General features: G+C 38.6%; 1 protein-coding gene across 2 annotated transcripts; it reads left to right on the top strand.

Annotated features, from left to right (window-relative positions):
* The first annotated feature begins 27,671 nt into the window (after positions 1 to 27,671).
* ST18 (ST18 C2H2C-type zinc finger transcription factor) lies at positions 27,672 to 135,120 on the top strand. 2 transcript variants are annotated; one of them, XM_036492239.2, is made up of 20 exons: positions 27,672 to 27,726; positions 30,035 to 30,065; positions 71,078 to 71,268; positions 78,502 to 79,293; positions 83,215 to 83,349; positions 85,123 to 85,213; positions 86,244 to 86,348; positions 88,717 to 88,910; positions 91,115 to 91,326; positions 100,134 to 100,379; positions 108,166 to 108,281; positions 110,721 to 110,783; positions 111,645 to 111,713; positions 114,175 to 114,237; positions 114,331 to 114,411; positions 115,726 to 115,947; positions 120,637 to 120,725; positions 129,542 to 129,645; positions 131,588 to 131,731; positions 134,806 to 135,120. In XM_036492239.2, exons 1-20 carry the CDS (start codon positions 27,672 to 27,674, stop codon positions 134,944 to 134,946), a joined length of 3,144 nt encoding a protein of 1,047 aa, XP_036348132.2. In that variant the 3' UTR covers positions 134,947 to 135,120. The 2 variants fall into 2 exon arrangements, with proteins under 2 accessions (XP_036348132.2, XP_058524605.1); XM_058668622.1 differs by lacking the exon at positions 100,134 to 100,379.
* The last annotated feature ends 9,059 nt before the right edge of the window (positions 135,121 to 144,179 follow it).

Here is a 144,179-nt window from a genome sequence, read left to right as displayed (position 1 = left end):
TGTGACACAGCATATAGGTGTACCAACCAGTATCCTAACTGCTAGGCTAAACACTCACTACCGAATTATCATTCCTCCTTTATATAAACTATTTAAAGTTCCTTCTCAGAACCCAGTGGAGAAGCTGTTCCTAGAAAGGAGGACATCTTTTCTTCTTCAATCAGAGGAAAGAAGCAGTGAGTGGGTATGGATAGAAACATGTGCATTGGTGTAAGGATGATATATTAAAACATTCAGAATCAATAGTCTCAAAATGTTCTGTGAATAAGGGAGCAAAATTCTTTATTGACTCAGTGTGAAATGATTTTAAACTTTAAGTCATTGAACATGGAAGGATTTTATTAATTATCACATTTGCATAATATTATTAAAAAGGGAATATTCTACCTAACTCTTAAATTTTGTTTATAATTGATATTGGCATAGGAACTCAGAAGACTGTGAAACTAATGAGAATCAGAAGAGCTGGGGATTTTCCTCTAGGATTTGAGCTGTCTTAAAAGATGTGTGCAATTAGGAAGGTTAAAGGAAAGTGGAGACACTTCTTCCATCTGGAGCCGTCTGGAAGAAGGGGTAGGAAGAGTGGCAGAGGGAAGAGATTGGCTTTTCTCCATGGAGGACATGTGTCGGAGAGTTGGGAGTATGAGTTTGGATCATAGCAGGCAGCAGGCTATAAGGGTACTTCACAGTGTTTGTGGAAAAATGAAATTAAAAGATAAGTTTATTTTGGTGCAAAATTTTTTGAAATCCATGAGTAGATTTTCCTAGTGTGCATTTTTCATGAACTTTTGGAAGGCATCTCGCAAGCCTGAATTTCAGTTGATTTACACCAAAATAAGCTTTCAATTATCCTTTCATTTCATTTTCCACTTTTTGAAGTACCATTAATCTCTCTCTCTCCTCCCCCCACTCCCATCTCTCTCTCTTTCTCTCATTTTATTGTAGGGATAGAATTCCAACAGTTTACTTTCCCTTTGCCCTTACTACTTCTGCCCATTACAATACAGGCCCGTTTTCTCATATCCAGTTTACTACTTGACTTTCTGCTTAATATCTTTGTTCAAAGTTATCCGAGAGCTTTGTACCATACTTAAGAGAAAATGCGAACTCATTCTTTTGGTCTATATGGAATCACTTGACTTTTTAAAACAACTCTTTTTAGATGTAATTCACATGCTATACATTTTGCCTGTCTAAAATGGACAGTCTAATAGACAGTCTTTAGTATATTCAGAATTATACAGCTGTCACCACAACAGTTTTAGGATATTTTTATTTCCCTATGCTTCCCCCTCCAACTCCCCTTTTCCTAACCCTAAGCGAACAATAAAATACTTAGTCTCTGCAGATTTGCTTATTCTAAACATTTCATACAAGTAAACTCACAATGTTGAGTCTTTTTTGACCAGGATCAATAAGTTTTTAAAGATTATAGTTTTATGGCATTGTATCAGGACTTCATTTCTTTTTATTGCTGAATAATATTCTGTTACATTGATAGAACACATCTTGCTTTCTGTTTCCTTGGCAGATAGATATCTGGGTTGTTTCTGCTTTTTGGCTCTTAGAAATAATGCTCCTATGAACATGCATGAACAATTATTTGTGTTCATGTTTCCATTTCTCTGGAATTTGATTCATACCTAGGAATGAAAATGTGGGATTATGTGGAAACTCTATTTAATCATTTGAGGAAATATCAGCTGTCTTTCAATGTGGATGAGCTCTGCTACCAGCAAAATGTGGCGGTCCAACATCACATCCTCAATGACACTTGTTGCCTCTGTCTGATTATAGCCATTGCAGTAGGTGTAGAGTGGTGTCTCACTGAAGTTTGGTCTGCATTCTCCTAATGAACAATGATGTTTGAACATATTTTCATGTATTTATCAGTCAATTGTATCTCCTCTTTAGAGAAATATTCACTCATATTTTTCCCATTTTTCATTGTTCTTTTTTAAAAATAATTGAATTATCATCACTTGTTACATATGCTAAAAACAAGTTCTGTCTACCCATCCTTTGACACATCATTGTTTTACTCTCTTTGAATCAACAGAAGTTATGCTACCTCAACCTAAAATAGCTTCATCCTTTAGTTAACGTTATTTTATAATACTTATTATTGTTATCAGCTGCATAGATTGTTGCTTTCCTGGTTGGGTTGGACTGGGCTTTTGCTCTCATACTGGAATGCAATCAGTGGGTTGTTCATCCCTGTATTTCCAACAACATCTTGTGATGATGGTCAGATGCTGGGATGAACACAAGGCCATGGAGCTAAATTCCAGACCCTAAAATACCCTGTGCCACCACCACCTGTGAGGACTTTTTTCTCTGTTTTAGTCTCCTAAGTCTAAAGATAGGAATGATTAAGGGTCCTGGTCCACATATTTATTGTACAGATTAAGATAATATACTTAATGTATTCACAACAGCACATAGCATAAAAAAGAATAAGAAATAAATTGTTGAATAAATACTTAATACATTTTCCTACTTTTTTCAAAAAAAAGTTGTTTAATCTCTGCCTTTTTATTTGTGAGGCAAAGGCACACATAGGGGAGAAACAGGGTGAGAGAGGACGGATAACCATAGATCTCATACTCACCTGTTCACTCCCCACAACCTGCAACACCCATAGTTAGCTGGGCCAAAGCCAAGAGTCAAAATCTCAGTCTAAATCTGCAAATGAGTATCAGGTGCACCAGTACCTGGGAAATCATCTGTTGCCTCCCATGGTTCATGTCAATAGGAAGCTGGTAGTCAAGATGGAACAGCCTGAGCTGGAACCCAAGTACTTTTACAAGTGCTGCAGGCATCTTAAGTGGGGTTCCACATGCCTATCCTTAATCCTGCTTGTCAAGGCAAATTGTTCCTTTAACTGCACAGGGATATTCACTAAGGACTACAAACCTGAGGACTGATCTTTTTAGATTGGAGGGATTTTACAGACAGTCTTTATGTGCCATGATTTTTATGTGTGGCATCTCCTGCAATCCTTACAACCCTAAAGGAAAATAATGTTATGGTTTTATTAAAAAATTTTTTTCAAGAGACTGGCTCCATGGTATAGCTAGCTAAGATTGCTTGTGGCAGGCCCAGCACAGTAACCTAGCAGCTAAAGTCCTCACATTGAATGTGCCCAGGATCCCATGTGGGCAACAGTTCTAATTCCGGCAGCACTGCTTCCCATCCAGCTCCGTGCCTGTGGTTTGGGAAAACAGTCAAGGACAGCCCAAAGCCTTGAGATTCTGTACCGGCACATTATGGAAGGCCCAGAAGAAGCTCCTGGCTCCTTGCTTTGGATCGTCTCAGCTCTAGCCACTGCAGTCACTTGGGAAAGTGAATCAATGGACAGAAGATCTTCCTCTCTGTCTCTCCTCCTCTGGGTATATCTGGCTTTGCAATAAAAAATGAAAGTAATCTTTAAAAAAGGTTACTTGTGGCATCAGAATCCCATATGAGCACCAGCGTGAGTCCAGGCTTCTCCACTTTAGATTCAACTTCCTGCCTAATGTCCTGGGAAAGCAGTGAAGGAAGTCCAAACACTTGAGTTGGTGACCTGGAAGAAGCTCCTGGCTCCTGACTTGGATCAGCCCAGCTCCAGCCATCTTTTTCTCTCGATCCCTCCATCTCTTTCTCCTTTCCTGTCTGTTTTAACGCTGTCTTTCAAATAAAATTAAGTAAAAATCTTAAAAGAACTTCAGAATAGTTTTAAATTCAAGAAGCAAAAATTTTGGAGTGCAAAACAAAAATTGCCAGATACCCGTTACTCTACCTCTGTGTCGGCATCTCAGAATATTATCTTTGCCACAATTAATGAGCCATACCAAGCTTCTCCAATTTTTAATCCAAAATTATTTGATCACCTCTATCTTTCCTCACCTTTAGCAGTCAACATACTACATTCTTTTTTTAAAAAAAATTTGCCTCTACAATTAAAGGAGAACATATAACTATTGCCTTTTTGTGTCCGAGTTTACTCAACATGATATCCCTCAGTTCCACTCATTTTGCCAAAAATGTCAGAATCTCATTCTTTTATATAGCTGAATAATATTCCTGTGTGTGTCTATATGTGTTTCACATATTCTTGATTAATTCACATGATGGCAGATAGTTTATATTTTGACTGTTGTGAACAGTGTTACTGTTAATATGAGGGAACAGGTGTCTCTTCCACACAGTGTGTTCTTGTTTTTTGGATACATACCCGGTAGTGAGATAACTGGATCATATGGACGTTCCACTTGTTTCTCTTCTAATAAAATTGGAATGCTAAATGTAATCACATATTACTAAATTACAAATGCTAAATGAGATCACAGACTGTTTACTGTCAGAATGAGGATGTGAACCCAGGTTGGTGTTCCTTCCAAGAATGCCCTGTTGTAACTCTGCTTCTTGGGTCAGTGCTCTTGGCCTTCAGTTGTCTACATGCATTTCCCTGGTCACTTAGTGCTGTCTTCCCAGCACACCAATTTCATTTTTTTGGCCTTGCTTCATTGTCCTTGTTATCTTAGCAGTCATTATTGTTTTTAGGGATCTATCAAGTTTATTTCCATTCTTAATACAACACAGAAGTCATACTGCCTGAGCAACTGGCTTATCACTGCAATTTATTCTATGCTTTGTTCAAAGAGAGTTGCTGCTGGTGTTTGACTTCTCACTGCAATGTTAGTCAGAGTCACATAGCATGAGAGCCTGGGCATAGACTCTTACAAAAGAGGGAGCTGAAGTTCACTTACTCAAAACTAGGAATAAGAATGCCATCCTCCTTGGAGCATTGTGAGAGGTAGATAACTGAAGTCAGAGAGATCAGATTTTCTAAATAAGCATCAATGAGCAGTTACTGGCAACTGTTGCTGAAAACCTCATTTAATTTTCCTTTTACTCATTGCCTACCATGTAGAATTTTTTTTTAAGATTTATTTATTTTTATTGGAAAGTCAGATATACCAAGAGGAGGAGAGACAGAGAGGAAGATCTTCTGTCCATTGATTCACTCCCCCAAGTGACTGCAATGGCTGGAGCTGAGAAGATCCAAAGCAAGGAGCCAGGAGCTTCTTCTGGGCCTTCCATACAGGTGCAGGATCCCAAGGCTTTGGGCCATCCTCAACTGCTTTCCCATGCCACAAGCAGGGAGCTGGATGGGAAGCAGTAGGGCCACTGGGATTAGAACCAGTGCCCATATGGGATCCCAGCACATGCAAGGCAAGGACTCTAGACACTAGGCTACCGCGCCGAGCCCTAGAGAATTTTTTAAAACTTTATTTGTTTGAAAGGTATAGTGACACACAGAGCGATGTTCCATCTACCAGTTCATTCCCTAAGTACCCACATAGTGCCCAAGCGTCCAGCCAAACTCAATCCAGGTCTCCTACATGTACAGCAGAGAAGCAAGTACTTGAACAATATCCATTGCCTCTCAGGATGTATATTAGCAAGAAGCTCCATTAGAAGTGGAATTATTGAGATTCGAACAGATTGCTTTGATATGAGACTTAGGTGTCTCAAGCAATGGCTTAATCAGCTGATCCACAAAATGTTTTTAGGTCAGTCAAAGCATCATCTAACACTCCTTATCACCACGCTAATTTGAATCAGCATGTTCCACAGCAATACATTTTATGTGTTAAAGACAAATAGTAGTTTTCTTCTAGTATTTCATTTCCTACTATCTTCAAAATTGCTTAATCTAGAATTTTTTAAACATTTTAAATCCGTCAACCCCTTATTTGATTGTAACATATGATTGGCCTAATGCTAACAGTTCTTACTGCTAATATCTCTTTGCCTCATATTGAGGCTACAGTAGGATTTTTGTACATTTGTCTTTCCCTAATGCATGAAATGAATCTCTGTTTATAAAGAGCTTCATCCTAAGATTAGCATCATTCATTTCACTTTTATTCAAGTATAACATCAATACTATGAAGGCACCTCCAACTGATATTAAAAATAAGTTAATTTTGGTGTAAAAAATGTTCATATCCATACCTATGAGTGTTTTCTAAAAAGATCATGGAAATTCATATTATGAACAAATTGCACATAGCATTCCAAAAATTTTGCATGCAAATAAATTTATCTTTTAATTACATTTTTCATAAACTTTTGGAAGTCATTGATACAATATTTTCTATTTTAAGACTCACAATTGTTTGTCTTGAAAGTTTATTTATTTAAACTGTATATTTACACTAACATCCTATTTTGCTTCATGCTGTGAACATTTACATGTTTCATCTCCCAATATTTGATCTGCTATTTTTCTAACTTTCCCATTTACAGGGGTGGTGGCGTCATCATCATAGGACTTTGTTATCTTAAAGAGTATTCAGCTGGTACCCAGTCAAACATTCAGGACTCACTGTATGCCTTTCCTGATGCAGGAAAGCACAGAAAATGGTCCTTGCCCAGAGGAGTTTCCAGTCTGGAGCAGGGCATGGACATGAAACGGCACTCTGTGCAGTGGACAGAGCTGGGAGAAGGCAGATTTGGCTGCATGTGGGAAAGGAGCAGATAATGAGATTAAAGAAAACCATCTGGGCTACTTTGGAGCAAAGTCCTTCTCCAATTCTTATCACTCACTTTGAAAAGTCACTGTGTGAATTAGGTCATCAAACCCACAAATTCCTTAGTCCTTTCAACATGTTTTATCCCTGCACTTTGTGTGTGTGTGTGTGTGTGTGTGTATAAAAGATGGTGGCATGTAATCTGTTGTCTTTGACAGAAAATCAAGGTGAGTGTAGAAAGGTTGTGACTAGTGGCTATGAAGTAAGGGGGACGAGCAAATGTTTGTCAAACATAAAATTTCAGTTACCTGAGAAAAGCAAATGATAACTATTGGAAGTGATGGGTGTGTTGATTCAATGATTCCATACTGTACATGTGCTTCACCTTGTATCCCATAAAATTTATAATTATTTTGTGCATATATATATATATATATATATATATGAAATAAATAGGTAGTTATTTGATGTAAATTCTAAGACTTTGGTTAGGATTTCTGAATCTCATGTCAGGGATTCAAGCTGAATTCAAGCTCTACCTCTGCTCCTCATTCTAGCTTCTTGTCAGTGTACACTCTGTAAGGTAGCAGTGATGGTCAAGGATTGCACTTCTCCAACTTACCTAAAAAACTTCAATTCCATTTCCAGCTCTCAGCTTTGGCCTTGCCCAGCACTGGCTATTGTGGACATTTGCGGAGTAAGTTCATGGACAGAGTTTTCTCTACCTTAAGAAAAATAAATAAAATATGTGAAAGAAAACCAAGACCATATTTTTACATTGATCCATGAAAACTAATGAGATAACTATGATATAGAGAAAATCTGATTAGCCCAATGGAAATAATAAACTGAAATTGGGTAAGTACAGGATAGAATACTTGATGTGCTGACCTCTGATTGAGTCACGGAGACCACTATACACTCATATGTTTAAATTATGAGAGGCACGTACTTAGCCTGATTCACAGCAAGTCTTGCAAACTATACAAAGACAGAGATCAGTTAGAATCTCAACATTTACCTGTAGACTTCACTCATAATAAGATCATGTATTTCCATTGTAAATGCATAGGATTAAAGGGTTATACATTCTTCTTAGTGCAAACCATGCATTCTGTATTCCTGGGAAAGTTTTTATCAAAACCATGAAATTTATCTCCTAAGTTACTAAGAAATAGGTTTAACACCTCTAAGATTTTGACTTTATTGCCTCTTTGCTCTGTACAATCAAAATACCTTCCTATCAGAGTGGCATACAATGTGTACCACTCTTTGTGACTGGAAACTCCACCAGTTCATACAAGCAATTTTGCTTCTTCTGCAGAAAAATAGATACTTGATGAAAGTTACTCTGTTAATAAATTAATTAAATGAATCTGTTCTATACAAGATGATTGGTTATACTAATATTAGTGAAATTCATTATTTGCAAAATAAATATCCTCTTATATTGAGATAAGATTGGTACTTTAAAAATGGCATTGTCAAAATGGTCAGCTAGAGATCATTATGCTCAGTAAAAAAAGCCAATCCCAAAGGGACAAATGTCACATGTTCTCTCTGACATAAGACAACATTCTTGTAAAATACAAAACACTAGATATATAGGTAAACATGTATGAACAGTTCACAAACTGTAGAGTGGAGACTAGCATACCAGAAAGTGAAGACACATTTCACAATATGCAGCTTGACTCCCAAATAAAAGGAGGACTCCAAATGAAGCTGTTAAGTTATCTTGACAAAAGTGTGCTGTACTTTCTATCATTGTTTATACCTCCAATGCCATGATGCACTTAAATAACAGAATGATGGAGTTGTGACTGTTATTAAAGGACCATCCTGTTGTGTAGTATGGGAGAAAACAGAAGGGAGGCATATGGTGGCAGAGGAGGGAATCCCTCTACCTAGAGGACATCATCATAAACAATTAAAAAATAAAAATAAATTAAAAAGCAGCTTTGTTAAATAAGCACCTGTGTGAGAGCAGAACCAAACAAATGATGGCAAGACTTCAAAAGGGAACATAGAAGTCCTTTAAAACCTTTCTTGTGTGTTTACTGTTAGTTCTTACCTTGATCTTTATTCTGTCAGTTACTGGAGTACTAGTTAAACTGTTTACGTTTCAGGACACAGAAAAGCCTTTTCTGATTTGAACAATTCAATTCTAAAGCAGCTGGCTTCTGCTCAGTGAGTAACTTGATGTATGGACAATCACCCTCCATCTCTTTACTAAAACCTAGTCAACAGATTTTATTCTGTAATTTATCTTGTTACTCCCTGCTTTCCAAGATAGGTGCAACATTGTAGAATTCCCTTGTAAGAGCTCTGTCACTGAAACATTTACATGAAGATCAATACAAGTGTATTTTTAGTATGCCACTAAAAGGTTTTTCCATCCTCCAGGAAGTTTTCAGGATAATGTGTTCTTTAAAATAACACTGACAGAAAACACTACTTTTCTCATCAAAGTATGAGAAACACATTGTACCATTTAGAAAGTAAGTCTGAATTTACCAGGGCTGGTAAAACAGCAAATGCCTCAAGGAAATTCACATCCCTGGTTGACATTTAAATTTGTTTTTATGATATAATTTGTAATTAATTCATTCTCATATCTTATTTGCTTTTGGCCAAATTCAAATATTGTGTGAATTCTTGGATTTGTAATTTGTGAGCTTACATTTGATAATGACACCTGTAATGAAGAAGTACATAATTGCTGTTTCCTTTTTGACATGAATGGCTTCATGTGAAGGGAAGATCAAGTTCAATAAGCAATGAAGTGGTTCTCAGAATGCACTTCAATGGCTGTCCAGAATATTGACTTTGTATCTGTTCTTTTCTATCTTCAGATTTTAAACCTAGAACCAATAAATAGCTGTGGAATGGAATAAATAAGGAGTGCTTCTGTCCCAAGTGTATGTAGAACACTTGGTTGTTGGAACTTAGGATTCTTCAGTGCGTTTGATGGTGAATACCTAAGGTGGTGTTTCACAAAGGGGGATTTTGCTTCATCTGGGAATTTACTGAAAACTCTCAATTCCTACTCCAAATGGGGTAAGTCACCTGGCTTTCCCAAACCCTCCAGGTGGCTCAGAATGCTATTGAAGACAACTGCTCTGTGTTGCTGTCCAGTGCAGGAGCACGCGCACTTTGGTGAGAAGTGCCTGATGCCCAAGCCGACTTTAGAGCCTCAGCATCTGAGCCTGAAGGCTAACGAGGTACCCAGATAATCCCCACGTGGATTAAAATCTGAGAGTTGTGGATCTAAGATTTGAAAACCTTAACAGTCCAACAGAATCCATCATTCACAAGTATTTGGAGGCTGTCAAAGTAAGTCTCAGTGGGCGCTTCATTGGTCGTTTCCTTTTCAGTTATCTCTTGGAGTGATACATGGAGGCAACATGTTAATCTATTAGTTGAAAATATTCATAGGAATTTCAAAATGCTGTGGGGAAAAATGATTTGGATCTGTTTGGGTACAAACAATATTGAAATCCATACCTTTAAAAATATATATACATTTCCATGAACTTTTTGAAGACCTCTCATATGAATCAATTTTATAGTATTTTTGTGCCAAAATGAACTTGGCGTCTAGTTCAATTTTCCAAGAATTTTTTGAATACCCTTAGGTAAGGGCACTGAGTGCCTACATTATGAGATGGAGAGGAGAGCCATTATCTGGGCAAAAGAGCTATTATCTGGGTAATAAATCATATACATGCATATGTAAGTGTATACACACTCACACACATATGTAATTTTCCACAGCAATCTAGATGTGTTAGGTAAATGCATAGCTTTCAAGCCTCATTTAGTTTCCTCTTTTTTTTTTTTTTTTTTTTTTGGTAAAACTTTCAGTTTTCTGATCCTGATCATGTAAAAAGCTAACTTATTTTGAGGGCCTTTCTTCATTAGTTTTCCACTTCTAATTCAGTTTTCTGGAGTGTGACTTTTTTTTAGAAAGTCTTTGTAACAGGAAGGAAGCTAAAAAGTTTTACTTCTGTGTTTCCTGCAGATGGGCAGTTGGAATGATGTTGGAGGTTCAGGGAGACGAATCTTTCTGGGAAGATAATAAAGTTCAGTTGTTTCTAAGGCTTTGGCTTTGTTTTACATCTACTGGGGATGATCTCAGCAACCTGGCAGAAAAACAAGAGTTGACTAACTAAAACCTTATTTGTAAAAATATTTTTAGCATGAAAATCCAAGAGAATTAAAGGATTAAAAAAAATCCTTTTGAAATCTCTGCATAGCAGCCCCTCCCCATATGTAAATAGGACTGTCACTCCTGTGTTTGTCCACAGCAAGAGCTCCAGATGAACCAGTGTAGTGTGCGATGACAGGAACAGCTGACTCATTAGTAGAGAGCAGTGAAAGGTAATTAACCCTGGGAAAAGTACAGCTGCCGTGCGGGCTGTTCCTTTCTGTAGGATCTGATTAGAAATTAGTGTTAAACCACTGATTCTTTTTTTAAAAAGACTGTCATTGATAATTCACTTTCACTCTCAGGTGTGTCCCTAGAAAAGGTTCTCAAATGCACTTGTACACAAAAGGGCTCAAATTGAAAAAGCATTTTCTGTTAACAGTAGATACCTGTTTTTCTTGGTAAGAGAGGGTTCTTTCTAGCAAATGTATTTGACTGTTGCAAAGTTCATAGTACCCCAGCCCATAAACATTCTCATAGTCAGTGAATTACTTGAAAACACAATTTTAAAAGTAAATAAGCTGTAATTACCATTTAATTAAAATTTCCTTTCTTTTCTTTCCATTTTGTTTCTGACTGATGTTGCTTCTCTAGCAATGGAAACTCTCTGGTTCAAATCTCATAGCTGTTAGGGAAGGTAAGTAGAGATGCTTAAAACTCAACGTTCTTCCCAATCATAAGTCTCATTTTCAGTGTCCTTCAAAAACCTGAGAGGTTAAGAATCTTTATTTTAGAAGACCAGCAAAAAAAACAAAAACAAAAATAACAGCACTTGCTTTTCTTAACGTCAATAATGCACAGTAATTTGAGCTATTATGACATGTATATTACTTTCAGAAATGCTTACTTTTTTCTCTTGATTTATGACATCATATGCCTGATAGGAGAGGCATTGATACTTTAAAGTATTCAGAATTCACATAAATGACTGAAGAATATGGTAGACGGGACACTGACACTCTTCCCCACCCGCCCAAGAATGTCCATGTCCTAATCCTTGAAATCTGGGAATGTATTCTTGCAGGGCAAAAGAGCATGATAACCTTAGGAACCTTGAGATGGGGAGATCATCCTAAATTATCCAAGAAGGCCCATCTAATCACATAGTCCTTAAGAGAAAGTCAGACAAATGAGTCAGAAGATGGACAATTGCTTGCTTGCAGATTCCCACTAAAAGCTGGGAATGAAAGGTTCTCAGTTTACAGTTAGCCAGAGAAAAAAGGACTCCAGTCTTTGAACAACAATGGCCTGCATTCTACCAACAGAGTAAGCAAGGAAATGAATTCTCACTTGGAAACTGAAAGGAGAACATTCCCTAGTTTTAGCCTTTTGAGAACACACCAGAACTTGGACTCCTATAACTAGAAGACCACAAATTGTGCTCTGCGGAACCACTGATTTTGCAAACACTTTTTACAGAAACAATGAAAGATAAATACAGAGATTAAACCAATCAATAGATGGAACATATTTCATAGTTGGCAATATAAAGCCTAAGATGTGTTTCTTGTGTTTTAATGAAGGCAACAATTTATTGAGAGCTTAATATTGATAAATAGTCTGCTAGGTTTAGCGTATTCATTCTGTGGACTTCAGTGACAGTTGTGGCCAACTGACAGATTTCTTTCTTCTACTCTGTGACATTCCTCTTCCACAATTCTGCAAATGATAGTTTTGTAAACACAGTGCCTCTGTCAACTGAGGTGTAAATGAGTGCATGTGTTATTGGAATCTTTGGTGTGTCTGTGTTCAACTGAGCATGGATGAGAGGAAGAGGGTGCCAGAGGGTGATTGGCCAGGTCTCTGCAGAAGAATTCGGTCTTATGCTTGAGAGGTGAATCTTAATGGTTCTACCTGCTGTTACCTACACACGGGGTAAGGTAGTCAGTTCACCTTACTTACTCATCTCCATGTGTAAAATTGATAGTATTTTCCCCAACATGCCATTATGACCAAGTAAGATACATATAGATACTTAGAGAATGTCCACTCAATGAAAGTTCAGGAATGGTGGGCTGTATTCTTTTGAAAACTACTCTATCACATCTCTATTTTGATAACATGGTAAATTAATATTACCTTTTCCTGATAGCTGTTTCCACTTTCTCTTTAACATAGAAGTCATAAGTTAGGAGTATACGGATATATGTAGTTTAACGTAAAAGTGTTTAATAGAGCATTCTGGTAAATTCTGAGTGGAGTGAAGTATAAAAGCTAGGGACTGCATAGTTGTAAAAGATTGGAAACTTTCCTAGGCAATTTTCTTTCTGAATTTGGAAAATTTATGTTTCTATTTTTTATTTGGCACCTACTCCTTAAAAAAGATCAATTTAAATCATAAGCTGTGTTTTTACATGTAAGCAAGATAAAAGTAGATATTGGGAAAATTTTGACCATGAAATCTATTGTATTGTGTATTTTCTTTTTGTATTTGTGGAGCTGATATTTTCAACATAAGGAAAAACAAAATTGTAAATTCAGCTTAGCAAGTCTAGCAACCAGATAAAATCTCTAATACACGGATGCTGAATGTCTGGGATGTTTGTATTAAAAGCTAGTGAATGAGATGTTATCTTGATCATCTGAGATGTGTTATTTTTGCTTTATTTCAGCTCAATAATAATGTACAGAACACTTACTATGGCCATAAAATCATGCCAGCAAGGTCCCATCCATGAGTCACAACAAGTTCACAACAAGTTCACAACAAAGTCACACCCATGAGTCACAAGATCATAACAAGGTCACGTCCATGAGTCCATACCCACCTAGGGAAGAGAAAATGACCATGAGTAAGTATAGATAGTGTAAGGCAGAATATAGCAATCAGGATGAAGGGGCCCACTAAAACAGTTGAAATATAGAATTTTGGGAGATGCTGAAAGGTACAACATGACCAGAAAAATACACTTTAGAAAGATAGATTTTGCAGTTTTGACACTGAAGGGAAAAATTCCTTTGAATATTATGGATGAAATCAATATATTGTTTAACTAGCTGTCTCATTCAACTGTCTACTGATACATTGTTGAATCAAGTCAAGTCCAGTTTCCACTATTGGTGTCTTCAGTTGGCTTTCTAGATCTGTTAGTGATGCATCTCTAAGGAATCATCATCCTTTGGAAGTTTTTCCAGTGTGAAGTCTTTTATTCACTGACCCTTCTGCATCACTCTTATATAATCATTTTCAGGTCATGTTGGAATACTTTCTTCTCTGGTTTTTTCTCTTGAGGACTTGAGTTATAATTTTTACATCTTTTTATGTCCACAATCCAATATGGAGCATTGGACAAATTGCTGTGTAACTAATCTGTTTTAAACTAGTTACAAGCATAATTTTCAAAGAAAGATATTTGTATTGAAACATGTATGAAACACTGTAATAAAAATAAAATCCAAACATTACTCAAAATGTAATATTTTATCAGCCTCAATAATTGACAATCATGTTATTTTTGGTAAATTTCAGAAGAATCCCTTGCTTCATATCTCATAGTCAAATGAGGGTAGATGTCTATATTACTTAATATAAATTCATATTTTCAGAATATGGTGAAGATTTTCATACAGTGCAAATAGCTACGTTCAGGAAAAAGCTGGCTTGTTTTTTTTTTAATCTAAAACACCTCTTGAAAATGGATAAAAAAATCAAAAATATCCAAGGATTGAAAGTATGTTGTGTAGCAATCCATATAAAATAACATAAATAGAAAAAAATCCCCTTCACAGAACAAAATCTTATTTCTGAATCAACAAGTGCTCTTTGCACTTTATTAAAAAATGTTTTGACATTATAACACCATTTAGTACAGGTTTACTCAAAATAGCGCATTTAGAAGCAAACACAAGACTTGAAGTTAAGTGGTTAGTTTAATAAAACAGAGTTTCCATAGTTACCACAGGAGAGAAGAGAAAAACTTATTTCTTTGGAAGCCAGGGAGGTATTAGGGAGCAAAACTGAAGCAGACACAGGCAGACTCACTATGTAGAACCCTGCACCTCACTGGCTTTTGTGAGAGGAAACTTCTGCTTTTAGAAAAGATTAAAGCTTTTTTTTTTTTTTGCAGCACAATTCATAGCACTAGTGCTTGCACCCTCCCTATTCCTGAACAGTTCAAAGTGGGTCCTGAATCAGAGGGAAAACTATTTTAATAACATGTGCCTTAGGATGCATTTTCGCTTACAGTGTTTGTCAATAAAATGTCCTAAATAAGTGAGTAAAAATGCCACACCAGCTTTACACACCAGATGATGCAATATTATGTCTAACTTTACTATTCATGATCAACATTTTGTTGAAAGGCTGGAAGAAAGAGAAATTGAAACTCATGCTAGCAAAGATGCCTTCCTGTGCCAGCATCGTTGTCTTCTCAGTTTAGCACTGAGATGTGCTCTTTCTTAGTGTTGATGGAGGTCACTGTCATGCTGTCCTTTGCTGTATCCAACCCAAGGAGTTCTTCACACTTGGCTATTGAGAAACAAAATGAAGTGGTTTGTGGTATCTCACCTTCAGCTCGCCTGCCTTTAAAGCAACAGTGATTAACAGGACTTTCATAAAGTTTCTATGTAGTTACAAGGACAGTTTCAATCTTCTGTCATTTTTTTGCATTAGCTATGATTATGCTTTTACCACAAAAATGCATTTGTTTTAAAGGTAACAATACAGACTGGGAGAATAGCTTATGTTTCATCTATATTTATCAGCACTCACTGTACATTTGTGTCTTCATTACCAGGAAATATTAAGGGACATTGTACCATCTATTCCTGTTTACAGTTTATTATGCAGAGATAGGAAACACTTAGCATGTAAAATGAATGTAGAAATTATTCCTGGATAGAAACACGGACATTTCCCACTCGTTGGCTCTTTCTCCTCCATCACCGGATCAGAGTGTAATTGTCAGTAATCAGGCCTGCTTGCTGCTGATAAAACCACTCTGAATGCTAGCAGCCTTCTTTGTGTGATGACTCAATTATTCCAGAAGTGCCTCATCAAATCTGCCCCATCAGCTGGGCTAATAAATAAGGAGAAGAAACTGGCCCCCCAAAGCAAATTATAAATCCATTTGCATTAACCATTTCGCTGGTCCATGATCTAGGCAGAAATAAGCATGGCAGATTGTGTTAAGCTTATTTGAATATGTTTATAATGTTTACAGCATGCAACTTTTTTCCCACAAGGTGTTGGAATTATTGGTCATGAATGGCATCTAAATGCAGTTATGTTAATTACAGCAAAGCTTTAAGTATCTTTGAGGGCTATTTTGTTACTTAAATCAAGTGAAAGTTAAATCATCCTGCAATGGAGAAATATAGGTCTTGTATAAGTTACTGGAAATGCTTCAGAGTTTAAGGATATCTGTGTTTTATTTTCCCAGATACTAGAAGGACAAATGCAAATACAATAAGGTTTAGTACTGCAAATATAATTATTTCCTACATAGCAGAATGAAGACCGGAAGTTATTTTGATGCCCTTCAGCACTCAGTAAAGCAAAAAATTCATTTTCTTGGTGAAGATCAGAGTTGTTACAGCACCCCTTTCACTTAGAATTTCATAAAAATTCTGTAGGGCAGACATTTCAAAAGCTCAGGCAAGTCAGTATGATTAATTCATCCATCAGTGGAAATTTGGTATGTTGTCTGGCAAATCATAGTTTATGCTCCTTTTAAAATAAAAAAAATATTTTCTGAATCACAGGAAAGTTTTGTTTATGAAATGCAGAGATCACTGCAAAAAGCAAAAGCATTAAAAGGGCACCATGAAAAGCAATTTGACTGCTAAATATTGAAGAACCACTCTTGTTGCATACACAAAGATACATAAAATCAAAAACTTCCGTCCTAGAGGTAAAGGATGCCACTCTCCCACTTTGCATGGGGAGCTTTTGGGTCTCCTGTGATCAAGGCCCTATTTTTACATTAGTGGTAAAAGTAAAGGTGTGACTAATAATATTTCTCTTTGCTTAACACATTTTTAATAGATTTACATTACTTTTGTGCATCAGCTTCTAACTATATACTCCTGTACTATGATGGAAGAGCTCAATTCTGTAGCTCACTGATTAGAACCTCCATAGGAAGAGGATAAAGTTTCCTTTAAGGGTAAATGGAAGGCTGAAGTGTCCCTTTGCCTTTCCCTTGGACCAGAGATATCATTAAAATCCAAACAAAATTTGACTGTAACTTAATTGATCATGATTTAGGTAACAATCAATCTGGACTTAGAATTGTAAAGAGGGTGGCTTTCCACTACAAGAATGAATTAGGCAAAAACAATTCCCTTTTTCATCCTTCCAACTAGTGAACAATTGGTGGATATACTCAAGTTAGGAAAATGGTTAAGAGAACAAAATTATTGTAAGTTGCGGAGAGAAAGCCTCAAGTGATAACAATATTAAAATAAACAGGCAGACATTTCGCTGTTTACCTATTAAGATGAAATCTGAGTGGACTTTGGAGGTTCTTTCAGCATTTCAAACTTCAGAGGACTCTCTCCTGCTTTTTCATCCTAAGATAAAGGGGTCTGGTTCCACTGGCAGGCAGGTTCCAAAAAGTTATTGGTCACAGAGATGACCTCGTTTGAGTTATGTGACAAGAGAACAAATGCTAAAAGCCGTTCGTGCTAAATCCATCTGCTGTTTCACCAAATCTTTACTTTGAACTTAGTCTGAAAGTTTTTTAAGAATACACTGTATCCATTTGAATTGTCATAATGTATGGCTCTCTATTTTAGGGATACAATTGACAGATGTATCATTTTTGATCATGTACTCCACTTACTAAAATATACTATGATATATTCTATTTTTAAAACAACACAGCAGATACATTGAATTGTATCAAAGATTTAAAGAAATACCTTTTTTTCAGAAGTGCTTTTCTGTAAAGCAGCTTTAAAGAACTGCAAACACCTAGTTTTTGGCAGACAATGAAACAGGCAAATGAAGTACTCTATGATGAAGTTGGGTAACAAACCAAGCCAAATGGTGATCAGAGAGCACACTGAAGAACCTGAAGATCACTCCAGGGTAATTTCATCCTGGTTGTCATGTACTGTCATCTTTCAAGATTGCTGTTCCTTAAAACTATGAAGTTCAGTGCAAAAGTGTTCATACTGGCTAGTAGGGGATAGAACCAACTCTGATACAAGTTCTGGGAGCTTGGACAGATTGCAAATATCAGGTTAACTCTTCTTCAAAAGAGTCATTTCTCCATAAATATTTTAGTAAATCCTTAGGTTGTACAAAATAATTCAATATACACACATACTAAAATATGGCAATTAATATAAAAAGCGTTTGGGAGGTCTCTGTCTCTTTTGAGACAGTGCTGCACATTCAGGGACCAGAAGGATCCAGTTTCAGTGGATGATTTCTTTTGGTATCTGCATAGAGTGGGCTTCCCAGTAGCAGGTGGGTGGAGTTATTAACGACAGACACACGGAAGGGGGAGCCCCCCCAAGGGCTGCCTGCTGCCGTTTGTGTTTAGGTGTGCTTAGACATCCGGAGCCCTTGTGTGTCAAATCATATTTCTAAACTTATATGTTGTCAGCGCCCTCTGTGTACTCCCCCCAGCCGATCTCAGCTGTGCCGCCTTAACTGTCTTCCCCAGGGAGGGGAGCCATAGCAGATGGGGTTAGGGCAGAGGGCTGACGCATCTGACAGCAAACGGCCGGGTTGTTGAGTGGAAGCTGTGAGCGTCAGGAAGCTACTTTTCCCCTGAGAACCAACTAACCACTGAAGAAAGTTGAAAATGAGCCCTTTGAGAAACGCTATTAAAAGTAGTAAAAAATTGCAATTGTGCAGATGATGTGCTGCTGTGTGCTTATTCGGATGCTAATGAGTTTGACATTAGGGAACTCAGAGGCTGTACAGCTACTCCCTTATGTGATTCAGTCCTTTATTGGCAATCTTTGAGAAAATAAATGGAAAATGTATTGCTAATAAATACATAACACGATAGGGTATTAGACAAAAAAGCCATTACTTTCAGGATTTAGAAAGAGCTTTGTTCACCAATGTGACCGTTTTCCAGGCTCTTTTGTTTTAGGTTAGTGTATAGCAAACAAAGGGGAATAGGCAGGTGGAAAGCTTCAGAACTCTTTCTGAACAGAGGGTGCAATAGATTGGGCCAAAAAAAAAAAAAAAAAAAAAGAGAGTCTCTTTTTTCTCCCAGTTGCAATCAAGCACAAACTAAGAATTCCCAAGCTCCTGTGCTGCTTTTCTATGCTTACATCATGTGCAGTAATCTACTTTAGCTATCACTTGGAGGTTTTTATCCCCATTTTTTGTCCCCAGGAACTACAATTGCTGACTTAAGTTGAAGAAGCATCTGCTTTATGTCTGGCCAAAGCCTACCAGTAACCCAGAAATCTATGGTTAAAAAGCTGGGCAACACATTACACTGCAAAGGGTAAAAGGCAGGACCACAGACATCTTCTGCAAGGAAGGTTGGTGGTTTGTGTTTTACAACTCAGAACAGCTAGCTATGTTCATTTAAGTGTACATTAATGTAGTATGCCTACTAATGTACTAGAATGGACTTCAATTTTTTCTCTCAAGGGCCTCATGACCTCATGGGAATAATTTGTTTCCCATCTTTAGGAACAAAGGGGGTGTACCTTTTTGTGTTAAAACTGGACCCAGAGTCAACTAAAGGCAAATTGTCTCCTTGAAAAGCAAGTGAATACATCTACAGGAGGATTGGTAGCCTTTTGTCATGGCCTTGTGAGAGTCAACCTGAGTGACTATTTGGTGTGTTCTAAATCATCTTTTGTGACTTCTTAATTGTTGTATATTCAGTATAGTCCAGATCTTGCTTCAATGTTTTCTTCTGGTGCTTAAGAATAAAAGTTGCTATAACACTAATGGAGATTCCCCCTTTATTCAATTCCTCAAGTAAATAGAAGACTATACACATGAGAGAGGTCTTGAAAAAGTTCATAGAAAAAATATATTGTAAAAACTATTCAAAAACTTTTTGTGGCTAAATAAGCTTATGTCTGAATTTGCTTTTTCAGCAACTTTTTTAGTACCTTTGTATATAATTCAATAACAAAGCAAAAATATAATTGTCTTGCTTTTAATAATATAAAAACTTATTCTCATGGATAGGTAATATAAATATTTTCATTCTCTTTGTAGTATCCTCAAACCAAGTAATACTTAGCATGTCATATATTGCTAATTATTCACTTCAATGTTTATTATTACTCTTCTATTGATTTGTCCACCCTTATAAGTCTTCTTTATTTGTACTTTTTTCTCTCTCAATAGAATGATCAGGATTTTTCACTTAATTGGAAAAAGGCACTTAGTTATTCTGACGGAGCAGGACAAACTGAGTTGGCAAACAAGTTACTAGAGAAAGAGAGGTACTGCTCCACTTTTACTCAGATAAAATCACACTAAAAGAAAGCAAATCTAATGAAATAATTTATGTAAAGTTTGTCCTACACTTTGTGTGTTTGCTCTGAAATTTAACGTTACTGCTGTACTTAGGATTAGGAGTTTTGTCAGAAGCACAGTCATTTAATACTTACAAATATTAAGTAGGCAAAGTCTTATGAGCCTCCAAACCCTTTTGCATGTTGGTTGGTAAGGTTATTTGCTTTTATGTTAGCTGCCAAAGAAAAGTTCACTGTTAAAATAATGTGAAAATCCAATTTGAATGCATTTGTGGTAGAAATTAGTAGATAAAGGATTAAAAGAAAACAAGTGAGATGTTCTGAAAGCATGGTTTTAAAAGCATGAGTTAATTCCTACTAACAGCAAAAAGTGGGGAATTGAGTTGTCCTTGGTAAAAATCTATTCAATGTTTTCTTATGAAGGGATCTGACTTTCTAACACCTACATAGTTTGCAACAGATTTATCTCAAAATAGCAGGAAGAAAAAAGATTTAAAAGCACTTTCCATGCTTTACTTACCTGAGTTGTCTTTAAATGGGGTTAAAATTTTTTTTAAATACAAAAAAGAAAAAATAGCTAAAAAACATCTCCCTTGGAACATAAAGTTGGCAATTGCCCCCTGATGTCACAAATCTGTGACTTTGAGGCCTTGGTACAGCGACTAATAGAAATCCTTGGCACACACTGGTTACCTAAGGGAATAATAGAACTATTTGCTGGAATCATTTGGCAAAAGGATGCAAGCATATGGCTTTGGTTTGTATTCAGCGTTGCCAGTGGTGCAGAGTTGCAGGAGGAAGTTCACAACAACACTGGCATCCGGGATCAGGGGTGAAAATCAGTAAAAACCATCTTCCTCATAGGGCTGATCTCAGGGCGAAGAATTCTATTCTTGTGTTTTCCAAGAAACTCCAGAAAATTCTCTTTGAAAATCTCTCATCTTTGGGGGAGGTGAATGCGGGTAGCCGCCAGGTAGTGCTTTTTCCCAGGCAACCACCTTTAATCTGAAAGCAGATTGAATTTGCTTTTCCTGTTTGGTTTGGTGGTTTTGAGGGGTGTGGAGGATAGGGATGGAATAGGAGGAATTAGGGAAAACAAGGAGAATTGCTGTAAATCCAAAACGTACCCAGCAGTGTTTCATCTTTCTACATGGACTCAAAGACAGCACAGGAAGAGAGAAGCAGGAAAAAGTTTAAGTCAAGGATACCTTGCCCCAAATAAAGTGCAGAAAACTTAGAAAATCATCAATATGCCTTCATGTTAGTTTAGATGTTTTGTGTTGAAGCTATTAGGTTTTATTTCTAATTACATATAATACTTGTGCTTATTTATTGAGTACAATGTGCTATTGTGATACATGCACATAATGTATAATGAGTGTAACACTCTCAGGGTAATAAATGTATCACCTTAAGCATTTATCATTTCTTTGTGGTAAAACTTTCAGAATGTTCTCTTCTGGTGATCTTCAAGTACATGTTACTATATTCTGTACTTATTCTGCTGTACAATAGAACCCCAGAACTTATTTCTACCACATAATGGTAACTTTGTACTTATTGGTCAGTTTATCCCTATATCTCCCTGCCCCTGGTAACTCACACTTTACTTACAAGGGATCAGCTTTCGATGATTCCCTGTAGGAGTCAGAACATGTAGTATGTGTCTTTAGGAGTTTCAGCCTACTGTGTGAATGGATTCTTAATTCTTTCTGAATGATCAATAGTATATAGAAGGAAAATTAGAAAACTAAAAAGAAATAGTAACAAATAAATAACATCCTTACACATTTTGTCTTCATTTGTTTCTTTGTCACCATTCTCTGTTTATGCCACAGCTCATTTCCCCCATGATTTTAATTGGGAAACACATGGACATCCTTGCTGCTGTTTTAAGCTGACTCAAAGTTATGTTTAACATAAACTGATGACAGCATCATTCAGACCAAGGGTGATCAGGGCAGGTTCTACATTCTTCAATCTGACCAAATTTTAATTGTTTCATTTTCTGAGCATGGCCTTTTCCAACTTCCTGTCTCTTTGTCGTGTGTGTGTATGTATTTGCTGTATCTATACATGTATGTGTGCGTACATAATTGCTTTTTCAAAAAAGTCTTTCTAAGGATGAATTTTCTTGAGGGGAGTGGACTGAGGCAATACTTCTCAGTAGCTACAGAACTTCCTGGGCTCTTGACCATGATCTTCCCAGCACTGAAACATCTTTTTACACCAAGAAGGAGACATCAAGAACTGCTCCACCAGTCCAAACATCTCAGGAGAGAAACACACAAAAAAATTTTAATAGGAAGTCACTGCAGATAGAAAGCAGAAAAAGGACTTCTAAATTTGAAAGTAGCAACCTACAAGAGACCTCTACATAGGTCATGTTAAAACTGGTTGTATAAGAGTTTTCAGAAATATTCCCTCCAAATGTTGTAAACACCATATCTTTTTCCATAAGTATCAAGAACCTTAAGGGTGGTTATGAATGCACACTGCAAATATATATTGAGGATATTGGTACATGGAATTCTGTGGAAAGGAAAAATAAGCTTTAATATAACCAAGGAAATTATTTTATGCAATTTTTAAGAAATGATCAACTACTTAGTTGATTTAGTTTTATTATTAGTGTAAAATAGGATTTAGGGTGGAAAATGGAATTCAGAAGGAATGAAACCAGTGATTGTCATATGGGACTGAAAGCAAAGCAGGGTTGATGAACGATGTGCCCTGCTTCTTGAATCTAGCTTGGCATAGGAGCAATGCCACAACTTTCTATTCAACCCCAAATAAGGTTTCAGCTCTTTGCAGTGGGATGATATGAAAGAGATTACCTTCAAGACAGGACCTCATTTTTTTATTATTTATATTTTCCATAGGCTTGATACTCCCTTAAGAAACATATCAACACACGTCAAGTACAAAATATAACAGAGAACAAAAAAGAAACAAGCAAACCAAAAATCAAAACAAAACAAAACACTGTTCTTCGGGAGTATAAACAAAAGCTCTACACAATAATCAAATTTCAGAATATCCCTCTTGAACCTATAGATTACATTTTTTACTATATAAATTCATTATTCGAGATTAGGGAAATGATAGAATATTTGTCCTTTGGAACATAGCTTATTTTACTGAGCCATTATAATGGTTTCTAATTCATCCATTTAGTTGCAGAAGACAAGATTTCATTCTTTTTTATGGCTGAGTAACATTCCATAGAATATATGTACCACATTTTCTTTATTCAGTCATCTGTTGATGGGCGCTACGTTGGATTCCATTTCTTAGCTACTGTCAATTGAGATGCTACAAACACAGGAATACAGATGACTCTCTCATTTGCTGATTTCATTTCTTTTGGTTAAATTTCCAAGAAGAGATGGCTGGGTCATATGATAGATCTATTTTAAGATATCTGAGGAATCTCCCTACTCCCTTTCACAATGGTTGCACTAATTAAGAATTTGACCAACAGGGGGTTAGAATACTCTTATCCCACATCCTCACCAGAATTTATACTTTGTTTTTTTTTTTTTTTGTTTTTTTTTTTTGGGTTGATAGGCGTCCTTGCTAGATTGAGGTGAAACTTCACTGTGCTTTTTATTTGCGTTCACCTGAATGATAGTGAACCAGAACATTTCCTTATGTCTCTTGGCCATTTCCATTTTAGCCTTTGAGAAATGTCTGTTCATGTCCTCTGTCCTTTTCCTAGCTGACTGAAAGTTCTCATAGTAAAAGCTAGTTAAGTATACACATAACTAGGAGACCACCTTATATTCCTACATAGGCTTGTAAGTGTAGAAGATGCTTTTTTTTAAAAAAAAGATTTATTTTTGTTGGAAAGTCAGATATACAAAGAGGAGGAGATACAGAGGGGAAAATCTTCCATCCAATGATTCACTCTCCAAGTGGCTGTAACAGCCAAAGCTGAGCTGATCCGAAGCCAGGAGCCCAAAGGCTCTTCCAGGTCTCCCACGTGAGTGCAGAGTCCCAAGATTTTGGGCTGTCCTTGATTGCTTTCCCATGCCACAAGCAGGGAGCTGGATGGGAAGCAGGACTGCCTGGATTAGAACCGGAGCCCATATGAGATCCCAGTACGTGCAAGGTGAGGACTTTAATTGTAGGCTAATGCGCCAGGCCCAATAGTGTACAAGATGTTAAGTGAGAACTTTTCAAATTAAACAGTTGTATTTTATTTTAAGATCATTTTCCTCTTTATTGTATATCTGCTGCTTTATATTTCCATTTTGATTCTCACACATTCTTCCTCCAAATATTGTTCTTTTTCTTTTGTAAATTTGTGCCACATTTTTATATTCACTTCTGTCCCTAGAAAATGGGGCCATGAAACCTTAAAAAAAAACTTTCTTCATGACTTTATTGTGAATTAGATACTGAGTAAGAACTACTTTCTCCCTCCTGCATAAACACTATGCATAATATGTCCACACTTACTGATTACACTGAACTTAGTGGTTTCAGATCAGAAAATTTAGTCTGTCTCTGAAAATTTACTATCTCTGTTGGGTAGTGGATTGATAAAGTCAGGAGGAACTCATTATAGTAATCCCAGAAAATGTTTTCTATTGCCTACATTCAAAAATTATAACCTGTGGGAGGTGTGGGAAAAAAATACAATATACATAGACTGTGGTAATAACAGGACCTAGAAAATCTGGAGAAGGGCAGATTTTCAAATAATAAAATTTACTTTTTAAAGAAAAATAAATGGCCTAGAAACTCTTACAAAATTAATTGGAAGCTTTTCTTAAGTCATAATGAGCAAGTCTCTTTTCTTAGTGGAAAACAAAACAAAGTTCCCAATAATAAATGTAATTTTCCAGATTTCAATATAGGTCATTTATTCACTTTCCTGAATCACATTCCAATAATGGATCTTATGTATGAGTTTTTACCACTTGTGTGGTCTTAACACAGAAATAGGAATCACGTTAAATGCCCTGTGATTTTAACAGGATATCATTAAATACGAAACTTAATTTTCCAGAAACTAGGCCAATCTATTGACAATACATCAAAGTCCATTAGAACAATCCAAGTTAAGAGTACTTAGAAACTCTCAGATACAAAGTTCTAGAGAAATGGAGACCTGTTGCTGACTTTAGATCCATTAGAAAACAAAGCCATTGCATGAACAGTAAAACTCCACTTCCCTAAATAAAACCACATGTCCTTCTGGTTTCTTATATGTTGTTCCCCAATGAGCTATAAATCATGACTAGACACTGAACTTATCATTTTTCCCCACATGGGGAGAAAAGAAAATAAGTTACATTTTTATGTGCTGGTTGTATGTTGTAAGCTTGATACATCTCACTACTTGGTTCACAAGTTAAATTGGAAAACTGAGTTTTATGATTCCATTAAGTTTGGAAATGTTTATAAAAATGTGTTATACCAAAAAGAGGACAAAAGCCCAGATACAATTATGAGACCAACTTACCAAACATGGTTAAAGAAAGTTCCATGAATATTTATACATTCCTTCTAGTGATTTTAATGGAAATGTTGCTGTATGTGGTGGTAAGAAGACAGCCAGGGGCTTAAGCCTTAAAACAAAATTATGCTTAAAGCTGTTATAAACAGGGTTACATTTAGTGGTGCTTTTAAAATATTTGCAAATGTCTAATGACTCTCTCTATAACTGGTGTTTCAGGTTTGGTAAAGAAACTCAAGGAATTCAAACTTATCTTGCTGTTTTGGGAACTTCTTCAGAGTGACAGGGAGAATCTATTGTACCTTCATGTTAGGGAAACAATAAGCTCAAGTTATGTGGGTGCTCCCCTAAGGGAGTGGCTTCCTCATTTGATGGATTTCATCATTTTAACACTCACATGGTACTGATCTCACTTAATCTAAATGCTGGGTTAGCACATGGATGGACATCTGCAAGAGTTGAGCCACTTTACATGTGACAGAGTTACCCTTGGGAGGGGAGGATTTCACCATGCAGTCAGCACTCACCATCCTAAGTAAACCAAGCCACTTTCATCTTAGACTGTGTCACATCTGTCATAAACTCAATGTGGTTTTAAAAGAAGAGACGTCAACAGAGGAAAAAAATAATCACTTCTGCTTTATTGTTATTTTCTCTTCTTGTGGAGTTCTAAAACATTCCTAACAATAAACCATTTTATTTAGACTCAAGCAACTGCTGTTCAACAAAAGCAGAGCACACTTTTTTTGTACTCTAATTTAAGAAGCAGTTCAATGATCAGTATGGTGTTTATTTTAAATGATGACAAAAGAGTTCTGGTGGTTTTAATAGTTTTAGCTCACAAGAGCTGTTGTTAATTTTGCCTGTAGTGTTGCAGGTGAAAAAATGCACAATGGATAAATAGTCTATATTGGTTTAACTGAACATAATATATAGTGTGTTCTGGAGTTGTTTGTCTCAATAGACTATAGTAATCAAAAGTAATGAACCTATTATGTGCAGGACCTTGGAGAGCGTCGAATGGCAGTAAAAGTGTGGCACATAAAAGGTTTATTAAAGGAAATTAAAGTCCATCATTGCCACACCTGCTCCCCTATTATAAGTCTATGGCAGGTCAGTGCCTTCAATCACAACCCAGCCTCTGAGAGTGGAGATGCAGCTCCCATTACCATTGCAGTCACACTGCAGCCGGGCTCGTGTCAGGATTTAAGGATGGGGGCCACAGAGTGTGCCTTCTGCCTGCCTCTGATTCTCAGCAAGCAAAGCAACTTATTTACATTTAAGAATTCCTTTTGATAATGTGCCTGAGTGAATTAAGCTCAGAGATGATTAGCAGATTCTAATGAAATGGATGGGTTCTTCGGGTCACAGCGTATAGAAACATCAGGCTTTGAAAGTCTTTGCACCCCTTTGATAATGTATTTGATTAAATTTCAAATATTTAGAAAAGATGTCTCAGGGAATTTGATACTGATACCCCTCAGATTTCATCTCTGTATATGTGTGGATGATTATAATCCATATCTTATTCCCCAGATTCCTGGGGATGAATGTATGTCCATTTTTTGCTGAAATTTTCCAAAGTGTAATCTGGGGACATTTTAGGAGACTGCCTTCATGTTGTTTTTTCACACAGGGAATTGTTTTTCCTGACTTAGGGAGAGATGTGTATCAGGCAGGGCCTAACAGTGCAAAGGAATTAAGTTTTTGTAAACCAATCTGAAATCTTTTGGTTTGGCACTTGAGTTGTCATTTCCTGGACAATAGCTATTATTCAATCCTTGTTCTTTCCGTGCAATGTCAGAAATATTTGAATCACCAGCAGACACTTGTGCACAAGGACAACAGCCCTCTCATCACTGTTCTCTCTGGTTACCATCATGTGTCCCTAAAACTGATGGCATGGCATGGCAATCATGTCTCCCTGAAACCACGGTATAGAATTCAAGACACACAATGCTGTTCTGTTTTTCACACTGACCTTCAGAACTACTGATTGCATGATTTGGTGTTTTGGTCAGTGTCACCGGAATGACCTCAAGACTCTGTGTTCATCTTACAGATGGATGCAGAAACTGAAGATAAAACGCTGCACACCCGAGCTAAAGGAACTGAAGGTGAGTTGGCAAGCAGGTTCCATGCCACCCTATCTCCCCATCCCACTAAAGGTGGGCATTCCAGGGCTCAGTCCCCACTGTATCATCAGGATGATTATCATTTTCCCGGTGGCTCTTTTTTCAAGTCCAGCCAGGGCACTGACTATGCTTTCAGAAAGACAGAACTGAAACAAAAGGTAAAGGGCCCAGTAAAGTCCAAATGATGCATGATTATAATTTTCACAAAACATAACCACCCTGATACTTGAGCATCATGCATAAGATAAAAGTGTGGCAAGAAAAGAATACTCATACAGACCTTTAGGTTATAGAAGCAACAATTAATGGTCAAAGGAAAAGATCGAATTTGTTGATTGCCAACGCAGGTTTATGTTATTTCCTTTAGCAGCTTCCAGACTAAACTTTGTTCAAGTAGAATAATGGTGTTTGTTTTTTAGCTATCCCTGCTGGGAATTTTCAGCAGCTCCGCAAAGTAATGTTTGGAAGGTTTAACTTGTCGGTTATCCCTCGCTTTTTGTAACCAACAGATGGTGATGTAATATTGAAATATAAACGGGCCCTTGATGATCTAAACATCTGGAAAGCAGGATTGACTGGCAATAATACCCCTCAAGAAAAATAACTTTTATTATAATTATCTGTATTTTTGTGACCCTTAATTCTTCATGGAAAATCGTAGGCTCACAAGGGTCTCTGAAAATCCTTGGAACACTCAAGAAAGTGGTCCCCCTGCCCACCAATCTACCAGCCCATCATGGAATAACCCTTGCAGAGAAAAAGCTGTGTCAGGACAGCTCCTTCCAAAGTGGTTTGAGATGCACAGTTACAAAGGGCCCATTATATGGAATGCTTTCATAACTATGTGTTTATCAATGTAATCAAATAAGTTAACTCTTCTTATTTGAGAAGTCCAGGATTCCATGAATTTCAATAAATACAGGGATAATTCCTTTTGGTTAGAATGCAACCATGGTTACCATGAGCATTCGTACCAATATTGTAGAATAATGTAGCACATGTTATGGGACTTTATGCAGTCTTCTCTTTCACACTGAACTAGTTTTTAGATTCTGTTTAAATTACTTTCCGTAGGTATCAAATAACAGATAAAAAGAATCCATCCCAAAGACTTCACAGCACAGATGAGAACTAGCGGTGACAATACCCTACCTAGTATAGTCATAAACAAACAGAAGAAAATAAGTCCACACCTGCAATCATAAAGAATGTCAAGGAGGGGACAATGGTTCCTCTGATTTGGCTGATATGCGCTGAGAGCATGTGTAGAAATGTCATACTGTTGCCCACATGCCTGTGCAATTATTGTTGAGAAATTACAAATAAATAAGTTTTTAAAAATTGCTCAGAACCACATTCTATATGCTCGTATTTAGAAGTGTTTCCACACCTTCCATTTTTATGCAGCAAGCTTCCTGATAGGATACAAGCTTAAAAAAAAATGAGACAATTTGTTTCATTATTTAAGATAAGCTCATGCTTGCCATAAATATCAGCATTCTGGTGACTGTATTTGGATGATTTGAATCTCCCATTTTAATGACTAAAAGGCACCAATCTATTGTGCTTTGAAAACATGGGTCTTTTCATTTGCAATTCTTTCTTGTCTTCGAATCCTTTGGCATGTGCATATACACCCTTAAATAGAGCCAAAATGTTCTAGAAATGAAACAACTGTTTCTCATGAAACATGAGTAATCTTTAAAGCCACCTGTTGTCTCTCCCAATCTGCTGCTTATCCTCGTGTAGGCAGGTATTTATAAACATGAACTTCTTCAGTGCCCATCATTTCAGGCAAAAAAAAAGAAAAAATCAAAGCTCTTTTCTGAGTTCCTCCTGTTTTAGAAAGTTGTTGATATGAGCATGTCTGAAGATTATCTCTCCCTTTCTATCTGAAGGCAGTTTATAGACTAAAATCCTAGGACATTCATTTAGTCAAAGCTTTGTCAGTTTTTCCCTTGTATTTATTTGATATATTTAAAAAATATAATCCTGGGATTCTTTTGAATAATTTCCTATCCAAACCAAAACTTGTTGATAAACTGAAAAGACGGGACTGTTAAGTTGCCACTGAGGAATGCAGACCCAGGGGCCACCCAAGGCACTGAACCTAGAATGTGCTTGTTCTAGACGATGCCTATCTGCCCCCTTATCCCTAAAGAATTGGAATAAGAAAGGGCAGAGTCTCTAACTGAGGAACTGTAGAAGGCATTTACTGCTTGCTATCTCCAGGTGTATAAGAAATTTCAATCACACCGTTCTGAGTGAGTTTTCTTTTTTTCGTTAACAGTGCCAATGGATTCTCTAATCCAGGAGCTCAGGTAAGGTTTGTTCCAGGTACTTTTCCTCATGTGAATAATCCTTCCTAATAGAATGATTCACATTTTTCATGTCCCAGAGCCCTTGTACTGTGAAGAATATGTCAAGAAGCTCGTTTCACCAGGCTCTACGCAGGATACGAAACAATTCAATTCCATATTCTGGTCAGAAACCAAAACCATCATTTTCCTATAAGGCGAGGCATTTCTCATTTTCTTTAGAAACACATGCTATGCACCTTGCACGGTTGGGTTTTGAGCAGGTGATGAGTGAAAAACTCTCTCAGATGCATATGAGGTGCTTCATGAACCTGATTAGCGAATAACCTAAATCTTCAACTATACACTTTTTGCTTTAAACACTCACATAGTTCTGTCCAGCAGCCAGGTTATTTTTTTAAGCCAAGATGCTACAGAATCATGTAACCAACAGATTTTGGGGGTGAATCTCTGTCCCTGCATTTCCACCTTAAATATATTCTTAACTTCACCTCAGATAATATTCTGAAAAACCTAGCTTAAAAGGATTTACAAAATACATTCGAGTTCGGTTTTCTTTCACTGAATCTTTGTTGAGTTACAGTTTTCAAAAAAAGTATCTTTTATAAGAAAAAACACATGCTGGTGATATATTTTCTCTCAAAAGCAAGATGATCCACATCTCTCGTCTCTGAATTTGCTATTGCAAACCCTGAAAACCCCAGATCAACTATTTCATCCATCTTTCCAAAAAACAGCACCAGCCTTATGTGATCCTGAGGGAAATGTTTGGAAAATCAAAGATGTGGACTTGGGTCTGGTACACTTAAACTTGAGAAGATGTGCCTTAACAGTTTACATAACTCTGTTTCCAGGCACCTGTATTTTGTGTCCTTGAAGCATAGGTTAGCATAGCTGCTTCCAGGTTGTCTGATATGCTCAGTCAGAGCTTTCTTTTACCTGTTTAGTGGAAGCTGTTTCTATCAGAATTCATGCTGCTGCTCTTTTATATGAGAGTTTGTTAGTAGAAAACTGCAGTCATACTGGGGTGGCCCATTTCATAATTAATAATTGTAGTGTTCAAACTTTTTATGAGATAATTACAGGCACATATTTGGACAGAATAAAATTAATTTATTGTCTAATTTCTTATTTTTTAATAAACTATCTTTGGCAAATCCAATCCGTAGTTTTGGTTGACTTTAAGTGCTCCACGTGTAACCAGTATTTTCAATACTATGGGTTGCTTTTTTGGTTGTCTACTACAAAAACTGTGCTCATGAACACTTGGCCAAGTGTCTATGGGAGCATTACCGGATCACCTGCTGTAGGAACTGCCAAGAGTTTGTAGGGAATCAAACCCTCAGAGGGAGAAAAGGACCTTTTAAGTGATCTCTCTCTCTAGAGAAAAAACAAGGTTTCTTTTTTTAAGTTGTGTTTTGGTACAGTTTAGTTGGCACTGGGGTCTCCCTTCCCCCTCCTCCAATCTCCCTGCCCTCCTCTCTGCTCTCCCCTCCGGTCTCACAAAGGGTGTCTTTCTTGAATTTTCCCAAGTCCATCATGCTGCTGCTGGAGTGTCTCCCAACCATGTAGGAGAAACAAGTTTTTATCCAAAAGTTATTCAAGTGGCAAGTAACCCAGACTCAATTAGCTTCTGAACCAGCAAGCACTGTTTTCTTTCACACAATTAATACTCTTTCAAAGTGTAAGTCAACCAGAAATAGATGACTGTTCATGTCTTCAAATAGCTGATGCTTCAAAATTCTTCATTTTGACCCTTCTGATATGTGTTTCAATAGCCTTGTTTTCTTAAATTTGGACAACAGTATCATTCAAAAATGATCATGTTTTTTATTCTCCCAATTTTCTAAAATTTACCTTTTTGCCTGACATAATTTTCTGTGATTTGTTATTATAGTAAGTTTAAATGTTTGTGATCATTTCTGAGAACTTCATAACAAAAATTAACCTGCCCATTTTTCTTTAAAAAGAACTGGTTTATAAAAATTACTAAGTGAACATCTCAAATTTTGTGATTATTTATATTTAACTTCGCAAACTACTTTTTAGGTGCTTTAAGTGGCCAGGATATTTACCCTAATTATGTCTCCATATCAACCTTTGAAAAAAGCAGTGTTGATTTGAATCAAAGAGTCTATTTTTCATGTCTTCTTATTTTTGGTACAACTCTATCCATTTCCTGCAACTGATTTTCCAATTTATCTCAAGGATCTGTTATGCCCCGTAAGCACAGCTGTGTGTTGAATTCTGAGTATTGGAGGAAATATGCCATGTTTTTTAAGTTATAGTTATTTTGTACAGAGCACGGACAACTTTGTGTAGTTTTTCTTTTTAGAATATACGGGGCATGGTATTGCTTCTGAAGCAACTACTAACAAAAATACTAATACAAATTAAGCTAATTTAAATATGCTGTATATTTTTCATGACACTAATAAAAATTAATACTGACATTCTCATCTCTTATTATACTCTATGTCAGCCACTATCATCTCTATTAAAAAAACAATTTATAACTACAGGCACACCTTTAATCATATTCTTTATTAGCATTTCCAGTTTTCCTCTAACACAATTCGGGTTACAGGTGGTGTGGAGAAAGCTCCCTTGTGTCTTTGTAAATCATGAGCATTGAATTATCTCTGCTCTTTGCTTTTATTACGATTATCCTTAATCTGAACCTCACGCTATTGCATCTACTAATATTGGTAATTGTCTCATGGGTTGGCAAAATGTTTTATACTCATCCAACCCCCTTCCTTTAATTAGCAAAATATATTCTACCTTCTAAAATGGCCTTCCTGTGTAGCTACTTACAGAGACAAATGAAGTTAAGGCTCTTCAGTAAATTAGAGCCAAATCTCAGAGTCCTGCCGTGGTTTGTTAATGCTTACCAATTTGTTGTCTCAAGTTTTGTAATGCAAATATTAATTTTAGTGTCTCTTTTTATTTTTATTTAATTTGTTACCTCATTCAAAACTTCATCATTTAGCATTTTCTTGTAATTTTGAAAAAGTTAAATGTTAAGGACTCTTTTACAAGTAGAGGTTTATTAGCATTTGCTTAGTCTGTGACAATATTTTTGAGTAACAGATAAGACAGTTTCTCTTTTCTTCTCTCTTGTATCATTTACTATAGTCTTTCTAATTCAGTGAAATATTTTGTCTTGCTACCAACTTTCTTTCCAATTTTATTGCTGGATTTTTAAAATTAATTCGTTTGAGAACTTTTTATTTCAAAATATTTTAAATTACTAAGCAAAAATTGTGAAGTAGCACAAAGAATTCCTAGACACGCTCCACCCCATCGAGGTTTCTTTATTATTGGCAGCTTATTTGGTATGATATGTTTGTTGTGATCATGGAACCATAGTCAGCTTCCTCCATTATTAACACCTTATATTAGTATGCCATATTTCTCACAATTACTGATCCACACCCAAGTTCCCTTCCCCCATTTTTATTTTGGTTGTTGCTAATATTTATAATGTATATAAAAGTGCAGTACTCAAAGCAAATTGTATTTCTTCTAACTTTGTTCAATAATATAAAGAGAACAGACTTTATGTGCTCCAAGGGTGCAGTTCAAACACCACCACTTTCCTTATTCCTCTATTTCCTTCCCAAACCTCTCCTTACCCCTCCTCTCTGTCAATTTTTGCAAAGACGTAATTTTAATCCATTCTAATTTATATTTTAATTTACCAGTAATGATAATATTCAGCAAATAAAATTGGAAGATGAAAGTTCCACATGCGCTAAAAATGACAATCATGTCCCAAAGTCATCTTTTCATTCTTACAGTTTTTTATTATTATTATTCTGTTAGTTGCTACACATCAGATATATATAGATATATACTTGTCTTTTTAAGACTGGCTTATTTCACTAAGTAGAATAGTTCACACTTGGCGGTATATGAGACATCTATTGCTGGTTCACCATCAACCCTTCTATACCTCTTGGCAATGATGAGACTTGGTGTTGACCTCATGACGTGGAAGCCTGAAACTAACGGGAGCATTGCAGGGAGATAACTAAATATTTTCTTTTTTTTTTTTAATTATTTATTATTTAACTTCAGTAATTACATTGTATTATGTGACACAATTACATAGATACTTGGGTTCTCCCCACCCCTCCCCAAACCCTCCCACCATGGTGGATTCCTCCACCTAGTTGCATAACCACAGCTCAAGTTCAGTTGAGATTCCCCCATTGCAAGCGTATACCAAACATAGAGTCCAGCATCTTATTGTCCAGTCAAGTTCAACGGCTTCTTAGGTATACCCTCTCTGGTCTGAAGACAGAGCCAGCAGAGTATCATCCCAGTCAATTGAAAGCTCCAACATACCATCAGCAAAAATTTACATCATTATGGAATTAATTGACATAGTAATGAGTAACCAATATGTTAAAAGTAAATGCAAGTTCGCAGTCACCTTCTGTGACCACCTCACCTATACTTCAATTTTAGTTTATACACAACATATAACATTCAAAACATAACATGTTATACATAACATCATATCATCTTAAATTAAGGCAAACATGTGGTATTTAACCTTTTGGGATTGGCTCATTTCCCTTAGCATTATGGTTTCCAGTTTGGCCCATTTGGCCACAAAGAACTGCATTTTGTTTTTTTTAATAGCTGAGTAGTATTCCATTGAGTAGATGAACCATAGCTTTCTTATCCAATCCTCTGTTGATGGGCATTTTGGTTGCTTCCATGTTTTTGTAATTACTGATTGTGCTGCTATGAGCATAGGAGTGCATGTTGGTTTCTCATAAAACAATTGTTCTGGATATATTCCTAGGAGTGCTATTGCTGGATCATACGGTATGTTGAATTTGAGTTGTTTCAATATTCTCCATACTGATTTCCATAGAGGCTGTACCAGCCTGCAGCCCCACCAGCAGTGGAGTAGGGTTCCCTTTTCCCCGCAACCTCGCCAACAAGTGTTGTTGGTGCTTTTATTCATGTGGGCCATTCTTACTGGCATTAGGTGGTACCTCATTGATGTTTTAATTTGGATTTCCCTTATTGCCAGGGAACTTGAGCATTTTTTCATATGTTTATTTGCCATTTGGGTTTGTTCCTTTGTGAAGTGTTTGCCCATTTCCCGTGCCCATTTCTTGAGTGGCTTGTTTGTTTTGACATTTTGGTTGTTTTGTAGCTCTTTGTATATTCTGGAGATCAGCCCTCTATCACCTATGTTGTGTGCGAAGATCTTCTCCCATTCTGTGGGTTGCCTTTTTACTTTGTTGATTGTTTCTCTAGCTGTACAGAAGCTTCTTAGTTTGATGAGGTCCCAATTGTTTATTTTGGTCTTGATTTCTACTGCATTTGGAGTCTTTTTTAGGAAGTGAGGGCCTACTCCTAAGTGTTCCAGTGTGTTTCCAACATTTTCTTCCAAAAGTTTGAAGGTTTCTGGATGTAGGTTTAGATCTGTTATCCATTTAGATCTGATCTTAGTGTATGGTGAGAGATGTGGATCTATTTTTTTGTTTTTGCAGGCTATCAACCAGTTGTCCCAACAGCATTTATTGAACAGACCTTCCCATTTGCCTGGATTGTTGTTTGTCTTTTTGTCAAAGATTATTTGGCTGTATCTGTGTGGGTTTCCTTCTGGTGTTTCTATTCTGCTCCATTGATCTTCCTCTCTATCTTTGTGCCAGTACCACGCTGTTTTGATAACCACTGCCCTATAGTATGTCCAGAGGTCCTGAACTGTGATTCCCCCTGCTAACTTCCTGTTCTTCAGGATGGTTCTAGCTATCCGTGGTTTTTTGTGCTTCCAGATGAACCTTTGGATCATTGTTTCCAGTTCCATGAAGAATGTTTTGGGCAATTTGATTGGGATTGCGTTGAATGTATATATTGCTTTTGGCAGTATAGACATTTTAATGATACTGATTTTACCTATCCAGGAGCATGGGATGTTACTCCATCTTTTGAGGTCTTGTTCAATTTCTTTTTTAAGTAGTTTGTAGTTTTCTTCAAATAAGTCTCCTACATTTTTGGTTAGATTTATTCCCAGATATTTCATACTTTTCTCTGTTATTTTGAATGGTATCTTGCTGGTTAAGTCTTTTTCCATCTTGGGGCTGTTCGCATACACTATGGCTGTTGATTTTTGTTCATTAATTTTGTACCCTGCCACTCTACCAAACTCTCGTACAAGTTCTAGCAGTCTCTGTATTGAGTCTCTTGGCTCTTCTACATAAAGAATCATATCATCTGCGTATAGTGAGAGTTTAACTTCTTCGTTTCCCATTTGGATTCCTCTGATTTCTTTTTCTTGTCTTATGGCCTCAGCGAGTACCTCTAGGACTATGTTGACTAGTAGTGGAGAAAGTGGACATCCCTGTCTTGTTCCAGATCTCAATGGGAAGGGTTGCAGTTTTTCTCCATTCAGTATGATGCTGGCGTTGGGTTTTTCATATATGGCTTTAATTATGTTGTGGATTTTTCCATCTATGCCTACCTTGGTTAGGGTTTTTAGTAGGAAGTGGTGTTGGATTTTGTCGAAAGCTTTTTCTGCATCTATTGATACTATCATGTGATTCTTGTTTTTCAGTTTTTGGATGTGGTGTATCACATTTATGGATTTGCGAATGTTGAACCATCCCTGCATTCCAGGGATGAATCCTACTTGATCTGGATGAACGATCTGTCTGATGTGTTTTTGAATTCTGTTGGCTAGGATTTTGTTGAGAATCTTAGCATCAATGTTCATCAAAGAGATAGGTCTGTAGTTTTCCTTCTCTGTTAGTTCTCTGTCTGGTTTTGGGATTAAGGTAATGTTGGCTTCATAGAATGAGTTTGGAAGGGTTGCCTCTTTTTCTATTGTTTTGAAGAGTTTGTAGAGGATTGGGGTCAGTTCTGTTCGGAATGTTTTGTAGAATTCTGGAGTGAAGCCGACTGGGCCTGGGCTTTTCTTTGTTGGGAGGTCTTTAATCACTGATTCAATCTCTACTTCAGTTATGGGTTTGTTCAGGTTGATTGTTGCCTCTGGGCTAAATTTTGGCAGGTGGTAGAAGTCTAAGAACTTTTCCATTTCTTGGTGATCTTCTGACTTGTTGGAGTACAGTGCTTTGTAGTAATTTCTAATTATGGCCTTAATGGATGCGGTGTCTGTTGTTATGTTGCCTTTTTCATCTTTGATGCTGTTAATTCTTGCCTTCTCTTGTTTTTTCTTTGTCAGTCGGGCCAGTGGGGTGTCTATCTTGTTTATCTTCTCAAAAAACCAGCTTTTTGAGTCGTTGATTTTGTGTATGGTTTTTTTTATTTCTATCTGGTTGATTTCCTCCCTTGTTTTGATGATTTCTTGTTTCCTATTGTGTGTGGGGCTCTTCTGCTGTTGTTTTTCCAATTCCTGGAGGTGTGTGTTTAGTTCCTGTATTTGGCGCCTCTCTTGGGCCTTGACATGAGCTCCAATTGCGATGAGTTTACCCCGTAGCACTGCTTTGGCAGTGTCCCACAAATTTTGGAATGTTGTGTCAGAGTTTTCATTGGTTTCCATAAATTTTTTGATCTCATCTTTAATTTCTTCTCTGATCCATTGTTCGTTTAATAGCATATTGTTCAGCCTCCAAGAGTTTCTGTATTTCCTGGGGCATTTTGAATTGCTGATTTCCAGTTTCATTCCGTGGTGGTCTGAGAGGGTACATGGTATGATTCCTATCTTTTTGAAGTTATTTAGGGTTGCTTTGTGTCCTATCATGTGGTCGATCCTGGAGAAGGTGCCATGCACTGCTGAAAAAAATGTATAATCTGTGGCCTTAGGGTAAAAAATTCTATAGATGTCAACCAAGTCCAGTTGTTCTATTGTTTGTATGAGCTCTGTTGTTTCTTTGTTGAGTTTTTGTTTTGTTGATCTGTCTATAGTTGTTAGTGGGGTGTTAAGATCACCCACTATTATTGTGTGCATATCTATGTCTCCCCCTAAGTCCGTAAGTAATTGCTTCACGTAGCTAGGTGCGTTTGAATTTGGTGCATATATGTTCACAATGGTAATTACTTCCTGATGGATCAGTCCCTTCACCAATATATAGTGTCCTTCCCTGTCCTTTTTGATGTGTGTCAGATTGAAGTCCACATCATCTGAAATTAAGACAGCTACCCCAGCCTTTTTTTCTCGTCCATTGGCATGAAATATCTGTTTCCAACCTTTCACTTTCAGCTTCTTCGAATCTCTTCTGGTTAGATGTGTCTCTTGTAGGCAACAGATAGTTGGGTGCTGTTTGATAATCCATTCTGTTAATCTATGCCTTTTGATTGGTGAGTTCAGGCCATTTGTGTTAAGAGGTTGTGATTTTGCCCTGCCATACTTGTTTTTGTGGGTGTTGATATCTGTGTAATTGCCCTTCCTTGTGTGGACTTTAGTGGGGAGATCTTCCTGTTTGCCATCTTTGCTTATGATTCACCTCCTTTTTTTCTGGATTTAGTGCATTTCTAAGGAGATTTTGTAGAGCTGGTTTTGTGCTGGCATATTCTTCTAATTTCTCTTTGCTGTGAAAGTATTTGATTTCGTTCTCAAATACGAATGAGATCTTTGCTGGGTACAATAGTCTTGGTTGACAGTTGTTCTGATTCAGAATTTGGAAGATCTTTGTCCATTCTCTTCTTGCTTGTAAAGTCTCTTCAGAGAAGTCAGCAGTGATCCTGATTGGTTTTCCCCGGTATGTGATCTTTTCTCTGCTTCGTACTTGTCTTAGGATTCTTTCTTTGTCTTCGTTGGAGTGGAACTTGAGCACCATATGTCTGGGTGAAGATCGCTTTGGGTCATATCTGCTGGGAGTCCTCTGACCGTCCTGGATTTGGGCTGGGTTCATGTTCCAAGTGTTTTGAAAGTTTTCCTGTATAATTTCGTCGAGCACCATTTGCATTCCTGACTCTTTTTCCGCTCCTTCAGGAAGGCCAATAATCCTAATATTTGATTTTCTGAGGTTGTCTTTCATTTCTTGTATGGTCTTATTGGCTTTGTTCAGACTTGTCTCCAGCTGTTTCATGAACTGGGTATGTTCGTTTTGTGTGTCTTCTGTTTCAGAGATCCTCTCTTCTGCTGTATTTGTTCTGTTGGTTAGGCTCTCAATTTTGTGCTCTAAGTCAAAGATTTTACTTTTCATTTGTTGTATTTCTGAGGCTATGTGGTTCTTGAATTCCTTGAAGTCCTCCCAATTCTTCTCATTGTCTCTGACATATTTTAACATTATTTTTTTGAATTCCTTGTCTGGTAGATCTTCTATGTCTTCATCTCGCATCTCCGAAATAGACATTGGCTTTCGATCCTTTATTGGTAGGGTGTTGGCACTCTCATCTGGATCATTACCTTTTCTGCTATTTCTTCCTATTGTGTTAGTGTTTCTTTTTTAGAGACCTAGGCACCAGTGTGCTGAGGGGTCTCCAAGCACTATCCTGTAGAGATCGGAGTCTGCAGGCGTGGAGTAGCAGGGTGTGGGAATTTTCAAGGCACTTTTGGTGCGTCTCCAGAACACTGGACCTCAGGGCGCCACTTCCAGGGCCCAGCGGATTCAAAGCGCACTCTCAGCTCGTCCCCTACAGGTATGCTACCACAGGACGTGGGGGAGTGAAGACACTCTCTGTGCGCACCCCCTGTGCGCGGAATCACAGGGCTCGGAGCATGGGACTATAGGGCGTGGGGTGTTCCAGGTGCTCTCTGGAAGCACCTCCTGAGCAGGCCCGCCCACCCCAGCGCTTGCAGGGGACCGACCGCCCCAGCGCTAGCAGGGACTGCCCAGCCCAGAGGCGTGCTTGGGTTCCTGTGGGATAGCACCGGCCAGCTGAGTGCCAGACCGCAAAGGCACGGGGGAGTATCCAGTGTGCCTTTTGCCTTTCTCCCAGACACAGTTTTGGCAGTTTCAAGGCACTCGCCCTGTGTCTCTAGACGCTGGAGTCTGTGGTGGGGGAGGGGCGGGGAGACGAGCACCAATTGTGTTCAGGCTCTGTGCATGCCCCTGGGGGGCCAACTCCCGAAGCCTCCAACCCACCACTGTCCCCACCCAACTCACTCAAACCTCAGATTCTTGCAGTCTGCCTCTTCCTCTGGTCGGAATCCTCGCCGCAGGTGCGTCTCCTGACTGCTGTGTCCGTTGCTGTTCTCGGCGGGTGCAGGCGGCTGGAACCTGGAGGCTGCGGCTGGGGCAGGTCCCGGCGGGGCTTGGCGACCAGGGTGGGCGCATGCCGGCGGGTCCCGGTGATTCAGGGTCCTGGTGACCAGGGTGAGCAAATGCCAGCAGGTCCCAATCACTGCTGGTCCTCACGGCCACTGCGTCTGCGGGTCGGTCTGCGGATCCGTCTGCAGCTTTCAGTGTCTGCACTCAGAGGTGACTCAGCAGGTCAGGAGCGGAAAGTCGTCTCCCCTGCCCTTTCTTTTGTTTTTCCCTGGTTGCTCTTCCGAGTTGTGTGGATTTTTTTGGTTCCACACTGTCCAGGGAACTTCACGTTCTTCTCCCTGTAGTTCTATGCTGCTCCACTTACTCTTTTGTCGCGTTCTAGCCCTCTCTGTCTGTGAGCTCTCTCACAGTCTTCCTCCTATGTCGGCCATCTTGCGAGTCCTCCTAAATATTTTCTGTAATGTAGTCTAGGGCATATAATGTGTTGGGGGAACTTTTGAAATGAATGAAAACAGAAACAAGTTTGCTCTATTACAGAAGAACTCAACAAACTATACAATTTTGCACAAATTTACATTTATATATTCTTTGACACCATTTAGCAATAAATTTGATATTGAGCTCTGAGCCTTCAGAAAACGCATTTCCACCACTACTAGCCTCCATCACTAGCCTGACTATTGTGCCTTCCAATCTCGAACTGTGAACCTCTGAACTGTTAAGCCAAAGTCAAACTTCTTTCCTGTGAAGATGCTCTTCTCAGATATCTTACTGAAAGTACTGAAAAGCTGACTAATACAAGGTGTATACATAATGATTGACTCTGATATTAAACCCAAGAAATCATTCAACATCTTCACCGGGGGTTATACAAGCAAAATGCTAAAGGCAGTAAGAGGGAAGGTCATTTCCAGCTTCTACCAAGGAAGACCCAAGAACTGGTTGACTCAGAGTCCCAACACTCCGCAGGAGCTAACAGAATCACAGACTCTAAGGTTCCATCTCAAACCACTAGGTGTGCCTTTTAACAAATCCATAAAGAATTCACGTGTGTAGCAAAGTACAAGAAGCGCAAGACTCAGGAACTGTTTGTAGACTTTACTGCTTCCTTAGCCAAACCCTTTTCGTGATTGCTTAGCTGATGGCAAATACTGGCAGGAAAGTCAAGAGTACGGGTTTCTTTGGAATTATCTTGGTCTACAAGTTCTTAAAAATGTTAGTGATTACTTGCATTTTCATTTAATTCACAGTAACCAGACATGAAACAATTTCAAAAGTAATTAACAAAAAGCACAATCTGTTTTTTGGCTAAGCTTTATTTTTTACCTTGTATTTGGAATCAATCAGGCGTTTCTCAAATGTTCTTCACATAGGAGGGTATTTCACAAATTTTGTGTAAAATGAAAATTACAGAAAAGGTTTAGGGATGATTGTGGCTTAGCATGGATTCAGCTGCCCCTTAGGTTGCCCACATCCCATGTTATTAGAATGTCTGCATTATATGCCTACGTGGATCCATGGGAAGCAGTGGACCAAGGCTCAGTTACTTGAGTTTCTGCTACCCATACAGAGATATGGATTGAGTTTCCACTTCCTGGCTTCATCCTTGTTCAGCCCAACAGTTGCAGGGGTTCAGAGAGAACCACCAAATAGATATGGCTGTTTCTCTTTCTCTGTCACTCTGCCTTTCAAATGTATTTTTAAAAATAAAGGAACATTTAAAAAATATTTTATTTTGGTGCATAAAGAGTAAGGCTTACTTAATTTGATAGTAAGGATGGAATATGCAACCTTGAGGACCACTGAATGCCTATTGCTGGGGTCCTACAGGCTGATACCCTGTGTTATTAAAATTCTGATGTACATTTTCTGTAAACTCTTTGAAGTACACTTGTGTCATTAGAAAGAATAGTTAGGAAAGAACATTTTCTAAATGTTATTTTGTATACCTTCTTGGGATACTCCAGAAACATATATATGGTGCCCTAGGAGTATCTATTTTGGATGTTTCAAATAGTTTGTAAAATCTTTGACAACCCTCCTGTGATTTTGAGGTATGTCATTAAAGTGTTGGGGTTCCTTTCAACTTGTTTAGGTCCTTCACAGGTTGTGTGCACCTTTTTTGCTCTGTATCTTTTCCCTTTTGGCATGCTGTTAAGTCTCCAATGAAACATGGATTTATGTGATAGCATTTCTTCTCTCCTCAATGCTCCTCAAGGGACTGCAATGATTTGCATCCTCGGACAGGGTATTTCATTTCTTGCTGTTATTTTTTTAGTCAACTAGACCTGTTTGAGCACCTATTTCTACGACATATTACGCTTGCAAACATGCAATACTTCTGATACCTTGCACTCATCTAGTATGATGGAATGTTTTTCTAGATAACACTGCCAGGCTTGGTCCCTAGATTCATGTTAACCAGCCTCTCAAAGCACACCGAAATTTCACATCCACTGAGCTGGACCTTGTCCGTGAACTTCTCCTTTGCTAGGTTTTCACTTGAGTTTTTCCATTTACACCTCTTTCCCCTTTTACTTTCTTCCTATTGCAGAAGAAAATATTGTTTCTCAAACATCTTCTTGAAGTTTTATTTATTGAATCCCATCCCACGATTATTTTTTAAGAAAACTCTGCACCTGTTTGTTTTTCATGTTACGAAACACTATTTCCTTCTTAGTCCTACCACAGGTTATGCCTGGCAAACTCCTTCTCTTTCCATGTCTCCATATGTAGTTTATGTTCATGTTGTACAGCTCGAAACTAATATCACCTCCTCTGTGAAGAGTCAGTAACCTCCCAGACTGACTAGCATTTTGGTCCATTCTGTTCTCAAAGTGCATCTGCACTTGTCTGTTTGAAGCACTTATTAATTTGAATCATAGCTATTTTTCTTACTTATTCATCCACCCATCTGTCTACCCATTCAAAGGAAAACAGAGGCTCTGTCATTGAGTTTATGGTTTGGTTAGGGACATAAAAAATGGAACCATATTTTCTAAAAACTGTAATTTATCATATACAAATCTGCCTTTTTTATACGCTGCCAACTTCTTAAGGGCAAGGAATTTATCTCATTTCCTGTTGCAGCCTTCACACATGATGTTACTTGAGAAATAGGAACTTAATGGAAGATGAAATTTTAAAAATAAGTTTACCCTGGTACAAAATAATTTTGAATTCTTTACCAGGTCCAAGAAAAATGTACATTGTGACAAAACTATTCATAGACTTCAAAATAGTTATACCATAACAAATTTGTCACTTAATTACATTTTCCAAATCATTTCATGTTTATTTAATTTGTTTTTTTAAGAAAGAGAGATCCCATCTGCTGATTCATTGCTAAAATGCCCACAATAGCTGCATGAAACCTTGCTTGGAACCAGAAACTCAGGATGGCTCTCATGTGGAGTGGAAGAGATCCTGTTACTTGTACCATCACCTGCCTGCTCGGGTGCTCGCTAGCTGTAACTGAAACCAGAGACAGGATTTGAACCCAGGCATTCTGAGAAAGTATGAAGACATCCCAGCTGGTGGCTTATTCTAAAATAGGTTGTCTCTCCAGAGACTCTTTTGTCTTCACATGTTGTTTGAAATTTTCTTTCATGGGCCCAGTGTGGTAGCCTAGTGGCTAAAGTCTTTGCCTTGCATGCCCCAGGATCACATATGGCCGCCCATTCATACCCCAGTGGCCCTACTTCCCATCCAGCTCCCTGACTGTGGCCTGGGAAAGCAGTCAAGGACGGTCCAAAGCTCTGGTGCCTTGCACCCCCACAGGAGACATGTAAAAAGTTCTTGGCTCCTGGCTTTGGATTGGCTCAGCTCCAGCCATTATGGCCACTTGGGGAGTGGATTAGCCAACAGAAGATATTCCTCTCTGTCTCTCTTTCTCTCTGTCTCTCTGACTTTCCAATAAAAATAAATAAATCTCTAAAAATACATAATTTTTCTTTCATTATTTAGTCAGAGGATTAGTAGTTAGAAATTCACTATAAAGATATTTCCCCTTAACGTATAGTTTCTCCCAGGATTCAAACTGGTTGCAACAAGTTTTTTTTTTTTTAATTGGAAAGGTAGTAACACAGAGAGAAAGAGATTCAGAGAGAAACATCTTTCATCCAATGGTTCCCCCTCTCCAAACAGCCACAACGACCAGAGCTGAACTGATCCTAAGCCAGGAGCAAGGAGCTTTTTGGGGGGGGGGGGTGTCTCCCAGCATGGGTGCAAATTCCTGTGGTTTGGGACCATCCCTTACTGCTTTCCCAGACCACAGGTACAGAGCTGGATGGGAGGTGGAGCAGCTGGGATATGAACCTGTGCCCTTATTGGATCCCTCAGATTTAGCCACTAGATTATCAAACCAGGCCCACTTCCAACTATTTTGGCTCAAATTCTCATGTTCCTTCTCTAATTCTGTCCCTTTTTTGTTTTTTTTTTAAAAAAAAAAAAGGTTTTGTGATAAGAATACTTAACACAGGGTTGCGTTAAGAATTCCCCTGCAGGTTTTCACTAGAGGCATTTGAACATTCCTGGATGTGTGGGAAGCTCACCCAGGGTTGAAAGGCAGATCGATCACCATCCACCCTCGACCTTAAATGCATGTGTCTCCAGGGACTTCTCGCACTACAGGGGCAGAGAGGGAAACCTGTATACAGGGGTCCTTGGGAGCTGCTATCTGCCTTCTCTAGTGTGGGGAGAGAGGGGTAGAATTTGTTCCTCTCCCTTGCCCCTGAGAATATAGGGCGACTTTAGGTCCTTCACTCCTCACAGTACTGCTGGGAATTGCTCCACACCCCCTGTGGAACCTTTGGTGCGATAACTGAGTTTTCTATTTCCTGATGGAGGAGCTGGAAAGCTCATTGTCCCCTAGCCATTTTCAAAGAAATCTGACCTGACTTGCGGCCACTTTAGAGTCCCTAATTGCTTTCGGCCTCCTGGATTATTTCCTCCTAGCCTTTCTTGTCCTCCATACTCGGTCCTTAAACATTTGGTTCATCTTGCTCCTTGCATCCTTTACTCTCTTGCCTAAGGATTCCTAGATGATCTCACTGGAACTTTCAGTACATTTACACATAAATATATTGCATTCTCAGCTCTCCTCTCTTCCCCAAATAGCCAACTAGGTCATCAATGTTTTCTACTGGATCCCCAATGAGAACCTCAAACATGGACCATCCAAACTTGATACCAAGTTTTTCCTCCATGACTCAGATGCATTCCAATGTAAGCACATGAAGGAGAAAGAAAGTCTTAGAGTCCATCTTCCTTATCTCTTCAATTCATAATTTCATTCCAATCTATTCATGCAAAATGATGTCTGTTATTTAAAAGCAAACAAACAACAAACTGACCATTTCTCTCCACCTCTCCTGTAAATAAAATAGGTTTACATAAGCAGAAACAATAAAGTGAGCAATTTGATATGAGTTTGAGGGATCAGAATATACTTGCCTAAGGGATTCCTAAATCACAAGCAAGCTGTCTCCAAGTCTGGTTTAGTGATATTCAGTTGCAAACTTACAGAAGCTTAGTTCTTAGCTTGCTGTGGGTTTCCTTTTCTATGGGGACAAGGGAAGAAAAACAGATAAGAAGAGAGATTATCCCTTGAGTCCTTAAGCAGCACAATTCCCTCCATTATTTTGAACTCACTTGCATCTGGTCATCTTTAATGAGGTAGGTTGATATTTAAAAAGAGAGAAAGGAAGGAAGGAAGGAAGGAAGGAAGGAAGGAAGGAAGGAAGGAAGGAAGGAGAAAGAGAAGGGAAAGGAAGGGAAGAAAAGAAAAGAAAAGAAAAGAAAAGTCATGTACAAAAGAAAGCCAGAACTCTAGAACTTAAAACTTGTGTGTTAGTGACTTGATGTCCAGTTTCTCACCATTTCTGAAACTGATGCAGGGAAATTTCTTGGTAACTTGGAAATTTCTTGGTAACTTCTTGCACACAAGCTTGTCCCTCATGGTCCCTGTTAGCCTTGAAATGTCTTTATAAATATAATGTGCAGGACAGTTTCCGAAAGTCCCCCCAGTCACTGCGTGGGTTAATGGTAAAATGAGTGTCCTGAACCTTTTCGTGCCCTGGCGTACAATGTTAGCTCTGTGAAATAGGTTTGTGTTGTCTGTGTGAGTAGAATCTGTGTTACCAGTTGTGGTATTCACAGGACATATCTTAGTCTGTTTTATGCTGCTGCAACAGACCACTGACTGGGTAAATTAAAAACAAAAGGAGATTTAAAGATGTTCTCCTGACAGAGAAGATGAATAGCTCTCACCAAAACCAAAGGCAAATGTGAAGAACATCCCAGTAAAATAACAGAAGACTAAATCAATGAATAACCCATTGCTAAAATGATAGGACCAAATTAGCACCCATTCATATCAGCCCTGAATGTAAATGGCTTAAACTTATCAATCAAACATCAGATTAGCAGACTGGATTAAAAAACAAAAACATCTATTTGGTGCCTATAGGAGACATATCTCACCAACAAAAATCAGTGGAAGCTATATTTCATGGATTTTGATTTTTTTTGTTTCATCTCTTCAAAACTCTTTTTTACTAAATTCTTCACTGATCATACAGCATAGCATCATTTTTTTCAAAAAGGTTCTTGATTTTCTTTTCATTTCTTCAGTGACACATTAGTCAATCAACAGCATGTTATTTGACTTTATGGCGATTTGAATTTCTTTTTTTTCTTCCTGCTGTTTTGTGGCTTTTCACTTAAGGGGATGTACAGTAACTGTGTAATGGAGAATATCATATCCAATAGCATGTTATTTAACTTCATGGCATTGTGAGTTTATGTTTTTCTTCCTGTTGTTGATTTTATATTGTGGCTTTTCGTTTTTAAGGGGATGTATAGTAACTGTGTATGGAGACTATCATATCCAGATTTGAGGATACAATGTAGTATGCATCTCTACTTCCAGACCAAAGATGTACTCTCAATGAAACTGTTAATGATATCTTGACAATAGGATTCTGGACTCTGCCATTTTCCAAGCCCACCATGATGGACTTATGGCTGTTTATGAAATATTCAGTGTAGGGGGAGGGTACATGGGAAGGGGAGAAGGGAAATCCCTGGACCTATTAAACTGTATCATAAAATAATAATAACAATAATAATAAGAAGAAAAATATTGCATTCAAAAAAAAGTAGTTGGTTCAGCTGATAAGTCTGAGACCAGACAGCTACAATTTGTAAGGGTTTTCTTTTTGTACCAAAACAGCTGAAGGCACATGTGGCAAGTGAGCATGAAAGAGAGAGAAGGAGAGAGAAGGCGGCCACTCACTCTCCTCTGTAACTTATCTTAAAATGATAATCTCAATCCATTCACCAGAGCTCTGCCATTATGATCTAATAGCCCCTTAAGGAAACCACTTCTCAATATTGTTATAGTGGCAATTAAACATGAGTTTTGGAGGGGGCATTCAAACCATGGCAAGGAAGAACAGTTTTATAGTAACCTGCAATAGGTTACAAAATTGCTTAAAAAGGTATAATTTATTTTATTATTTGATGATACAGTTCTATAGGCTCTGGAATTTCCCCTAACCCCTCCCCAAATCCCCCCAACTGATTTCCCCCATATCATTACAATAATACAGTTCATCATAAAGTGTATCCTGGCATTGTTGTATGGACAATGGCAGAGAGTCCAGCATCCTATTATTATGATACAGTAAACAGTTTCATTGGGAGTCCATCTTTGGTCTGGAAATAGAGATGCATACTGCACTGTATCTTCACACCTGATATAATAGTCTCTCTTACGTAGTTACTATACATCCATTTAAATGAAAAGTCATAAAACAAAATAAACAAGAAGAAAAAATAGAAAATTTGCAACATGAATTTAAATTTAAAAATTGAACAAATTTATTAAATTAATGTTTTGAATTAGTTAAATATATTGATATTTATACATACAATGGTACATAAACATACTTTACAGGAATTTCTAAAGAATTTAATCAGGTTTTAAATCAAAATATGGGCTTGTATTGTCAGTCTTTTAATTTATTAATAACTGAATAGATTTACAAAATGAAGTTTTAAAAATAGATATGTAGATTTTTGTCATACTATCTATATAAACCATTTGGATAATTTTTTTGGAAAGAACAAAGAAAATCATCTACATATTCACTCCCAAGGAGATATCCTTAAAATTCATTGCTATCTTTGATGCGGAGCATACATTTTTGAAAGATGATTCAGGTGACACTGCCTTTATGATTTTATAAACTTCAAAAGAGTTCAATTTTCAGTTGAAAGAAAATAAGGTATAATACTAAATGATGCAGATACTAATTCAATAGTCCCTCCCACCCCCACTGATGAATGAAAGTGTGGAACCTCCACGTGTGCACCAGTGAGATCAGAAAACATGACCAGGCTGCCTAGAAGTGGGAAACACCAAACCAGTGCAGGGTTACCTCTGTGTGACCGCCAGACACCTGCAGCTCCCCTGAGGAGAAACTTGGAGGAGGTCGACGAGAGAAGAGTTGTTCCTTAGTAGCTCTGGTACCAGACGTGAAGGAAGACATGGGTATGTGTAGGATTCAGAGTTTGCAGAAGTGATCATGCGATTTGCAAGTTTTGCTTGTGGTTGAGTACCTCTAGACCAGGGACAGCCAGCTGTTTCTGACGCAGTAGGATACCAGGTTGCTCAAACACCTCACAAATGTGTGTGTATAAATGTACACACTAGCATGTAAATGGGGATACTTTATATGGACACTTAATATATATGGAATTATAGTCATGTTTTCATGTAGGTGATTCCAGATATTTAAACATCTGATACTCTATTTAAATAATGCTGCAGGATGTCAGTGAGTTCTGTCAAATGACTCACATTTCCTTTAAGTGGAGAGGGACAACTGGAAACATTCCCTATATTAGACAATTGCTTTTCATATTAAGCAAAGACTTTGTGTGCTTCTGTAGGTTTCCTGTTAGTTAGCTCAGTGAACTAAAAAAGGATCCTAGATGTATGCTCAGAATCTCTGCATTCAGGTGTATGTCAAGGAGTACAGCTGGTACACTGCATAAGACAGGACTTGAGGGACAGGGTCCTAATTGGAATGGCTCTTTTATCTCCTGGCTCTGCTTCAGATTCAGCTTCCTGCTAATGAGTATCTTGGGCAAGCAGCAGATGACGGCTGAGGTGTGTGGGTGCCTGCTTCCCTATAGGGGACCTGGATGGGCTCCTGCATCAGCCTAACCCATCCCTGGCTGTTGCAGGTATTTGGAGCATAAACCAGCAAGTAGAGGATCTCTCTGTCTGTCTCCACCCACTGCCTTTCAAATAAAATAAAAAAGAATAGATACATTTTAAATGAAATTGGCATTTATGATAGTAGCTATAAAACAGCCATTTGGTCTTAAAAATCTTGTCTCTTAGTTACTTCAAAAGCCAAAAAATTACGCGATTACTCATTTTTCTTGATTAAATTTTGTTTTTCTCTGTGCATATGGGCCTGTTTTGCTTCAACTTTACCTCAAATTTTTTTGTTTCCTAGTTTTCTCTTTTGAGGTTGCTGTGTCTTCTGCTAGCTTTGAGTGTAATCTAATTTTTCTCTCTTTTACACACATGATGCAAACACACGGACATACATATATACACACATCTCATTTGGGCATCTACACTTTTCTTCTTTCTGCCCTGCTTGTTACCTTCCATCACATACACCTTCGCTGCCCCACCCACCTTTTTTTTTTTTATTTCCTCTTGTCCTTATTTTTTTTATTAAATTTATTCATTAATTACATTGTGTTGTAATTGCATAGGAACTGGGATTCTCCCCCCACTTCCCTACACCCTCCCCCCATGGTGGGTTCCACCACCTTGTTGCATAACCATAGTTCAAGTTCAGTTGAAATTCCCTCTTAGCAAGCATATGCCAAGCATAGAGTCCAGCATCTTATAGTCCAGTCAAGTCCAACTACTTATTGGGGAGACCCTCTCTGGTCTGAGGGCAGAGCCAGCAGAGTATCATCCCGATCAAATAAAAGCACTAACATATTATCAGCAACAATTAACATCGTTATGGAATTAATTGACATAGTATTGAGCAGCCAACATGTTAAAAATAAATGCGATTTCTTAACCACATTCTGTGACCACCCTATTCACATTTCCATTTTAGTTTATATACTACATATGACATAACATCCATAACATAACATGTTATGCATAACATCATATCTTCTTAAATTAAGGCGAACATGTGGTATCTAACCCTTTGGGATTGGATCATTTCCCTTAGCATTCTTTGCGCACTACGTAGGTGATAGAGGGCTAATCTCCAGAATATACAAAGAACTACAAAACAGCCAAAACACCAAAAGAAACAAGCCGCTCAAGAAATGGGCATGGGAAATGGGCAGACATTTCACAAAGGAACAAACCCAAATGGCAAATAAACATATGAAAAAATGCTCAAGTTCCCTGGCAATAGGGGAAATCCAAATTAAAACATCAATGAGGTACCACCTAACTCCAATAAGAGTGGCCCACATGAAAAACACCAATAACACTTGTTGGCGAGGTTGCGGGGAAAAGGGATCCCTACTTCACTGCTGGTGGGGCTGCAGGCTGGTACAGCCTCTATGGAAATCAGTATGGAGAATATTGAAACAACTCAAAATCGACATACTGTATGATCCAGCAATAGCACTCCTAGGAATATATCCAGAACAATTGTTTTATGAGAAACCAACATGCACTCCTATGTTCATAGCCGCACAATCAGTAATTGCAAAAACATTAAAACAACCAAAATGCCCATCAACAGAGGATTGGATAAGAAAGCTATGGTTCATCTACTCCATGGAATACTACCGACTCACCTTTTTTAAAAAAGATTTATTTGTTTTGGACCTGGTGTGGTGGCCTAGAGGCTAAAGTCCTCGTCTTGAATGAATCGGGACCCCATATGGGTGCTGGTTCTAATCCCAGTGGCCTTGCTTCCTTTCCAGCTCCTTGCTTGCTTGTGGCCTGGGAAAGCAGTCGAGAGTGTCCCAAGCCTTAGGTCCCTGATCAACGTGGTAGACCTGGAGGAGGCTCCTCGCTCTTGACTTTGGATCAGCTCAGTTCCAGCCATTGTAAACATTTAGGGAATGAACCAGTAGATGAAAGATCTTTCTTCTTGTCTCTTCCCTCCATAAATCTGCCTTCCAACAAAAACAAATAAATCATTTTTTAAAGATTTATTTATTTTTATTGCTACGCCAGATATACAGATAGGAGGACAGACAGAGAGGAACATCTGCTGTCCGTTGATTCACTCCCCAAGTGACCCCGACAGCCAAAACTGAGCTGATCAGAAGCCAGGAGCCAGGAGCTTCTTCCAGGTCTCCCATGTAGGTGCAGGGTCCTAAGGCTTTGGACTGTCCTAGACTGCTTTCCCAGGCCACAAGCAGGAAGCTGGATGGGAAATTGATCATCCGGGACAAGGACTGGCACCTATATGTTTGCAAGGGGAGTGTTTGTTAATTGAGCCATCCTGTCAGGCCCACCCTCTCTCATCTTCTCTTCATTCTACCTTTTCTTCTGCACGTTTCTACTCTAACGTAGTATTCATGACAAAGAAAAAAAGAAAATCTGTATATTATCTATTACAGCGGTAATAAGACCAGGTGATCGCTGGTCTAGTTACAGCCTCCTAAATTAATTCAGTTTTATTTAAGTGACTCTGGTTTGATTGTTTTTTGGAGTGATTGACCCTCGATAGCAAAGGAACTTTAAATTCTATCATCAGTTAATGTTTTTCACTTCATAAATAATTGAGGTCATTTTGATTAGTAAAGAGATGCCTGCATCACAGACAAGAATTCACTCCCTAGTAGATTTGGTATGGACCGTAATGGATATTAGTATTGACTAATTCAAACAAACTCAAGTTCATTTTTTTGTTCAAGAGTAACTTTAGAGCATATCTTTTCTAGGTAAATTTTGTAGTCATTCCTACTCAGTTGTGATGCTCCCATTTAAAAATGAGAGTTGAAATGGAGTTTTTGAAATGGAGTTGTGTTAGTACCTGGATACTGACTCTACAGTCTGTTTGAGGACACCCATCAAAATATTAAGCTCTTGTTTTGTTTACAAAGTTAATTTTAATTGCTCCAACATTGGTGTCAATGTTAAGTGCCTTTCTTGTCTTAGAGGGCATACAAATTTTCTCCTCCAACTGCAGAGAAAAACTCCCTCTGGGCCAGTAAGAACTAACAGGCTGAAAGCTATGGGAGCCCAGAACACTGTGTTACCTTGGGACACGAGGTCTGCAAGAAGATACCTAGGGTGTCAGTCTTCACAAGACCAGCAAAGATATTCACTAAGTAAGGCAAAATAGAGTGTAGGTGGGGGAACTGGGTGATACTTTCTACATCATTCATAGGGATGGGTTTGATAATTGGGAGCTCCTTGACTTATGATGGGATTAGGGCCCAAAGTTCATGTCCCAGCTACTGACCGTATCCTTAAATTGAACATGAGATGATTGAGCCTGAGCCACCATATCTTGCCGTACCCAAACACAGCTTGCTATTGCAACCGTAGCTTGTCTCCCTCCAGCCTTGGATACAGAAGACAGCCACATTCAAAGTCCCGAGCATGCTGTTCACAGATTGTGTATCCAGTTCTCCCTGTCCTGGAGTTGAAAAGTTGTACCAACCAAGGCAGGATGTCTGTGGTATGAAGATATTATTAGTGTTTCGTATTTCCTTTCCTTTCCTGTTGGAGGTTTGGGGATTCATAGTGTTTTCCCAAAGGGAAGAGTCTTTGGGGTTGGTGGTTCCACTTGTGTCTGGTGCTGGAGACCCAGCCCAGGCAGCACAGGGAAGAATGCAAACGGGGGAGCCCACATCCATTCCAAACATCCCCTCCCATGCTTCAGAACACCTAGATTACTTGCTTTTTTTTTATTCAAACATTTTGGTCAGCATACTCTGCTAACAAAATATCTGTTGGTGGCACAGTTGCTTTTTCAGAGAATAAATGAAGGAAGGGAACACTTTTGTTTCTTTGAAAACAAGAAATTTGTAAATATATACCAAAAGACAAAACGTATGTGGTCTTGTAAGAATATAAAATTAAAAACTACATGTATGGGCTTTATTAACATTATCGTGGAATTTCCCTGCTCCCATTCTTTTCTGTCCTTTTTAGAAACACAAACTCCAAGTGAAAAAAAAAGGAATTCAGATAATTGACTGAGTAGTTAAAGTAAAAAAGAGCCCCCTTTGAATTCAATTCTGTAAAGTCCCTTAAATGAAATTGCTAAGTTGCTCTATTATTCACCCACATTTAATTTTTCCAGAAGAAACAATCCACAGTGGAATACTTACCAAATTTCAACTAAGATGATGCAATAATCTTTTAAAGTTGGTTTTAATGCAATGCTTTAAATGTAAGGTCATTTTTAAAATTTCTCTGCTCCACCAATTATTTTGGTATAGCAAATGTTCATGTACTATGTAAATTTCATTCTTTGTGTTTTTCCATTATCAGAATAAAATCTATTTACTTTTTGATAAATTTAGGTTTATACTGCTGTTTGTCAAAATTAATTTTTAAAAAAGACGCATAGGTGGGCTGAACATTTGGTATCGATGCTAAGGCACTCCTTGGCATGTTGGAATTCTATGTTAGAGTATCTGGGCTTGAGTCTCAGCTGTGCTTCCGATCCAAATGTGGGACCTGGGAGACAACAGGTGATGGCTCAGATGCTAGAATTCCTGCCACCCATAGACAGACTTCAGATTCAACGCCAGGCTTCTGGTTTCATCCTGCCCCAGTCCCAGTTCTTGCAGCTGATTGGGGAGTATGCCAGCTCATGGAAAATCTCTGTCTCTCTTCCTGACTTCCAAATAAGTGAAAGTAAATAAATAAAATTTTGAAAAGGAAAGCCACATACATAGAAAGTTCAAATATTTTGTGGAGGGTGGAATTAAAAAATAAGTTTATTTTGTTAGAAAAATATTTTGAAATTTAGACATATTTTTTCATGGTACTCATTTTCCCAAAAACATTTTGAAGACCAATAATGTGGATGGATTAAAAAATTTTTTGCACCAAAATACATCAGTCTTTAACAATAATCACTTACTAATTTAAACTGTAGAGCTATGGGAAGGTAGATGGATTCACTCCTCAAGTAGCCACAATAGTCAATTCCAGACCAGGTTGAAGACAGGAGCCAGGAATTGAGTGTCCTTCGTGAGGTGACGGGGCCCAACCACTTGAGCCATGTTTTTCTGTCTCCCCGGGCACATTAGCAGTTAGCTGGATAAAAAGTGGAGCAACTGACTCTCAAATCATCACTCTAATATAGGATGTCAGCATTGCAAGCCGTGCTTTAACCTCTGTGCCACAATGCTGGCCCCAAAAATAAATTTATCTTTTAATTCCAGTTTCCCAGACATTTTTAAGTAGCTCTGTGCATTTCATTATTTTGTTTATTTAATGTAAACTTAATATAATTTTAATCTACCTTTCACGTGTTAATTATTAATGTAAAATCACAGAGCAATTTTAATGACGCTGTATTTACTAGGAAACAATAGTAACGAATCTCCCTTTGTATTTACATTCTTTCCAGATTCTTATCTTGATTTTAATGTGTCTTGATTTTAAAATCCACATGATGTACACCTCCTATCATTCTCTAACTTTTTCTTAGTATGTTCAACTTCTACTCTTTTGTAAAAATCCACATGTCCTATGGGTACCATGTTTCTGAAGATGCTGGAGAACTATTTATGTCTTGAGGCCTAACATTAACTGAATTGTGTAATCTATTGGCAATTAAATAGAGTTTGGTGGCACTCACATTATATAACTAACATATATTGATTACCTTTGGGTATTAATTGGAGCAAATTCGTATTTTCTTCTGACTGTGTTCTTAATTATTTTGTAAGTTGGTGTTTCCATTAATGATTGAATAATTGCATCTTTAAGAACTTGGTTCATGTGAAGACTAAGTTGTCTCCAAGCCTTCATGCTTATCCTTCATTCAGGAGAGTAGATTGATAGGCTCGTAAGATTGTGTACGTTCGATCAAACTTGGGATTTTACAACTTACTCACTGCTGCTAACTTAACTCCTATCTCTATTTCATTTCTCTCTCTCTCTCTGTCTCTCTCTTTCTCTTTTTGGTCATTTTGCCAAAACACACCCTAAGAAATGCAAAAAGATCAGCCAACACTTTTATTTTCCTCAGGCAAGTGGGCTAGTCCCCTCATCTGGACATTCAATGGGTAGCTTTTGATGCATCTGCTAGGGAAAGGCAGAGCTGGCACCAAATTCCATTTTGTGTGCTTGTGTGTGTGCTTACATCTGGGTGGAATTCAACCTTAATGAATATGTATCTAATATGTTAGTAAAACACAAATAAGATACTATGCACAGAAGATAAGAAAAATGAATGAGAAACATCATCTGTTCTATTTTACATGTTTCCAGGTTACTGGGGTTGATAATAATTCAGACAGATAAGTTTATAACCAAGGTAAATGCCAAACGCTGTGTTGAAATAGAAGCAAAGTATCACCAGAATAACATCAGAAAAGAGGGTATTCAACAGGCATGGAAGGGCATTGCAGGTTTATGGGGGAGACATCCTTGGAGGAAACAACATCACTTAACTATTACCCTGGGTTCAAACGAAGTTTCTTATTCACTTTAATATTATTACAGTTTGGCTTTTAATTGTGGATTCATTTCATAGAAAAACTCTGTTGTGGATGTTATGAATAAATTTATCATTCATAAAATTTAATCCCACTTAAATGAAGAAAAGCTTCTATTGGCCTTATCAAAAAAATTCTCCCTCTTATAAACTTGATATTATCAGATAACCTTGCCAATGGAATCAGTGTTCCATGACAGCAAACCAACCATTGATAAATAGCAACAACTTATTAGAAGCTGGATTTATGACTTGAGTAATGGGAAATCTTAAATTACAGGTTTACTGCTAGGCACTATAGCTTGACAGAGCTCTGTAAACAGGAATGCAGGCACAAAGTTTTTAAGACATAGCTGGGAGAAGTGGCCCACAGATTCCTGGAATTATGTATACAGAAAGAACAATAGCTCCACAGTCTTCACTGTGTAAACATGAAACTGATATTTTCAGGTTGACCATTAATTCTGTTAGAAAGCTGCAGGTCTCTCGAATGACTGCATGGGGATAACATTTGAAATTTTCTCCAGGATCACATCTCCCCATTGCATAGAAGTACAGATCAATTAGGGTGTGATGATAGTGTCCCAGGGAGGAGAGATGCAAGAAGTAGAATAACCATGCCCCCAAGATTAAGCAAACCAAAGCACATTGAAACTAACATTTCATTAAATGTGGAACCATGTCTCACCATGTTCTACCCAGAACCGTTGTACACAGTTGTCTAAGTTCTTACCAGAAGTAATTCAAGCATTTGGGATGCTCTGTTTATTTTGTTAAAGTGTAATATTAAAATTATACTACCTTTAAAACAGTGAGGTTCTCAGATGTTAGTGAGGGGTATTTTTTAAAAGTTAATTTGATTATCTGTTACAATTACCCGATCCAACTCCTGTTCCATCTCCTGTGTCACCTACTGCTTGTGTCATTTGTTTAAAATCTAATTGCATATTCTTTCCTCTTGGTTATTGTTGTCTCATGTGCTGCTTTCTCCCCAGTTCCATTATGAATTAATGGAAAAAGGAGAATGTGTCTTATACTTTCCTGTGTTTCATTACACTGATCTAACAGCAGCATTTTTATAAAAATCACTGAAATATGTGATATATTTTCATATTTAAAATTGCATATATGATTTTGAAGACTTTACATGACTGGATACCCCAGTGGAACCATATGACAAGTGTATAACAGTGGAATCCACTGTGCTGTCAAATATCCTGGTATATTTTTTTCACCATCAGTCTTTCAAGTCAAAAGTATCTTTATCTTTTGATTTTCTAAGTGGATTATAATGGATTCTGACCTCACCTCTCACCTCAAATGCAATCAAAAGCAAGCCCCCATACTCCATGCCTTTACCTTACCCTCCTGATTGAGGGCTCTGGAAAGTAATCTACCAGAACAAAGATCTAAGAAGCAGTATGCCCACAACACCCAAGATCTCTTGCATCTTGACCTCAGTGGAGATCAGACTCTGAGGCAGGAATTTATGCATGTGTTTGGGGGTCCTGCTTTTGGAAACCATGTATGTTACATGTAATAAACATGAGCTTCGAAGAGGGAGAAATTGAATTTTCATGCTGATGTACCCAAAGCTTCAGTCAATCCTGTTGAAAGCTTCAGCACTGGATTGCTCTTCAGAGTTGGCCTTTCATAAGGCCAGGGTAAGCACAGGCTGCTCCATGAGAATGTGATTAAGGATTAAATGGCTCTCCGGCTAAAGGAAATTTAAAAATACTGACTCAGGGAAGACTCATGGGATCCCAATACTATTAACAGATGGGAGAATGAGTACTGTAGTCCTGGGGGAAGAAGAAGGTGGAGGCATTGCACCGTATCCATTGCACACTGTACCTTCACAGCTCAAATCTCCTTACTTTTTATGTCAAGATCATTCTCTTCCTGTTTTCAACCATTCCCTTCATCATTACTGTACCTCTGCTGTGTTAGATGGCTTACTTGGTGGCATGACTCAGATGTCCTTTATTTCTAAGAATATGAACTCTTTGTCATTATTACCTGCAGACTCTTGTTGCTACCCTGTTCATTTGCTGTTAATTTATGGCAGGGCCCAGAATGTTCCATTGTAACATTGTTGAATCCCTTGGCTGTCAAGTGCATCCTTTTGTGCCTGCCCTCAATATGCAGTAGCAGTTGTATCACAACCAGTGATCAGCGCTAATCCCTCCTGACAGTATGGTGACTTTTTTCTTTGTCTGATGGTCTATTCGCACAAGAAGCCAAGTGAGGAATGGTCATCTCAGTTAAGGATTTAACAGGCTGCTACTTTGGCGCCTAGTGGAAACATTCTCCCCTTGGGAATGTTTAGACCCATAGAACTTAGTTTGAAAGCCCCTTAAGTTAACTACTGGGAGTCATGATAAGCCAGGTCACTCCTAATTCCTCTTCTTAGTTCTTGGACCTGTATGTTTATGACTATTGAGGACATAGCCTTATATGGTGCTATTTATTTGAAAGAGTGCTTTTAATATCACCAGGGCCTGCACTGTAGTGAAACAGGCTAAGCTATCATTTGCAGTGCCAGCATTCTGTGTGATCACTCGTTGGAGTTGTGGCTGCTGCACTTCTGATCCAACTCCCTGCTGGTGTAGAAGAAAAAGCACTGAAGGGTGACTCAAGTGTTTGGACACATGCACTCATGTGGGAAACCCGAATGAAGCTCATGTCATTAGCCTGGCCCAGTCCTGCCATTGTAGTCAATAGTTCTCTATTTCTCCCTGTATTTTTCTATTTCTCTCTCTGTCTCCATCTGTCTCTCTCTCTCCCTCCCTTCCTCTCTGCCTTTCAATGAAATTTAAAAAGAAATAAAGTACATATTGCCTCCAAGGCAATTGCCTCTTGAGCAAGTGCCTCCAAGCTAGCATCTAAACTATGCTTTCAAGAGACCATCCCATGGCTCCATCAGGCCAGTGAGTGTCCTGATTGTGTTCCAGTGTGGCCTTTGGTCTAAGGAGATGTCCAAATATTTCCTGTTAATAGGTAAGGATTCTTTCAGCTCTCAGCTGCTGGTATTAACTGAGACTTCAAAGGCAGTCAAGGCAAACCCTTAATCCAGGATCTGTGCTGATTGCATTTAGACTAAACTGCTATGCCTTCTAGGTTAGTACAGGTCTAGTGTCTGGTTTCCTTCGGAACTGATGCCATACTGGGGAACAGATTTGAATTTGAGCTGTGGGAGTAATTGATTCAGTTCTCATGGGAGCCTGAGCTAGTGGGCTCATTCAGTGTTTCAGTTGTTAATGCCAGCGTTTTTTTCATTCATGACCCTATTGTGCCATTCCTGGAAAGGCTAAAAGACAGAGGATGGATGACCAGCAGATCGTGTTATTATGTTTGGATTCCAGTTTAATTCCTTTCCCATGGCGTATGCATTCTGTGGCTGTTACCATGCGTAATTAAGACCTTCACATTTCATGTTGTTCTAAGTCTACCTTCATATGCACCTTTTCCTCAGACTTGCTTGTTCCTAAACTTCTAGCCAAACCATTTATCTTTTAGTCCCTCTCTGGCCATCTAAGCTATTCAATCTGCTCATGAATTCATGTATTTTTTTTTCTTTGTCCATATTTACCACCACACAAAATGGAGAATGAGATCCACCCCTGCCTAGCCCAGTAGGGCTGTAAGGAAGATTTCTCTGCTCCTTTCATATTTCGCTCATGTGCTAAGTCAACACATTCATAAGCTGAATTCCCCCTTTTATTCTTTTATGGATAGTATTCAGGTGTTCTCCCAGAAATTTCACCTGTGATAGTTGAGGGAAAACTAGCACAGTAATGGATTTCCAAGGGTCTGAACTTGCTACATGTATGGCATATGCTTTCCTCTGAAATTTTTTTAAACTAACCTTATCCAGCATGTGGAATAGGCAATCCTCAAGACCTACAAAAAAGAATTTGTCATTATTCTTCCTTCTTGGTGTTGAAAATGTGAGATGCAACGCCATAATATGTATCATCAGCCTACAGATAATTTCTTAGAATAATGATTGGTGGGATGTTGGGATTATCCAGCTCCATTCAAACTATACTGTGACAGAGGGCAGCAGAGTTCACACAGCCTTCAGCTAGATCATAGATCTACACTCTTCTTATCACCAGAATGGTAACTGGTCCTGGTTCAGCACCCTGATATGGATGGAAAAGAATGTATTTGCCTTATCAGGTACTTGCACAGGTTAAATATCTCTTATCTGAAATGCTGGGGAGTACAATTGCTTCTGATCTCAGCTTTCTTTTTGGATTTTAGAATATTTACATCAGCATAATGAGATAATTTGGGGATGGGATCCAAGTATAAGCAAATAAACAAACAACATGTGTTTCAAGTTTACTTTCTGCACATATCTTGGAATTAATTCAATACTTTATAGTGCATTTATTTTTTTCTTTGAATTTATTTTATTTTTATTTAAAAGGTGGAGCCACAGAGAGAGAGGAGACAGACAGGTCTTCCATTTGCAGGGTTACTCCCTAAACAACTGCAACAGCTGGAGCTGAGCTGATTTGAATCTAGAGCCAGGAGCTTCTTCTGGGTTTCCCACATGTATACAGGGCCCAAAACGTGAGTCATTGCCCACTGCTTTTCCAGATCATAAAAAGGAAACTGAATTAGCACATGGAGCCAGGACTGAAAGTGCTGCCCATATGGGATGCTGATGCCATAGGCAGAGGCAGAGGCTTAGGTTACTATACTACAGACACTGTCCCCCTGTGGATCTTTTTTTTTTTTTAATAAAAAACTTAGAGATGTATTTATTTGAAAGAGTTACAGAGAGAACAGAAGAAATATATACACAGAATAAGTGCATACGCACATGCAAGAGAGAAAGAGAGAGAGAGAAGGGAGAAGGTCATTCTGTTCGTTTATTTCCTAGATGGCTGCAAAGTTGAGGACTTGGCCAGGCTGATGTCAGGAGATCCATCCAGGTCTCCCAAAGGGGTGACAGGGACCCAGACATCTCAGCCATCTTATGTTGATTTTTCAAGGCCATTTGCGGAGACCTGGATTATAATTGGAGTAACCAGGATACAAACCAGCACCCATAAGGGTTGCTGGGATTACAGGCTATTTTACTTACCATGCTACAAAGCCAACCCTGCACTGGTGTTTTGACTGGGTTCATCATATAAAATCAGGAGAAGAATTTTCCTTTTGAGGTATTTTTGAGCATTTCAGATTTCAGATTATTTGAGTAGTGATACTCAACCTGTATGTCAGCTTGTATTTACCCACTCAAGCAAGGAACCCATATTTTGGCCTAGCAGCTACAGTTGAAATTACTGCTGGTCCGAGTTTGAGGTAACCTGTTGTCCACCTTCAGCATTACTTTTGTAAGATTTACACTAGCAAATTAAATGGAAAAATGATAGTGTCTACTGGCCGTACATCGTTTAAATTTTAAGGATTATACTACTCTGTGTTGTTACCTGCAAAATGTAACATTTTGGATCTACAATATTGGTGATAGAAAGAAGTTCTAGCTGATTTCACTTAGAATTTCCACTTTATTAGTGGGCTATATCCCAGTGTATCCCTGTTAGTACACACACACACACACACACACACACACACACACACACACACACCTGTTCATACTGAGACTAGGGGTACAGCCCTGAGATAACTTCAAAGGTAAGGGCACATATTTGGACAGACATGTATATATCAGATTGCTCTTCTCTGCCAATACCCTTCTACTCTAAAAAGTGCCACCATAAAGCTACAACCCTTAGGAAACATCTTTCTGGACACTGGATCCATAGTCTTTATAGTATATATGCAATCCTTTCTCTTTGGGGAAAGGAGATTGGATTATGTTCTAGCCAAATGGTCATAACTTGTTACAGGAAAGACTGGGGAGGAAGAAAGGTGGCATAAGTCTAGATGCTGATTTGATGCTTCAAGGGCCTTCCCCCAATGAAACTGGCTTCTTCTTTGATCATTGAGTTCTGGACTTAGAAAGTGATTGTGACATTTTGGAGGGGGTGGGGGTGGCAGGGTAGCACTTCTTTGAAACTTTTGATTATTTCTTTATTATTAGATCTCGGATTTCTAATCAGTGTGAACTGTTGCTTCTCTAACTTGCAAGAGCCAGTCTATAGCCTGAGAGTACAGCCCCCAGGGTCCTTGACAGGGTGATAAATCCTTTATCATGACAGGTGGCTTCCACATGAAGTGTCCGTTGTCCAACTTGATAATCAGTTGTTTTGATTCAGCGCCCCCAGGATCCAGTCCATACGCACTTCTGCCGTATATCATATCTTGGTCCTACAGCTGTTTTGAAATTCTTATATCCTTTCCACCATTAGAAAGCCAAATGATTCCGTGTATTAACCTTGTTTATGTTCAGAGAGCAAAAAAAAAGGGGGGGAGATGGAAGCATGTATACTCTTGCAAAATAGAAACTTCTTCATTATCAACATCATGATACAGGAAAAAGGGACTTTTGAAGGTCATGATGTCCATGGCAATCTGGGACTGTGATATGTTGAGTAGATCAACTGAAACACTCCCATTCTGCTTCCGTATTCAGTGAATATGTCAGCTTTAACATATTGATTTTAACAGATTGAATTTCTGGTCATCCCCTTCCCCAAATCCTGCTTGTTTGAGCCTTTCAATCTCAGTGATGGTAACCTCAGGGTTTCAAATCTTAAGAAGAAAACCTTGCTGTTCTCCTTACTTCTTCACTTTCTCTTACATTGTGTATCTAGTATTCCATTAACTTCATTTGCTTCCTCTTTAAAGTATATTCAAACCTGACTACCTTTTCTTTCCTCATCATACACACACACACTCTACCGTAGTGCAAATGCTCCATCATCTTCCATCATTTTTTTTTGCAACTATCCCCTATGCTTGTTGCTGGCCGTGCTACCATCACTTGGTTCTCCATAAAGAAACCAGATCATGTCAAAACACTACGCAATCTTCATTCATCACAGAATGAAAGTTGGAGAAATGGTCTGTGATCCTCCATACCACCCAAATTGGATACATTGTTTTGTTAACCTAGTCTTCTACAGGCCAAGCACAGCTGTGCCTGGGAGACCCATGCTCTTACTTCTTTTGTTTTTTTTAAAGATTTTTTTTTTATTACAAAATCAGATATACAGAGAGGAGGAGAGACAGAGAAGAAGATCTTCCATCCGATGTTTCACTCCCCTAGTGAGCTGCAACGGGCCGGTGCGCACCGATCTGATGCCGGGGACCAGGAACCTCTTCCAGGTCTCCCACGCGGGTGCAGTGTCCCAATGCATTGGGCCGTTCTGGACTGCTTTCCCAGGCCACAAGCAGGGAGCTGGATGGGAAGTGGAGCTGCCGGGATTAGAACCGGCGCCCATATGGGATCCCGGCGCGTTCAAGGCAAGGACTTTAGCCGCTAGGCCACGCCGCCGGGCCTGACTTGTTTTGTTGCCTACAATTCCATGCTCCACATGTCATGCTTTTTCCTTTTCTTCCTTCAGATGTTACCAAAATTTAATTTTCTGGTGAGGTCTTTCCTGAACACCTTATCTAAAGCTGATCCTTTCCTAGCATGCATTCCTTACAACTGTTTTTTTGTTTTGCCTAGAATTATGCAAAAACAGTTTCAAGAAAGTCAGTGGTGTTAATTAAAAATCACTATTCTGAATAAAGGTTGCATTTGTTTTACTAGTACAGTGTGGAGTGCAAATGAATTTACACAGTTCTTTAAATAATCTGCACATTGGATAATTAGGGTAAATATATACATCAATATTCACTTGAGAACTTTTGCAAAATGAACTCTACCAAAGAATAATATCACCTTTCTTTAAACTTGCTTTACTTTGTAATTAGTGCATGAAAATAGTCTATCCCGTATTAGACCCACACCAAATATTTTCTTGGCAGCTTTCCTTTAGGAATAAGTTGAGGATTATAATTCTAAATTGAGTGAATTTCATCAATTGGCTTCAATTCTTACAAAGTAAGACTGATGGTCTGGAAATCTTTTGAGGTTCTTCCAGGACTGGCTGTGTTTTCCCACTTGGAGTCAGTCATATGGGCTCATTAAATTAAATAGTTGAATCTATATAGAAAGGCGAACTGATCCCATAAAGGCAAGATGTTTGAAGATACTGCTTTACCTTTTCTTCTAGAGTCATAATTGTTTTCCAGTGCATATTTTATTTTTTTTTGTTTCTTCATTTTTATTATATATATTTTCCAGTGCATATTTTAAATCTATGACCTTCATAGAACTGTGATGTTCAGTGTGTCTCCCTTTGCCTTTGGGAAATAAACACCAAGACCCCAGACAAATGCCTGAAACCACGGACAGTGCCTAACCCCTCAAGATACTATATGCTTATTGTCCTATTTAATTAAGAGCTTTAAACTTTTTTTTTTAAAGAGCACTGGAAAGCAGTTTTCAGTTTCAGTTGACCGTATCCAAGTTACTGGCATTGCCACTCAAGTTTCTGGACCACTGTTGAAAAATAAAGATTATTGGGCACAAATATTGTGGTACAGCAACAATTGACATGGCATCTAGGTAGCTTCTACATGACTAAGGGGCAGATAGCACAGTGTGTGCACCCTGGATGAAAAAAGATGACGTATACCTTAAATGGGATGCATGATGCTGTGAGGTTTCATCACATTATTCAGCATGGCATTCAATTGAACACTTATGAATCATTTATTTCTGCAATTTCTCCTCAACATTTCTTAGACTGTGGTTGATCATAGGTTACTGAAACTGTGGAAAATTAGATAGCACATATGGGTGGACAATGACTGTGGAAAGTATATGCTGAGGCTTTTTAAAGATACATGTCCAATTGTTTAACACCATTGCTGAAGAAAACACACTCTCCAAAGACCCTTTTGTTGCAATTGATTACATATTTTGGGCCTATATCTATTGGGTCTATTTCTAGACATCAAAGATGGATCATCTATTCTGATCAGTTTGTCCATTTATTTGTGACTGTATCAATCACACCCTATCTCCAGGAATGCAATTTTACAATAAGCTTTACATCCAAGATTACAGAAAGTAGTCCAAAAGCTCATGGAAAAGAGTACTGTGAAAAAATGCACATGAATTTCCATTATTTTTGCACAAAATAAGTTTACTTTTACAGTTGATCTTAGTCAAAAGGCCGAGAAGTGATAAAATAAGCTTCCTTTCAATTTTATTTTTCCTAAATTTTGAAAGACCCTCATAATAAACCTTTCAGTTTCCTTCTAGTTCCTCTTAACTCTCACCTTTGTTGTTCTTGGCTCTTACAATTTCTACAAGCATTGTTGAAACAGTTTACTAGTTTCTGAAAAAATCCCCTGAAGTTTTGATGTGAATTAAATCAAAATGAATTTTGGAAACAATTTTTATCTCTTTCTTTATTTAGGTCTTTCATAATGTTCTCAATATTTTCTTTGTTTTGTATGCATTTTGCACATGTAGTGTTAAATTTACTTCTTGATACTTCATATTTCCGTTCTAAGTGCTTTTGTTTCTGAAGTTTTATTTTCTAATTGTTTATTAATGGTTTATAGAAATACAATTAATATTTGAATAGTGACCTCATACAATTTATTTCCTTTACTTGTAAATTATTTTGTCCTTTTTAAAAAAGATTTATTTATTTTATTTGCAAAGTCAGATATATAGAGAGGAGGAGAGACAGAGAGGAAGATCTTTCATTCAATGATTCACTCCCTAAGTGGCCACAATGGCCAGAGCTGAGCAGATCCAAAGCCAGGAGCCGGGAGCCTCCTCCAGGTCTCCCACACAGGTGCAGGGTTCCAAGGCTTTGGGCCAATCTCGATGGCTTTCCCAGGCTGCAAGCAGGGAGCTGGATGGGAAGTGGGGCTGCCGGAATTACAACCAGCGCCCATATGGGATCCTGAGTATGCAAGGCGAGGAGTTTAGCCACTAGGCTACTGCGCTGGGCCCTTATTTTGTCTTTTAATAGAATCTTTTCTAGAAATAAAAATTATTATTCTTTCTCAATCATCATAGCTTTTTTTCTGTCAATCTACTTACTCTTAAGTTCACACTCGTTGGCTTTTTTGAGTCTGCAGGGCTGTGCCTAATTGGAGAAATCAGTAAGAATAGCTACTTATGAACTTCTGTGAAATTGTTGGAGTGTGTTAACAATTTCTTTGGACTTGGAAGTTCACAATATCCATTTTCTCTTCTGTTTCACTATTTGGGGGAATATATACTCAGAGTATCTATTGATAAGCTTACATTTTAGAAATCTGTTATATAACTTGCACAGAAAATTTATTACTATAGGAAATAAGCTGAAAATTGCTTATTGGATAGGTTTTTGGGTCTCACGGTTTCCTAATTAATTGTAACTTTTCTACAACTAAAAGGCTAATACATTTGACTTTTAGCTGTGGTTCTGTGTCCCCTGTCATTCATTTTATCTGTTTATGGCTCGTCTCAACATTGTTTCCAAGAAATATGCAGCCATACGTTGTGATAAAAAAAAAATACTGTTTCAAAATAGAATTCAAATTTCTAAAAGGAAGCATTTCTCAAATATGAATCCTTAAGTTGCTTCTTGGACGAAAGTACAGATATTTTAGTAAAATCAAAACCTGAAATGTGGTGTGCAAAGATACTTGGTACATTGATAAACTTCCCTCGGGGGCTCTGAATGTTTAAAGCAACAGTTTGATTGAATAGAACAATAAATGCAGGACTGAGTGTATTTTTCTCTTTTTTCTCATCTACTAGAAAAATATAGATAATAGAGCTCATTTATTTCCTTAACATTTCAGAGCTCTGCAGATGGGAAAACACAACCCAGTGGAAATGATTTCTGGCAACCTTGAGAAGATATGTTAGCATTTTGTGGCATTTCTCTCAGTGACATGTAAAGCATGGCTTTTCCTCATTGCAGTGTCACAGTGAAGTGTCACAATAAAGCCAAAATAGTGTGCCCTCAGGGAAAACTGGGAAAAGGGACCATTTTTTCCATGCACACACAAAGGGTAATATTTATTATAAAGCCTTTCATTTTAGCTCCAAATGCTGCCTGGGCTGTGGCTATTTTGCAAGGGAGACATGCACAGAATGTGAGAGTTAAAGCAAATGTTATGTGTAAATTTAATGCAATTTATATAAATATAAATAATATGCTAAAAGAGGAGAACATGTTTATGGACATGCAGGCATGCATGTATCTGTGTTGTTTGTCTGAATGAGAGTTTGCAATGCTACAAAGTGGCAGCTCAACCAGTGCTGGTGTAGTCCAGGGAGCACCAAGGCACAAATGAGGTGACTCAATTTTCACCTGTTTTTGTTACTTCTGTTACAGATATGGTCTCAGTCTTGTTCATCTGCAAAACTTGTAGTATCACAATTATTAGCCCCATTTAGTAGATGAGGAGTTGAATGTTTCAAAGATTTCAACCATGTGTTGTACATGACACAGCTAATTTTCTACAGTTGCTTTCTATACACTTAGTATGAAACATAGATAGTTTGTGAGATACTAAACATGTACTTTTGATAAAAAAAAAATCTTACATAACCAATCCATCCTACACTTGTACAGCTATTATTGAACTCAAAGATTGGACTTCACTTTTGTTACCAGTTAATGTCATCTCTGGGTACTACATTGCTTTAGGCTATGGCCATTTAATGGTGGAAGTGTTTGGAGACTGGACTCCATTATGTTTTGCAATTTGTCTTTTATTGACACAGACCAGCATCATCCTCAGATTAAATGACTGTCCTATAATTCCTTGTCTAATCACTGGCAAGATTGGGACAGGCACCTTCTTTCCCTGTTCCTACATATTCTGGGTCTCTGTTTTATTCAGGTTCTATTTCAACCATTTGTCAAATACAAACAGACATTATCCAAATCAGTTGTCCTCATCTGATAGCAAGAAGAGTTGAAATTCTGGGATTCAGTAGAGATGGTCTAAGCATTACATCATCAATAAAGTATTCATATGATTTTGGAGAATGTTATTTGCATTTCTAAGTAAATTTGGAAGATAACATTAACCAGATAAAGTTTATAAGGAGGTCAGAGGTAATATGTGTTCAGTACCGTTCATCACCTTAATCATTAAGAAAAAGAAAGGAAAGAAAAGAAAAGGCATTTTGATGACCCCTTAGTCCTTGTCCATCACTCACAGCATCCCTGATCTCATCGAACAACCTTCCTTGTTGCTGAAAAGCCGTGTTCCCATTTCTCTTCCTGCTTCTCTTTCTTCCCCTCTTTCTCCTTTACTCTTCCTTTTTTATGATTAGTTGTCTATTTTGGTTAATTTAAAAGGCACAGTAGCACAAAGAGACAAAGGGATCTTTCACCTGCTGGTTTGCCTCCCAAATGCCAACAACAGTTGGGTAAGATACAGATGCAGAAAGCATATCCACATACTTCATAGAGAATGTGGCTATCTCAGCTGGTGATTTAACTTAATAAACCACAGTGCCTGCCCCTTCTTGTCTTTTTTAATGTATGTGTCATACATTCATGCATCCTCAATGACTGCAGGTGCAGTGTTTTTCTGTAGATCTCTAGGGTTTGTTCATCTTGCTTTGACGTAAACGTTAAGCTTGTTGATGAGTAACTAACCTTCCTCTCCCTAACCCTAAGCGATGTCTCTACATTTTGGTTTGGCCACTATAAATATTCACATAAATGGAATATATAGGAATAAATGAAATATGTTGGTCTATCTTATTTTCCTCAGCATAATATCCTGAAGCTTCATTCTTATTGCTACATACTGCAATATCCCCTTCTTATTTTCTAAGACTGAATAATGTGCCATTGTATATATATATCAGATAGTCTTTATACATTCAGCTGCCCATGGCAATTTAAGTTATTTTCATACCTTGACTACTGTAAATAGTGTTGCCTTGAAAATAATTTAGAAGTTCCTAAAATATAAAACTACCAGTGAGGAAACAAGCATTCTATTTCTGGTTTCTTACATAGAACACTTCTAATCAGAGATCTGACAAATTTTCAATCATATACGCTTGGCCAGCCTCTTTGTCAATATGAGTGATGTGTTTAACTCATTCTGATGTTGAAGATTCATGTTCTTTTCCTTCTTTGGTTTTCAATAGCCTGATAGCTGTTCCGTTCCATACAAGTTCTGGATTTGTGATTGTGGTTTAGTGATCTTAACTAATGTATTTTCTGAGCATACTTTAGGTGGAAGGTCACTTGATCAAGAAGACTATTTAAGGGAACTTCTTGGGAGCTCTCATCATAAATATGGGAACTTTATAACTACTGGGAAATTCTTCACCCTCTCTTTCAGAAGCTGGTCCTCCTGAAAGGCTGGTGGAAGTGTCCTTCTGCTTCTTAGGCACATACTGATCACATCACCACTGTGTGATGTAGATCTGCATTTTCCTTGACAAGCCATCAGACTTAGCCTTCTCAGGTCTTTACTCATAGTCTTCTTAGAAGACTGGTTTTGGTTGTTATTGTCATGGGGTTTGATTTTATTTTGCTCCATCTTCTCTATATAATGACTTTAAATTGGTTTCAGGGCCTGGCATAATGGCTCAATGGCTAAATCTTGCCTTGCGTGTGCTGGGATCTCATAGAGATTCCAGTTCATGTCCCAGATGCTCCACTTCCCATCTAGCTCCGTGCTTGTGACCTTGGAAAGTGGTGGAGGATGGCTCAAAGCTGTGGGACCCTGCACCTTCCTGGGAGTCTGGAAGAAGTGCTTGGCTCCTGGCTTCAGAATGGCTCCAACTGTTGTGGCCACTTGAGGAGTGAACCAGCAAACAGAAGATATTTTTCTCTGTTTCTCCTTCTCTCTGTAAATTTGCCTTTCCAATAAAAAAATAAATAAGTCCTTAAAAATTGATTCATCAGAGATGTTTTGTGAAAGTATGTTTGTTTAAGAACTTCATTCTTTTTTATCAGAAGAATTTTCAGTTCCCTAATTCTTCAGCTTTTGGGAGGGGGTAGTTTTCTAACTCTTGAGCTACCTCTCCTTCCAGGATCTTTCATTTTTCCTATAAGGAGGAGCACATTCTCCACTTGGCACTGATTGAGCTTTAAACTAAACTATATTTCAGAATTCACATGTGACAGAAACCAAGTAATTCTATATGGACAAGTCACCATCATTGCACTGTTGTTTTAAAGCAACAATTTAAAATATTTGTCTGCTTAGTGTTATTACTGTGAATTATATCACCTTTTGGATATGGAGAAAACAATTTCTTGTTATTATGAGTTTAGAATTCTTTCCACTAAAACTTTAGCATTTTTTCCTCAAAGAACATTTAATATATATCTCATGCAGATTCCCTGTAGGCTAAGCCCCCTGGTCTCCACGGGTCTTGCCAAGAAATGTTTCTTAACTTTACCCACACAGCAATCTGCATTAATTCTGAGTGAGCTGTTTGCAGGAAATCTATTTGAAAAAGCTACCCTCAGGAGCATTTCCAAATAAAACCATGTGAGAACAGGAGTAAGGATAAACTATTGTCCATTTCTGTGAAATGCAATCTTATTTCTGTGCCTTTTATTTGTTTGTTCTCCATGCCAAGTGGGTGAGACTCAAAAGGCAGCGTGCCATGTAGCATCTTTTCACTGTTTGTGTGTGTTTGGATGACTGGAGATGGGTTGATTGAGTGTTCTTAGCTTGTTCCCCCAGCTTGCTTGTCATTCCTTTCTTTCAAGTCAAAGCCCAGGATGTGTGGCATCTCAAGTTTGAGGCGCAACTGTGATAGAGATAAGCAGTTTCAGTAGCAAGCCACTATTTGGATGCGTGAGATCTATTCATACTGGACACATTTTTTGCATCTGGTGGTATATTTTCCACATTAGCTGTTTCTTAGGATTAGCAAGCCAGTGCAAATCTTGTTTCATCCTTCCCTGGGTATTTAGCATAGTGCCAGGCAAAGCACAGATTAACATATGCTTACTCAGGATTAAGGATGATTTATCATAAAGAAAAAAAAAGAAAACTCTTATGATAGGCAGTAAAATAGAGTCTATGTAGTTCAATAGATTCTCTGGATGAGCTGCTTCTGTCATTGCCAGCCACTAACGCTAAACCCCAAGTCCCAAGTTTCCAAAGGTCTTGAGTTCTACCACATGAAAGTCCAGTGTGAACACTTTTTTTTTACCATGTTCTCAATTTGCTTCAATCATTACAGTGTCGCATATGATTGCTCCATGGCAAAGAAGAGGAGAGCAGAGGAACAGGCTCTGGGCGTCCCAGTCAACAAAAGGAAGTCCCTGCTGATGAAACCCCGACACTACAGCCCGAACTTGGACTGCAAAGAGGAAAGAGATGACAAAGCCGAGGAAGACAGCATGGTGGAAACAAGTGATCATTCCATTGCAGGTAGCATGGAGTGGCCTAAACCATCCCCATCCCCTGGCACCCAAGAACCAGTGGGAATTATTGTAGATCTCACACACTCGGTATGGTTGTAAAGGTATCCTTGAATTTCAAAGTGAAAACCTTTGTTTGAAGCAGCAAACATTTATTAAGGGCCTGATGTTTTGTTTCTGTGTCTTTGTTGTTTGTTTGTGGTTCTGGAGAGTCTACTGATAAATAACAGAATTCTGTCCTGAATCCATTTTCAAAAGCAAGAGATTGAACTAAACTACCTTTTGAAGAAAATAATAGTATTCCTAAAAGCTCAAGAACATTATGTCAGGCCAATAGAAAGATCCTTAGATTAAAGAACATATCTAAGCTTTAATATACTTTTCAATAATCAAGTTCTAAATAATGTTCATCAATAACTGTAATATATATGTAACCATCTATGCAGTGAAAACATTTATTTTTGCTTTATAAGCTACCTAAAGTGTTATTTGATCATTCAAAAATAGTAATAACAATGGCATGTCTGAGATCTTGATACCAGGTCCCTGGTTTTGCTTCTAAATTCATGGTATTAAAACCTGTTACTCTGCCAAAAAAAAAAAAAAAATAGTAATAACAGAACAGACTAATTGAAATGGTCTGTGACTTTAATATTCTTCACTCAGTCATTTCATGTCCTTGGTATGCCAAGTGAAATGTAATTACTGTTTTGAGAATTTACAACTTGTTTCTTGCAGTTTGGTTACTCCCGTTAGTTCCCAGTGGTCACCTGCATCTAGGAGTTGGGCTTTTATTGATCATTGTCCATGAGATCAAATTTGAAGAACATAAAAATAACTCCTGATAATTTACAAAACTAAACTAAGGTGTAAAATCAATTTAGGTGAAAGTGAAATTAAGTATACACATGTTGTATTAAATACATTTCCTTTTGAATATGAGTTTAAAAAATGAGTAGCTTAAAAATTTGACATTTTTAAAGAGGCATTTATTATGTAAATAAAAGGCAGTGAGAGTCTTAGGTTATGTATATTGACTATCTATAGATTATAGCAATAGTGACAAGTAGTAATTGAATAGCAGATGTGTATTGATTGAACACAGATCCTGGACCTGAAGCTTCGTTTCTCCAAGGTTCCTTATTTAGAACTGCTATGAAATTCTGTGATTAAAACAAACTTATATTCTGAACTGAACATGTTCTAGTTAGTTCCCTGACATTTCTCTATTTCTCTTGAAGCCTTGTGAATCATCTATAAATTATAGTCATATCTGTTTCTTTTGTTTCCTTGAGCTGATCAGTTTTATTTGTTGATTAATGAAAACTGCAGGTTAGAACTAGAGAAATTCCTGGAATTATTGTGGTTAGAAATAAAGCAGAACTCATCCATCCAGCATTCATTAGCTGACTAGTTTTCAAAATGAGCATTGTTTGGCATCAGCATATTTTTGCGTCATGAGGACAAAGTTTCCATCTGGCCTCTGATTTCCAGTTGTTTGATTATCGTAGATGCTTAAGATTAACCACTAACATATGTAGTCAAAATGTACTTGATCAAGCATTTATTTATAAGTACTAATGGACATCTTCAAGGGGTCCTCTTAAAAAGCTCATAGAAGATGTATATTATGAAGAAATGTGCATTTCCAATTTTTCTTTGGAATTTTGAAAATTTCTTTGCACCAAAATAAATTTATCTTTTAATTCCATTTTCCATTAACTTTTCAATTAAAAAAATTATTTGTATTCATTTTTTTAAGATTTTTTTTATTTATTTGTATTCATTTAAAAGACTTAGCGATAGAGCAGGAAAGATGGAGACAGAGACGAAAAAAGGTCTTCTATATACTCCCCAAATGACTACAATGGCTGGGGCTCGAAAGTCTGAGCTTGAAACTAATCTAGCTGTCTCATGTGGTTGGCACAGGCCTAAGTACTTGGCCATCCATCTTCCACTGCTTTCCAAAGTGCATTAGTAGGAAGTTGGGTCAGCCAGGACTTGAACTGGTGCTCATATTGTATATCAGCAACACAGGTGTATCTTAACTTGTTGTGCAACAACACCAGGCCCCTCATGAACTTTGTGAAGTACCATCACATTTTCATATTTCCATGTATCAACTATTTTTATATGAAATATCAGAGCCATTACCGACAATGAAAATGCTGAAATTATTATAGCTGTGAATATTGCTTTTGAGTTCTTAACGTATTCCAGGCACATAATTTTTCTCATGTAAACCACACAGTGCCACAATGTGTGTAAGATCATGGTCACAGTTTCAAAGACATCATTGAAGACTATAGAGATTTCATGTGAAGACAGCCCAGTTTTTAGGTGATGTGAGGAGGGGAATTAATAACCAATTGGAATGGCAGTGAAATGAGCATTTCTCAGATAACCATACGTGATGCTACAGTTTTCCCCATGCTCAAACATCCTTCAGAATTCAGGAAGAGCAGTTTCTACAACTTCAGATCATGAAGCCACAGCTTCTAGAAATGAAAGATCACAGGGTTTTTGTTGTTGTTGAACACAGCAAAGATTCTAAGTTACCTGCCCTAAGCAACTTTCTCTACCCTGGAAACTATGATATGAATGATTGCCCAAGCCCAACGCAGGGATTTTTATCTAATCTCTGATTTAATATAGGTATCAAAATGTCTTTATCTGGCCATGTGAGTATCCAATTATGTCTGGCTGGGAAGCTCAGGTGATGAGAATGCATGGTGCTCATGAAAGCTAAGGTCATGAGCTTGAATACTGTAAAGGCTTTTATTGCATTTTGTGGCACAAAATATACTGCACACACTCTTACAGTTATTTTAAAAGGGATGAATATGGACAACACAATGCACACATCTTCTTCACTGGGTAGATGATCCAATGAAGATGGGGAGGTGAGAACCCCCTTGAAGTGGGTGTAATCAAGCCAGCGTATGAAATATCAGTAACACAACCACAGAACCAGAGACATGTGATTTGAACATCTGTGACTGTCACAGGTATAAATGTTGTAGGGGCAAGGACTACACTTTCAACACGTATTACATTTGAATAAATAGCAAATGAAGGATAGACCACTATGTTCTGGACTCTGAAAGAGGAATTTATGTTTGTACCACTTTTATTTCTATTGAAGCTTACATATTCAAGGGGCCTGGCAAACCAATTTGCCTATAAAAGTAAACAACTAGTTATAGAAACACAAATGAAACCCAGGTTTAATAAAACCAGCTTACACTAAGGAGTCAAATTGCATTGTGATTTGGGGTCATTTTTGAAAGCTATTTTGTCTCAGAATAACTGCCATAAATGCACAAATTCATTAACATGTACCTATATGGTTAACAACAGGACAAAATGGATAGAAATGTTGGCTTCTATTTATCAGAGAACAGCATTTATGTTTTCTTTTACTGTTCATACAAGGAAAGCATCCTAGTTCCAAGACTTCTCTGGTCCTTCTCCAACTGTGAAATGCACACAGGGAGAAGGACTTGATCAGTGACCTGTGTGTGGTCTGATTAAAGCTAACTGGTTGTACTTCCCAGGAGTTAACACTAGGAATTTTCTATCTTACTATCATTGCACTGTTCAGATTGTTGACTTGTTAATTTTTGTATTGTAGTGTTATTTCTTTTTATGTATGTTTGTTTCTAATTTAGGAACCATAATTTTTGTTGTTGTATGGGTGTCTGCTTATAAATTTTCTCTGAAAATGTGCAAATGTGGGAAATGAGAAGGCTGTTAGGATTCTGCACAGTTTCTCTTCAGGATTGGTGAAGTCATACTGTTAGGTCTAGAGTGTGTTGTGGGGGAAAGATGCAGAACAGGAGCCATGAGACCTGAGTTCAGTTCTCCGTCCTCTATTGCGTAGAGAACTGTTATTCCCCTTGTGTAGAATGCAAGATAAAGAACCTTCTCTATGACCACTGTGAAGAGCAAATGGAATAAAGAACAACGTGAGAACATACCAGTGTATTGTCTTGGGAAGGATGCTGGAATCAGCCACCCACTTGGTTGTTTAATCTCCGTATTATGTAGCTGAGAACTTAGGTCTAAGAAGACCAAGGGCATGCTCAAGGTCACACAAACAGACATCATTCGACCAGCAGCAGCATCCCAGTATTCAATCTCAAGCTCCGATAGTCATTTCCTGCTTGCTAAGTGTTAGTCTCTGAATCCTGACTTTCGATGGCTGTGGGTGGGCAATGGCAGAGTGTATGCAGATGTGGGTGTTGACTCTATCTGAGTTATATTAACCCCACGGCCCATGCTTTTCATCAGGAAACACTTTCGCTAATAACCTTACAAGATGAGCAGATACTGTTCATTCATGGTCAGGATCCTGTGTACTTTGTGCTATGGTAATCTTTAAAACAGTAGCCATAGAATATGAAGAGAGTCTACTACTGTGTGTTACTGCATGATTCCCTGTGCACTCTGAGAACGGAGCCCAAGGCTGACATAGGCTGAGTATCCTGTCTGAGTGGGCACAGAGAGGAGGCATGCATCAGAACTCAAACCCACATACTTCTAACTCAAGGGACAGGGTTCTGTTTATGATTATGGTAGCGGGGACACAAAATACATGACTAGATGGCCAGGGAAAATAAAGACACACTCACATGAACTTTAAAAATCAGGCAGCCCATTACACAGCCAGGCAAAACAAATGCCTCACCCTAGAGCTGCAAGTTCCAAGCTAGCTCAGCTTCTTTCTTGTGACCACAAAGAAAGCCTGGCATGGGGCTGTGCAAAGTTGGTCTGCAGAACATCACTCTAGAAATCAGCGTGTACGGTGCACGTCGGCACCTCTGTCGGCAGGATTCCTCTTTTTCTGAAGAATAATTAATAAATATTTTCTTTTAGCATATAACAAACAGTTGAACCAAACAATTATGTAAACTGGAAATGACCCAAAATGCTAGCAGTTGGCAGCGGCACAGTGAAACGCATTGTCATGCACATGTGCATTTTTGTCACTCCCGCCTCTCTGGTGATCTGCACTTAATAGGAATATTTTAAACTATGTAGCTAAGCAACAGAGGTAATTGTTGCTTTCTAGAGCTTTTGTTAGCACTCTAACACAGCCCAAATATGCATAATTAGGTATAATGTCTATAAATCATTATTGTACACATGTGGGTAGTTAAGTGGAGTGAGAGACTAGTTCAATGAATTGAGCATATTCACTGAAAATGCTTTTTATTTGTTTTCTGTAGTTCATAATACTTTAAAATTATCATAACCCTTTACACTTTCTCTTAATAGCCAACCGTGATATTGAGAAAAACTTCATTTGCATTTTAGACTATGTTTAATATATTATTTAAACCTTGAGTTCCTCTGATACGGCCAGGAGAGGATAGGCCCGTCCTATCCCATATTATGTGCTTGTTTATGCAGCCTCTTTTCTAGGAACTAAAATGTTAAATTTTTCAGTTTACGTTGAATAGATCCCAACAAAAGACTGCACCCTATAATCAGCATTATTTACAGGGGCTAGTGTTGTGACTGAATTCTTCCCTTCGTCCAAAAATGCTTTTAGTTACTATGGCAATATTTACTTGATCCTGGCAGTCCAGTGTTGATTTAGGGAGATAATTACCAGAAAGGAAGATGATGGAGATGTATTTTTGAGTGTCCTTGTCAGAGACAATGTTTATGAAAAAAATTAAATGAGACAAAAAAAGGCACATTGTCTTCCCCACAGACCCCCTCTCCCCAGCCTGTGCACCAATGGCTGTGCTTTTCTTCCCTCCAAAGATGCTGGTTAATGCAGAACGCGCTTCACTTGGTGTCTCTAACAGTCTTCAAGGGGCTTATTATTTTGCGTTTCCTGCCCCTCGACTTCTCTCTGTCTCCACTCTCCTTTCTCTTTCTGTTTCTCTCTCTCCTGCTTTTTTGTTTCTTGTTAATATCTTGGTCTTAGTGTGTGTCCCAGGGCCCTGGCTGGAATGCTGGGTGTGTTTCACAGCCCACTGTAGGTTGGGCACTGCCTGAGTCTGAATCAGAATGTGGGTAGTCTGCACTCTGTTGGTTTGCACTGAAACAAGCATGGTTGGGCTGACCATACATCTAGAGAGCCTGTGACACACAAGGCCGTTCCTGAGACTGAGGAGGGAGAGAGCCCTGGGATGACAGCCAGCTCTTAGGGTATTGTGCATAGACTGGCATTTAACACCTCATGTTCATCTCAGGGTGCCTTGTTGTTCAAAACCCAAGATGGCCCAGTTTTGAAAACAACCCATTTAGGTTCAGTATCCTCCAGCCATTGCACTTCTTGTCTCATCTGGCTTTTACAGAAAGTCATGCAAGTATGAGACCAGAACACATGCTACTATTTAGGATATTATTTGATCATGCTAATTTTCTGCTCTGTGTTATTTCTGGATGTTGAATTTCAGTTTGACTGTTGCACAAGTAAGCAGGAAGTCTCGAAAGCTTCAGAATCCTAGTAGTTCTCATCTCCCTGTAAATGCGTTTCATGTCAGTCAACATTTCATACATTTTCAAAATTATTGTTATAATAGCAGAAAACCAATGAGTAATTTAACTCCAAAACATATAATGTGTATTTGACATCCTTCTGATTGGCTCAGATTTGGAAATATTTGAGGTACAATAACAAGTACTTCATATTCATCATCCACACTCCATTACTGTTAAGTATTAACTTCTTGTTTTGCTCAGATCTCTGGAAGTGCTTAGCTGTTAATGGTATTCACATTATCACTGCTCATTTAAAAAATTTAGAAGATTGAACCTTAAGTTTTGTTTTATTTTAAGAAGATGTATATATTTCCTCATTAATGTTTATAAAACAGGGCTCAACATTACACATGTTGTCTGGGCATATGTATGTATATGTACATGTTAGCATGTATGTATGTGAATATGTGTTAAAATGCTTCAGGAACTATGGAAAATGGAATTAAAAAATGAGCTTGTTTTGTAAAAAAAATTTAAACCCATGTGTATGAGAGATTTTCAAAAAAGTTTGCAGAAAATGCACTCTATGAAAATACTTATTGTGGATTACAAATCTTTTCACACTAAAACAAAACATCTCTTTTAATTCTAATGTTTTCATGAACTTCTTAAAGTACCCTCACATTTATATATACATATACATGTAAATATATATGCGTGTGTGTGTGTGTAAAATCTTGGTGGATTTCCTCAAAATATTTTTTGCTTTTATTTTTCCAATACTGGTTTTCTTTTTCCATAGAGGATATCGGGGTAAAACCTATGGATGAGAAACTTCATTCAGCAGCCCAAGAAAACTGCCATAGGAAGGAAGAGAGATATGCTTGTTATCAAGAAATCATGCTCAAATCTTTAATGCACTTGGGGAAATTTGAAAAGAACATGTCTGTCCAGAATGTAAGTGAAAACTTAAATGACAGTGGCATTCAGTCTTTAAAAACAGAAAGCGACGAAGCAGAGGAGTGCTTTCTTGTTCATTCTGATGATGGAAGAGAAAAAATCGAGGACTCCCAGCCACTGTTCTGCTCCTCTGATGACAGCGAAAGTAACGCGGAGAGTGCTGAGAACGGGTGGGACAGCGGCTCCAACTTCTCAGAGGAAACCAAACCACGCAGAGGTCCAAAGTACATGTTAGCAGATAATAAGAAAGACCTATCAGAAGCTCCTGAAATAAAAAGTGAAGATGACAGATTTCTCCCTTGTGAGAACAAGTGTGATGTTGATGCAGAAAGGAGAGACCCACAGAACGCACACAGGGAGCCCTTGGAAGCCAAAGCCCAGGCATCCTTCCCTGAGCCTGAGGAGCGGGACTGTGAGAGCCTGGCAGCCTTGACTGCAGAACCCGGGGACCTGGACAGAGCCAAGGGGAACTTGAGTCTGTTGGAGCAGGCAATTGCTCTGCAAGCGGAGCGAGGCTGCGTTTTCCATAACACATATAAAGAGCTGGACAGGTTCCTCCTGGGGCACCTACCAGGGGGGAGGAGGCAAACCAAAGTCATTGACACGGGTGGAAGACAAATCTTTACCAATAAACGTAAGACACATTTTTGCATTTGCTTTTGGGGTTTTCAAAATCAAAATCAAAAAAAGATACATTCGATGATTCCTTCCACATATCTTTTGACAACTGAATGCAGTTTAAAAAATTAATTTGCATTTAATAGATAAACAGTTACTCCCCCACCACCAATGTCTTCACATTGGAGACAAAGTTCATTCCATGTATTCTTTTTCATTGAAATATTTCTTAAAAACTGTTATCCCAGTAAATGTACTTTACTAGATATTCTTAGAAATACATTGGTACTATATTTCAGTTGTCTTAAGAGCCATAATTTCCACAATTTAGTATCTCCAAAATCAGAAATGCTTGCAATAGTTTAATTTGTAATAGTTTTTCTTTCTGAATAGCACATACAGCTGAAGATGTCATAGCCAATGAGATCCAATAGTTGAGAAACTTTATTTGAATCATAGTTCAGGGTATTTAATGACCCTTTGGCATTTTTAGAGCACATTGGAAACCTTTGATTGTTGTTTTCAGAGGTTGCCAAGGCAATAGAATCTGTGTAAGGGTTTGGTCACACTGGAGACTTAGGGAGCTCCTCATAGGATGGGTTGAGTGAATAGTCTAACCACTGTGTGGGGCAAGGGTCTGTCCTGGGGAATTAAAAGCTTCTGGGAGGAGATCAAACTCGGGCTGGTATGAAAAAGGTAAAGAAGGTACCCTCTTCACTGCAAAGGAGTTATAGGGCTTAGTCTAGACTAAGGATACCATGGGGGTCCAAATTAAGGATTCCCTTTCCTGTTCCTTATTGCTGATATGGGAGCCAGTGGAACAACAGGATTTTTTTTTCTCTACTATACATCCCATGCTTGTAAGTGAACACTCAGTACAGCTGGTCGCCATCTTCCCCAACCATCCTGAGTTCCTGTGCACCTGGCACATGCAACTCCACTATTCAGAAGAGAAAACTGGGATTGTAAGACTCCATTCTACTGAAGCCTTTTAATGAGTTGTCAGTTGGCAAATGTTTGCCTACACTGCTGCTACTAAGAATTTAGTGAGACTTCAGGTGCTACGTCACCATGTAATTTATTGCCTACCCTCAAGTGTAAATGGATGACAGTGCAATCACATGAATCCATAACTTTTCTATGATCTGAGGGTTAACTTACTACAATTTCAGTTATCCATAATCAAATACAATCCAGAATGTTAGGTCGAAAAGTCCAGAAATAAACGATTTTTAAGCAACTTTCAGGCAGTACATTTTTGTAATTACTTCATCCTATTGAGTTACTACTGCTAACCTCTTCATGTGCCTAATTTATAAATTAAACCTTAGTATGATAAGGATTACATGTGTAGGAAAATGCATAGTTCTTGCACATAAGGAGTCTTCAACAGTTCATGAAAATACATATTATGAAATCTTTCTGCACAAAAGTGGATTATCTTTTCCATTTTTTCATGAACATTTTGAGTTACTCTATTTTATATAGAGTTTGGTACAATCTAGTGTTTCAATCCTCCATGGGGGTATTGTGGTCTATTTCTCACTGTCTGTCAGCTATGAGTGAGGATGGTCCTAGCCAGGCCAGGATGTGGCATCACCAGAGTCTGAGGTCACACCCGTTGGCAGGCTTCAGAGTGACCTCCAAAGCCCACAGCTCTGGCTTCTTATCGTGCAAACAGGTTTTGGCTTCCAGAGTGTTTCCTCCGCATCTTTATTTGGCCCAGCTGAGGAGAGACTAGCAGACAAAGGTGCCTGATACACCATCAGTGGGCCCCACCTGGGCAGTTGCCAGCCTGCGTTATCTGCAACACACTCTCTGGCTTCCTGTACACAAACAGCATAGCGAGGAAGAGAAACACATGCGCCAACCCTTTCAATGCGGTTTAGAAATGTGGCCTCCACTGGATGAGAGCCAAGAAGGGAAGGGCATCAACATGCATGCGCTGCTTTTGCTCTCCCCGCCACACTCTCCCATGGGGTCGCCCCCCTCCCCCCCCCCCCCAGTTCACTATGATCAAACTTTGAGGATTTTGACTGTGATCCACAAATTTTGCAGGCCCATATCCACTCAAAATTTGGCACAACTGTGGAAATAGAGATCCACAAACTTGCAGAATGTCACAGACTGTTCATAGACCCCCTCCTAATCTTATAAAATACAGAGCAAGCATCAACCCCATCGCATTGAAGTCCTGCCACCCACTAACAAATGCTTGCCAGTGGACACATCCCTACCTCCAGCTGTGCCTTGTTCTCCCACAACTCCACAGCTGTTGTTCTCCTAACCCTGACAGGCTTGAAAAATCCTTGGCCCCACCCCCTTTATTGATACTATGCCCCGTATAATTGCATTACATGACACCTGCTGTGCCCCAATCTGCCCAGATCATTTCCAATGCCACAACTGGGGTGCCATGATATCACAGGGGCATGCCTGCTCTCACAGTATACTGCCCAGGAGGTGGTTATCACCTCTGCTCTGGGTGTTGGGCACCAAACAGGAACAAGATGGGCTAGGCAGAGCCCTTCTTAGAATTCCATCTCCCAGCAGGTTCTTGGGCAGAACCACATGGAGATTACTTCTTTTTCTTTCTAGCCTCCAGGTTGCTTGTTATTCTGAATGTCTCCTGCTCTGAGAATCCCAGTAAGTCCTCTACTTCCCATGGGGCTCCTGCCTCTGCTCCACTCCCAGAAGACCGAGAGACAGGTTTTCTCTAGTGCAGAGCGTCCTCATGAGCAGGAGAAATGGGGACAGTCTTGGCCATGAGAATTTATGTTTTAGGTTTATTCATCATCTCATTCACAAACATTTCTGAATAAGGTCCCATTTGCATGAGTTCTAACTTTCTCAATTTTCCAATTTAGTCTTCACTTCAGCTATATATTTATATGATAAGTCGTGGGAATGCATATCATGCAAAAAACTACCTCGTGCACTAAAATAAACTTATCTTTTTATTCCCATTTTCCACAAACATTTTTTAAGTTCCCCACTTTCTCTAACCCTTGGCAAAAATTATACCCCTCCTCTTCTGCCCTGAATCTGTTCTCAATTTTTGGTCTCTCCCGACAACCTGACCAAGCAGGTTGCAAAGTGGCCCTTTCTGTGGTCTTCAGCACCTGTGAATTCATTCCACCTGAGCTCTAGAACACATTCTCCAGAGCCCTGGGAAGACAACGTCTCATCCCTGTGCTTCCATTTCCAGCAACTCTGTCCTTTCCACACATCGTCATCTTGTTGTCTCAGCTTTCAGTTTCTGTATGAAGTAGAATCAGCAGCTTATGCCCATAGTCATCGCAGCCTGCTCCTAAATGGTAACTGTGGGTTTTGGAGTCATGCTTCTCTGTAGCCCTTCTGGTAGAAATCACATCCAGAATCTCTGGGCCTCACTCCTGTCAGCTGCTGTACAGAAGCAGGCTACGTGATGAGTGGCTGGCTGATCATCCTCAACCCAGGGGCCACCTGCTGCCAAGGATGCTCAGCGACAAGGCCAGAGCGGCACTTTTCAGATATGGTAGCTTCCTTGCTTTGTCAATTTTGAACCTGGCTTTTTTTTGATTCTTTGAAGAGAAGATGGTTGGAGTTTAACTCAATTCTTTCTTCTTTCTCACTCTTTTTTTTTTTCTTTTTAGGGCAGAGGGTTGACTTTTCATAATGAGGTTGTAACTAAAATATATGGCACAACGACAAAAAAATCATTTCTGCATTTTAACACTCTCTTGCCCTATGTCGGACTTTGCTTAGAAAACACAGAAAATTGAAAACATGTTTTATGTCTGCACAGCTCTAGCTGAGGGTCTCATTCAAGGCAATGTGTGAAGAATGTTGAGGAGGGCAAACCTGAATAAAGTGTAAATGTCACTCTGCAAGGCCACACTGTTGAATGGGAAGGCAGAGAATAACCACATGAGTTCTTTAATTTCATTTTTCATAGATTCGCCAAGGCCTGAAAAAAGAGAGACCAAGTGCCCCATCCCTGGGTGTGACGGCACAGGACACGTGACAGGGCTCTACCCCCACCACCGCAGTCTTTCGGGGTGCCCCCACAAAGTCAGGGTTCCCCTGGAAAGTGAGTATTTCTTGCTCTCTGAAGAAGGTGTATGCTGCAATTTCACAATATCTCTTTTTTGTCTTCAAATTTAAAACTTGGATTGGAAGCATGAAGCTTTCTCTCTGTGTCAGGATAATCTCCATTCAATCATGTGTTTTAAAGCATAACATATTTCTAGAACATTTTAGGTATTACAGGAACAATGCATCAGGAAATGATTCCCATAGAGAAAACAGCATATAACTTGCTATATCCAGGAGGAAGGAGAATGCCAAGACATGGACAGGGAGGTGTGAAGTCAAGTATTAGAGTTAGGAGGCAGAGGATGATGGGAGAACCATGGACAAGGGCTAGTAGTATGGATTCTGTGTGAAGAACAGATGAGGCAATGTAAAATTGTTTAGTATTGACCAGAATATCTTCAAGAATCTAGGGTGTAGGGCTGTCCCTAGTTGTCTGCACCTTAGCATGGGGGTGGTTTGGGTAGGGGAAGAGTGGCTCAGTGTTCTGAGAGCCACAGCTAGGAGATGCCTGCATGTGTCCTCCAAATGAATTAGGTGACCTAGTTATTGTCTCTCTTGACGATGGGGCCCTCTGGGAGGGACAGTCCAGCCTAAGTCAGCAGAGCCACACATTTCAAGGCATCAGGAATCAGAGAATAAGACTTACTTGTGCCACTGTGAGATACACAGTTCTCTCTGTCCTAGAGGCCCTGCTTTATAGGCTCAGGACCAGCCTTAGCCTCGATGCAGCATGGTGAAGTTACTGATGTCGCTCTGCTGCCCTCACTCTGGGTACAGGTGTTCTTAGTGTTACACCTGCTACCCTGCTACACCTGAGTGCCCCGAGTGAGAGCAAGCCGCCTTCTGTGTCTCCCCCACAGCACTCTGTGAGCTGCCACACCAGTACAGTGCAAATGTGCTATATCTCTACTTGTTGAACCTAATGACTGAGACATGTCTTGGGTCGTAGAGGCCACAGAAGTGGGGATTCTCCAGCATTACCTTTCTCTAGAAGACTTTCTGAGTCACCAGTTCTCTCTGGGTCATGCTACTGCTGCCAGACCTTCACGCTGCTTTACCCATTGTGCCCTCACCTCTATGCTTCCCCATGACCCTTATCCATTTATTGATCACCAATACCAGCAGGGAGAAAGGGCAGCAAAGAAAATGATGTATCACTTAGGAGAAAAGAAGGTGATGTGCAGGATTTCAGAGTATGGCAAAAGATGGAAATAATATTTGACAGATAATGTTCTTTATCCTCGCCACTAAGGAAAAGCTGTAAAAATGAAAAGAAGATTATGAGCCATTCAGCTTAAATAAAAATGAGCAGAATAGTCTTCTTTAGGCTTACTCTGAAGCATACATGCTATTTAGAGAAATTAAAACTTGAAGAAGCTCATTGGACTTAATTGCTGAAGTTCTTAAGTGCCCATTTGTGTCTTCTGAATGTGAATGCAGTTCAAAATGTTCACTTATTAAATTGAATGCAAAAAGTTTATTTTGGCGCAGAAAAATTTTGACATCCATGTGTAGTTTTCTGATAGTACATGTTCTTGAGAATTTTTTGAAGACCTCATCTGCATGAATTTCAAAAATGTTTACACCACAATAAGCTTATCATTGAACTTCACTTAATAAGTGAACTTTAATATATATTATATATATATATGGCAGAAGCTTGCTGTGACAAATGTCATTTGAATGTGAAACTAAGAAATCAGTTTCTTAGTGTACTATGTACTTACGGCAAATTTTTCTTTCCTTTCTTGTGATAATCTTCACTTAGTTCTGGCCATGCATGAAAATGTGCTTAAGTGCCCCACTCCAGGATGCACAGGAAGGGGTCATGTGAACAGCAACCGCAACACCCATAGGAGGTAAAGCCCATTGGATGCTGACTGTTCTGCCAAAAAAGAAAAAGGCGGGAGGGGGGAGAGAATGTCACCGATCAAATAACCAACTGAGATTGTGCTGCTAAAGTCATTGCATCACTGTCAGTTATGTTACCTTGTAGAGTGAATAACGCAGAATATTCGCAATGTATGAAGAAAAAAAGAAGAGGATCACTTCAGTATTTCCTTTCCTGAACATTTTTATGTTAGGAGCCAATTAGGGTAACAAAAAGTATCTTATGGTGCTGGGCTGGATCGTCTATCCATATAGACGGACAGAGTGTTCTCCTTTCTCTCTGGAACCTCACTGTTGTAGTTTTGACACTGAGAACAGTTGTTCAGGAGTTTTCATTTATCCCATTCATCCCACCCAGAGGGGCCTCAAAATACAGTGATGTTGATTGTAAACAAAGAGGAATGTGTACACTACCTGAGATTACAACTGACATAAAACATATGTGTGTACTTTTATATACATATATATATATATATATAAATCTATGTGCATATATTTTATGAAAATGCTGACTATTTTACATGTGCATTTTGCCCTACATAGATTATGATGTATATTCATTTTACCAGAAAATTTGTTAGTCCATCCTTCCAATTTAAACAAAAATATGAAATTCAGATCCTAAAATTAGACTAACAATACTAAGATGAAGTATCCATGGAGTCACTATGTTAAATTCTGTTGTTTGACACATTGCAGTTAAAAGTATCCTATTGTATCTAAATTATAATGATGTTTTCTCCTTTAGTTATTCTTCCCTGATACAGTTTTTGACTGCAGAAATGGGTTTCTTACATTTTGCCTCTGAGATGAGGACAGGAAGCAAGTGTTGATATTGTAGTTTGCAAGACCCTTTGGGATCTGTTAGTTTGAGAACAGTGCTAAGTGAACTATTAATATGACTTAACATTTAGTGTGTGCCAAGTGTGCTGTGAGGCACATGCCAAATTAAATTTCCATTTCAACTCAGATCTTCCTGCTTCTCTTTTTTTGAAACAGTCTCTCTGGTTGCCCAATTGCTGCAGCTGAAAAATTGGCAATGTCCCAGGATAAAAGTCACCTTGATTCTTCCCAAACGGGGCAGTGTCCTGACCAGGCCCACAGGTACGTAACTCCCACCAAGCTCCTGATATACTGTATATGTCACACTCCTACCCAGGTGGACCTCTTGTCCCTCATCTCTCACTCCATTGTGACCTGCTCTTTATTCTCAGCTGCCAGCAGACCTGCATGGGCAGACAATTGGAAAGGAAAGTCTACTATCATTGCTTAAATGAACTACTAGAGCCACCAGACGTTTCATTCAAAACTCATCCTTTGTAAAAGTAGCATACAGCAGGCCAATCTCAAAGAAATAAAGCACATGATGACATGTATTGATCAGAATGTCAGTTCACCCTAGTGTAACATAGCTGCCGAGTCAGGGAGAACTTCCCTTTCTGATGAACCTCAGCTTTCTTCAGCTCCCCTCAAAATATGTGATACTAAGTATTCATCCCTCAAAACCATATATATACATGGTTTCTTACAAACAAAAATTCTTGCAATGCATAAAATATCCTCCTTTTGTCCCACTCCAATTGGTGCTTTTACTAGCCCCAAGTTTTTCACATTGTCAAGTGGTTTGAAAGATCTTATACCTGAATACTATTAGATGTGTGATTATGCTTGTTTTTAAGTTATAAGATCATTACTATAAAAACTATACGTGTGTGTGCATGTATTTGAAAAGTTATTTTAGCAATAAGATAACCAGATTACTGTCTTTTCCTAGTCACTGAAAGGCCAAAACAGCAATTAGGTGTTTCATTTTATTCAGGATATGACTTCCCTTAATATTTTGCTTCCAAATATTTAATTAAGAGCTAAAATTGGCATTCAAATTATGAGTGAAAACATGTCACTGAGCAATGTGAAGTACTGAATCTGTAACAATTTAAAAAATCTTAAAATAGAATCCTTGGTTAATGTTCCTTTTCTTTAAGCTGTTGCTAAGTATACTCATTTATCAAATATAAAAACAACATCATTTGATTTTATGCATTTCCTTAAATTGGTATTGTTTTAGAACACTGATGTAATTTTAAAGTTATAAACCAAATTATGTATGACAATATCAGCTAGCCACTCAAAAATATTTTATGTATTTGTTTTTGTGAAAGAGTTATAGAGAGGGCTACACACACACACACACACACACACACACACACCCCTTCCATCTGCTGGTCACTCTTGAAAAGGTCTCAGTGGCCAGGGCTGAGTTGAGCAGAAACCAAGGTGAATGGAACTCAGGTTGTGGGTGACAGAGGCCCAAGTATTGGGCCATTTTCCAATGCTTTCCCAGGTACATTGGCAGGGATCTAGACTGGAAGCTGATGAGCTGGGACTTGAATCAACGATCACATGAGAATCCAGGGTCTCAGGCACTGGACCAATTCATTGTGCCACAATGTTGACCCACTCAAATGTTTTTATATAGCAACCCAAAATAAAATGCTTTACCTAGTTCAGAAAGTATATTTGAAACATGATATTCTAATGAATCAGATGTGTTTTGCTGGGAAATAAAGGAAAAAGTATGTTTGATATTTATTCTGAAAGATGGCGTTTTCTATTCTTTTGCTGTTAGACTACAGCAGATAGCCATTTATCTTTTCTTTTGCTGAACTTGATGTTGCACAGTTATGTTACTCTTGTTTAACCAAAATATAATTCTAAAGGAGTTACGGAACCTGGGTTGGGAAAGCTACACTGAAGAAATTGGAGACTACATTAAGTAGTAATGTAGTGATTTTGATTTATATTGAAACAATGGCAATTTAATAAATGAACTGTTTAAATACTATTTAAAATATTACTTAAATTAGAAAATCCAGTTATACTGAAAATGGAGGGAAATGATAAGAAACTGGAGACACTCACAATTCCAGATTCACAGTTGCGATGTCTGCACTGTGTCTCGTGGGTGTCAAGCTTCCGCTAGCCCTCTAGAATAGAACAGAGCCCGGTGCCACTTCTGAGATGAAGAGAAACACCACGTTTCTTCCCCAGTCACTGTCATGAGTGTTTGCAGAAATCTGATGAGCAGTTCTAACATGCAGAATGTGCACACCTTGTCGGTGCCTTGCCCAGTACATCTGATAGTTCTATGACACTTTGCTCTAAGGTGCTGAAAGTGCTAACAAATAGCAGATGCTTGTTCCTCATGACTTTTGTTTACCAGTGGTGCCCTGGGGTGCAGGACATGCAGCAGTGGTGCAAGCATGCATAGTCCACAGCCTTCCCTCTCATTCCTGCTCTGGGGCCCTCTGCTCTATTACACTGTGACCATATCTCTTATATCATGCATCTTATACCATGTCTCTGTGATTATTCAGACAGTGAAGTGCCTGTCCACTGTAAATGCTGACACTAACATGCTCACTAATAATTTCATTGCACTTCTTCCAAACTACTGCCTATTTGTGTCTAGGACAAGCTTGGTGAAGCAAATTGAATTCAATTTCCGATCACAAGCCATCACCTCTCCCAGAGCCACAGTGTCAAAAGAGCAGGAGAAGTTCGGGAAAATCCCATTTGATTATGCCAGTTTTGATGCACAAGTGTTTGGTAAACGACCGCTCATCTCAACAGGGCAAGGATGCAAAACACCGCCATTTTCTGAATGTAAGTGTTGAGTCCTAACCTTTCCTCTCTCTAAGTTGCATCTTACATATGTGTGTGTATATGTGGGGAGGTGTTGGTAGGAAGGATGTCGTAAGACACAAAATACTTCAAAAAGTTCATGGAAATGCATATTATAAAAAGATTATGCACGACTTTGTCCACCAAATTTAACTTGTCTTTTAATTGCATTTTGCAGGAACTTTTTGAAGCCCTCTCATATATGGTATGCTACATAAAGCCAACAGGAGGGAAAATATATTGTACAGTGAAATGAAGTAAAGAAAATAATAATAGGGTAATCAGTGTTACTAAAGTGATATAAAAAGTTTTACAAAAATTTACATGAAGTTCTATAGTTTTATATTAAGGAAAATGGTGAATAGTTTATGGGTAAAACATTCTGCCATATGATGCTCTTATTGAATTTAAATATAATAATTGTAAACAAATACTTAATTCACATTTAGCTGGAAATGGGTTTAATAAAAATGTGTTGCTATTGTAATATAATACTTTTGGTTACTATTGAAATTATGAAAATCTAAAGGACAAAATGTTGAAACATTTTTTAAAAGATTTAAATCAGCAAAAGCACTCAGATTGAAGGTTGGAAGGAAAGTCTAAGAGGAAAGTCACAATTCAGGAATTAAGACTATTTTAGTGAAAAGTGTGGTAGTTGAGATGCATAATCACAAATTTAGGAATTAACAGAAACATCTTAATACTGATATAGCCAGATGAAGAGCATAATTCAAAGATGACATAATATATAAACTTGAGTGTTTCTACATTTCTTATAAAGTAGCTTACACATTTCTTTATGTTTCTATGTTTTTTAAATATTCTGTTGAAAAGGGGGAAAAGCAATCATTAGAACAAGCACAGGAAGTGTTTCCTACATTACAGGGACTTAACACCCCTTAAGGAAAAAATTAATTACAAGTCCTTTGTATGCTGAATTTTTGCCTCGTTCTCCGAGTTCATGGAATCTCTGGGATCTCACACCAGGCTCCCCAGAACACAGCATGTTTGCTTCAGCGTGACCAACCCTTTCAGAGCAGTAGTTAGCTGTGTAAAACCCAGCAATGGATCGACTGACTTGTTTATCTTTGAGAAGTATGCTACACTTCAAAGACATTCTTGCCAAAATAGTCCCAGCTAACATAAATAACCACTTACAAACAACTAGATTTGAGAAAAAATATATATACACAGACTTTATATATAATATGTTATACACACATCAGATAGTGTTTAATAAAGTGACGTTTAAAAACATTCTGTACACTTAGAGTGGGGATAATGATTTTCAAATCTGCAAAACAGTGACATTTTCAACTCGTAATTGTTGGGACAATGTTTAGCAGTATTCTAAATTTTTGTTTTATAAAAGATAACTGAAGTCGTTTCAAATAAGTAATCTGTAATCAAAACAAATAGCTAAATGTTGTGCTCTTAGCCCACATTATATCTTGAGTGTTTCTCCCGTAACTTTGAGTGATGTCTACAAATAGACCACAGTGAGGAGAAGTCTGGTTAATTCTCTCTGCAATGCATTGTTACCCACAACAAAAATGTAAAAGGTAAACTCAGCCTTGGTAGCTAAGTTGCCTTTCTGTTCACCTTGAGAGCCTTTTCTGCCTGTGCTTTGCTCTCTGCACCATCCCAGCCACGCTGAATGCCAGCTCACAGAGGATTCCACCATTTATTTAGTCCCATCAGGTTGGAAGGAAACAAGAATAAGCCCAAAACAAAGCTTTGTTTAAATAATAAAAATGCAAAGTAACATCTTAATCTACAGAAGAAGTTATTGTTGTGAAAAAAGGCACTGAAAAGATATATTTTTCCTCCACTAGAGATACTTAGATGTCACTGCCTCTGTAGTCCCTTCCTAGGGTTTTCTAATGTTCATTAAATCCACATTTTTTCCACACGTGTTGCCAGTGCACCTGCCCCATAGTGTTGGTTGTATTATTCTTGTTGTATGAAGGGCAGATGCAAAAAATATTAAGAGAATAGTCCCAGCATTCACATTGTCTGACCTGTGGACTCTGGAAACCTTTCTGAATGATCTTAAGGTACTAACACAATGGAGTATGCAATATTCCTCACACATTGTAATGTAAGAAGTTCTATAACAGACAAATCTATTTGATGAATAAAACTGCTTATGTGCAATTGCTAATCAAGTCTCTCTTCAACAGCAAAGCATTTTTCAAATCCAGTGAAATTTCCTAATCGACTGCCTAGTGCAGGCGCCCACACACAGAGCCCGAGCCGTGCCAGCTCTTATAGCTACGGTCAATGTAGTGAAGACACCCACATAGCAGCAGCTGCTGCCATCCTGAACCTTTCCACCCGCTGCAGGGAAGCTGCAGACATCCTCTCCAACAAACCACACAGCCTGCATGCCAAGGTAGGCCAGTCCAACAGCCCCGAGGGTGGGCCAGCGACTGAACCGTGAGAATAAACTGCCTTTCATGTTCCTAACCACATTCCCTGCCACTTCATTCCCTGCCCCTGGAACACGGCTGGCCCTTGCTGTCTTAGGGAGGAGAGTCAGGATAGGCACGAGTGATGGGTCCAGAACCGAATAAGTAAGGCCAGGTCTCGTCTGGGGACTCTTCTTGAAGGTGGCACACCAAAGTTTGGAGGCGACGTGTGTTAGAGGGACCAGTCAGAGAGAATTTACAAATTTCAAAGGTGTTTTTGTCCCTGGGAGTCTGGCACATGAGCAAAAGGGGAGTGCTGTTAAAACATGTACGAGCTGAAGACACTTTGCTGCCCGCAAACTGAAGATGATTAGACAGTTTTGGTGACACCAAATTGGTGGAACACCGGCAAGATTGATTCTTGGAATGTAGACAGGATGCGTGACTTAAGGTCATCTCAGTCTTTGTGATGGTCCAGGAAGGTCTGAAAACTCGGGGCATTCAATCTTGTGACATTCTTTCTGAAGCCCAGAGAATGAATTTTGTTACTTTAAGAACCTCTCCCAGCTACATAACAATGAGACGTACACATCCCACATTTATAGTGGGCAACCAGATGGAAACAAAAACTAGACATCCTCCATGTTTTGCCTTCTCCAGCTAGTGCCTTACCATGTGAGAATCACAGAAATCCACAGCAGACACGGTGAGAAGTACCCAGGCACTTGTGCCCACAGTCAGCTGGGCCAGTAACTTCGAATCTCCCTGAACCCAGCTGACATAATTTGTCCATTTTTCTCTAAGACAAGATTTTCTCCTTGTTTCAAAAGGGGAAAGTCCTCATGTTAGACTCTGGCCCTGGAACTCAGCGATTAGGATCGGTACTCTTTCTGCATTGTAACTACAGCCCACGCTGGCGTGGTCAGCTGCCTGCCTGGGCCATGCCAGGCCTTTAGGAGAACAGGTAACAGTACCACTGAGCATTTGACAGAAGAAGCAGAATTAGCTTCTGGACTAAACAGAGCCAAGTAAGCCCCAGGAAGAGCTGGTAGCCAAAAACCACTCAAAAACAATTTTTAATCAAATGAGGTGCTTCAACAAAGAAAAACGTATCCTCTGAAAATACAATAAAAATATCAAGTGATCCAAACCCAAAGGAATTAGAGTCACAAATCATTTGCACACATGAGTGCCTTGGGAAATTTTTAAATGCAGTTTTACTTATTTTAAATGTTTAAAATTTTCTATATAAATGGGAAAGTTTTCATGTATTTCATACACACAGTTTTCAGAAACTACCCTACCCTAACCATCCCACCCTCTCTCCTCTTACCCTTCACCTTTCTTCCTTTTCAATTTTTCTTTTCTTTTCGCAGTAAAATATTCTGTTTATGTTGGAAGTTCGGTTTTTAAAACCTGAATACATTTCTCCTTTTTCAGTGGATATTCTCTCATGTTTGTAGTTGGAGTGCTTTGTGACTTGACTGCTTAGGCTACTCTAGGAAAATGAAAGCACTAATGTTGTACCCATTCATTTTACTTAAATTATGGTGGTGACATCTGCATTTGTAGATGTTTTTCTCCTTTTCTGAATTCTGCATTTCAGGTTCCCTTAAAATGTCTCCATGTTCTGTGAAATCACTGACGTCAAACAATGGAACAATGATGGCTAAAATAGTCAATCAGCAAGGGTAGCTCAAAGAAATTAATAGAAAATGGAATGAAAAGATGTTTATTTTGGACCCCAAAACATTAGAAGCCCAGGCATAGCTGTTTTATGATTCACAAACTATTTGAAGAGCTGCTCGTGTGTTCTTCTCTTTTGAAAACATATTTGTAGCCCAGGAAAGTGACTTAAATAACCAATTTCCATCATGTGTTGTCCCACACCTACTGGGAGCACTAAGTGCCCATCTGCTGTGTGGAGCCGATCAGACAAGCCAGGTGACAGGAAGCAGGTCTCGGCCACCTATGGCCAACAACCTTGCCCTTCCTATAGAAGCCAAACTAGTGTTGCGATGAAAGAAATGGGACACAAACAGCCCAGAGACTTCTAAAAGGAGTTCATGAAGTTGTTACTAAAATTATTTTCTTATAAAATTGCTTGCCTCTTTTAACAAAGTGATTACCAACACAGGCGGCACCCCACGAGATCACTTTGTGTGAAGTACTTAGCCAGTATGTACTACTTGCACAAAACTGTACATATTTGTAGATATCTGTCCTGTTGGAGTCTATTTTTAATACAGAAGAGAAACTCATAAATTCCTATATGAAAAAAGGAAAAATACATATACTAGTAAAAAGAAAAATATGCCAGGTGATTAACCCCATAAAATACCCTCTGATCCCCTCGCCTGCTGCAAGCCTTTTCCATTGCCAGTGCTGCGCTTGCTGTATGCTTTGCATCTTCTCCTCCACACTTCCTACTCACCGTATTCTCTTTGCAATATGATTATCTTGTTCCCTACATTGCAGATTGGTAGTGTGTTCATTTCTGGTATCTCAAAGCTATCTCTCAAGTTGCTTATTTAGAATTAAGGATATAGAAAAATACAACTTTTCTCTACCACAGACCTTTTTTTTAATTTTTATTAATTATTTTGCATTATGTGACAGTTTCATAGGCTCTGGGAATCCCCCCATCCCTCCCCCTTCCCTCCCCCCAGTGGATTCCTCCACCTTGATGCAGTATTACAGTTCAAATTCAATCAAGATTCTTTCATTGCAAACGTATACCAAGCATAGAGTCCAGCTACTTATTGTCCAGATGGGTTGAACAGTTTCTTGGGGAGACCTTTTCTGGTCTGAAGTTTGGGCTGGCAGAATATCATCACAGTCAATTAAGAGTCCCAATATAACATCAACAGCAATTTGCAATATTATGGAGTTGACATGGTTTTGAATAACCAGTACCACAGACCTTTATAGCAGAGCTCCTTGGTGGTGTACTCAACTGTACAACCACAAGGCCTCTAAGTGCCAGAATGTTCCAGTAACAGGATGCATTCAGTCGCACACTTTGCCTTCTAGGGGCTTACAAAGCCAAGTACAGAAAGTGACCCTCTCGTCGTCATATCTGCCTTTCATTGTTCCAAGGAGAAAGTTGGGGTCAAAGGACAGGCACTGGTGGCATCGCAGAAAGTTTGGTCAGAATTTTGAAAGAGCCAATTTCTTGTTTTCCTTTTGTTACTATCCAGTTGGTTCTTTTATGCAATGAAAATCTCTTTAGTTGCTTAAACAAGTTCGAAGTCACGCTATCATCTGGTAAGCACAGCATTTTTAAAACCAGGCCAAAGCACTCTAACCTTGATATTACCTTCATGCCCACTTGCTGGGGGCTGATGCAGGTCCCAATTGACTTCATTGTACTGGGAGATATGAATTAGTGATTTGCAAAAATCACTGTCTTTTAGTGATTTTTACTGATCATGGGAACCAGTTGACTTTCAGACTGGCAAACAAACTGCAACTCCTATACACATTAAAAAAATGAATGGTGACATGGATATTCCAGAATGTTTTTCCCCTCTCAAAATATCTTTGCCATATAACATTAGAAGACTCTCCCCATCTGCCCCTTCCCAGCACTTCAGCCTAGCTCTATGTGAACATTATTGTCCATTCATTCACCAAGTATCCATGAGGCTCCAGGTGCAAGTGCATATGGAGGTTATCAGGGCATGTCTGTCAAATCACTGCCCAAAACACAGCCTCTTATCTCTTAAAAGACTTTAAAAGAAATTACTTTTTGCTAAAAATACAATCTGGCATGCACCTCATACACTGGCCCTGCCAGAACTGCCTGTAGGTGTTTTCAGTATCCAGTTGAGGAATCAAGTCGGGAAAAGCAATTGATACTCTGAATATTTAGCCATTATCAAGTGATTAATGGTAAGTTGTCTGAACTATTAGCTTTCTTTTAATCTGAATAGTTTTGCTGGTTCTAAAATGCACAAGAGTTCCTCAAAAGTTTGTAGCAAATGCAGCTGAGAGAAATCTATGTTTTGTTGATGCGCATGGATTGCTTTTTTGTAGTGTTTTTCACAGACTTTTGAAGACATCAGGTCTGTCCAGATTTCAAAGAATATGATTCTATTTGAAGCGCTCTGGTCAATTACACCCTTCATTGTAATTTGGTAGTAATAGGAGTGGTCAAAAGTCAATGGGCCCTGCTTCAAGCCCCTCCCCTGCCATCAAGCCATTGTTAGTCCTGACACAAGCACAGCACTCAGGGAACACATGGTCAGCGGGCAAGGATGAAATAGCCTGGCCGCCTCCCATCCCCAAGAGCTGCATGGCCAGCACTGAACCTGAGTAACCCCGAGAGCTGCACCAGTATCAGTCCAATACATTCCCCACTTTCCTTCCTTCCTCCCACCCTGTTCAGCAGAGGTAGGAACCCGCTTCTCAGTCTATCTTTATCCTCATTGCCACTGCTTGCCAAGCGTTCTGTTGTTTGTTTTGGCGTTTTCCCCACCTGTTTAGACAAAATGACATATGCACAGTGTGCCTTGAAAGAAAACAGAAATTGACACTTACTTGAAATGTTTAAAGTTCAAAGTCTGTCTTGTGCTTAAACAGGGCCCAGACACACCATGATGTTGCCTCACCATTCTTGCTGCCTGACACCAAAAGTAGCCTGTTGGCCCTAGTTAGAACCCAGAGCAGCCTTGCCAATAACTTTAACACCAGAGTGGATAGACTATATTTTGTAAGTGAAGTGTTCCCAGGGTCTGGCTCAGGGATCATAAGGAACTGACTGTGTAGGTGTAGGACAACTACATACTTAACAGTTGGCTCTTTATCCATGGATGCAGTATCCTAGGAATATCTGTGTCGGTCTTCGGAAATTCGTTCAAATGATTACCATGTTTATGCTGCATTTGTGGAGTACCTACTACGCACAAGACACTGTGAAGAAGCAATTGGTCTACAGTCATCCTTTTACTCTTTCTAGAAACTCTAAGGGAGATATTACCATTCCAGTTTGTAGGTGAAGAAAAGGACAAAGACATTAACAACTTTTCTCTGAGCATGAGAGCTTTATCTGTTGCAACTGAAATGTGATTTCATGTCTGACTTACTGTTTCTTGAAGATCTTCCAAGTTTTCATGACTCCAAGTCACAAATGGGGATAGTGACTATAAATGTCATGGTAGCCATTTCTCCTTTGAATTCTGTCATTTTTACTTCTATTTCACAAATCTGTCATCTTCATACTCAGTTACCATTGAGTAAGAAATGTCCTTTTTATTTGTTTATTTCCTGTCTTCTTCGAAAGTGTAATTTAAGATCATTTTTATTTTAGAAGCTATCCTCTCCCCCTCCCACAAACAAATCCCCAAGGGGCAACAATAAAGGAACGAAAGCTGTTTGCAGTAGAAACCTGAACAGCGAGCATGGAGCATTCTACACCCTCAGTCAGGTCAACAGAAGAAGACAACACGTGACCCACACAAACCTCACACCAACTGGCCACATATGAATCCTGATGCTGCCTTTTAAAATCAAGGTCTTCAAAACAAATAATTCTTACAATGAGAACATATAAGGCAAAATTCACCATTTTTCTCCTACTTCATCACCATCTTTGAATGTATCATTACCTGTGATGGTTAGAACACTGTAATGTTAGTATTTTCCAGGAACTATGGAGACAAACAGCCTGTTCTCGAAATATGAATAAAACAAATTTTGTGTTGACCTATTTGCTTTTCAGAAAATAAACTTTTATTTTCCTTAGTAAGTACAGCAGGATTACGACTTTGTTTCCTGTTCTCAATTTTCCGTGTCACTACACTTTCATAATTACTTTACCCACTACATAATGTGCCATTTAATAAAAGTAGCATAATTTCATTAATATTTCTATAATAGTGAACAACCAAGTTACTTCTTATTTCATAGACAAGCCAAATTATATGGAATTATCCATTACATTTTCAGTTTAAAAATAATTCATGATGTATTTGCTAAATTATCTTTCACTGAAAAATACCCATCAAATAAGCTTTTTGAACGTAAGAACAAACTGTTTCAATTTTTTTTCCCCAGAATAGAGTGTCTTTTAAAATACCTGGTGCTTTCTCAGTAACTCAATGATTGTACAAATAAGAAGTAGCTCCTACACCTTAAAAAGGATGACATACTTGGTTGTTGACACTCCAAACTTGGAAACTAAGTTAATGGATAATGAAACTAAGATATAAGTGTTTTGTTGCCTCCCCCCCAAGTTGAAATCCATGCCTATGAGAGATCCACAAAAAATTCATAGAAAATGAAAAAAATTGCATGGATTTCACAATGTTTTTTTAACCAAAATAAACATCTTTCAGTTCCATTTTCCATTAACCATTTGAAGTACTCTTGACAATCAGACTAATACCTAGATTTCAAAGAAACCTCAGTATTTGCGTGTAAGTATTCAAGAATACAAAATAGCACTTGGAGAATTCAGAATATTGGAAGTTGTGGAGGTGATGAGGCAGAGAAAATCCCTGTCAGCTGCAGCTTTTCCTCCTCCTGCTCGGTGGGCCTCTCCCGCCCCTCCCTCCTCCTCTGGCTGCCGTTTAGAGTTTCAAGCACGGAGAAGCCGCTGATACTGCTCTGAATAAAACCATGCTGTAAACGTGTGAGCCCCGACTATGGGCAGAGCGGGACCCTACTCGGTTACTGTGTGTAATTGTTGAATGCATCTGCGCGCTCACTTAAAGGCCATCTGCGCAGCGCTCGAGTCCGGCCGCTCGCCCTCTCCTGGGGAAGTCAGGTGCGTGCAGCAGCCAACCAGCTGGGACGTGCAGGGCACAGAAAGGCCCCCCTTTGAAGATTAAGAGTGATTTTGTTTTTCGGTCCAGCCCTCCTGACTTGAGATGCGTAATCATTACAACTCTCAGATTCTCTCGTATTTTTTTAATCGACCTTTTAGAATTTTTTTCCTGTAAAAACTCAAATATTTCTGGGTGTTGTCTTGGAATAGTTGATTTTTTCCAGAGAGATGGATTCTGCACTATTTATGGGGTTTACACTATAAAACTCCGCAGCCCAGTCACATGCCTGCTTTTTCCTGAGCCATCTGTCACAGAGGTCTGGAATTGTATGTGAATGTTGGTTGTGCAGTCTTAACCCGTTTTTTTTTTTTTTTAATAAAAAATGTCAGCAACTACAATATTTAGCATTTTGCTTTACGTTGGTCATTAAGCTTGATTACTATAGCTCTGTTTCATTGCTATAGTTACATATCATCTCTGAAGCCAAAACTTGTTTTGATGTGCTACTGGCAGAACACATTGTGAGATCCTGAGGAGAGAGCATGTGGCACTGATATAGTTAATATCTTGGATTTTTGTAACTAAGGTTCACTAATGCTGGTATAAAAACGTATCTGATATTATACAGATGGCATAAGATGTTGTGGTTACTAAGTTATTATCCTGGATAAGCTGTACTGTCAAATTCAGGGCTTAAAACTATCACAGGAGATTAAACTATTTACTAAAAAGGGACAGAAAGATATGGCCAAAGCATCTTAGTACAACATTATTAGAAGTGTATTTACCTCCCACAAATATAATGCAGCCTATCTTTCCGGTAGGCTGGGAGATTGAAAATCTAAACTTTGCAGGTGAAACAAGCAAATAGAAGAGGTGTATTTATTTTCCAAATTAGGCACAAGTGGCAAGCACAGTCACTGCAGCCCATGGCACACTGGCATTCATGAGATGATGAAGTGGTTATGAAGAGAGGTCGAACAAATCCCCTGGGAGGTAACAGGCTTCCACCAGAATTGGGGATCTTGCTTACAAAGTCAAAAGAAACTCCTGCTTTGTTAGCCAAAGGGTACAGAAATGGTCAGGAGCTGAATTGTGAGATGCTGGATGATGGTGACCAGACCAGAATGGTGTTATTTGATCCGTCTGGGGAAACTGCAGGCATATTCTTCCACTGGAGGGTGCATGGTCATGTTCACAGAAGATCCTGACCCCATAGGCATGGCAGTAGGATGCGGACCAAATATAGAATGAAGTCACATTTCCTAAAATTAATATATATTTTATATGTGTGTGCCTCAAAAATTTGGGCAAAAGCATTCCAAAGAAGAATAATATGAAGTAGAATTCGCTCCAAGACTTATATTATCTGATAAGAAAAAGTGTGTTTTTTATTCTCACTTTATAACTTAACCCCAAGTAGTCAGGCCATCAGCTGTTACTAGTAAATTATGGTATACAACATCCACTTTCTTGCCCCTGGTCAACTTAGGAAAGCCTTTCCAGTTCAGAAAACCTGGAGTAAACTTTTGCTTTCATCTTAATCTAATATTTCAACGAAGATTCTTTTCTAGTTGGTCATGTTTGCTTATTTCTCATGTTAGATTAATATTGCGATGGGGGAAATTATATAGACTTTTTATAAACACAAATGTTAATGCTTTCAGTGATAATTGGGAGCGATAATTCTGTAAACCAGCAAAGCAGATTTACAGTTAAATTTTAAGAATATATATGTATATAAAACAGTCTCAGCCAATACATTTAGTATTTGGAACATCTTATTTGTATTAAGTGTACTTTGTTTAAACCCAGAAACATGAAGCTCACTAATGGGGCTGTTCTTAAAAGTCCGCCTTCTAAGAATTGGGCATTTGGACATTGCAAATCAGAAAGCTAGCTTTAAAAGCAGATATACTTCCACAACAGCTTACATTTAAAATGATCCTTTAAAAGCCCCACATGGCAAGGCTATAACTGCAAATTGCTTAAATGTTTTTCTGTTTCCTGTTGTACACCAGGGAGCCGAGATAGAAGTGGATGAAAATGGCACATTGGACTTAAGCATGAAAAAAAATCGAATCCTGGACAAGGCTGCACCCCTAACTTCCTCTAACACTTCCATCCCAACTCCTTCCACTTCCCCATTCAAAACCAGCAGCATTCTGGTCAATGCAGCGTTCTATCAGGCCCTGTGTGACCAAGAGGGCTGGGACACTCCTATCAACTATAGCAAAGCTCATGGGAAGCCAGAGGAGGAGAAAGAGGTATTGTTTCTGTATGTCCATCACTAAGTTGAAGACAGCATGATTGCAGAATTTTACAAGCTTTTCCTCCTTAATTATACTCCATATTCCTGTTTAGATAACATGTAATTTTATTTTAGACTTTGGTAAAGTGATGATTTTAAATTTCAGACAAGATTTGTAAGCAAATCTAACTTTCTCTCTCAGTTACCTAAGACAATGTGTCATAGTAAATTTGCTCCCAATGACAGCTGCCATGACACAGGGTGGCACCAGATTCTATTCTGTATCGTCAGCAAGAACCTTCTGTAAAAGGCAACCTCTCGCCTGCCCTGAAATGCCATGTCACTGATTCCTTCTAAACCAGGAGTTCAAAATGAAATTTGACGAGATTTGAAGATAAGTAAGAATCTTCAAGTCAAGTCTTCTTTCTTCCTTTGGTTTTGTAAAGGAACTATTTCAACAAGCCTACTTATGGGGCCCTTGTTTGGGTTACAAAATCATGAACACTGGGAGACGAAGTTGTATCAGTCCCAAAGTCACAAAGGCATATTTGTGTGTTTGGTTATCACAGAGGTGGATTCACTCCCCAAATCCAAATGGTGTAAGTGTACAGAACCCATTTTGCCTCATCTCTGCAATCGTAACCCCATCCCTTGTCCAGATCAGCCATGCATGAATTAGTATCATTCAGGAGATCTCATGACCAAAGCCTCATTTTCTACTGTCTATGTAGCTTCATTTATTACAGTAGGTGATCCTAGTTTGATGCTTGTCAGGAAAGATATTGATGGGTTTGTCCACTGATGTGTTGAAAAACTAAAGTAGCCATTTGCTATGGAGTAGGCACAACTTTTTATTTTTTTAGCTTTGTAAATTCAGGACTTGAGTTGAGGGATCTGATTTTAATGAGTGATGTAATGTAAATGCAGTTTAGCCACAGTAAAGGATTGTTGGCTAATCCCATCATACTCCCTACTCCCTCCTTCTGTCATTTCCTTCCCTTTTGACATTGTTGCTGACATCTCCAAGATCAGACAGAGGGACTCTGGAGATGCCACAAAAAAGCAGGCGCACTCCCACCATGCATCTTCCACGTGGTCATGTGTGTGCTCGCCCTGGTAGGATCTAAGATGGCCTTTGTATGATCAGCACTCCCCACCATCATATGAAAGGTTGATGGGACTCACTGAAGGCAGTTTGGGGCTAGATGCTGCCTCACTGTCCTTGTTCGTCCTGTTTTACATGTTTTAGATTTTTTCACATATATCCCCCATTATACTCCTCACCCTGTTTCGCCTACTAGCATCTCTTATTAGTATCTTTGTCGCAGTTAATGAACGACACTCTGATTGTCCTGCTTTCTTTAATCTGAAAACACCTCATTCCTTCTATTCCTCTTAGCCTGTAGTAATCAAGCTTTTGTGGTCAGATTAGGTCCCACATAAAGGTACTTATTTTTCCATTTCTTGCTTATTTTATTCAACATTATCTCCTCCAGTTCCTTCCATTTTGTGGAATATGTATGGCAGATTTTATTCTTTCCTGCAGCTGAAGAGTTTTTCCTAGTGTATATATACAAGAATCCCTATCTGTTCATCTGATGATGAACACCTTGGTTTATTGTGAATGAATATATTTGGTTGTTGTGAACAATGTTACAATGCACATGGGAGAGCAGGTATGTTTTTGATACAATGAGTTTATGCCTTTTGGGTATATACCCAATAGTGAGACTTTGGGGTCACATGCATAAACATTTCTGGTTTGTTTGTTTTGTCAAGGAATGCTTCACACTCTTTTCCACAGTAGCTGTACTAGTTTTTAGCCACTGTGAATTAGAGAGCAAAAAAGCTCTTTCTCCACTTCCTTGTCAGCATTTGTTACAATTTTTTACACAATTAGCAAATTCTACTTTTAAAAATTCTGGAGATGAACCTAACAAATTTATCAAACTGCTAATTTATAGGAATATTTTACATTGCATCTGTGACTATAACATGAAATTGACACCTTCAAAACACAAGAAGCTTATTAACCTTCAGTGACGAGCGTAAACTCACCAACCTGTGCTGCGCTTCTCCACTGTGTCAGCTCCTACCTCTGACTTCTGGGAAAGAACACTAGTTACACCTAACTGCCTTCTATTTGGATAGAAATCTGTGAATGTCCATATTAATTGATCATTCTACACAATTTGCCTGAAACAGAAGTAAGGAGTAAGCTGGAGAATTAGCAGGTTGGTGGGTTGGTCGAAGGCACAATCTTAATGAGAGCAACACTAATGATTCAACTCTGTAATATGCAAGCTAAATGTAGAAATAAGGGAAACCCTGCAACACACAAGACTGGCATGCTCAATTTCCAGTTGGAACACTGCATCTTGCAGCTGTACCTGTACCTAAAGGGAAACCTAACTCTAGACCTTTTCCCTCAAAAGACAATTGACTTGTTTGAATGGCACAGTTACAGAGAGAGGATGGAGGTGGAGATCTTCCATCCACCGGTTCACTCACCAAATGACTGCAATTCTAGGAGCCAGAGTTTCTTCTGGGTCCTTTACATGAATGTAGAATCCCAGACACATAGGCCATCTTTAATTGCTTTCCTATGCACATTCACAGAAAGCTGGATCTGAAATGGAGAAGCCAGGACTCAAAGTGGCACACATATGGGATATTGGCACTGCAGGCAATGGCTTAACTCTACTACACCACAACTTCAAATTCTACACCAGCCCTTTATCTGTGGATATAGGTGACTAGAAGTCATTATGTTTTCCAAGGGACATTACTTTGCAAAATAACTACATCTGCATCCCTATTCTCACAGGAGCTGTGCCAAGACAAATCCCACTGTGTTCTAATTTCCAGGAATATCTCAATGCCAAACACAGAGTGACACTTGGGCTTTCTATCCTCATCCATGTGACTGTGCTATAAACGAACCATGCTCAGTGTGTTCATCAGAAATCTTTCTCTTCATACTCAGTGTCTGGCGTATGGGTCCAAACCTTATTACTTACAAAGCAAATTTGCCTCAAGCGGGTTCTCATTTTCCTTTAGTGTGTCGTGTTGTTCGACATTGATCATGCTTTTGTGCTGTCAGCGATACTGACAATACACACACTTTACATTCCGAGAAATTTCCTCCAACTGCCTTTCTGGTTGTGCGTCTCTTTACTCAGAGAATGAGAACATGAAGACTCACAACAAGCATTTTATCCTTACTTTTCATTCTTGCTTTTGCTGAAATCCAAAAACATCTTGATTCATCTTGGCAACCTCAGAGATTCAGCGAGAGTATGTTTTTATCTAATGTGTAGAGATCTGGCAGTACCTCATTTCCCAGAATATTTGCAGGGAAAAAACATGATTTCTTTAGACTGGCTGTTTTTCTGTATGGCTTACTTCAGGTCTCACAGCACAGCCTTTTACCGCTAGTTTTTAACCTAAGAAATCTGAAAATCTGAACTTTCGAGGCACTGTGGGTTCCATGACACCAGAAGTGACAGAGACTTTGCAGGAAGCATGTGAGAACTTGTGCTTGTCCTGGGTTTGAGTTGACAGAATGTGTTTTTAAGTGGGTCATCACAGCTGTCTGCACAGGGTGCTTGGGGAAGCTGTAGCTGATGGAACACACACAGAAGTGCATCTGAGCCATTGTAACTACCAGGTGCAATTTCTCACCTTTGTTGTTTGTATCCTCATCCATGCCAACTAGTTTTCACATTCTTTTCTGAATCTTAAAAAAAAATGATAAATGTGAGACTTGATAGGTCTTTCAATCAAGTGTCCTGTCTGAGAAGCAACACAATGTTCGAGAGATGCAACACAATCTAAGATGAGGAATCTTCATACAGTGTCTCACAGTCCTAGCAGTCTTACAAGGCTGGGTAATCATTAGGTTTTTGTTTTGTTTTAAAGGAAAAAATAAAAGAGCTTCAGAAGGTAGGGTTGTTGGCCCTGGCCCTACAGAAACAAAGGGATAAGTTTTGGGGCTTCCTAATATTTAAAAGAAGAAGAAACAGAAATAAAAGAAAACTTAAGGTACACTAAAAAAAACAAACAAGCAAGAAAGATCAGACTATAATAATGAAGATCATGTGCATATGGCAAGATGGGGTGGAGGCCATCATTGTCTCTGATGCTACAAAGACGCAAGGCCAAAGTTCTCAGGAAGTCATGACGTGACCATGGAAACCAATGATAGGACTGGGGCATTCTGGTCACTTTCCCATAGTTGTTCTAAAATAGCTCCATGTGGCCCAGAGGCCAGAATGCAACTTATTTGTGATCCCACCCAATCCTTCCGTTGTCACCCCCTCAGCACACAATCACAAATTGAGTGATAATTTCTAATTTATTATTATGTAGCTCATATGCACAACAGTTGCTTCATTTGGGTGGTAATTTTCAGAAAATATTGTTTGTCTCTTTCAACGAAATAGCCTGTCCAGATGCCCCTTTAAAAAAAGAAAAAAAGGAAAAACAAAACAAAACATAAAAACCTGAATCTGGAAGAAAGTCAACATATCTCAGAAGAAAAGTGCTGAGAAATAACCAGCAATGGCCAGTGCTCTCAGCTTCATTCAACTGTCCGTTCTCCAAAGATTCCAGGGATTAAAGTGTTAAAAGTGCCAGATGCTATTATCTGTTATTCATGTTACCATTATGTTCTAGTCTTTACTGAAATCAATATTAACATCCATCTGTACATTAAAGAAGTTTCATTCCATGCATGTATTGCAAACATGTACATATAGACTACATTCTCTTATACATTCATAGGATATAGCTATTATTTTCCAAGTAATACTGTAACTTTTAAAAATAAAAAGTCTAATAAGTAGGACTGATTCAGTTTACACTGAATCAGGATACTGTTCAGGAATTTGTCCAATGCAAAAATACTTGTTTAACAAAGTACTCCAAGAATTCTTTTTATGTATTCCAACATATACACTCTCTGTAAGTTTGTGGAACAAAGAAACAGCAAAATAGCAATTATTTCATCATGCAATGGCATATATTGAGTCTGTAGTTTTTGTAAAAGTTCTTCAATATGTTAAAGTTGAGAGCCAGGAAAATCACCCTGATAAAACAGTAGCATGTGTTACTATACCAAACGAAATACCATGTAATCTATAAGCATTAATTTTCATGCACTTTGTCATAATAAATTTTCAGAATTGGTCAGTTCTCACGAAAGTTTATCATTCTCCTGCTTTCCCTATGTAAAACTTCATCCCAAAAACCAAGACCGGAAATTTCTATATACTAATCTAGAAAGATACATTTTTAGAGACTTCATTATTAACATTATCATTGACGAATAATAAAGGTTTTTGTTATTTCACGCCATTTTGTGAAAAATTCAAAATCTAAGTAGAAAAATCAAAGGCACATTGAAAAAACATTGGATTTAACAATCCAAAATTCTAAATTATGGTGGAAAATACAACCAAGCCCAATCCTAAAAGTCACAACTGAGTGAATGATGGAATTATCTGGTGTAAGTTCTACAAACTAAGAACTGTTTCATGTCAGTCAGCTAGACCATAGAACTGTAAAAACATTGATTCAACTGTCCATTTTGTAATAGGAACTCATGGTGACAGCATCAAAATGACATTTCTCTTTGCATCCTGGCACAGAGCCAATCATATTTTTTCTCTTTATTTATAGATTATCTTTGTCAAATATATATCAGTAAATAAAATGGGTTACTTGGCATTATAAATAATCTAAGATAATTTATACCAACTAATTTTTTATTAATATGGATGGAAGAGGGTCTCTAAAAATAGTTAACCATTATATTTACTCCAGTAAGCTCTTGTGTAAAATGATTGAATTATTATTCATAGAACAAGAGATCAAATCACCTTGATGATTGATATCATCATTTAGAATTTTTATTTGGTTGGGAAAGATCCAGGGATTTTTGTTTTTCCATTGCTTTAGGACATAGGCTCAGAAGTATTAAAATAATATTATACTGTGGTATTTTATATCTATTTAATTTAAATGAGATTTACCTTGGATAATTAAAATAGTTTATTCATCTTTGATAGATCAGTACCTTTGAAATTTAAATATAGTTTTTCATCCATATTAATCTGATTTTAATATTAAATCCAGAAAGTATTGTATTTACTGAATATAAGATAATGATGAAAGTAAGTTAATTATCTGATTTAAAGAAAAACCACCCATGATTTTTTTGTAAGATAATCTGTCACTTAATAAATAAATTATATGAAAGGACTAGTGAGTGTTTCTTTAGGGATCAAGATCACCAGCAAAAAAAGGAGGAGGTAAACAAAGCTAACATCCAGCGAACAATTCCATCCAATGTATAAAAATATTTTGAGATACTGGTTTAGCAAAGGAGGTTACTGACGAAAACTGGGAAGCGATATGAACATCAAGGCAATTTTCTAGAAAAATTAAATGCCTAAAATAGTTGTCTCACTCCACATTTTAAGTAAATAATTTAAGTCTTAATTATTTGAATATCAGAAATAATATCCTATTGAAAATAAAGTCTAATTTCTAGAACTATTAAATGCCTGAAATGGTTGTCTCAGCCCACATTTGAAGTCAATAATCTAGGTCTTGATTATTTGAATATCAGACTTAATACTCTGTTAACCTTAACTTACTTCTTCCTTTTCTGCTTAAAAATATATTTGTGTTGTGATATTTAAGGAGTGAACCAGCAGATAGAAGACCTCACTCTATTATCAATCACCTATCCTATCCATCTCCCTTTCATTCTGTCTCTCAAACAAATAAAATAAATCTTCAAAGAAAAAAAATATGTGATTCAGGGAAGGCATTTGGCTTTGTAGTTAAAAAGCCTGTTAAGGTAACTAAGTCCCACATTGGCAAGTCTGGATATAATTGTTGACACAGACACCTGACTCCAGTTCCCTGCTAATACATACCTTGAAGGCAGCAGGTGAAGCCTCAAGTCACTGGATCCCTACCAGCTGTGTGGGAGACATGGCTAGTGTTTCTGGCTTTGTTTAACCCAGCCCTTACCAGTATGGGTACTGGGGGAGTGGATCAGTGGATGGGAGTATGCTTTCTCTCCCCCTCTTCCCACCCCATATGTTTCTCTGCGTCTCAAACTTTTAACCTTTTTAAAAATGTATTTGGATCATTTTTTCATTGGATTTCTTTACTTCAATTATAAGATTTATAGAGAACTAATCTGATCTCTTTGACATATTTTGTTATACAATAAAACTTGAAACGTAGCAAAATATTGGTTGAATACATAGCTCCAGAAATACCCCTGAAATTGTATTTTCCAAAATGTTAACTTTTAAAAAAAGTCTTCTTTATAACTTATCAGTCCTCACTGCTCACTTAGCATAAATGTACATACAATTAGGACATAACCTTGTATTCATGATCTTATTTATTTCTTTTAGGAGGAGCTTTCAGAAAGTTCATGGGAAATGAGTGTTATGAAAAAATTGTGCAGGGGTTTCAAAAATGTTCTACAATAAGATAAGCTTCTCTTTTTGTTGTTTTTGGGTTCATTTTATTATTAATTACATTGCATTATGTGACACAGTTTCATAGGCTCTGGAATTCCCCCAACCTCACCAAGATAAGCTTCTCTTAATCCCATATCCCATGAACCTTTTGAAATTCCCTTGTAAGACTCCTCTGCAGTAGTTCACTAACTCTTTAAACCAAAGTTCAAACCTTACCCAATGATTTCAACCCCAGTTGTCTTTTCAGGCTTCTCTAATGAATTTTTTGTGTTTATTTTTGTTTTCCTTTTCCAGAAAGACCCAGTGAACCCTCTAGAAAATGTAGAGGAGAAAAAGTTTCCTGGAGAGGCTTCGATACCAAGCCCTAAACCCAAACTCCACTCAAGAGATCTCAAAAAGGAACTAATCACGTGAGTGGTATCCACTGCCATTCTAGCTAAGAATCTGGAGCGAAGAGATTCCCGTTCCTGTTTCTGGATGCAATGCTCTGACTTGTACAGTTGGCTTTGTATGGCTGTTTTTGGATAGTTTGAAATAGTTGGTAGCTAAATGTTAAAAAATGTACTTAATCATTGCACCAAGCTAAAAGAGCTCTAAAAAAAGTGTATGTGACATGGTATTTTAGCTAAAATTAGTTGATTAAAAGCAAAGTAAGACAAAAAACAAATCATAAATGTTTATGACTTGGTCCCAGATTTTAAGTTAGATCTCAACTACTGTAGAATTTCTAAGTCTTGGTTTCAGGGAGCATATTCACCTCCTAAAACTGGATGCAAACTATGATTCAGATGAGAGTTAGTGGTTCACACACAATCTCCTAGGGTTCTCCTATTCAGAATCTAGAGATTATTTACTCTGATTTGATCATTATACAATGTATGTAGATATCAAAGCTTCTTATTGTACCACACAAACATACACACACACAATAATTATTATATAACAGTGAAAAACAGAAATAAACGAAATATCTAGGACACCTGAAGGTATTAAGTGCTACTTAGGTAGCAGTGAGTAAGTGAGGCGAATTTGGGAAAGTAGTTTCTAGATGTAAATAATGAACTATTAAGGAAGTCTTTACACGCAGAAATACATTTATTTTTTTTAATTATTTATTATTTAACTTCAGTAATTACATTGTATTATGTGACACAATTACATAGATACTTGGGTTCTCCCCACCCCTCCCCAAACCCTCCCACCATGGTGGATTCCTCCACCTAGTTGCATAACCACAGCTCAAGTTCAGTTGAGATTCCCCCATTGCAAGCGTATACCAAACATAGAGTCCAGCATCTTATTGTCCAGTCAAGTTCAACGGCTTCTTAGGTATACCCTCTCTGGTCTGAAGACAGAGCCAGCAGAGTATCATCCCAGTCAATTGAAATACATTTATTACTGCCAGATAGTGAGCATTCCCAGCTAAGAGTCTTCTTCCAATTCACACCTGCACCTACAACCTCTCTTCTGAACCCTCAGTGCAAATATTTTTTTAACTTTTGCATTAAAACTTCGTTTTAGAACTCTCTCTCAACACATCTTCCACCTCAGTCCTCTGTCTTCCCTTCTGTTCAAGCTGAACTCATCAAGAATGCTGTCACTACTTTGTGTGGCTCAGTTTCCCTTCTGAGAATTTTCCATACAGGCTCTGTTATGCTTCCACCAAAACTACTCTTGTCAGGCGATCCAACCCACCCACACCTGATCTAAAGCTTGCTTCTTGGTACTCTTGCAGGACAGTGGGATGTCGCGGAGCTGATCACTCCCTCTTTCCAATCTACCCTCCATACTTGGCTTCTGGGGTATCTCAGCTGCAGACTTGCCTCGCACTTCGATTTTATCTCTTCTTAGTCTTTTTGGCAGCCTACTAAAGGTTACAGTGCTCCAGTGTGCAGTCATAGATGTCCTCTTTTCCATCCACACTCAAGGGGGCTGCCACCCCCAGCTGTGACTTCCAGCTGTATATCTTCCATTCCTATAGTCCTGCCCTGCTTGCTCCATCACTCCCAGGCACACCAAAAATTCACTTGCTTTAGAGACGTTCCCTGTGTCAGAAATGTTTTCCCATAGCCTTCAGGTCTTCCCTCAAAAGTCAGTTACCTGAGACTTCAGCAGTTGTAGGTCTCCACGCTCCAGCTCTGATACGCCTAGTCCCCTTTCAAGAGATTTTCTCTGTTAATATTTGTGGCTTCACCTCTGCCTCTCCAGCAAAGGACAGGACCCCAGAATGCATGAGTCTGGTGTTTCTCCACTGTGGTTTCTCTACCATATCCAGGTCATTTTTGTACACAGTGTTTTCCTGTGCTGCTTATTTCCCTAATGACATGGACAGGGACTCAGAAGAATGGAACACATCTCAATTGCCAGTGCCACACAGAAAGCCTTTCACCCTGTAGAAGGTCAATAAAAGTTATTCGTCACCCAACACCTCTTTACTCTAAGTATCTTAGAATCACTGCTCTTTAAGGATTTTCTATACAAACATTCCAGGCTTAAATATCATGCTCCTTTACAAGAATCATATTAACCTAGAGGCTGGTGGGCGGAACAACATGATCAATAGTGTCAAACAGTGGAAATTAAATTTCACAGAACCATGTCTTTTTTTTTTTGTTACACAAGGAGCCATGTGGCTCAGCCACACACTGATGTCACATGGACCTGTTGAGAGAGTATGGTCATCTTTTTATAAATTCTTTTTCCACCTGATATTTTTGAAAATACATGACTTCTGAATGTCCTGTACACTACTAACTTGAGAGGAGAAGCCACTTTGTAATTTGTCGAGCAGAATGCATGACATCATTAAATGCACTTGACTCCACTGATAATGTCTTTCCTCTACCTAGCTGTCCGACACCAGGTTGTGATGGAAGTGGCCATGTCACAGGAAACTATGCGTCTCATCGCAGGTACCTCAACAATCTCATGTATTGTCTGTTTTTCATCTTGTTCTGGTTTTATTATTGGTGTTGATTTTAATTTGAGAGAAAAAGAGAACCACAGAGGCAGAAAAACAAATAGGCGACCTCTACTGCCATATGCCTGAAATGACCCCAGTGGCTTGAGTGACAAGCTGGAAGCAGGGAACTCTATCTAGGTCTCATGTGGATATTGCAGATGACTATTTGAGTCTCCTTAGTTCCACAGGAGCAGGGAACTAGAATTGAGAGCCTGAGCTGGGATACAAACCTAGGCAGCTTGGCAGTTTTTCCAAAATAAAGATATGTGGTATAGAAACCATGAGTCCTGCTAAATCATTTTCTGATTCAATATGCTTGATAATTAAGCAAAAGTTAGAGCATGTGTCAGGCTTTGCGACTGTTTTGGAACAAAACAAAGCTGTCTGAATGGCAAGAATCGGCTGTTCTCCCTGAGCAAATAGGTCAAGGTGCTAAAGACTCCAACAGCAAGTAAAGGCCGGGTTATGCCATTTTTAAGTTTCTTTCTTACTGATTTGATTTGCTTTCCTGTGGGCACTGGCTGAAATATTCAAGCCATCATCACCTGTCAGTGCAACAGGGAACATGTTCTATGTCAATGTCACTGTCTCACTAAACTCCAGATTTAGGTTGTCTCGCTGGGAAAAACTTTCCATTTGATAAATAGCAAGTCTGACTCTATGCAAAATAACTGAAATACCCAGGTTAGAGGAACAAAGCCAGATTCAGATCCAGTCATTTTTCCCCATTCCCAGTCACACGTTTACAGTCTCAGAAAGCCAAAAGAGTCTGATTTGTTAACATCAGTTCTGTTTTCTTCTGTCTTTTTAGTGTTTCTGGATGCCCGTTAGCAGATAAGACTCTCAAGTCCCTCATGGCTGCAAACTCTCAGGAGCTTAAGTAAGTGTTGACATCCTGGGCACCTCACCCTTCCCGCACTGGGAAGCCACCCTGTCGCCTAGCGTTCCTGTGACAAACCATAACAAGCATCCAGCTAAATTGTAACAAAGGCCTTATTTCCAGAAAGATAGAACAAGCAAAGCCAATTCACTCTAATCTAGGTTTGTGGATTAGGGGGCATTAATTTTTAAGGGAATGATCATCAAGAGGTCTATGAAAGTGTTGTGAAGACTTTTCTTCATCTAATTTTGAAAATATTGTGTAGTATTTTTAATGCAATATGTGTGTATTTGCAGAAAGTTTAGGATCCTTTAAAATGGTACAGCTGTCTCTCCCTTTGGAAACAGCTTTCACTTCGCCTTGTGTTACCTAGCTTTCAAAATCTCAGTCACATATACATGAATTTTACATATTGATTTTATTTTTCTGCTTTTAATCTTCTTTCATCCCATTTGTTTTCATGTCTTGTTAAATTATGCATATAGCACAGTATATAATACAACTCATTTATAGATAATGGATATTATAGGTCAGTACCAGAGATACCAAAAATAAACTATGGAATATAGTTTTTCTCATTTTGAAAGTGTAAACTGTAATTTAAAATGTCAGTATAGACTCTAGACAAATTTTATTGACTTCCATATATCTAGGCTGAAATTACAAGAATGTTAGATAACAATGAATAATCACTGTATGATTATTGAGAGGTAAAGATGAATAGTGAGGCATGCAACAGTGTTTTACTCAATTACTGTAAATTTCCAGTGTCACATTTTAATTGCAGTAATTGGTTCCCTTAATTCATTTCTCTAAACATTATTTATTTAAGAAGTTAATAATATCTTGAAAGAATGCAGATTGAGAAGTCCTATTTTAATATTCTGTATTTATATTTTATAGAGCCATCAAATAAATAATTTCTTGATTTTTGCAATATAAGGAAAAATAGATACATTTCATTGGCCTCTTGTCTAGCTATTCAAGAGAATCTCCAAAAAGGGTTATTTGCACAACTGTTTCAATAATTACAACTTGCTAGTAAAAGCACTAATGTACTAAAAAAAAAAGTTACTACAAATAAGACCAACATGTAACCCCTTTCTTACAGTAGAAAATACAAATTACATTTTTAAAGAGGATAACTAAAGACTCAATGCATACTTTTGGGGTTAGTTAGAAGAGATGTATGGCGATTCTATGTTTCACTGGGGAGGGGGCAGGATTTATGGTCTATTTCATGCCTCAGTACCAAATATGAAGGCATCCTGAGAAATTTCAGTGGGATAGATTTTTTTAAAGAACTATTTTATCAATTTGAAAGGCAAAATTATAGAAAGGGGGAGACTTGTTTTCCATTTCTTGGTTCACTCTCTAAATGGCAGCGAAAATAGGAACTGTGCCAGGCTGAAATGAGGAACTCATATTCAGGTTTCCCAAATGGATGGCAAGGCCCCAAGTATTTGAGCTGCCTTTTGCTGCTTTCCCGGGTGCATTACCAGGAACTTAGGTTGGAAAATGGAGCATCTAGGAGTCTAGCTCGTGGACAACTGGAATGCTGGCCTTTCAGGCAAAGGCTTGACCTTCTCCACCTCAATACCAGCTCCATCCATAGGGCAGAATTTAGGGAAAGGGGTGGCACTCATGCTTTCCTTTGGTTATTATTTTGTTTCACATGGAACTCTTCTGTTTGGATAGAGAATTGATGTAAAAGCCTAACAGGTGGTAATATCAGTAAGAGCCTTCACAAAGGGAGGTATTTTGTGATGGCTTGTGTGTTTTCATTTGTATTGGGGAATTTTTTAGGGGCCACAAAACGATGAAAATCCATGTACATTTTTGTCTTCAAGTTCACTACATGAAACCTATTTCTAATCAGTATTGCAAATGGAAATGAATTCCTTTCTTTTTGATCTTTTTGTAGTTGCACATCAGTAACAGTTATTGATAGTGTTTTTCCCAAAAGATCATTTAGCCTTGGTCATGAGACAGGATAGACCAGGTGTTAATTCTTCAGGATTTTTGGGAATCATATTTCTGCTCCATGCCTCTGAAATTCACACATACCACTGCTTTTCACCTGGAAAAAATGCACTCTCAGGTAGCTCAGCATATCAGAGAAAACAAATTACTCATAAAGCAAATTTGGAAAACTTTCCTTCTCCCATGATTACATGATGTATACAAAAGCCCACTGCAAGTCTTGAGCTACTTTTCAAGTTTCTTGTAATATAAGGTATCCGAAGACAAACTAGTGTACAAAAGGCAACAACTAATACATTGTGTACCAAGCATCTCCTAGAAGTTATTCATATTAACATTCAAGTATGAATTCCTAGACCAAAGCTAATGGGATTAAAGAGAGAGCGAGCCCCGAAAAAAGCGAGTGACTTGGTGGAGTTCTGCTTGAACGTGCTGTGATTTCTCCCCACCCACACACTTCACACTCTGTGTTCCTTAGGTGTCCGACTCCTGGCTGTGATGGTTCGGGACACGTGACAGGAAACTATGCTTCCCACAGAAGGTAGGACTGACCCCATTTCTGGGAACTGCAAATCAGCAGTATTCAGTGAGATCACATGGTTTTGCATTGTTCTTTCTTGGATATGTTTTTTAGCTTGTCTGGCTGTCCCCGAGCAAGGAAAGGTGGTGTCAAGATGACCCCCACCAAGGAAGAGAAAGAAGACCCTGAACTTAAGTAAGTGCAACAGCTGGATCTTTGCCCAGTGGAAGGGACCTTAATGTTGGCCTGAAGCTGAGCATCATCAGAGTTTGGGGGAGGGTTTGACCTATTGAAACACAGGATTCTGATGAGAATTCCATGCAGAGTTGTTTCCACATTTCTTTGATGATGAGAAAGCAGAGGAGGTGAGTTATGCCTTCTCCAGTTACTTTTAAAGGAGGTAGCATTGTGAAAGTTCTTTAGAATGACAAATAATGGCACCATTTCCCTTGAAACTTTAAGGCAGAATTACATCTAAACTGAATGACCTCCACTCTAAGAAAAATGCTACAGTCTTGGGTAATATGAGGATACTTAAAAACTCATGGAAAATGGAACTACAAAGTTTATTTTGGTGCAAAATAATGATGAAATCCAAGCATGTTTTTTCTGTAATATGCATCTTCCCCTCGGTTTTTTGAAGACTCCTTATAAACATAGCTATAAATGTCGAAATTTAAATTGCTTCTAAATACAACGTCTGAATGCAAAATTTAATCATTGAGAAATCCAGATTTTATTTCTGTGAGTGTTCTGCCATATCACAACGATCAAGGCAGTTAACATTTCATAATCCTTGGTCTTTGCTCAAAAGTAATTTAACATGGTGCTTACATTACTGGCTCTAGAGCTAAAAATGTGTGGCCATTAACTTGGCTCCACTTCTTGTAAAATTGCTGGAAGGTCACCTAAGCTTTATAAGCCTCATGTTTTCCACCTATAAAATGGGATTATAACATTCACCACTCAGATGTTCATGGTGAATATTAAATGAGCTCATACACAAAATTTGCTTAACATAGGGCCTGCTGACCACTAATGCTACTTAAAAATAAAAAGATCTATTTGTTTGAAAGTCAAAGTTAAAGAGAGAGAAAGAGAAGATAAATATCTTCCATCTGTCTGCTGGTTCATTCCCAAAATGGCTGCTATGTTGAAGCTGGGTCAGGATGAAACCAGATGCCAGAAACTTCTGGATACACCAAGTGAATGGCAGGATCCCAGGTATTTGAGTCATCTTCCACTGCTTTTCTCAGGCAATTTTAAGTGAGTTTGTTCAGAAATGGAGCAGTCAGGACACAAACTAGCTCACATGTAAGATACCACTGTGACAAGCAGTGACTTTAACTGCTGTGTCTCAACGCTGGTTCCCCCTGGGGCTACAAAAGCTATGATGTCTTGCTAGCTGTGGTGGTTTCTTCTAAAACTGCAGTTTCACTGTGTGTCCTCTGGATAGTAAGGAACTGTCATTGCCTTCTTCCCAACCAGTAATGTCTCTTGTCTCACCAGATGTCCTGTGATGGGATGTGATGGCCAAGGTCACATATCAGGTAAATACACATCACACCGCACAGCTTCTGGCTGTCCCCTGGCTGCCAAAAGACAGAAGGAGAATCCTCTCAACGGAACACCCCTTTCCTGGAAACTGAACAAGCAGGAACTGCCACACTGTCCCTTGCCAGGCTGCAATGGGCTGGGCCATGTAAATAATGTCTTCGTCACCCACAGAAGGTAAAATCTGTGTTCCTTCTTTTTGCTGTGTCATTGAGACTGGTTGTCAACTGGGATACTCTGGTGACGGAAATACTCCTAAAGAACATTAGTTGTAGCATTTTTAATGTTATAATGTTGTATCCTGCTAAATAGATATAATCTGAAGAGTGAAAATGTTATTTTCTCCAAGTCTGAAAACTCACAACATACCTTTCAAGGGATCTTAGAAAACTGTACCTTTGGTTTTGGTATTCCAAAATGTTGTTGGTATTTTTATATGGTTCAGTCTTTTAATGGTTTGCTTCAGGTGCAAATAGTGATATCTATTCTATTGTATTGTTCAATTGTTAATGTTTACCTTGTGTATTTATATCATTCCTTCCTTCTCATGAACTGGCTCAGTTTCAAGCCAAAATTGGAGTCATTTGCTGTTGAGGAGATGTGATTCAGCCATAGCATCCAGAAAAAAAATGGCACAGCCACCAACACTACGAATATAATATAGACACTCTTTAATAATTTCACAATGACTTAGCTTTTTGTCTCTGAGTGTTGGCTGTTTCATCCCAGGCCTTTGTTAGGCAAGAGTGATCTCAGTCCAGCTCTTTGGTTCACATTCCACCTAAAGGAAAAGAATTTGGAAGATTTGCCACACATGTCTCCTATCAATGCACCCCCTTTCAGTCATGCAGGCTTCTGCACAAGATGCCAATTTTAAAACCATTGACGCCTTTAGAAAGCCACATATGCTTTGCTGATGAGTACAATATAAGCTGAGTAAAATTGGGGCATTCTGACATTGTTCAGTACTGAAGATTTATATCAATGCTATCAGAAAACTGAGTCTTCGAAAAGTCTTAAACTTTTTATAAAAGTACAAGTGTGTTTCAAAGCATTCTTGGAAAAGTGAAATCAAAAGAATGTGTTTATTTGGGGGCCAATGTTGAGGTATATGGGTAAGGTCATCACCTGCAATGCCATCATCCCATATTAGTGTCAGTTTGTAACCTGACTGCTCCCTTTCCCATTAAGCTCTCCTGATGGTGGCCTAGCAAGCATCACAAGTTGACCCAAGTGCTCAGGCCCTGCAATCATATTAGGGAACACCAAGAAGCTCCTGATTGCTGCTTTTGGCCTGAACTAACCTCGGATATTGCAGCATAGTGAGCCAGCTGAGAGAAGACCTCTCTGTCTCTCCCTTTTTCAAGAAACAAAACATTTTGTGTGTGTCAAAAGATTTTAAATATATGGTTTCTTTTCATAATATCCATTATCAGTGAACTTTTTGAAGAGCTTTTGTATGCATGGATTTCATTTTTTCCACCAAAATAAACTTACTTGTAAATTCTATTATCCACCCCACTATTATCACCCACTGGTGAGCATGAGAGCTGGGATGGGGGCAGACCAGGTCCTGGCAGAGCTGCAATACCTGTTGACCTGCATGTGAGCTGGGTCAGAGGAAAGCCAGGCTGGATCGACTGTACCTACATCCATGAACCAGAGCTGGAGAGAGTTGGTTGGGATTTGCTGCGGCATCAGCTGGCAGTTGCTGGTACAGGGGACTAATTCTGTCAAGCTAAACTGCAGAACTGCCTGGAGAGTGCAAGATCTGGGAGTGGGAGTGGGCACATTGGGGAAACAGTAGGTTACCTCCCTCTTGGATTGCCACTTGCACTTGTGAGCATGAGAACCAGGACTAGGGGCAGGCATGACTAGACAGAAAATGGCATCCGTAAGCACCAGACTGGACTGGATAGTAGAGCTGGTTGGGTTGAACTAGGCTTCAATGCCTATTGACATATACGAGAGCTCAATGGGACATTGAACAGACTGGACCAGTCTGCTGTACATACTGGCAAGCATGGGAACCAGGGGCAGGGGCAGGCCTGAAGAGGGTAATTGGGGGGTCGCTCTGACTAGGCTACAGCTCCCACTGGTATATGTGAAGGCTGAATGTGTGGTGGGCAGGACCAGGCTGGACTGCAATACCCATTGGTTTGCGTAGAAGACAGGGCTGGAAATAACCCAGTAATTCCAACTAACAGTGGGTGCGTAGACTGATTTGGGCAATGGGCTGTGCTGTACCCTGCGTTGGCAAGCACACACAACAATCAGATCTGAGATAACCTCAGATGCTATTTCATTGGGGATCCTCTCACCTGAATCGCTGGACTTAGAACTCCAGCCACGGAAAAATTCCATGGTCTGATTATGGAGTGCATGTGTCAGAGCTGGGCCTCCTCAGTGGCTTAGATGGAGCAGTAGACAGCATATCCAGATGCACATTTAGGATATGGCAGTACATTGGAGTTTTCAGAGGACACCTGGTGCCTAACAGAGGATAGAGGACAGAACAAACTGATCAACTACCCCAGTCAAGTATTGGCAGTGATTATCTGGGCAGAGATTCTAAGGTGGACTATGTCAGTCAGTGGAGTCTGGAGAGATTTAATCGTGCTTGGAGTAATGAGATCGGCAGCAATTCAGAACTGTTGAACTCTCAAAACCACTTTAGTAGGACCCTCGGAGTATGCCCCACATTGGAGACCCTGGGATGGTTGGGAGGCTGAATGTGGCTTCTCCCTTATCTTTGCCCTTCCTCTAGATACAGGAAGGAAAAAAAGAGAATGTGAAAAGGGTTCTCTAGCACTACACCCTACTCAACTATGTAAAAATCATCAAAAATAAAGTTAATTAAAAAAGAAAAATGTTCTATTATCCAGAAACTTTTTACAATGCCCTCCTGTATGGAAGAAAGCAGTTGCTAGAAAAAACTTCAATCATTCAAGTCATTTATTTGTTGAAGCTTTTCAATTTCATGCCCATGTGTCAGTATCGCATATGCCTTCATTATGAATTTAGATCATTATTTCATATTGAAAACAGCACTCACTAATCAAGTCTCCTCATGGAAGAGTTTCTGCTCAGTGACTTCACTGCCTTGCAATGACCTCACTAATAATCATGTGCACAATGATAGAAAATATTAGAAATTGGAATTTTGCCTATCCATTAAGAAAGTGGATATTGAATTACCTGAGTTTGTTTCCTTGTTCCAGCTCCTAACTCCAGCTTTTTGTTGGTGCAGGCTCTGGGAGACAGCTGGAGGCAATGGTGGCTCAAGTAGTTGGAGCCCTGTGGCCCATGTGCAAGACCTGAACTGAGTTCCTAACTCCAGCTGCAGCCTATCCCTGCCCTTGCAGATATTTGCAGGAGTAAATCAGTGGATGGAAACTCTTCTGAGAGAGATACTGATATTTTGTGTTTTACATTATAATTACATCTTCTAGTATTTTTAAAATTTGCATTTATAAAAATGAAAACACACAGACCTAAATAGAAATATACAGTTATTATAAAAGTGTGTAATTACTATTAACCTAGCTTTGTATGTTACAATAAAAGTCCCTTTAAAAATATAACAGTCTGACTGGGATGATGCTCTGCTGGCTCTGTCATCAGACCAGAGAGGGTATACCTAAGAAGCCGTTGAACTTGACGGGACAATAAGATGCTGGACTCTATGTTTGGTATACGCTTGCAATGGGGAAATCTCAACTGAACTTGAGCTGTGGTTATGCAACAAGGTGGAGGAATCCACCATGGTGGGAGGGTTTGGGGAGGGGTGGGGAGAACCCAAGTATCTATGTAATTGTGTCACATAATACAATGTAATTACTGAAGTTAAACAATAAATAATAAAAAAAAATATATAACAGTCTGAGAAAGCTAATGTTATATTAAAGCACACAGATGTACAGTCATCGTAATGGAACTCTAGCTTCAAAAAGTTAAATAATAGCTAAAAATCAGCTGTGCTTTGTATTTTTATGTTATTTTATTTTTAAAGATTTATTTATTTTATTGAAAAATAAAAATATTTTATTTACAAAGAGAAGGAGATACAGAAAGATCATTCCCCAAATAGCCACAACTACCAGAACTGAGCCAATCTGAAGCCAGGAGACAGAAGCCTCTTCCAGATCTCCTGTGTGGGCACAAGGTTCCAAGGCTGCCCTATGATGCTTTCCCAAGTCACAAGAGAGCTGGATGGAAAGTAGAGTAGCCAGGACAAGAACCAGTGCACCAATGGAATGCCATTGCTTTGCTAGGGGAGGATTAGCCAACTGTGTCATTGAGCTTGGACCTCATACTTGGCATTTTTACTGAAATTTGTTTATGCACTGTAATCAGGGTTTTCATTGAATAAGTCATCTTCCTTCAATTCTTCTTAAGAAGGCAACTAAAGATAAATCATAAAATTGCTGGGGTGTACAATGAACCTTCATGCTTAGCCAAAACCAGATAGGACCTTGTTGTTTTCAGCATCCCCATTTAATGTGGGACCATATATGTAACTAATTGCATTGGACAACACAACATGGCAAGTGGAAGTTTTGAAATGAGAGCCTTGTTTTCATAACTTAGCAGGATATTCACAAGAATGCACTAAACAGCACATTAGCAAAATGAATGAAACCATGAAAGTGTATCAGTAGCAAATATCCCTACTGTGTCTTAATGGGTAAAATACAGTGTTTTACTATAAGGACTTTTGTTGTTATTTGGTGTTTCTGCAAAGTGCACGTGGTTTATCACATAGTTACAAAAAGATAAAAAGATGGAGGGAATAAATAGACTTTCTATTTTTTATAATACACTTTTCACACATGGGCATAATTTCTGTTTTTTTTTTTTTTTCAGCTTATCTGGATGTCCTCTCAATGCACAAGCTATCAAGAAAGGCAAGGTATCTGAAGAATTGATGACCATCAAGCTCAAAGCCACCGGGGGTAAGGTTGCATGGAAATGACCAGCCCATCAGGGTCTGGCTCACAGCCCCCAGAAGGTGTCTGCATGTTCATGTGTCCTTTAGATAAGAAGAATAATAGTAATATATTTAAGGAAATATTTTTTTCATATTTGAACTACAACTATAATTTTACCTAAAAACCAATTTCTTGATTTCTCCCATGCATTCCCGTAAGGCTATCCAGTAGAATCAGTCAAGAACTAGTGTGCAGTGCATTCAGACAGAGGTTGTGAGCATCTGTCTTTGCCATGCTAGTTACTCTTGCATGTGCCAGTGTATGCATGTGTGTGCTAACCTGTGCTTTATTGGTATGTATCCAATCAGAAACAATTCCTGCATCTAAACTTCAATCCTTTGGCTTTTTTTTCAGTACATAAAGAAATCTTCAGCTTGAGAGGATGATTTAAATTTGCTATCTATCAAAATTTCTCTATCCACTTCTCTACATCTTTATCAATGCTTTATTTTTTTTAAAAAAGATTTATTATTATTGGAAAGCCGGATATACAGAGAGGAGGAGAGACAGAGAGGAAGATCTTCCATCCGGTGTTTCACTCCCCAAGTGAGCCGCAACGGCCGGTGCTGCGCACCGATCCGATGCCAGGAACCAGGAACCTCTTCCAGGTCTCCCATGCGGGTGCAGGGTCCCAAAGCTTTGGGCCGTCCTCGACTGCTTTCCCAGGCCACAAGCAGGGAGCTGGATTGGAAGTGGAGCTGCCGGGACTAGAACCGGCGCCCATATGGGATCCCGGGGCTTTCAAGGCGAGGACCTTAGCCGCCAGGCCTCGCAGCCGGGCCCTATCAATGCTTTATTAGTTAGCATAGCATTTCTGAGTTCTACGTTTTCAACCCCCTAGTTTCCCTTTGATTCTTGCATGTTTTTTTTTTCAGATTTCTAATCAGCATTGTCTCAGGCTGCTGTTGATTTCCATGTGAGATCATTCTGAAGCATCTGAAGAATGATTGCAAGGCAGTTGCCTCACTTTGAAGATTCTATTAGATGCTTCTTTAGCACATAACTGTAATTGAGCTGCAATTAGCTGCTGTAATTTAATCTTTAATGTTTAATAATGTATGTGTGATTTAAAGAAAATAGAATAGATGTATTACCCAAGAGAGAAAAACCCTTCTTGCTATTTTTCTGCTAAGAACTCCATCTGTTTTGTTTGAGGCGGCTCCTTAGGTGTGAGCATTTAGTCTTATGCTTAAGATGGTGATTAAGATACCCATGTTCCATATCAGAGTGTGAAGGACTGAATTCTGGCTCAAGTAATTAGGTCCCGGTCACCCACCTAAAAAATGTGGATGACATTTCCAGATTCTTTACTTTGCCCCAACTCAGCGCTGGTCTTTTTAGCATTTCAGGAGGAAACCAGCAAATGAAAGTCTCTCTTTCCCTCTCTCATCTCTCTCTCTCTCTTCCTCCTTCCTCTCTCTCTCCCTGTGTACTTGTGTATGTCTACTTCTTTCTCTCTTTCTCAAAGAAATAAAAAACAGATACATACAGCTAGCAGGTGCTGTTCTCTATGAGTGCGCCACACGAAGAGCTACAGAAGGGAGGGCAATCCACATAGAGAAGGTGGAGGAGACTCAGGATGGCAGGGGCAAGATGCAGGCTCTGCTATTTCCAGGCTCAAGATGTTCAGGACTGGAGCTCTCTGCCACTGCCACAGAAATGCTCTCCAAGCCTGCATGCCTGTCACAGGGAGGCACTTCAAAATGTTTATGAAAGTGAAATACAAATATAAGGGGTTTTTTTTGGTTCTAGACAATTTGAAATCCATGCTTGGATTTTTCCATAACATGATTTTCATGCATTGTTTGAAATCCCCAAACACATGTTTTAATATAGTTGGAGCATTTTAATGTGTATTCATTTACATGTCACTTTATTTTAAACTATATATAAAGGCCAGAAAATCCAAGTTACAGATAGTAAAACAAAGCAATTTAAAACATAATTTAAATATCAGACAAAAGAAACTCAAAGACAAGCAAGCAAGATGGGGCAAATTGAAGATCGTAGAGTATGTGAAGTAAGCTATTTATCTTGCGCTAAGTAGGAATCTCCACTCTGACTCTGCCTTTTAGAAGCTGAAGAAAATAGATTAATAATCCCCGTGAGAACTATATTCTCAGTCAATATTTCAGAGCCAAACTCTTTCCTTTTTATTTATTTTGAAGTCAGAGTAACAGAGTGAAGGATGAACACACACACATGGTGAGAGAGAGCTTGATGAGAGAGAGAGAGAGATTGAGAGAGAGATTTTCCATGAGCTGTTTCACTACACAGGTGACCACAACAACTAGGGATGATCCAGAGCCAGGAACGTTCTATGGGTATCTCTTATGGGGGCAGGAACTCAAGCACTTAGATTATATTCTACTGCTTTTCCGGGCCACTAAGGGGAACTGCATCAGAAGTAGACACCAAGACACTGCATCAGGACACCTATACGGGATGCTAGCGTCACAGGTGGCACACTGTAGTCTTATCATTCCACAATGCCAACCCCTGAAGTCCAGAATCAAACACATATGAAAAATATTTCCCATTCGTCCTCAATCAAACCCTTCTCTAAATATAATGTAAACTGCAAGGCTGCTGTCACTAAAGGTAGGAGCAGAACAGGCAGCAGATGCTATTGTTTAAATTAGGGCTTTATCAGGGACTGAGTGCTGGGAGACTCACACAGTGAACCAAGAGCACAGGGACCAGCAGACACCCTTCAGCATACCCTCTCTCGATCTAGCACCTTCCACTGAACATTCAAGGATGTGGAAAAACAGTGAAAAGTGTTGAGTGTGTTGCCCAGAGTCCTGAGGTAGTTAATCCATGTGGCCAGATGGTTCGAAAAATGTTTGTAAACTCTTTAAGTAGGGGCTAGAATTAGCATTCGGATATGGGATGCTGGCATTGCAGATTGGAATTTAACCCTTTGCACCACCACGCTGGCCCCTCCTTTCTGAATATTAATCATCTTCACTCCTCTAAACTAAAATAGCCAACTTTACATTAATTCATTTTCCCCTAAATAAAAAAACTCAAATTTTAGTCTGCGAACTCAATATGAAAATAGAATTTTATTCAAGATACTTAATAGAATTTGTTTGCGTAACAACTGAAAAGCCTTTATAAGTTAAGCACTCCTGTAAATGCCAGTTTACAATCACTTATATAATTAGATGAAATATAAAGAAAATGTTGTAATTTATAACTACTTCAATTATTCAAAATAGGTGCAGGTTAGTTTCAGGTAAAAATTAGAACCTTTGAGTGAAAAGAAAGCATGTTCTACATTTTTAGCTATATGCTTTACAAAGAAACAGGGTTGTTGATGGTTAACTACAACATTTAGTGGATGGGCAAGCGTAGTGGTGCAGCACACTAATCCTCCACCCTATGGCACTGGTGTCCCATACAGGCACCAGTTAGTATCCTGGCTGCTCCACTTCTGATCCAGCTCTCTGCTTATGGCTGGAAAAGCAGTGGAAGATAGCCCAAGTCCTTGAGATGCTGCTCCTACACAGGAGACCTGGAGGAGGCTCCTAGCTCCCAGCTTCAGATCAACTCAGCTCTGGTGGGTGTGGCCATTTGGGGAGTGAAGCAGCAGAAGGAAGACTTTCTCTGTAAAACCTGCATTACAAACATAAATAAATATTTTTAAAAAGAACAAACAAAAATTTAGTGCAAAATGTGTATGAGTTTCTTATACCCTTCTAAGCATGCCTGTAAAAGAATGTCTGTGCACACTTTTGAGTGACTTTGGAAACAGATTAGGAACCTGTGAGTAAAGGTGACATTAGAGTAGAAGCCACTTTTAATGATACAGGGGAATTAACTGGGGGTGGGGGGGAGGAAGAGGGAATAAGGGAAATCCCAAGGGCATATGGAACTGTATCATAAAATGATCATCAAAATAATAAAAAATAAGACAATAAAAGAAGCCACTTTTACCCACGATAAACATTTTCCAAGTCTCCACATGGTATCACACATAACACATATGTATTATTTACCACGTTTTTCCTACACATACTTATGATAAATTCTAATTCATAAATCAGGTGTCATAAAATATTAAAAAGCACTAATTGAATAAGACAGTTGCAGTTATATGCTGCCATAAATGTTATCTACAACTTACCAATTATTTCTGTAATTTTGCATTTAATATTAAATCATAATGAAAAATAACAACTCACTCAGATATTAATTTCATAAGAATTTATGGAGAGCCTATTGAGCATTGAATGCTGTGCTGATGTTTATTATTTGAGGTTCTCATCTCAAAGTACTCCATTCCCAATAACTCCTAACCCTTGTTGATACGGGACATCTTCCAAGTGGCCTTGTCTTGACTAAGGGTTTGGGTGTCCTCACTGACATTTGGCATTGGGAAAACATAATCCTAACTAAGTCCCGGGACAAAGTGCCTTACTGTCACAAGCACCTTTAACTTGGTTCAAACCAAACTTTAATTATCCTACTGCAGGTTACTCTATCCAGCCTTCTCTCTCACAGAGCAGCATTACAGTCACCAAGCTGCTCTCCTAGAAGTAGCCGATCTCCTCTTCCTCTCACCTCCAACCCCCTAATTCATCACATGTCTTGCACATTCTGCCTATCCTTGGCCATTTTTTATTTCTTTTTAATCTATAAAATTATATACACTTATGAAGTACCATATACATATCCATTGTGTCTTGTTCAAATCAGAGTTAATGTATCTGTGTCTTCAAATATTTACCATTTAAGTATGATAGAAATATTCGAAACCATTTCTTACAGATTCTTTGTTTATAGAAAAATGTATGCTATGTTACTGTTTATCTACCGCCAACCCACTGTGGAATAGCACACTAGAATTTCCTAATGCTAGCTGTAACTTTCTACCCTTTGCTCAAGCTTTCTTCATCTGAACTTCCAAACTTTCCCCAGTCTCTGGTAACTGCCGTTCTACTCTCATCCTCTCTAAAATCAACTTGCACATTCCACATATGTGTGACATCATGAAGTATATGTCTTTTTAAATTTTATTTATCTCAAAAGCATAGAGAAAGAAAGAGAGGGAGACAGAAAGAGAAAGAGAGAGAGAGAGAGAGAGAGAGAGAGAGAGAGAGAGAGAGATTTTCCATCCACTGGTTCACTCTCCAAATGGTTATATTGGCTGGGGCTGGGTCAGACTGAAGCTTCTTCTGAGTTTTCCACATGGGTGTAGGAGCCCAAGCACTTGAGCTACTTTTCTAATGGTGTTAACAGAGAGTTTTATCAGAGCTGGAGCCCCTGGCACTCTAGCCAGTGCCCATATGGGATGATGGTGTCACAGTTGATGTCTTAACTTGCTATGCCACAACGTTAGCCCCATAGGTACCACTGAGTATCTGTCTTTTTGCACTGAGTTTATTATACTTAACATAATGCCATCCATTCCCTTCAATGTGATTGCAGATCACAAGGTGTCATCCTTTTTGTGGCTGACTAGTATTTAATTGTGCAAATGCTCTACATTGTCCTGACCTACTCAGCAGTGGATGGGCACTGAGGCTATTTCCATATAGAGGTTATGGTGAACACTGCTTCAGTCAACATGAGGGTGCAGATGTCTCTTGGATAGACCAATTCCCTTTTCAATGGATAGATATCCAACAGTGGAATTGCTATACCATATGGTAGCTTTATTTTTAAATTTTGGAGAAATCGCCATACTATTTCCACAATGTCTGAACTAATTTACATCTCCATTGACGGTGAGCAAATGTTCCTTTTCTCCACACCCTCATCACCACTTATTACCTTTTTTCTTCTTGAAAGCAGCCAATTATGTCTTTTTTTAATTTCATTTTATGATATAGTTCCATAGACCCTGGGATTCTCCCAACCCCTCCCCAAGACCTCCCCCTTATTGAATCCCTCCATATTATTAAAGTAGTACAGCTCATAACCAGTCATAATGCCATCATTGCAGGCATGGACCATGCAAAGTCCAGCATCGTACTGTCAAGATAAATTCAATAGTTTCATTGGAGACCATCCTTGATCTGAAAGTAGAGCTGGCAGAATATCATTCCCTTCCAATGGAAAGCCACAACACAAACTCAGCAATAGGAAGAAACATGGAAATTAACAGCATCATGATGTTAACTAACATGCTACTGAATGACCAATGTGTTAGAAAATGCAAGTTCTTAACCACATCCTGTAACTACTTCATTGACATCTCAATTTTAGTTTATACATAACCAACTGCTATAAACCTTAAAATGGTTATAGGGTACTATTCAGTTGTCTTGTGTCTTTTTTTTCAATTTCAGGTACTATTTTTAGGATTGGCATCATTCCATCTTAAATTAAGGCAAACCTGTGGTATCTAACCTTTCGGGATTGGTTCATTTCCCTAGCACAATGGTTTCCAATTGGACCCATTTGGCCATGAAGAAATGCATTTCGTTTTTTTAATAGCTGAGTAGTATTCCATGGAATAAATGAACCATAGTTTCCTTATCCAGTCTTCTGTTGATGGGCATTTCAGTTACTTACAAATTTTTGCTATTATTGATTGTGCAGCCAATTATTTCTTTCACCTACTTCCACCACTGTGGAGCAAGAAGCCTGTCAGATTTAGCCAGGACTTAGCAATTGTCTCCCTCATGGTTCTGTGGCTTCTACTGTTCCTCCTTTAATCCATTGTCTGCTCAAAATTCAAGTTACATTTTGAAAACAATCAGCTCACACTAATTCCCATGTCTCCACTGGCTCCTGGTGTACGTGAAGTAAGCTGGAGCTTCCTGGGGGGCCACATGACCTTCTACCCCTACCTCACTCTCTTACACTCCTGGAGCATCTACTTCCTTCCCACAGGGCACAGGCGCCTTCTGCTTTATCTATCTGGAACGCCTGTCTTATCCCCTGGATTCTGTCCCTGCTCTGCTGCAAAGGCTCAGGAGAAGCATGTGGCTTAATCCCAGATGACTTCTGTGATATTTTGCATCTATCTCCTATTATATATATGCAGTTATTTGTCTCAGATGTATGCCTAGGTGTGGAGTTGTTGAATCATAGAGAATGTGAATGTTCACCTGCAATCAATGTCCTGATCTGCTTTCTGTTGCAACCAAATGCATAAGAGTGGGTATTCTATAAAGAATAGGATTGTAAAGAATAGGATTGTATTTGGCTCACAGTCTTGCAAGTCAGGAAGTCCCAAGAGCACAGTACCCAGAATCTGCATCATAACCATGCAGGGTCAGTTGAAGAGTTAGGAAGAGTGTGCCAGCTCAGGTCCTTCTTCCTGTCTTCCTAGAGCTGCTCTTACCATCACGGGTCCTCCACCCCCATGAACTCATCTAATTACCTCCCAAAAGTCTCACCCATAAATACATTTGAAAATTACCTTGGTGGGGGTGAGTAAATTTTTTTTAATTACATTTGATTTTATAACACAGTTTCATAGGCTCTGGGATTCCCCCAACCCCTTCCTGTACCCTCCCCCCATGGTGGTTTTCTCCACCTAGTTGCAGTATTACAGTTCAAATCCAATCATAATTCTTTCATTGCAAGCATGTACTTTGCATAGTGTCCAGCATCTTATTGTCCAGATAAATCAACATTTTCTTGGGGAGACCATTTCTAACAATCTTTTGAGGAGATCAAAATCATTCTCCACAGAGGTAGGTAGTGAACTACTCCAAACATAGGAGTGTGGATCTCTTTGAAATAAATTGTCATGCCAAGTCTCTCTAAGTCTGCTTTCATGCAAATGATTATATCAAAGCTAAATGAAGAAAAGTTACATTTCTTGTTCTTCACTGTTCACACTGGCTCAGTCATATTCTCCTGAACTGTGGATATTACTTTTCATCCTGTTTCTGCCAGGATACTAACTTTCCTCGATACTAACTTTCTCAACTTCTTAAAATGTTTAAAATGTGCTCAAACTCCCTCCAAAAAGTAATTATGGGAAAATACAGCCACTCATTGGGAGCTCACCATGTCCTGTCCAGCAATACCTATGGTCTTGCCTTTACTCTCATAACCTAGACACTATACGCATTTTATAGAAGAACTGAAGCACAAAATAAAACAGCAAGTTGACTCAGTTCAGGAACAGGAGTGGAGGCCAGCAGTCAGTCTCCAATATAAATAGTCCTTCTTCCAAATTATGTGTGCCCCTCACTCAGGTCAACATAGGGAACCTAACTGTATTTCTCTGCGCATTAACTCACTTGCCAGCCCCAGCTGGCAATTCCAGAGTGTGATAGGCCCATCTCCAAGAGACTCACTCACTCAGTAGAATTCATGTCCTGACTATTTTTGCAGCATATGAGCAAGAGAGTGCACAGGCACTGGAGTTTAATCTTAGCTCTGTCTCTGACTGTCAACTCATGCAGCTTATTTAACTTCTCAATTGTGATTCCTGGAGCTGCACTTAAGCTCTCTGAGGCTCAGTGCTTTCACATGTTGAAAAGCAACAGTGTGGAGTGTTCCACAATGCCGTGCAGTGTGGGTGATAACACGTGAGCAAAGAGTCCAGCAACACTGCTGGAACAGAGCTGAGATGCACTGACAGGCAATGTTCTTCTTTTCCTCTCTGCATTTCTTATAAGGGAATTAAATTTTATAACACTGTTAACTCTGTTTTGCAAAATTCTGTATATATGCGCTTTGGGTAAAAGACTTTTGAATTGAAGTCTAATTTTCAACCAGCAAACCATAAATTAAACATTAAAGAACTCATCATTGTACAAGTCTCATATTTTCAGGCTGAACTAAGGCAACCTGACTTTCTTTTCAAGGTATAGAGAGTGATGAAGAAATTAGGCATTTGGATGAAGAAATCAAGGAACTGAATGAATCTAACCTTAAAATTGAAGCAGATATGATGAAACTTCAGACCCAGGTAAAATAAAATAGTAATCTTTACAGTAATCATAATAGTAACAATTTTGAGTTTTGTAGTTTTCCATCTTTTAACTCCTTTGTTAAATGTATTCCTAGGTAATGTATTCTTTGGGGTACTAATTAAAAACGAATTTTCTTTCTCAAAAAATAAAGTGATCATGATAGTTTTCAAAAATTTCAACTGAAAATATACTGAAATCTCAAAAGAAATATAGCAACAAGATAGTTGTAAATTCCTGAGTATGTGAGTTTCCTATGATTGTCAGTTTGGACAGAGCTAGTTGTGATTTTCCCCAATTGCTTCAAAAGTTCTGTAAACAAATACAGAAGATAATTCTACAGTTGGAGTCCTATAGGGCACACAGTGCTTTAGGAAAATTCATAATAGGAACTCTATAATGTTATTAAAAATTAAGCAAAACATCACAACTTGTTAACTTGATTTTTCAAGAAGACTTTTGAATGCTTCAGTATTTGTTAGGAATAGATCTTCCTGGATATTTTCTTGGGCAGATTCTTTACCCCGTCCCCAATCCAAACAACATCTTAATCTCGCCTTCTTCTTTGTAGCGTCTGCACATCTCCTAAACAGATATATCCAAACAGAAACCGAAAGTTCTATACAAGAGTTTGTGTTGCTAATAGTAACTATTGAAGCAACACAAAAGAAAAAGAATGCAACAAAGTACAAAAAAGTCCCGTAGTCTTTTCCCCATTCTTTTCTTCCATCACAGGGGTTACTGATACTCAGCACATCCAGTACAAAGCAGCTGGGGACAAAGCAATTCTAATGCATCCAAATTGCAATCGCGGTTTCCTTACCTGGCATGACCTTTGGCGCAGTCTCCCACTGATGATCACTGGGTCCACAAAAACAATCTGATGTTTTGGTTTAGAAATCATAGAAATTTTTTTTAAATCACCAGCAAAGAATGCAGAGCTTTCTATCCTCACAGAACTTAAATTCCAGAAAGGGGGGGCGGGTGGGAGAAAAACAAAGAATCAAACATCCCTCATAATAAATTATGTTGTTTCTGGAAACAGGAATGGGTAGATGAGAAGCTACTTTCAATCCTAAGCAGGACAAATGGACCCCCACCCCACCCCACCCCCCAAAAGTCAGCAAACAGGTATAGGGAGGAGGATTTCAGACATGAAGACCAAAAAAGGCCAAAACCCTAAATCACATTCAGACTCTGAGATTTGAGAAGTAACACTAAGTGGGTGTCTGAAGGTGACTGGGCTGAGCAGGGAGCAGGGAGTAGGAGGATGGCCTCAGTGAGTGGGAGAACAAGGCCACTCACATGTTCAGATGGACTATCCTAGGCCGTTTTTAAAGAACTTCGACTTTCGTTGCAAATGAACTTAGGTCAAACTCAGGGGTTTGACCTAAGAGACAACATGATGGAATTTCACTAACAACATAAGAAAGTCGATCCCATGTCTGTTGAGGAAGGATCCATAAGGGAGTGAGTGGAGGAAAAACAGAGGCAGGACTACCCATGAGATGGTGGCGCACCCACTCTGGTGTCTGGGCCCAGGTGGCAGCCAAGAAGGTGGTATCAATGGTAACATTCATCCTGAACTCATTGAAGGAAGTGCCCAGAGAATTTGGGGTATGAGAGAAAGAGTACCACCAATCTCAGGGACACATAAACTGCCATTGCTGGAAAGGAGAAGACTGTGGGTGGAATGGGTTTGGTGAAACAGCTGAAGTTTACCTGTGGGCACAGTGTGCTTGAAATACCCATTATGTAGTCCTGGGGGAGGAAGACTTGAATGTGTAATTAACATGGTTCCAATACCCAAAGCAGTAAAAAGGGGTGTACATTCATGCAGAGAAGTTGTGCATGCATCTTGGCATTTACATTCAACTGATGTGTCTTCCTGCAGGGAAGACTTTTGTACACCTTACAAATTCAATTGATATTCCATTTTAGATCACATCCATGGAGAGCAACTTAAAGACGATAGAGGAAGAAAACAAGCTCATAGAACAGAATAATGAGAGTCTGCTGAAGGAGCTGGCAGGTCTGAGCCAAGCTCTCATTTCAAGCCTAGCAGACATCCAGCTTCCACAGATGGTAAGTTCAGGGCCAAAACTTGGTGATTCCATGACAAGTGTTTTCAATGTCATCCTGCAATTAAGCCATGGGGCTGCCAGTTAGACGCATGTACCTTAAGGAGTAATCATAGCAGCAGTAATCAGAGTGATCACCATTTCATCATGTTCTCACTGTGTCTCCCCAGTGTACCTGTAGTTTATAAAGTTTATAAAGTCAGGACTCTTCTAAAAGTTCATGGAAAATGCATAGAATGGGAAACAAAAATTCATATGGGCCAATACAAACTTGTCTTTAACTCCTTTTTTATTCTGTGAACTTTGGGAAATACTCATGTATGTTTAAAGTAGATTAAGGCAAAGCTTGTTCTGTTAAGATCAGGGTCATTTCAGATTGCTATTTGATATGATGTGTAGTTTATATGGTAATATGAAGCTTGAAGGTCAGTTCTCCATAACTGCAAATATATGTACAACAAAATATTGCCAGTTCTTGGCATCACTCCCCCCTTTACTGAAAAACTGTATGAAAAGTTTAGTCCAATAGATGTGGTCCTTATATCCTACTTCAGTTTTCACACCACAAAGTAAAAACCTGGAGGTGAACAAAATATCCTTATTTTAAGAGTCTAAATATGTCATCTGTATATTCAACTACTTCAAATTTGTATAACATTAATTTCCTTCTCCTTTTCCTAAGTATAAATAACTCTTTGAAGGAGGCACTGCATTGTTGAAAGCTTTCAATTTCTTCACGGCTTGCTTTCTTACAACAAGTTTCCCAAAGCTGGCATTTTATCGATGATGGTTTAATGAGGGCAGCAACATGATGAGGAAATAGAACAGATTTTGTTTAATATAGTAATTCCCTCAATTTACCCACTTTCTCAGCCTCAGCCCTGATCTTACTGGTTCTAAATGTGTTTCTTGACCTCCCTGAAATATCAATAATATAATAGTGAACACAAAGAAAATGAAATTATTATGCTATTGCTTTATGTCTATAAAGGTAATAATTAGATGATATATTATTTATGAACATTTGTGTGATGCCTTCTTTAAATCTGGATTTGTAAATATGTTCCTCTTTGCCAGGGCCATTAAAAACAATGATATTACATGAGATACTTTGTGCCCTGTGCCTTTGGTATCCAAGACACGTTAGAGTAACCTGTAGGATTGATCTCACAAGAGCACCAAGTAAGCATGGACATTCCCATTCTACAGTCAAATAAATGAAGTCTCAGAGTGTTCTATCATTTGATCAAAACTCTAAAGCTAGAACAAGCCAAATGACCTGGCTTTCTGATATTGGCCTTACCCACTCTACAACTCAGATCTTCCAGAAACAAATACATAGTACAGCAAAGGCAGAAACTAAAGAGCAACAGTCAGTCATGATTGACCAACACTAATAAATTAGATAGGCACTTTGCTGAGCTTATCCAGCCTTCACATTTGCATAGTTTACTCCCTATATAGCAACAATAACAATAATTTCCTGTCTATCTGTAGTATTTAGAACTTTTTTAAGATTTAATTTTTAGTTATTTGACAGGTAGAACTGCAAACAAAGAGGGAAACACACAGACATCTTCCGCCCACTGGTTCATTAGTTCATTCCGCAAATGGCTGTAGTGTCTGGGGCTGGGTCAGGTTGAAGCCAAGAGTCTGGAGCTCCATCTTAGCCTCTCATACGGGTAAAAGGGTCTAAAGTATTTGGATCATCTTCCACTTCTACCCAGGATGCATTAACCAGGAGCTCAATCATAAATGGAACAACCAGGACTTGAAGTTGCATTCATATGGGATGCTGGTCTCACAGGCAACAACTTATCCTGCTGTGTCACAGCACAGGAAACTATTTAGACCTCTTAATCACCGTTTCTTCCAAGCCCTCTGTGTTTGGCAAATGATGAGGAAGTGGAGGCCCCAGCAGTGCTGAAACAGCATACCCTCTTTGTCCTTTGTCTCTCTTCATGCACTGTGTCATTCACATTGCCCCAGTGAGCACTTGGCAGAGCATCACATTTGACAAGGGAGATACCAAAGGAATAACACATGAAGAAGCCTTGACTGTGGAACTGCTGGTCGAGCTAAAAGGCAGGTAGAGAATGTGATAAGTATGTAATAATGATGCTACAGGGAAAACTCAACAAGGTGCTTGAATGTAGAGAAGGAAAGCTTTCCACCAAAATTGGCTAATGAGCAACCTGCTGGACTCTTACATTCTTTAAATTCAAGCACAGAGCTGTTACACAATCAGCTTTCCTCCCCTGTCCACCCTATTTCTTCAACCTCAACCAGGAAGGATCATCTGTACTGAGCACTTGCAGCTGTGGCTGAGGCTGCCTCCCAAAGGAAGGAGTACAAGTTTGAGGAGTCCAGATCAGCAGCTATTCACACATATTACATGGTCCCCAACTGAGCTTCAACACTGCACAATCAAGATTCATTAATCCCAGGAACTTACTGAAGGACAGGTGAGGCCTGGCATGATGGCTCAATGACTAAATCCTTGCATTACAAGTGCCAAGATTCCATTTGGGCACCGGTTCATGTCCTGGGTGTGCCCCACTTCCCATCAAGCTTCCTGTTTGTGACCTGGGAAACCAGTAGAGGATGGTTCAAAACCTTGGGATCCTGCACTTATGTGAAAGAAACAGAAGAAGCTCCTGAATTTTGGGTTTGGATCAGTTCAGCTCCATCCAGTGCAGCCATTTGGGGAGTGAACCGACAGATGGAAGATCTTTCAGTCTCTCCCTTTGTCTGTAGGTTTGCCTTTCCAATAAAAATAATCAAATCTTTAAAAAAGAAAAAAAGAGGGAATGAAGGAAGGAAGAAAAGAAGGAGAGAGAGGGAAGAAAGGAAAGAAGGAAGGAAGACAGGAAGGGAAGAAGGAAGGAAGGAAGGAGGGAAGGAAGGAAGGAAAAAAGAAAGGTGAATCTCAACATACCCTCAAAGTTTCTTTATTTCCTCAACTGGCAGCTTTCCCTCCCACACCCTGGCCATTAATGTTCTGGAGTATTTAATGGCCCCTCTTTTGCCTCTGCCTGAACCCCTGTGATTGGCTCAATGTGTTTTGTCTCCATTTAGGGACCTATCAGTGAGCAGAATTTTGAAGCCTATGTAAATACACTCACAGACATGTACAGCAATCTGGAGCAGGACTATTCCCCGGAATGCAAAGCTCTACTGGAGAGTATCAAACAAGCAGTGAAGGGCATCCATGTGTAGGATCGCAGCGCTACTGGGCCACACAAGTCACCATAGCAGTAAACTCCAGATGGATCTGTCAGGGGTTTGTATACTGCTAAGGCATGGAGCTTGCCCTACTGCATTTACAACTGCAATATTGCACTAATATTTTTCCCCAACTGACACGAAAAAGTAAAGTAAAACTATGATAGACTCTTTGGATTTAAAAACAATGCAGTCAATTCTTAGATCTTATTTATTTTCATATGTTTTTCTTTGATTTCTCCATTGCACACTTTCTTTTGTAAAGTATATGTAAAGTAAATGTGACATTTTTATATTTTATTTATTACTAATCAAAGAGTTTTTTATCTTTTAACTGCATTTTGAAGTCTGCCATATTTTTACAAGTGTGTTTAGTAATTTATTTGCCAATAGGATTTACATAGAAATGTTATTCTCAAATCACCTATCTCACTGGATTTAAATGAGTGAACAGGAAGATATGAAAGAAAATCCTTGTTTAAGAACTGCACTATGGCCAAGTGCGATTTTGATTGCACACTTCTCCCCTCTTTGCCCTAGTTTTTATAGTTATGAGTTTGCAGTATGGTGAGTTGCATGGAAGGAGTAAGATAAATGGTGCCCACTAGTGGGCAATTCGCACTCACAAAAGCACAGGATGCTGGAAAACCGCCTGCTCAGAATTTGCTAGCAATAATTAAACACAGCAATCAGCAAAGTATTTGACTTGGCTGTATGGTTTTCATTATTATGCATTATTTGTTTGAAATGTTTTAAAGAAACACAAGCCTTTAGCAATGCAGATTTGTCTGTTTTCCACATCATACCAGAGAGTTGGCATTTTATCCCAAGATGAGTTTATGTGACCAGCCAGGCTTTCCTGCCATATGTTGGTACAATATACAAGAAAAATATTGATGTAGACTTGTATTTAGCAAATACAAACACATCCAAATGGAAAACTTTGTAGATACCATATCCCTTGAAATAGCATTTATCTTACTGGGTTGACTGGAAAGGAATGGAAAATAGAGCAAGACACGAAAAATATTAACTCCAGTGATTTCACTGAATATTGGAGACACTGGTCTTACCTTATTTGAAAACAAGACAATTTTCAGTGTGGTAAAAGAAAGTCTTGCCCTCGAACTACAAATACTACAAAGTACAAATACACACGCACACACACACAGTCTTGGGCACAGTCACAAGACACACTCATTCACACAAAATTGAGCCCACAATTGTGAGTTTCTGAAAGGGTCAGAGCTTCGTAGTTGCTATAGTAAAGGCAATGTCTATTTCAGGGACTGTAAAGTAGTTAAGCATTGTTTCAAAGGTTTTTTTATATTTATTTTTTTTAAGGAAAAGGTATAAACAACCAGCTAAACTGCCTTTTTGGTGTGCACACACATTTCATGTGCGGACGTGCCTCTGTGTAAATGTACACATGAATTTGGTGTGGGCTTAATTTTCTGTGCTATAACAAAAGTGTTTATTTTTGATTAGCCTCATGGATGTTTAGATTGAATGTGATGGCATTCAATAGCTTGATATATTCTGCTGTTGTTACTGTTACCTGCACAAATGAAGAGTAATACCCAACAGTAATTCCACACTCATAAAACTTTGGTCACTGTTATGCATTAAGTGGGGCTTATCTTTGGTTTGGGGTTCGTTTGAACTCTCGAATCTTAGTTTAGTGAAAATGAAATGTCTGTTCTTAGGTAGAAACCGTGTTTACTTAAAAATCAATTTTAAAGAAGAAAGAGCTACTGTATTTGCTGTCTATTATAAATGGGACACCAAACAAAATTTTCTATTAAAGTTATGTACTTGCAAACATTTTGCTATACAGTTCTTCATAGTTGCATACAGATGAGTTCACTTATTACAAAGACAAAAGTTTAATTTGCTAAATATTTTAACAGTTTGTTATATATTTTATTTAATTTAAAAGAAATCTCTTACCAACCTACGTATTTATTACTATGATTTACTATGACTTCAGGTTAATTTATTTGTGTTTGCAGAGTTTAAGCAAGATGTTTTGTGATGTATGTTCATATTTATTTGCCTCCTTTGTACTTGATGTGTTTTGTAATGTGCACTGATTTTTTTTGTTTGTTTTAACTATGTTGATGATTGATACTGTAAATTGGGTCTTTTGTAAACAAAAAAGGCAATGACGTATGCATTTTTTAATTTGAAGTAGTTTGTTTGTATACTGTTTCTCCAAACAATTAATATTTCTTATATCAAAGCAACAAAATTGTGTTCAGTGCTGTATATTTGGTGTATGGTAGGAAATAAACATTGATAATGAGTTCTGCCATGGTCTTTCTCAGGCTGCTATGTATGGACCAGGATCATCACTATTGAAACCATAGCTCTGGAGGGAGCTCTGAGGAGGCAGAGAGTGTGTTTGTACCTGCAAAAGATTCTCATGCTTTTCTGCCTCGTGCAGCACTCTGCCTGGCTCAGTATGAAATGCAGGCAGGCAAACTTTCTGCCTGTGTGGTGTCATCTTGACTTGGTGTGGTCTCCACTTCTAGACCCAAGGATGCCTTTGGCATAGGAACATCCTGCTTGAGCAGTAAGATGTGGGTCTCACCTGTATTGCTCAGAGTATGAAACAGAACTGAAAGACTAGTTTACTAATGTGTACAAACGCACGCACACACACACATACACACATAATATCAAATTAATTTACTCATCTTTTAATTTTGAAAAAAGTGAAACCCACGCATGATTTTTTTCATAGCACACATTTCACAAACTTTCTTGAAGAAGCCTCAAATACAGCAATTTCAATAATGGTTTTCACCAAAATAAATGTATAAGCCCATATTCCATGAAATTCGTGAAGTCTGTTTGTATCTATCTATATATGCACACAAGTCAAACTCTTCAAAGGAAGAAAACAATTAACCCTTGATTTTTGCCTATGTGTTTTTCCCACCTAATGTCAAACACTCTAATTTTCCCATTTATGCCCAGATATACACATTGCTGGGAATGGCTGCCATTTATACTTACTGTGATAAAACTCCATGTAATTCAGGTCATGAAGCAAATTGACTGCAGTAAGGTCTGGGTCCTCAGGGGAATGCCAGGCAATGCCTGCGTAAGTGTTCCTGTCACAGGAGTTGGCACTCAATGGTTAGTGCATAACTTTGCTTCTTTGCGTCAGCAAGTGCACTTTTACATGGCTTGCAGGTGCTGGCCAGGATTCCAGGATCCCAGCTAAACCTTTGCCAATTGTGTGCATCTTTCCTTGATGGGAATCTGCAGCACTGAGTGGGACCTACAAATCTGTCACCAAATGTGATACAAGGATCACCCATCCTATTGGAAAGAAGAAAATAATAATGAGTACAATTTTTCCACACATAGACCATGTAGTTAGAGCACACATGCACCAAGCCCACTTTCCAAGCTTTCTTTAAGTTCAGCCTAATGGAACACAATGAAATACGCAGTAGATACTGTGATACACAGGTATCTGTGGGAACAATAGGAGAGCTACCCAACAAGCTTTGATTTCCTGGGAGAAGAATCAGCTTGAGATTTGCTGGCAAGTTTTGAGAAACAGCAATGCAAGTGGCATGCACTTCATGTGCAAAGGCATGACTATGAGCTAGGTCTGCAAGAAGGCAGTTCACTATACTTATAATAGCCAAAGTGTGGTGAGAAGTGAGAAGATACAAGAACCCTGCAATGTAGCACCAGGGGTAAGGGGGAAACCAGTGCAAGAACTGCTGATGTTCACGAGCAGACAAAGGTATGCCAAGAAGCAGCTAAAATCAAAGAATAACATTATCACACTTCCGTAGCAGATGGTTTATTCAACAGTTCAGATGATGAACACTTCTGAAATCAAAGATGGCTCGATCTAAGAAAACCATATCCATTGCTGTCCATGAGGACTATGGTCAGGAAGAAAAAATCAACAGTGAGTTTTCCCCTGGTCATTTTCAGGCTACCATGTGGAGATGCAGTTCATCAGTCCATGAAAATTCCTGAGGCCTTAGAAACAGGACAAAGATACTTCTACAGGAACCAAAGCCCTGACTGAAAAGGGAACAAATGAAATGATGCTTTGATTTGCTCCATCAGAAGAAATTTTAAAGATTATCTTGCTATGCTACATAAATATTTTATTAATAGCCATAATATTAATGTATTCTATGTCTCTGTCTTTATTGTGTCCATTTTGCTATGGTCTAGGAATTGTACTCTGTCTTTGTTCTCATTATTGAGCAGATATTTATTAAGTAAGCAGATTTAATTGGCTAATGATTACCTGCACTGTCCTACATAGTCAGGGATACTTTGTTTACTTCTCACAGAATTCTCAGATATGTGGAGCCAGAAACACCATGTCTGTTAAACTGGTGAGGAAACCCGATACTCAGAAACGTTAGAAACACTACACAAACCATGAAACTAGCACATCAAAAAGCCAGCAAACAGTACAATCAGAATTCAAGCTCAGATGGGTTTGATTGGAAAGCAAGCTATAGCCTCTTTCCACCATTTTGAATAAACCCACTGGATGTGGTATTGTGAGAATAACAACAATGACTTGCCCCTTCACACATGATGAAGCCCACAGTAGACTTCTGGACTGGCTGCTGTAACCAGAGGGATGTGTCTGTCTTCTATCAGAATTCTTCTCATCTGGAGGAAAGAAAATAAGAAATCAGTACGATAAAGAACACATGTTAGGGCCCAGACGCCTCCCAGTATTGCTAAGGTCTAGCATTGTGATACTGCCTATCCACAATGCTGCCCCACCCGAACCCCCAGTCATTCAGAGAAGTATCCTTTTCACATTTAGACCACACTATAAGATGTAGTGAAGGCATGTCATAAACGTGATGCTTTAAGCATTTATCTGATGAAATGGAATTTTAACAAGTCCTAACATATGTTATTAACAGTCAAAATAAGGAAACTGAAAGGAATTTTTTCATTGTTCTTTTTAGAACAAAGCAAAATAATTATTTTTCTCTGTGCATGCATGACACTTTTGAATTGGCTCCCAATAACAAAAGTGACACTTTCTACTGACCTTTTGCAGCTATTAAATATTTAAAAACCTAGAAAGAATTTCAAGTTCCCTGCTTTTAAGAAGCAGCTGCCGTGTGACTAGAATATTCCACTCAGATACATATTATCATATGCAAAAGTAGTCATTTTCTCCCTGCGTCGGATTGCCTTGTTCAGTATTAAATGCAATCTTGTGAATTTATTGGTGAGCCATTTTAAAGGACAGATAGTGCTTTGGGGGATATGCCACTCTCATAATGGTTTTAAAGAACAGAACTTATAACCCTTAGAATTATTTTTAAATATCAGTCTCTGAGACTGATGTACTTGAATTTCAAAACAGGAGAGACAATGTTTCAAAGTTTTGTGCCTCATCAAAGTCCTGAGGGCACAAAACATCCACATCTATGCAGCTGGCTGTGCACATGACCATGGTTTACTGTTGCAATGGACCAGCCTTGAATACTGTATTGTTCACATAACAAGAGTTAATCTTTGAAACTCTAGTCCAGAAAAGCAGAAAATATCTGCATGATTTATTCCAGTACAGTCCACTTATCTGGACTAGAAAGAGCTAGAACTACTCTCCCAAAAAGATGATTTCTCAGTATATTAGATGGCATCAAATGATTGTTTTATTCCTGGAGACTCATCATGAAATCCTGGCTTTGCTGTGAGCGTCTTCCAAATTGTTGAGACATAATCGTGTCCCATTCTCATCATGTCCTCATGTTGAAAGGTCTTTGAGTCACATAAATAACCTTTTCTGCCCACCCTCAATGCTAAGATTCAGTTAAGTTTTTTATTAGCACATTGTTTTGTTTGAATTCTTTTGGGAATAGCATTTGGATGACCCAGCAGTGTTTGGATATATCCATGAATATTTCTGAAATCTATACCCATACACTTAAGTTACCTACGTGGCTTCATTTTGATCATCAGACACTCTAAAATATAAAAATTTTAAAAAGCAAAAATAAAACAGTAAAAAATAAAATAAAAAATATACAAAGCCACTTTTCCACTTCCATAAATATAAAACAAATACGTTTTAAATTAAAAATTTCTTATTTTACTTGAAAGAGTTACAGAGAAAAAGAGGGGAAACACAGAGATCTTCCTTGTATTTGTTCACTCTACAACATCCAGGACTGACTCCATCCGAAGCCAGCAAGAAGGAGATTCTTGATCTCTCACACAGGTGTGTGTGTTTTGTGTGTGTTAAAAAATTTGCCAAAGGGGGAGCAGGAGGGATTTTTTTAATATGTAAGATTGTTTTTTAATTTTGTTTACTTGAAAGACAGAATGGAGAATGGATAAGAGAAAAAGAGGGTAAAAGAAAAAGAGATCTTCCATTCACAAGTTATTCCACAAAATGACCTAAATGACAGCAGCTGAACCAGGCAGAAGTCAGGACCCAGGAACTCCATGCACATCTTTCACATGCATGGCAGGAGGCCAAGTACTTCAGCAACCTTCTGTTGCTTTCCTGAGCACATCAGCAGGGGATTCAATGGGAAGCAGAGCATCTGGGATTAGAACAATGATCACAGGTGATGCCAGCATCGCCTATATACTGAGCCATAACACTGACTTCAGTGAGTTGATTTTATCAATAGAAGAGGTTGAATAAATCAGAAAAAAGATAAGTTTTTAAAAAAGGGAATCAGGAACAGCATTGTGGCAGGGTAGGGAGTCTCTCACTATGCAGGTATCTCAAGTGGATAATGGTTTGAGTCTTGGATGCTACACTTTCAATCCATTTCCCTGTTATTTTGCCTGGGAAAGCAGCAGAAAGTAGCCCACATACATAGATCCTGCATCCATATGGCAGATCCAGATTAAGAACCTGACAGCCTTGTCCAACCACTACCATTGTAGCCATGTGGGAAGTGAATCAGTAGATGGAAGATCTTTCTTCTCTGTCTTTCCTTCATGTATAATTCTTTCAAATAAGTAAACAAATCCTTATATAAAAAAGAAACTTCTCACTTCCAAGTGACTTTCCTGGTGAAAGGGGACGGGGACACCAAAACAGACAAAAAATTTGTTCATAACAGGGCGTCCCTGATTGCTTTGTTTATAATGATTGAGACAGAAGGAACTTCATTGTCCTGTGGATCAGAACTAGCCTGTTTGAGAACTCTGGCTGCTGCTTCTCTCATCTTGATTTCTTGAAAGTTCAGAACACAAGTAGGTTTTGATATGATGACATGAATCTTGAGTGTCAGTGACTCCATTTTTATGTTATTCTGGTCTACAAAGGCCCAGGAGGGAGTTTAACTCAAAGCAGTGTGTCCTGTTAGTTTTTTAACAAGACAGATATTTGTGATTTTATTTTATTTGGACCATTGACCCTTAACTTAAGGCTTAAAAATGTCAGTAAGTTGGGCGAGGTGTTTGGTGTAGCAGTTAAGACACAGTTTAGGACAGCCACAACCAACATCAGGGTGCTTGGTTCAAGTCTTGACTCAAATTCAATCCCAGCTTCTTCTAGTACACATACTGAGAAGTAACACAGGTTGACTCCAGCACTTTTATTCCTGCCACTCTTGTGGGAGACCTGAATGGAATTCTGTGTACTGGCAAGAGAGGGGAGTAAAACTGATGGAGTCTCTCTCTCTCTCTTTCCCTCTACCAGGTAAACAAAAACCCAATAACTTGTGCAAACTATATATGAAATAGTTAGAATTCCATCTGAGCTCTCTCTGACACCAAGTATCCTGGTTCTTACACACTATTTACTGAATCTGATCTCTGAACGAGGAGAAATTCCAGACCTGCATGGGGAAAGAAGCAGAGGACAGAGACTGAATTCAGACTACAGACTATCTGCGAAGCTGCTGTAGATGTGGTAAAGACAAGAAGGGCTTGGCAAGGGCGTGCATCACAAAGGAAAAGCAGGACACATTCAGGGGACATGTCTAAAGACAGAACTCTCACAACTTTCACATGGATTAAGAAAAGTAACACTTTGTTTCACTTTTGCATTTATTGCTTGGGATATTATTATTATTATTATTATTTATTCCAGGGGGAAGAAGAAGCCCAGTTTTCCCCTGAGCATTTGATGCCAGGGCTTTTAAATGGTGGGAGGCTGTCACAGGGAGCCCAAGGGATGCTCCAGAATATGTACAAGAGGAGACAGAGTTAGCCAAACAGAGGGGAAAATTTAATCAAATGCATCTGACAAATTCAGAATAGAATCTAAATTATTATTTTCCACAGAAATCCCATTTGTCATTACTGAGAATTGCAAATGAGGTATAGGATGGCTTCAGCTTGCGTTCGCAAGCTAACGTTCCATTGTGGGGTGCAGTTCATCTCAGAAACTGTGTTTTCATGTCATTTGTGCCCGATTGTTTAAGTTGATTACATATTCATTGTCATTTTGCAGTATTATATCCCTGATACACACAAAAAATGAATCAAGCACTCCAAATTGATTTGTTGAAATGAAAATTAAAATGTGATAATTCCAACATAAATATTGCAGTGTAGGTTTGGCCATCATGGTGCAGTGAGTTAAACAATCACTTGGGAAGTCTATATCACATCTCAGAATTCTTGGTTGAAGATCTACTTACTCCACTCTTCCAGTTCAGCTTTCTGCTAAATCATCTTGGGAAGTAGCACATGATGTCCCAAGTATTTGGATTGTTGGGAGACCTGAATGATCCTGGCTCCGCACTTCAGCATGGCTTAGTCCCATCTATTGCAGGTGTTTGGGGAGTGAAATCTCTCTCTCTTTGTGTGTGTGTGTGTGTTCTCTCTGCTACTTTGACATTCAAATAAATATGTATATGTATTCAAAAAGATTTCTAAAAAATATTTCAACTTAGAAAATGCACCATCATGAATGAAATGCTAGCACTTTCCCCATGACAGATGGGGAAACTGAGGCACTGTCTCAGTACATTAGGGCTATATTGAACAGCTTATAAACACAGACACTTCTCACTGGTGTGCATGCTGGGAAGCCCATGGGCAAGGCTTCAGCAGATAGTTTTCTTCCTGGCTCATAGATGGATTTTGTTTCACTGTGTCCTAAAATGGCAGGAGGCAAGAAGCTCTCTGGAATCTCTTTCATAAGGGAGCTATCCTATCCAAGAGGGCTTCACCCTCAGCACCTATTAATTGGCTTCCTGAAAAACCCTTCTTCTGATGCCATCACCTAAACAGTTCAGATT

Source organism: Ochotona princeps, chromosome 9 (genome assembly GCF_030435755.1).
Source record: "Ochotona princeps isolate mOchPri1 chromosome 9, mOchPri1.hap1, whole genome shotgun sequence".
Taxonomy (NCBI): domain Eukaryota; kingdom Metazoa; phylum Chordata; class Mammalia; order Lagomorpha; family Ochotonidae; genus Ochotona; species Ochotona princeps.
The sequence above is the reverse complement of the archived record's forward strand: the minus strand, read 5'-3'. Positions and strand labels throughout refer to the sequence as shown.

What these genes read in the sequence shown, in the direction of transcription:
- ST18 (XM_036492239.2), top strand. Translation starts at nt 27,672, where the DNA reads ATGGATGCAGAAACTGAAGATAAAACGCTGCACACCCGAGCTAAAGGA. An exon ending in AACTATGCTTCCCACAGAAG is followed by an intron (nt 114,238 to 114,330) that starts GTAGGACTGACC and finishes TATGTTTTTTAG; the next exon opens with CTTGTCTGGCTGTCCCCGAG. An exon ending in CAAGCTCAAAGCCACCGGGG is followed by an intron (nt 120,726 to 129,541) that starts GTAAGGTTGCAT and finishes TTTCTTTTCAAG; the next exon opens with GTATAGAGAGTGATGAAGAA.